Here is a 113142-nt window from a genome sequence, read left to right on the forward strand (position 1 = left end):
CATGTAATAAGCGGGATCATTTGCAGCGACTTGTTCCTTATGGGGAAAATAACACCCGTCATCCAGATCAGGATCCCTCCGCTACACTTTGGGATCCTGATCTGCCGACGAGGCTCCAGTAAAATATAAATGTTTTTAGTGAATTACTGAGTTTAGGCACGTTAGTAACGTTTTAATGAAGTTGAATACAGTATATTCATATGTGTCAGTGATTTCATGTCAATTCGGCGAACATAAACATAAATGATCGTGGTGAAGATGATTAGGATTTAAAATCGAGAGCCGGGCTGCATTTCCTCCCGTTCGTTTTTTCCGACAAACAACATTATTTTGTTAAATAACAACATGGTGATGTTTTGTAAATGATAACATGTCTCTTATTTAGCACAGTAGTATGATATCCGTGACATATGGATCTTAACAAAGTTCCGCTGTACATCCAGCGTACTGTATCTGACTTTATTTCACATGAGCTCCAGTGTGGAACCCCACTGCACCCCCTGGTGGATCAATGATCCATTGCAGCTGGCTTCATTATAATTACATGTATCTATCACAGGGGCGGTCTCAAGTCAAGCTGGAGGTTTTCCCTTGAGCGAGGGCAGATCACGTACCAATCACGGCCCTCGCGTTTCAAACTGTCTGAAATGAATCGCTACATCTGTAGGTCAAGGCCTGTGAACCAATTTGAGGCTTGAAGTTGCTGTGCTATGAGACCTTTGGAGGCCTGATCTGCAGGGTTATCTTCAGAAGCTCTTTCGACAAAGTCAGATTCCAGCACCTCGCTGACATTTGCAGGTGAGACTTCCTTAATCTGTGTTCTACAGACGTAGTGTACTTCCCTTGGGAGGTTTGAAGACTGGAGACTTGGTATCACTTGCTTCACGGTTACCTGGTGACTTACTCCAATCATATCTCCAATGTCAAGACAGGGATTGCCAAAGCCGACAACACTCCAGCCCAAATCTGTTCTCTGTGGAAAGGGCTGGTTTTCTTCACCAGGCACCACTTCTCTTGGGACGAGAGCTTGAGGACAGTTGTAGCCGATAAGCAGGCCAATTTCACAGCTCTGCTGAGGAGCGATCTCATCTGCGAGGTGTTCAAGATGAGGCCACGCCTTTGCAGTCTCTGGTGTGGGAATATGGTCTCTGCTTGCAGGGATGAATTCTCTTGAGTAGGTTACTGGCAGAGGTATTATCCTTTCTGAGTAGATTCCTCTCACTTGGAGACCAGTTAGCTTCCTACATGACACGACTGTGCTTCTTGAAGCCATTGTGGAGAGCTTTAGCTGCACTGCTTCGTTCTTTATGCGAAGAGCCTTTGCCGTTTCTTCAAGGATAAAGCTTGTGTCACTCTGTGTATCGAGGAGTGCATACACAAGTATTTCAGTATGTGGCTCACTTGTGGCTGACACCCACACTGGAAAGATTGTGGATGTATGGGGGTCTTTAACATTCTGGAAGACTGTATTGGATGTTGCCTCACGTGGTGTGCCTGCCGCTTTACCTACGCATTCCATTGTGCTTTCTCTTGCACCATCATGGTTTGTTGACATTCTTTTTTCTCTGGTGCGATTGTCATGGAGACAAGTTGGATGTCCCTTTTCGCATGTTTCGCACATCTTTCTGTTTTGACATTCCTTTGAGCGATGGCTAGATTTTAAACAGCCAAAGCACAACTTCTTCTCTTGAACAAACTTGACTCGCTCAGGGATTGTCTCATTCCTGAATTTGTAACATTTATGCAGACCGTGTCCTGCCTTCTCACAGAAAAGACAGTTTGTGGCTTCTGCTGTTTCATTTGTCTCTGTAGTCAATACGTTTGATACAGGACTTCTATTCATTAAAATCTTGCCTTTTTCGCCTTTTCTTGATTTTAAAGCATGGAGAGATGTTATTGGGTTGCAAGCTATTTTGGCTTCACGTGTGAGAAATTTAACAAACTGGCTGAAGGTTGGGAACGTGTGATTTTGTTCTTCCATTTCTGTGACCTTTCTGTTCTAACTTGAGGTCAACCAGTCTGGAAGTTTAGCAAGCATCTTTTGGTTTTCGTTGCAGTCGTTAAGTACCTCAAGTCCTTTGATCTGTGACATGGCAGCCTCACAGCTGCGAAGGAAGTCAGAGAGCTCTTGAAGTTCTACACTGTCTTTGGAACTTATCTTGGGCCATGCATCAAGCGTATCTCTGAAGGCCTTAGCAATGAGGAAAGGATTACCGTACCTCTCTTCTAGGATGGTCCACGCGGCATGATAGGCTGACTCTGTGCCTAGCAGGAAGTAGCTCTTTATGGCCTTCTTGGCAGGTCCACCCACATACTTTCTTAGATAGTATATCTTTTCTTCAGCTGGGATGTTTTTCCTGTCAACGAGTGTACGAAAAGAGACCTTCCAGTCATTGAACCTCAGTGGGTCACCACTGAACGTTGTAGGTTCAGGTACACGTAGACGACTTGAACTGATGGACCCTGCAAGAGCTCTGACAAGAGCTGTCTTCTTGTTTTTGTTGTGTCGCAGCTTGAGGTGGTGAGTGGTTTTGCAATTCACTGCTTTTATGTTTGAGTTCTTCTTTCACAACCAGTGGAACATGTTGATGGAGCAGCTCGCTAATTTCTTCGTCTGAGCATGCGTTCTGTTCATATACTTGATGTCTCGCCTTTGCAGCTTTTAGCTTCTTCACTGTTTCTAATCGCTCAAGTTGTCTGCGCTTGGCTTGTAACTCTCTTTGCCTCTCAGCATTTTCTGACTCCTGTTTGGCTCTTAACTGAGCAGCTTCAGCCTCCAGTATATCAAGTTCTTCGATCTGTTGTTCCTGTTCTAACATTACTTCTAAAGTTGCTTCATTTGCAGCAATTTCAGCAGCGGCTTCTTGTCTTTTGATAGAAGAGAGGAATTAACTTCTTGATGTGGCTCTCGAGTTGCTACGAGAATGAGTCCAGGACCTGGTGACATGAGAGCCATTACTTCTCTTAACAGAGGCAACAGATTTGCATACAGACTCTGTCTGGTTTTTACCAATTTCTTCTTCCTCATGACTTTCGTCCTATCTTGTGTCCATTCGTTCTCTTGCAGTCTCAATGATTGTCTTTGTAACTGCTTCACAGGTGTCTTCTCTGCGACGTGTTTCATGGTCGGGAATGTCAATGAGCCTCAACTCTTCATAAGCAATATCCACATCATTGTAGGTCTTCTTTACCTTAGTGATGTATTCATGCAGCAGGTCATTAGAGCATTGACCACTTAGCGCTTGTTTGGCTTCCTTTGTGATATCTTTCCACCTTTTGTAGCTCACACTGAAACGGTGTACAAGTCTTGTTACTTGCTCATCGTGCAGCTCTTGGCCCTTTTCCGTTAACTTCCGGACGCTTTGGCTCCTTTGTGGCTCTTGTGTGGAAAGGCTATCCATTTTTGGATCTTCCGTTGCCTCTGGTTGCTCGTTTTCTACTACACTCACTTCATCACTCTTAGTGTAAGTCTCAACATCTGACATTTTACTTGTTTACTTAAGTTTGTTTTTAACTCTAATATTTAATTATCTTTAAAGCTAAGTAGTTAGCTAATTTAGATATTAGCTTTGAGTTATCTTAAGCTTATACGCAGCTATTGAGCCTTATTTGAATGAAAATCACAAATGATAATGATATAGGCAAACCACAAAAAAACTTGTACATTTCTTCAACACTTATTACTTGAAAGATATTGTCCTTTAAATGTACTTTGTTACTTAGTCTGCAAATACTTACTGCAGATACCTTAATACACAAATTAATATTAACAACCTTTAACTTCCATTAGAAAGGTAAGTAAATAACATTAACACAGATTATATGAACAAGGCAAATGTCCCATTTTCTTTGTATGCCACTTTAAAGTTATGGAGCTATTTCAGGGTCATAAGTTTTGATCATTCAAAAAAATACAATTTATTTGAAAGTCCAAGTTTTCATCCTGAACTTTTGAAAAAGCCACAAAAAAAAGTTGTACATTTCTTCAACACTTATTACTTGAAAGATATTGTCCTTTAAATGTACTTTGTTACTTAGTCTGCAAATACTTACTGCAGATACCTTAATACACAAATCAATATTAACAACCTTTAACTTCCATTAGAAAGGTAAGTAAATAACATTAACACAGATTATATGAACAAGGCAAATGTCCCATTTTCTTTGTATGTCACTTTAAAGTTATGGAGCTATTTCAGGGTCATACGTTTTGATCATTCAAAAAAATACAATTTATTTGAAAGTCCAAGTTTTCATCCTGAACTTTTGAAAAATACAATGTTGTATTCAAAAAAAAAAAAAAAAAATGTATTTCCATATTTCACTTTTATACATATTTTGATATTTGAATACTTGTTTTTCTCAATTTCAGATTTTACGTTTACAGATTCAAAACAATTATTTTTTCAGTTTCAAATCTTTCTTTTTCAGGTTTCAACCTTTTTTTCACCTTCAGATCGTTTTTGACTTTCAGATCTTTTTTTTTCGCTTTCAGATCTTTTTTTTTCGCTTTCAGACTTTTGACCCTGATATTGCTTCGGGGGGCGGGGCTTAGTTTGGCACCCTGAGTGACAGCCCTCCCTCTGTCATGATGCCTTCATGTATGTTAGGTAGAGCAAGAAATATAACTACACACTTTTTATACACAATACTCCCTTGTTTGGTGGTAAACAAAACTGATACCAGCATCAAAGTTCCGTTAAGCAAGCAGAGCATCGTAGTTGGCAACAATCAAGGTATAAGAGCAATAAACTGTGCTAGAATCTGAAATCATGTATCCGCAATCAAGCATTGTCCTTCCCCACTTCCACGTAGCTCCATGAACGCAGCATAGTATTGGCTTGGTTTTTGCGATCAGAATCAGAATACCTTTATTAGTCCCACAGGGGATACATTTACATTGTTACAGCAGACAAGAGCCAAATACAGCTTAATGTTACCTAAAGCATGCATACAAAAAGTATTAAAGATTAAAAAAAGAAATTATATATATTTTTAAAGTTACACATTTTACATAATACACACCCTGTGACAGTTCTGCGGATTTAGCAGCCAGGTATATATTGCACAGTTTTTAACGGCATATATATATTGCACATACTGCAAATATTGCAAATAGTTGGTATTTATCAACAAGAGGTGTAATAGTCTGTGTTGTTTTGTGCAGGGTCTACTAGGGTCTGTGCTGGTTGTATAGTCTGACCGCTGCAGGAAGGAAGGACCTGCGGTATCTCTCCGTGAGACAGCGGGGGATGGCGTCAGGTCCACCAGAACAACCTGCTGGCTCGTACGCAATTTACACGCAATTTATACGCAATTTTACATTCTAACACAGTTTATTTGTACTTGATTGTTGCAAACTACGATGCTCAACAGCTCGCTTAACGGAACTTTGACGCTGGTCTCAGTTTTCTAACATCCGTGAAGGCAACATGACAGAGGGAGGCCTGTCACTCAGGATGCCAAACTAATCTTTGGTAAGCCCCGCCCCCCCAAGCAATATCAGAGCCAAAAGTTTGAAAGCCAAAAAAAAAGATCTGAAAACGAAAAAAAAGATCTGAAAGTGAAACAAGATCTGAAGGTGAAAAGCAATGTGAAACCGGAAAAAACAAGATTTGAAACTGAAAAAAAATGATCGTTTTGAATCTGAAAAAGAAAAATCTGTGCTGGAAAAAATAAGGATTCAAATATCAAAATATGTATAAAAGTGAAATCTGAAAATAAATATATTATTCAAAAAAATTGCTGAACTGAATCAAAAATAATATTCAAACTGAACAATTATTTCAAATACTTTTTTTATTTTGAATACATCATTGTATTTTTTAAAGTTCAGGATAAAAACTTGAACTTTCAAATAAATTGTATTTTTTGGAATGATCAAAACTTATGACCCTGAAATAGCTCCATATAAAGTCTCTTTGTTGCACCTACATTTACACTAAAACACCTGGACCTTCCAGAAGTAGTTGGATCTTGTGCTGCTGTGTAGATGGCTGCTACAGCAACACACTAGGCTTGTTTGAGACGCGTTGCGGCTCGCCTCGAAAGTAGACGAGAATAGCCGATCGCAGCCGGGGGAGGTCTCAAAAAGCTCGCCTGAAGTCGGACAGCTCCGAGTCGGCTTCTTCTTCTTCTTCTTCTTCTTCTTCTTCTTCTTCTTCTTCTTCTTCTTCTTCTTCTTCTTCTTCTTCTTCTTCTTCTCTCGGTTTTTTGGCGGATTGCAAACAACTTTAAGGTGCATACCGCCACCTCCGGAGTCGGCTTGACTCGGTTTACATTTATAAAGAATGCACACATGTGTTTAATTGTTAATGTCAGATATACTAAGTAAATACATTTGTTCCTGCTCAAGATTAGATTCAACTATATTGTTATTGCACAGATTACAGGTACTGAGACAACGAAATGCAGTTTAACCAGGAGTGCAACAAGCAGTAAAGTGAAAAGTAATGTACACAATCTACAGAATAAAAGATAGAATGAAGTGAATGATGAATAAACAGTGAGGGGTATGAATATACTAGATATACACAGCAGCCTGTGAGCAGTATGAACAGTGTGTATGAATATGCTAAGATATATAAAGTATAAAAACGGTAAGCAGTGCAAGTATAGTATAACATATATAGATATTAATTTCATGATGATAAACATTGTGGAACAATGATGAAAAATTGAATGGAAGTGGCCACGTAAAACTGACACCAAACACACAACTTTTGCCGAGCCAATTGGAGAGTTTCATCAGCAGCACGGGGTAAAAACCACCAATGAGCGCTCAGCTCGAGATACCAGCAAGTCGTTTCCCATCAAGCATTTCGCCTCCGCAGCCCGTGGAGAGGAACTGCGCCGCCTCGCCGCGCCTCGCTCTCAAGGCTGCGGGCGTCTTTGTCCCGCGAGATTTCAACGTCTCATGTGAGCGAGCCTCCAGAGCAAGTCGGACAAAATGACTAACCATCATGCAACGCACGAGCAAGACGTTGATCGAAATTGCGCAGGTCTGCGCAGGTCTCGCTTGTCTCAAACAAGCCTACTCTCACTCCATAATCGTCCAGGAGCGACGCTTGGTCAGGGTCCCGTGCAGTTGTGACGTTCCTAGGCTCCTTCAGCTTCATAAAGGGACGCAAATAGCTTTAAACTGATTGTATTCCCATCTGCTGCGGGATTTGACGATCATGGAAGCACGGCATTCGTTTGTGTCGGCTGCCCTTAAAGGTAATGTGAGCGTCCATTCCCATTGGATAACGGAGAATTGTACACCCGGAAGTAAGTATTCCCCTTACTGTCGATTGATTTTACAGTGATATCTGCACTACTCATCGACTAAAAAACACCAGATTATCCTTGTTAATTACACAACATTGATTGGTTTAAATTGTGTGCAATGCTTTTGTATTTTTCCCCTTCGATTCGGAGAAACAAATATTTTTTCGGAGTAAAGGATGGCAGAAGACACTACACTACCCAGAATCCCCAGCTATCGTTTAGGACTACACCATTTGCTCTGTTTGACAAGCCCCGTGATTAGTTCTCAAGCTCTGTGATTGGTTGACCTCCATCTTTCAACACTTTCAAAACTTGGGTCGCAGGTTCCTCAATAGTGCATTACAAGACCTCTATCAATATTTGTGGATACCTCCACCAATGTTAACTATGTTGAAGCACTTATTTAAAGTGATATTATACATATGTATTATACTCTTATAAGATGTATGTAGATAGTATAAGAAATGTGCAGAATGACAGTTTAATGGTCGAGGTATACAAACATATTGATATATTTCTTGTAATGCACTGTTGAGGAACCTGCAACCCATGTTTTTCATTCATTACATAACTACACCGTAGTTGTGTATACTATGATATGTCAATAAACCTTAGCTTAGAAAATCTTGAAATGGATGTGCAAACTAGTCATTATATACAGTCTTTAATGAACTATTAGTAGAGAATAATGAGTAATGAATATACTTCAATTATAGGGATCCTATTAATATCTAATAATAAAATAATAAAATTCAATAACGTTCTTCTACCACCAGGTGTCCCTTTCTTCACCATTATGGTGTAAATACAGACTATCTACCAATTGGATCAAATATAAAAGTCAGCCGAATTAGAGTTTATACTGCAAGGAGACGTATTGTGTGAAAAGAAATGTAAGATGTTGTTTAATTGCTTTCTCCACTGGTTAACATGGGTTAACAATACCGTGTAACTGTCATATTTGAAGGGACGAAATCGTGACATCTTCACGTCTCCCAGCATGGTAAATCGTCACATGTTCACGTCTTGCCGTGATACCGGGTTGATTACAAGACATACATCTATCAATATGTGTCTGTACCTCCACCATTAAACTGTCATATTCTGCACATTTCTTATACTATCTACATACATAAGAGTATAATTCATATGTATAATATTAGTTAAAATAAGTGCTTCAACATAGTTAATATTGCAGGAAAGCAATATATTAGACATGAAGTACTTTGTCAGGCTTAATATTTATCCGTAGATAGATATCCCCAAAGTTTTTTTCTTATTTAAAAGAAGACCTTAATCTAAAGTATTATTAATGTTTAAATAAAGGTTAATTCGTTTTTCTGTTTTGCACCTCCTCCTATTAATATCTTTGTACATCCAGCACTAAACTGTTTTATTGTAGAGATCACTTATAGTATCTTCTTGATTTTTTATATTCTATATTTCTATCACAGACCTTCTACTTTCCCCCTATGAAAGTATCTACTCTTAGTATTTTTTTTATCAAATATAACACATAAAAACAATAATTCAATAACATGCTTTAACCACTAGGCGGTGCACACAAGGTACACACAGCCATAATAACTTTGTATTATCAGTGTAGGACACTTATGTATGTACAACATCTGAAGATGTGTAGTTTTATTCATGCTTTCACATAATTTTACAGCATATTGCTATACTATTTCAGACTCAGTATTTACATTCTTATATTCAAAGAAAATCAGTAATATCTTTAAAAACTACAAGTCCTTTTATATCAGCTGTGCACCGTTATGGTGTAAATTAAATATAACCTATCTATGAATTAGATCAAATGTAAAAGTCAGCCGAATTAGTGTTGATACTGCAAGGAGACGTTTTGTGTGAAGAGAAATTGAAGATGTTGTTTAATTGTTGATATATTTATGATCCATGTCAAGTATTCAGTTTCGGCGCATCCAGTTTTTCCAAAGGTCTTCTCATCAAGGCTCTATAAATAAAGAACTACGGCAGATCTGTAATATGTAATGCAGCCGAACCGTGTATTACAATGCCGTTATGTGATGACTTTCAAAAAGCAAACACTCGAAATTAAGTATTATCCGCTGCCTTGTCGTGTACCTTGGAGAAAAGGAAGAGGACCTTTTCAAGGAGTTTAGCAACGTAATTCAAAACCTTGAAATAACATAAAATCCATGGGCACAGTGTAAAAACACAGGACAAAAGCACTGCTCTCTGTCAGTTACATTTTGAAGCATATTGCACTTTTGGCCACATCCCAATCAATAATATCTTAGCAACGTTCAGCATGGATAGGTGTTGACAGCAATGGCATGGGAAAAGGATTGTGTAACATTTGAAAAGTGGCTTCTGCTCTTCACTTAACCAGTTCACATATTGTATGGAACCTGCAAAAAAGATGAGAAGATACACTAAAACTTGCACGGTTGTGATTGACAAAATCTGTCCACATGCATTTAAACACTAGGCAAAGTACTCAAAACCACCTCTGTGTGTCTTCAGGACCACATTGCCATGATGACACACACATGCAGACTCAATAGGTGAAAACAATACCAGCGTTGCTTTAGCAGCTGGTAATAATGGCTCTGAATTAACTAAGAGTGACAGTTTAAAAAGTATGCAGTTACCTAATTCATTATCTCTTATGCGCTAAGCTATTATTTAATGTGCTTCAAAAGGACATGAATATCGCCTTCATCAGTGACCGGTCCACCCCAGGATCTGACCATACGCTGGCAACCATCGTGATCGAGGGAAACAAATGAATGAGCAAGCATTCTGCGTTAAATGTGTTCATACTGTTTATCTTTTGTAAAAATCGATGTGTGTGATCTGCAGATTGGTGGCCATTGAGAGTTTGTTTCTGTAGCTTTACAAAAACTTTACAGATTTTACATATTAGGCACTGGTTTTAAATATGCAAAGGCCTCTAACTTCGTTGTGATGACAGCATTTATTTGCTGTGTCCCCATAGTAATATGGCTAATGGGTTTATTTATTATTTGTGGGGCAATTTAAATGTGTGTTATTTATCTTTTTTTTCAAGATTGAAATGAAGCTCAGCGCAAGTTTTTTCAGGAAGACTATACATTCACTCCGCAGCTGCATATAATCAGCTCATCACAGGCGTTCTCTTTAACCTATTACATTTCACCTCATTCTCCAGCAGCCAAACTATAAAATGGTTCTCCTCTCTCCTGCAATCAGCTGTGATATCAGGTGTTCATGCACCTTATCATATGGCACGTGTCAATAAATGTTCAAACAAAATGAATTCTCTCCTGATTGAAACATCATGTGTTGAAATAAACAACTGCAGTTCAAAATAAAAAGTGAATTGCCTAATATTTTTGTTGTGGAATCAATTAATTTCTTTCTTTAAAGGCAAAAACATGAAAAAGCTAAGAAAAAAAACTATTGAATACAATATATTTGGAGCAACTTAATTTATAAATGGTTGTCAACTTAAAAACGTGTGTTCACAATGATGGTAATTAAGTACATACAACTTAAAATTCCTTAAATCCTGTGGTAAAACTAGTCGGAACAACTTAATCTTTTGAGTAATCAACCTCAAAACTTATGTTTATGCTACCAATTATTAAGTAAGTGGTAATTAAAAACACCTCTGATTGTAGAGGAAAAGCCTTCTCCCCTAACTCAAATAACTTTGTTGCTTTAAGACAATTTCATTAGAAGTTGTCTTGACTCAATAAACATCGATGCAAACTGTTGCGTTGATTTTCTTTGTTGAGCCAAGGCATTTGTTTTTAGAGTGTAGGTTTTGTTTTAGATGTTAAACAAAGGGAATTCAAAATCATTTTGACATACAGTATAACCTTTGTCAACAGCATGTTGGGCTTATGACTCTATTAGTAGAGGGTTATCTGTATAATGCGTCTGAGCATCATATACCTGGGTTTCCAGATACGTTTTCCAAGATAGTGACGTAGATGGCTGCCATGATTCCCTTAAACATTGCAGTTTAACTTTTTTACTTTGTCGCTTGTTTGAATGTTTTTTTCACAACAAGCAAACCGCCCAAGCAAGCCCTATCATCTATATGTGATATGATGAAGACAAACGTTTACCCATCAGAACCTTGGTAGACAGCAGTCTTTCACCAAAACCGATAACAAGTCATGGTTACCTGCTGCTGCTGCTTTACCTGGGCAGCGCAGGTGAGAAATGAGGCGAGGCTCCTGGACTGGAGTTTGAGTCAGACTGAGGAAACATGAACTATAACGTCATGGTTTTCACTGAGACTTGCCTTGATTCCTTAAACCAGGACTCCACTATTGCCACCCATGGATTCTCATTTTTTGCCTGGAACGGACTCTGGGAAAAGTACATGAGGAGGTGTCAGCTTGATAGTTAACAGCAAGTGGTGCTCAGATTTGGAGATCATTTATTCAGGTTGTTCTCTCCATTGGAAGCACGTTTTATGGGAAATTTGCCTTTTAATCTGCCGAGGGAATTTAAGTGTCTGTGTGTGTCTATGGTTATATCCAGACACACACTTATTACTTATTGCATTCTTTGACACAAATATGCAGAAATACGCACTTGACATATTTTCACATGTTATAAAAATACACTCATCATCCCTTCTTTGAGGAAGGGCAATCCTTTGTTTCCTCTGCTGAAAAAGAGTCTGTCATTGGCGCTTCCCTTTTCCTCCAGTGGTCAGGAGCCAGGCTTCAGTCCACTTTACTGCATACTTTCAAAAGTGTGTGGTTGAAGTCCTCCGGCTGGTCAGCGAATACATAATGTCCGGCTCCACGGATCGTCTGTTAACACAGAAGGAAGCTCATTACGAGTGAGCAATGCCCACAGCTATCAAAAGGCATTTTGAACATTCAAATTGATAGCCAAGTCGCTTTGGAAAAAAGCATAAGCAAAATAAAATGTGATGTTACAGTATGTAGCGGCTGTGGTTCAGGTGTTAAATGGGCAAATACCAACCAGAGGGTCAGTGGTTCTATCCACATCCGCTGTACCCAACATGTCTAAGTGTCTTTCAAGCAAGATACTTAAGTATGTCTATGATATTGAAGTGAATGTAAATTGATTTGGATTAAAAATGTAATGTTTCAGTACATGTGATTCTTAGATTAGAAAACAGACAGGTATTCCTAGGCACTCAGTACAAAGGGATTTCAATAGTTTTTCCACAAAGATCACCTATTATGCAAAATCCAATTTTTAATGTCTTTTATACATAAATAGTGTCCCCTCTGCGTGAAGAGATTCGGAAAGTTTCAGGAAAAAAGACCCACTCTCTTTTTGTCTTGATCCATTTATGTAAAAACCTGTAAGAAAATTAGCTGATCAGATTTTGGCCACTTTGTGATGTCATAACGACATTTTGTTTTGGTTTGTTTTGGTTTGGCCATTAGCCAATAACCAACCAAGGTAACCCCCCCCCCCCCCCCCGTTATCACCTGAATCTCCTCCTAGAGCACCATTGCGGTCTTTGTAACCAAATATCTCTCAGAGGGCGTGGGGAGGGGCTCCTTATTTTCATCTAAAGTAACAGACAGAGAATCAGCAATTTTGAAACAGGGCTGAAACAGAGGGGATTATGGGATGCTACAATGATCTGCTTGGTATTTTGAGCCAAACACTTCAGAGACATGTTTTGTATATAACTGAGAACTACCAAATATTGATGAAAAATAGTATAATAGCGGACCTTTAAATACACAGTTTAACATGATCTACTGTAGATTCAAACAAAAATGAAGGCACAATGAACCTACTGTGATCTCTACATGAGAGTGCGGCCTCATCTCTCTGATGCTGCTGCATGGGTTGCTGTCGATGCTGGAGCGGGACCCGTACATGATGGTAAGGGGGATCCGAGGGGGGAGCTGCTCCATCCTCTGCAGCATCGGCCTCACAGCACAGCCCTCAGGAGTGGTCATATTCTTAAAGGCCGTTTCCCCACTGTGACAAAAACAAGGCAAACAAAGGCAGATTTTGATGACAAGGCAAAAGTGACAGCAACCAAACTCCTTTATAAATGACTTTCAGAAGGCAGGGACAGGGAGGGAGACTGACCTGGGGGTTTGCACGTTCAGGTGGTAGATGTACTCTGACACGGTGTTGTCACTGAACATTGAAGAGAACTTCTTCTTGAAGTCAGGTCTGAGAGTCTGGACCAAAGTGGGCCCTGCAGGGATGTTTGAGGGTCACAACCATTATAGGATGAGGCTGGTTAATTACATTTGTCATGGTTATAAACTGCAGAGGGTTTTGAAAGGCACAAAGTCCGGGTATCATATGACTAGATCAGTAATATAGTAACTAGTTTCTGTAAGAAAAAAATATGAATACTTTAGCTCTTATGCTAAAATAACATTGGCAAACAATTTTACCATGCCTGCTTTTGTCTTTACAGAGCAATGATTAATTTGTAGAGTTAAGATTATTATAATTTTTCATTCGTTTGTACTGCATTCATTTTCAGTTTTCTCATTCATTTTCTCTATGAATCAACAACTACTCTTTGATTACCCTGCATTAACATTCCACTCTTTTAAATTCACCTAGTATTATTTGTATTCCCTGGACCCTGTTGTGTTGCAGCTACTAAAGAACATTGAAGCTTCTCCTCCTCTCATGGATCAAAGCAGCTTGAGAGTCTTTGTCTGCATCTTGTTTCAGCCTCACCTAGAGGTCCAACCAGCCTCAGGCTGGCCAGCGGGTTGAAGGGACTGAACATGGCCCCCAGAGCTTTGATCCACACCGGGACGGGCCGGTCAGCCTCTGCTGTGTCGGGGCGCTCAGGGAAACCCCAGGGCTCCACCAGCACAATGTGCTTCACTCTGTAGAAACAAGTAAATACATGGCATGTTCATGTTTTGTCTTATGTTTCGTCGGCGAGATGTTGATACGAAATATGCCAATCGACACCTGAGGCAAACCTCAAACAGACTATAAACTGTTAACAAAAGGCACGTGAACGGAAATACTGTTCAACAATTGGTCAGACATTAAGTGGGTAAAAACGTGAATCCCGGCAATTTCTACCGTAGCCTCCACCATGGAGCATCAGCAGGTTATTTTCATGCTGCTGTTAATCTGGAGAGCATATTTACAGACTCTAGCGGACGGCGCATTTGATTATATAATTAGAAAAACGTGAGTTAAAAACATTAGAACACTTTTAATGAGACGTTCTGCAGTAAAGAGGAGGCTTCCAACGCTGTCCATAGCTGCTAAATGCTTACTAAGATCACCAAGCTCGTGTTTTTATTTTTTTCGAAAATCACAAGTCAATTTTACTAAAGAGACTTCAACAGTACTAAATCTCATGGCAAATCGGATCAAAATTGTCGCATGTCTCCTTATTTGCTGATGTATCAATAAGGGATAATAGGGCCGATACATTGGTGCATCCCTCAACACAACCCAACAGCACGTTAAGAGAAATCCCATCCTTACCCACCTTCCAGGGTATTTAATGGAGTATGACACAGCCAGGTACCCCCCCAGGTTGTGGCCCAGCAGTATCATGGACTCCAGCCCTACTTTAGCCCTCCACTGTTCGATGGACTCCACAAACTGCTCCTCTGCCTCCCGGGCGTCTGTGGAGAACCGAGGCCTGCTGCTCCGCCCGAAGCCCAGCAGGTCCACAGCCCAGACGGGCCTCTGCTGCGAGAGAGAGTCCAGGTTCTGAGCCCAGAGACCCACGCCCCCCCCGAACCCGTGGAGCAGAACTAGGGGGGTTCTGTCTTTGACACCGTCTCTGCTGAAGGTCAGAGTCCACAGCCTGGTGCCTTCGGAGATGGGGACGTACTGTTTGGAGTTCGTGCTGTCCACACCTGAAAAGAAAGGAAAATATTATAAAATATACTTTTAGATACACTGTGATTGACTCACCCCGTGATGTCATTTATGTTTCATTTCATCAGGTGATGGATTATTGAAGCAGTTTGTTTGAATAAGATGACCACAATACAGTGATTGGGGGGGGAAGTTATTTAATCATTGGGGGAAATTAAATGCTGGACAAAAAAGAAAGAAGACAGTGTTGAAGATTTTTTTTTGTTGTCATAGCATAAAGTCATTATGGTGGCCCTGAAGTGCAAGTCAAAACAGCATTTCAGGAAACACCACAGCATTTCACAAAACACCACAGCATTTCAGGAAACACCACAGCATTTCACAAAACACCACAGCCAGGAAAGGAGTGAGCAGAGGGTAGAGTTGTCGATGCTTGTTTAGTTTTTCTGTGACTATCTGCCTCACCCTCTCAGACTTTCAGTTGCGCGCGCTACTACAGAGACGCGCTACCATGGAAACCAAACAATGGTGTAGCTGTATCAAAGTCAGAGTGGAAACAGTCCTGAGTAAATCTGATTTTGTCAGAAATCGGGAGAAATGCGGGAGAAATATGACCCAGGGAGGAAACCGGGAGAGGGCAGCGAAATCGGGAGTCTCCCGCGAAAATCGGGAGGTTTGGCAAGTATGACCACAGTATTCCAGGAAACACCACAGCATTTCACAAAATAGTTTGTCGTTCTTTCGCTTCCCGTCTGATGAAAGGACGAAAGGATGACAGGAGTGCGCTGGATCAAGTAAGCTACCTAGCTAGTAGCAAGCACGTTAGTTAGCATTACAGCCTTAGCCTTGTCATTTGTATTAGCCTTAACATGAAGTAACATCAAGTAACCCAAAATGTTAACCTTTTAGGCCCCACGGACCCGGTTCCGGGTCCGAAATTGCATTTGCAGGAAACAACGTCTAAGGAACCTTAATATTTAATAAACTATGAATATTTTATATCCATATAACGGGAAAAAACTCATTTAACTGATCTGTTTCATTTTTTTTTTTTTAAAAACACACAATGCTAACAGTGAGCCTCTGAATTAGCCGCGAGCGAAAAATTCTAAGCTATTACTGCCTCTCTATAGTAACTCAACGAGAGAGAGTAATGTCAAATGACAGTACAATTGACCGATCATATCTTCCCTCTAAATGGGTGGGCTTTATAGAGAGCCGAAGTCCCTCCCTTTCCGGTGGACCTCCATGGGACCTTATTTCGAAAAAATTATGGATTGAAGTCAATGGCGAGAGAAAAGTTATCTTTCGATCCCGTTTGAATTGTGCCACGAATTACACATATGATGTTTGTTAATTTAAAAGATAATTTTGCAAGTTAAAACAAATGTTTTTGCCGTAAAACTGTGAGGTAAGACTTTTTTTGTGTGGAACCGCTCAATGAACTACATCTCTGGTCTCGCACAACAACACACATCACCAAGATGGCCGTCACTACTGTCTTGCCAAACAAGGGATTGACTACCCTCACTATCAACAAAATGAAACACGTCCAGAAGAATGTCATGCAAAGCTGCCTGCCTTCCTTCAATTCTCCCTGAACTGTCTGATCTTTTTAATGTTCAATGTCAACCATTTGTGCAGATAGCATGAAGTAGAAAAGATCGCCGATGCTAATGTAGCGTTAGCTAATGTAGCGTTAGCATTAGCATGTCTCCCCCGGGGGCATCCGGGCTTAAACGGTGTATTATGGAATGATCACACCGGTGTGCAGTGGCGGTTCTAGACCAATTTGACTGGGGGGGCCACTGGGGGGCCATTTATTTTCTGAGGGGGGCACAATAAATGCAGGACGAAAAAGAGAACTAGACAGTATGAAGTAATTGGGCATAAGAAAACAATGCAATACAGTTATTTGTATTTGTTTCAGTACACTTATTTATTTCAGATATATCTTATAGTTATTACTGTTAGCTTCAGCTTAAGTTATAGTACCATTTTTGCACTAACACCATATCATATTTATATAAAAATGAAGGCAATGAACAGTTACATCTCTACTTTACATAAGGGTGTCTGCATCCCAGGCTGTAGTTTCCTTCCCAAAATCTCACATTACAGCAACAAAATCCAACAAAATTTTTGGCAAACCGATCAACAAGTGTATGCAACAAGAGTACCAGAAAATATACATTTTTAAATCCACAGAAAAGGATTTAATGTACAAGTCTACAAATCTTAAATGTTGACTTAAATAAAATACATGGATATACGTAGATAGAAAACATAGATTTCAGATGTATTATTTCCCATAAGTACAGACACGTAGGCTATTCAGTGGCGGAGCCAGGACATTTTCAGTGGGGTGGCCAGGATGGAAGCAGTGATCATTTTGGGGTGGCATTGAAATCACTATTATATGAACATAAAAATACATCTCACTATAAAATAAGGGGTTATTTAAGGCACCTACAACACACCTCTACATTATTTGGGATTAAGTGGTGGAATAGATCAAATAACATTCAGTATATCTAACTATTTTTTTCGTATTCCCGCAGGCAAAGTATCAACAAAGCTTACATTATACAAATGTAATGCAATATACAGACTGTTTAGCTTATGATGATCAGCAGCACTATGAGCTCATTCTCTCAGTGTATCATCAGGAATACAGAGACACACACACATCATTTAAATACGAGTTTTTAAATTAAATGATAGGTTAAGAATAAACATCTTAAAGTAAATAACAATAAACAATAGCCCTTAACCCTGTAAGGCAATGCTATTGGGTAGTAAATGTGTTTATAGGTCCTGCCTTCTGGCCATACACACCAGGGATTTTGGGCCCCATGAAAAGATATCACATTGGTCCCCACCACCAGGCCCAGGCCACGCTAACCAAGCACACTTGCTGTAACCACACCTCCAGAACCCAACCCACTCATTTATGCTTTAAATAACTCTACCTGTACAGGCTTGCATCTATCTTGTAGTCCAATACTAACTGCACAATATTTACTGACACTGAGCTGTGAAAATATAACACTTATGGGGGGACAGGGCTGCTGAGCCTAGAGATGGATCTGTTAGTCCTGGCACCAGGGGGAGGGACAATTGATTTAGTTTGAATAGCTGCTAAAAATGTACCTGCATTTACTAAATGACAGCTAAAAGAGGAGTGAAATTAAAAACCTGTATAGATTAACAGTACTGTCAGCTTAGTAAAAAAAAAACCATTACAATTATTATTTACAATGGACTACGCGTAGCTAACAGACATATTCCCACCACTCATAGACCACACCCACCTTTTCTTTGAAAAACTGGGTTACATACTGTCACCCTTTAGTCCCTCTCTCTTTTCTTTCTCTCCTTTCTTTTCTCTTTTGTTAGCCTGACTTTGTGAGTCGTTGAGACATGGTTCACACCTAAGTACTACCATCCCTGCTCCTAACATGCTCTCACTCTCTGCTAGAAAGTGCCAGCGGTGCTGCACGGAGTTTGGAGGCCAGACCAAACCATTACATGTAAATAGAAGGGGGTGTACAGAGGCTTTGGATAATTAACTTTTGGAAGAAAATAAGTTAAATGAATTGTAAGTTTAGTGAGTACATTATCAATATGTTGCCTATTAATGTTAATTCTTGATGAATGATGAAAGGTTACTTAAACATTTTTTTCTTAATGTTCTAAAATTGTTTAGGCCCCCGTGGTGAGGGTGTTTGGGGTGGCCAATAGGGTAGCCAGGATTCAGCTGGGGGTGGCCGTGGCCACTCCCAGCCACTCCCCAGCTCCGCCACTGAGGCTATTTAACAAACATGAAGACTGAATACAGAATGCACACCTGTTCTGCACGCGCACTAATCAGTTTCGTCTATTCCGTCACATTTCGAATAAACGTAAAACAGTGATATCTGGAAAACACACAGATTTACATATAAAAATAAAAGCAATGAACAGTTACATCTCTACTTTACATAAGGGTGTCTGCATCCCAGGCTGTAGTTTCCTTCCCAAAATGTCACATTACAGCAAAAAAATCCTGCAGCTTTTGTGATTTTTGGCAAACCGATCAACAAATAAGTCAAGATTCAAAGCCTTTGACCTCCTTGACTCAATACTAAGCACACCCAGATTGCTCAGTCTCTCATCAGTTATGATGGATCTGAGAAAAGTTTTGACCAGCTTCAATGCTCACAGGAAGCAGAACTGACTGGGATTGCGACTGCTATTTTGCAGAGTCTGAAGAGCTCAAAAAACACTTATTTATAAGGCTCAATGAACTGAACAAGCTCCACTGTACTATCAGGTCTCTGCATCCCAGTCTTTATTTTCCTATCTTTCGCTGCTGTGGATATTGATGGATAAAGAATATTTAGAAAGGACAGGAATGCATATGGAGGTGGGGTGGCAGTATACATTCAAAAGCAAATACCAGCTAAAGTGAGATATGATTTGATGTCTGCTGATATTGAAGTACTTTGGTTGCAAATTAATTTACCTCACTTGAAACCTTTGTTGGTAGGATGTTGTTACAGACCTCCAAATGCAAACTTAATTTATTTAGACAAATTATGTGAAATGTTAGACAAAGTTTGTGATCTTGACAGAGAGATTTATTTTATCGGAGATTTAAATATTGACTGGAATATGTTGCACTGTGCCCTTAAAAACAAACTGCAGACAATAATTAATACATGTAACTTGGTACAAATGGTGACTAAACCTACTAGGATATGCATAAAGAAAGATGGGTCAAAAAGTGCAACTTGTAGTGATCATACAGTATATTCACTAATTTTAGCCATGTATGTTCTCAGGCAATATCAATTCGGTAGGGTGTTCTGATCATAATTTAATAATTATCCTGAGAAAGACAAAGGTGCAAAAAGCTGGACCAAAAGTAATTGTGAGGAGATCAATGAAATATTTTAGTGAAGAGTCATTTATACAGGATGTTCAAAAGATATGTTGGAAACATGTTTTTGAGAAATTCGATCCGGATGATGCTCTTGATGTCTTTAATTTGTTATTTATGCAGGTGATTGATAAACATGCTCCACTTAGAAAACAGACTGTAAGGAACTTTAGAGCACCCTGGTTAGATGAGGAATTGAGGGATCTAATGAAACAAAGAGATGATGCAAAAAAATGTAGCTCTCTCATCAAGTTATGAGTCAGATGGGCAAATTTATAGAAGGTTAAGGAATTATGTTACAGCATTAAATAAAAAGAAAAAACAGTTGTATTATGGAAATAAAATTAAAGAGATAAAGGATGACAAAAAAAAAACTGTGGAGTTTAGTGAATGGCATGATGGGCCGTAAGCCGAAATCCACCTCAACATATCTTGAGGTGGATGGGACATTTTTGGCAAAACCAGTACAAATTGCTAATCATCTGAATGATTATTTTCATGATAAAGTAAAACATTTGAGGAGAAATATGAATCAAACTATAAATAGTAACTCCGCATTTCTAATAAAGGATTTAATTATGAAAAATAAGAAGTGTACATTTAAAATAGAAAAAGTCCCAATTACAGATGTTGAATGTCTACTAGGTAAATGTAATGATAAACCACCGGGAGTGGATAATTTAGTTGGTACATTTCTTAGATATGTTGCTAATTTTTTTGCAGAGCCTATCTGTCATATTATAAATTGGAGTATTGATAAATGTATTTGCCCACAGGCATGGAAAATAGCAAAAATTATTCCACTTGCAAAAAATCCAGCTGGACCATTTTCTGGTACAAATAGCCGTCCAATAAGTTTATTACCAGCGTTAGCAAAGATAATGGAGAGAATAATTTTCAATCAAATACAAAAATACTTTGAAGGTAACAAATGTAATACAGTGTATCAACATGCTTACAGACCTGGCCATTCCACATGCACCGCTTTAACACAAATGACAGATGACTGGAAGGGCGAACTAGATAATAGGAAGTTAGTGGGTGCAGTACTACTTGATTTTAGTTCTGCTTTTGATGTCATTGACCACTCTTTATTGTTACACAAGCTGGAACAATATGGTTTTAATTTTGAAACGCTGAGGTGGTTAGAAAGTTACCTGACAAATCGAAGTCAAACAGTTTTTTTTAATGGAAGTCTCTCAAAGATGAAAACAGTCACTTGTGGAGTACCTCAGGGTAGTTGTTTGGGACCACTTTTATTTTCTATTTTTTCAAATGACCTACCATTAGTGTTAGAAAAAGCAAAAATTGTAATGTATGCAGATGACTCAACCATATATTATGCAGCATCAGCTACAAGAGAGTTGACAAATGTTATGAATAAAGATCTACTACTGATATCAGAGTGGGTCATAAATAATAAGTTGGCACTTAATGCTGGAAAAACAAAATCGTTATTAATAGGATCAAATCATCAGTTAAAAGGTGAACCAAAATTGCAACTACATTTAAACCATATTGAAATTGAACAGGTCAAAGAGACAAAATTACTAGGTATAACCCTGGATCATAAATTATCTTGGTCTAAACAAATTGATAATGTTGTATGTAAAATGGGAAGGGGTGTGTCAGTTGTAAAAAGAATTGTAAAATATTTGCCTATGGATGTCAGTCGACAAGTTTTGGATGCTTTGGTTCTGTCGCAGCTTGATTATTGTTTAGTTATATGGTCTAGTGCTGCTGAAAAAGATTTAAACAAACTACAAGTAGCACAAAATAAGGCAGCACGATGTGCACTGCAGTGCTCCTACAGAACCAGAGTCACTGAAATGCTGGAGACATTGAAATGGTTAACTGTCAGACAGAGGTCAACTTATATTTTATTAAATGTTGTCAGAAATATTACAGTGACTCACTCACCAGATAAATTATCACAAAGGTTTATAGCGCAATATGCACAACATAACTATCAAACACGACATACAATAGAAGGAAGGTTTGTATTACCCAAATCTAAATCAAATATGGGACAGAAAACAGTCATGTACAGAGCCATGATCAGCTGGAACTCTTTACCGGTTCACATCTTTCAGGAACATTCTCAAGTACATTTCAAAAGGTTGCTAAAAAATTATTTAAGTATTATAAAGTAAATTTGAACTGTGTCTGTGGCTATGTATGCATATATTATGATGTAAACTTATTTGTATTTACTTATGTTTGGCCTTAGGATGGCGATAATTGGATGACCATTTTAGTTTTCACTTCATTTCACTGTAAATTGCATGCAATGATGAGCTGTTTTGTTTTGTTTTAATTTTGTTTTGTTTTAATTTAGTTGTATGTATGTTTATGTATGTTTTGAGTGTGTGAGGACCCCAGGAAGAATAGCCAATGCTCATGCTAGTGCTAATGGGGATCCTAATAAAGACACAAAAAAAAGACAAAACTTACGCGACTCTGGGATTTGTAGTCTTTCTAGTTGCGAATTTTTCATAGTCTTATATTTCAACAGTTTTACGACAAACTGTGACTTTTTGACAAGGAAATAATTTTTTAAGATTGACAAACATCATATGTGTAATTCATGGCACAATTCAAACGCGATCGAAAGATAAGTTTTCTCTCGCCATTGACTTCAATACATAACTTTTCCGAAATAAGGTCCCATGAGGTAGGGGAGGGACTTCGCCTCTCTATGACAAGTTCCGCCCGCTGTGAAGTTTATGCATGTGTATAAAGAAAGCCCCCAGGAAGTGCGCAGGACTCTGTGCCCAACATTCGTTGTGTCCAAATGGCGGTACTGCAACTTCCGTATCAGCCCGTGACGTCACCCGGCCCAAAACAACTTTTTCCCATTGACTAACATGGGGAAAGAGACGTCTGTAAATCGGTGGATAATTTTTTTTTAACTAAACAAACTACCCAGTATGAACTATTGTATAGCCCTTATTAGAATCATTCGGTCCTTAAAGTTGTAAAATGCACTAAAAGCCGAATCTAGATTTATTTTCTCCCTCCATTCATTCTAGTGAGCCGAGAGTGGGAGCTCGGGGGGCGGGGCTTAAGGGGCGCATGCTCTGTGAGCGCACATACGGGTTCTTCTGCTCTGGCAGCCAGGCATGACGGGTAATCTGTGACGTTTCGCTCTCTCAAAAGTTGGGCCATTTTGACTTCATGCGCTAATGAGCAGCTCTCATAGGACAGAACGAGACCCCGCCTCCCACGCTGTATCCAGTTCTTATAGAGTGCCACAGTGATGCGTCCTAAAACCCGGAACTAAGTTAGCCTTTTACCACTTCCGGTTCCTTCGACAAAAATCAATGCAATTTCTCCATAGGATTTTGGAAAATAGCTCGAAATAAGGTCTGTGGTTGACACACATTGAAGAGACAGATCATGTTTTGTTCAGCCGGATAATATCCACATGTCTACCCTACTTTTATAATTTTCTAAACATAAATCGAATCGATAGATTTATGATCGATTGATGCATTATTTTTTGTCGAAGGAACCGGAAGGAGTTTGCTTCCGGGTTTTAGGACGCGTCACTGTGGCACTCTATTATACATCCATGGTATAAAGTGGTGCAGTCCTAAAACCCGGAAGTAAACTGCGCATGCGTTCCCTCGACAAAAAAGCAGTGGGATTTCTCCATAGGATTTTGGAAAATAGCTCGAAATAAGGTCTGTGGAAAACGAACCCGTTAGATAAATGGTATACGTATAGGTAGAAAAGTCATGACTCGCCACTGCAGTTGGGTTTACGTGTATGGTGACAGTTCCTCCTCACATGAAACATATAGTAAAAACACAAACTAAATTGTGTCTTATAATCAATACTCTTACATTTTGACAGTCATATGTGCAAACTAAGGTTAAAAGAGAAGAAGCTTACAGCTCAGCATCATGTCCTCTGCAGTCTGCAGCTGATCCTCAGAGGTGGGACACCATGAGGGAAGGAGGCGGGGGATCCAGCACCACCTACACACACATACACGGACACACGTTCACACACAACACACAGAAAGCTTCATTACGTACATCAGGGACAGGGTGTCGCGGAAGGTTGGGGCTATGCATAAAGGATTTAGACAGGGACATACAAATATAACAGCATCGATTGAAAAGTACAAGAGAGCATTTATGAAGAGCGTCACATCTGATCATGTGAACTGAGCTCTCAGTGTGGTATATTCCGTCTGAAGCGGAGGGAACTCCACTGGTTTCACAGCCAGGCTCTGTTTAGGGGACAGCACATTCAAGAGAGGGGCCAGAATACTGATCAATCCATTAATAATACTTGGGTGGACAAAATATTTGCAACATTTTATAACAGTATAATCCAAAAGAAATTGGAAGCACCATCGCAGCGTCTAAAATGAGCTACATTTCAATAGAAGCTGTACATTGTTTATCATTTTCATAAAAACGCAGGGCCAACAGGTACAAAATCCATAATGAGAAATGCCCTGCATTTTCAAAAAGGATGAAAATATAAAAACACAAATGTGCCAGAGCACATGCAAATGAAGAAACATCCTCACCAACATGACAACACATGCGCAGCGTTTGGAAAATATTTGCGGCTAAGAACTGTTGAATTAGACTGATCTTATTTTATCTATTGCAGGTTATTTACTAAATTGACTGATGGGTGTATATAAATATATGTTTGCCAATTCCTGAAAAGTGCTTAATGGACCGGCAAAACTAAGGGTATGATTAATAAATAAGTACATTTAAACAATATGTTACAGGGGTGATCAAATAAAATAAATAGAATAGGGAAGTATATTTTACTTGCTAACACAAGGTGTCTCCAAATTCCCTGAGAAGTCCATTCTTATTGTATCTGAGGTTTACAGATCACAAGTGCATAAGATTGTCTCTAAAGGAGTTGTGACGTCACAAAAACCTGCTCTTCAAAAACTGAGATTTATGTGAGCACAGAAGAAGCTGCAAAAATCCAAACTGTGGGACGAATAAAGGTATAGTGATTCTGAAGCTCATGGATGTGAACATGTGTCAGACTCTGCACATACATCATTCTGCACATCCATCCAGGTAAAGGAACAACACATTTCTTAGAGGAGAGGAGGTTGATCTAAAACCATGTAGCATGTTTAACAGTACAGACTTACCGTAATGTGGAGTCAGCGTAGCCCCACACACTGCTGAGCAGCCTGTCAGCCCCGACAGCAGACATCGTTCTCTGCACAACCCTGAAGCCATAGCAGAATGAAACAAAGAGAGAGGCTGATCAGAATCAGAAATCAGAAATCAGAATTCAGAATCAGATAAAGGTTTATGGCCAAGTAGGTTCACACATAAGAAGAACTTGCCTTGGTGTACATGGTGCATACAGTAAGTAAGAAATACAACCCAAAAATACAATAAAATGAATTGAAAATATTATACATTAGGATATAGAAAAAGATGTACATTAAATCTGGATACACCAAAACACTATGTGAAGAATACTATTGCAAAGTACTTAGAATAATACAAATCAAACACGTGCAGTATTGATTACACAGAGAGTAGTTACAGTACTGTTGAGGGATAATACCGGTAAGGAGGACATATGTTTTAAATCCACACTAGATATTACTATGGATGACATTCAAACTACCAGTGAAATCCTTGTACTAAAAGCATACTTTAGTGAAGTGGAAAAAACATTATTCATATTTGTATATAATATGAGTATTACCTCATTGGCATTTACATACTTAAGTACAATTTTAAGTACTGTACTTAAGTACAATTTTGAGATACTTGTACTTTACTTTATTATTTCCATTTCCACAACCTCATACCTCTCCAGCCTGCCACCACCCCTACAACCCCCCACTTGACCAATTTTGCCCTTCTAAATATACGGTCACTCAACAATAAAGCCCACATCCTTCACGAACTCATCCTGGACAAATCCATCGACTTCCTCCTGCTCACTGAAACCTGGCAACAACCCAATGACTTCTTCTCGCTTAATCAAACATCCCCCCCTGGTTTTAATTACATCACTAAACCCCGCCCCTCACGCCGTGGTGGTGGGCTGGCTGTCATCTACAACCAGAACATCCGGACTACAGAACTCACCCTCCCCTCAGTACCATCCTTCGAATTTCTCGCCTTCAAAACCCCTCCCTCACTGACAGTTATCCTCATTTACCGCCCCCCTAAACCACACCCCTCCTTCCTCTCTGATCTCACTGAACTCCTAACCATTGCTTCATCCCTCTCCCCACGTCTGTTACTCCTCGGCGACCTTAACATCCACATGGACTCCACCACCTGCAAACACGCTTCTGAATTTTCCTCCCTTCTGGACAATTTCTCATTTACACAACATGTCACCTTCCCCACCCACGATAAAGGACACATCCTTGACCTTGTCTGCTCCACCAACCTCACAGTACTCGACCCCCACCCCTGCCCCTTTCCCCTCTCTGACCACAAACTCATACAGTTCACCACCGCCTCCCCCGTCCGCCGCCCCCCCCCCCCATCCAGGAACATCACTTTCCGTAATTTACGCTCTGTTGATCCCCAGCACCTCTCCGACCTGCTATCCTCTACTCTCCCCCTGGACTCGAACCTCAGCTCACCCGATGATCAACTCAACCACCTTAATTCAACCCTACTCGCCTCCCTCAATAGCTTGGCCCCCCTCAAAAGGAAAAATTTCACTTTTAAAACCTCCTCACCCTGGTTCACCCCTGCACTCCGTAAACTGAAGCAAACCGGCCGCCAGCTTGAACGCCTAACCATGAAATCATCCCTCACAGTTCACCATGATTCCTACAAACTCCATCTCACTACCTACAGAGACGCCCTCAATGCCGCAAAATCTGCTTACCTCTCCACCATCTTCATCGACCCCTCCCGTAACCCCAGGACCCTCTTCTCCACCGTCAACAAGCTCCTCAAACCCCATGCTGACACCCTCTCTTCTTCCACTTCCACATGCAGTTCATTCCTCCAGTTTTTCTCTGACAAAATCACTGCCATTAATCACTCCCTATCCGCTGCATCTGTCACAAAAACATCTCCCCCAACATCCACCGCCACAATTCCTCCCTCCATCTCCCTTGACCTCCCGAGCCCTCCTCCCCACGGCATTCTCTCCCAGTTCACTCTGGTTACCCCCCCTGAAATACTCAAACTGATCAGCTCCTCCAAACCCACAACCTGCTCGCTTGACCCTCTACCCACCCCTCTTCTGAAGTCCTGCCTCCCCGTCCTTTGCCCTTACATAGTCAACCTTTTCAACTCCTCCCTGTCCCAAGGAACCGTTCCCTCTGCCTTCAAAACTTCTGCTGTCACTCCCATCCTCAAGAAACCCGGTCTGGATCCCTCCTCCCTCAGTAATTACCGCCCCATCTCCAACCTCCCCTTTCTCTCTAAAACAATAGAACGCATCATCTCCAAACAACTCCACCGCCATCTCCAAAAAAATGACCTTTTTGAACCCCTTCAGTCTGGTTTTCGTCCTCACCACAGCACAGAAACGGCACTCATCAAAGTCCTCAATTCCCTCCTCACCTCTGCTGACACCGGTTCCCTCAACATCCTCATCCTCCTTGACCTGAGTGCAGCCTTCGATACCGTGAGCCACACCATCCTGCTTACCCGACTCCGGGATATCGGTATCGAAGGTACTGCACTCAGGTGGCTCCAGTCCTACCTCTCCGACAGATCCCACTTCATCTCCCTCAACAATCTCTCCTCTACCACAGCTTCAGTCACCCAAGGTGTTCCCCAAGGTTCAGTACTCGGCCCCCTCCTCTTCATCATCTACATCCTCCCCCTTGGTCAGATTCTCCGCCATCACAACCTGGACTTTCACTGCTATGCTGACGACACACAGATCTACCTCAGCACCAAATCCCCCCACAACCCCCCTCTCACACACATCGAATCCTGTCTGACTGCAATAAAATCCTGGATGCAACACAACTTCCTCAAACTCAACAGTAATAAAACTGAACTCCTCCTCGTCGGCTTCAAATCCACCCTCAGCAAAACCCCCAACCTGACACTCACCATCGATGGCACCCCTGTTTCCCCCTCCACCCAGGCACGCAACCTTGGCCTGATATTCGACCCCACCCTCTCCCTCGACCCCCACATCCACCAAGTTGTAAAAACCTCATTTTTCCACCTCCGCAATATCGCCAAACTCGTCCCTCTCTCACCCGCCCCGCAGCTGAGCGACTCATTCACGCCTTCATCTCCTCCCGCCTTGACTATTGCAACTCACTCCTCTTCGGCATCAGCACAACATCCCTCAAGAGACTCCAGCGTGTCCAGAACGCAGCCGCCAGACTCCTCACCCACACCAAATCATGGCATCACATCACCCCGGTCCTCAAAGAACTCCACTGGCTTCCCGTCTCACACCGCATTCACTACAAACTCCTGGTCCTCACCTATAAAGCCCTCCACCATCTGCCCCCCCCCCCCCCTACCTCACTGACCTCCTCATCCTCTACCAACCACCCCAGTCCCTCAGATCCACCTCAGCCGGTTTGCTCTTAATCCCCAAGGCCAAACTCCGGAGCTTCGGGGACAGAGCCTTCTCTGTGGCAGCCCCGAAGCTCTGGAACTCCCTCCCCCAAGACCTCCGTGAGTCTGATTCCCTCACCCTGTTCCAGTCCCGTCTCAAAACCCACCTCTTCAACTCTGCTTATCCTTAAACCCGCCCCTCCCCCCTCTGAACCAACATCCTCCTGACTGCTTTTCTGTTTTTGTTTTGTTTTTGTTTGTGTTTTTGTTCTTGTTTTGTTTTGTCGACCTGACTCATATTGTAAAGCGTCTTTGGGTCTAGAAAAGCGCTATATAAATCCCATTTATTATTATTATTATTATTATTTGATGCTACTTTGTACTTTTACTCCACAACATTCAGACGTAAATGGTGTACTTTTACTCCACTACATGTATTTCATACCTTTAGTTACTTTACAGATTTGGATTAATGATGTGAAATATAATCAAGTCTTAAATCGGACTTTACAACTGGAGTAAATTCACAAGCTACCAGCAGTATATACAGTCATTAAAACTAGCTGCACCTTTACCACTTTGAGAACACTTTAATGATCAATCATTATAAAACACCTCATAATATTATTCTGAAATGGACCAATATGCACAATGACTAGTATATTTTGATGCTAATACCTTTGTACTTTTACTTGAATAACATTTTGATTGCAGTTATTTTACACTCAGTCTCTGGTACTTCTACTTTTACTCAAGTTCAAGACCCAAGTACAGCATGGGCCAATTCTTGTTCTATCTGACAACAAGTTTGTCTTCAGTGTGTGTGTGTGTGTGTGTGTGTGTGTGTGTGTGTGTGTGTGTGTGTGTGTGTGTGTGTGTGTGTGTGTGTGTGTGTGTGTGTGTGTGTGTGTGTGTGTGTGTGTGTGTGTGTGTGTGTGTGTGTGTGGTGTGTGTGTGTGTGTGGTATTAACTTGAACTTTAGGGAAGTTGTGTGGTGTTGATGTTAGTACATTTAGCGTACTCCGACTTTGACTACCCTAACTATGCAGTATAGAATAAACAAATTTAGATATGACATTGAATATCGCTAATATTCCCTTTATTACTTTACAACAGGATTGGTTAGGGAGATACTCACCCTGCGCTCGCTGTCACCGCCTGCTCGGCCATTCTCCAACACGGTCACATGGCTTTCAGACTTTGACGTGGAGTCATTAAGCATGTTTGAAGCGGTTTGATTTATTGTTTGAGATTTCTGCACCGAGCGGTGCTTTAAAACTTAATTCTATGCGTCAATGAAGCTTCTGTCTCCGCCCATCGCAGCGTTACTTGTCTTAGCTGTAACACAAAACAAGCGCACCCTGCTACTGTGCTGAGGCAGTGCGGAAGTAGCTTTCCAAACATTCCCGAAACATTACTGAGCAGAGGACAGAGTTGGTGAGTAGCGAGAGTAAGACATTTCGAAGTTTTGCATATTCAAATAAGACGGGTAGTTTAGTTTGCACCGAAAGCTTTTGGTACAGTAACATGTTACATTTAGCGTTATAGCTTATACCTGGCTGACACCCTAACTTTACTGTACGTGGCGTTTCAATTAGGTACTGTTCATTCACTGTAATGCTAATGGCCAGTAATTGACAGATTTTCAAATACGTTAACCGCACTTAAAAGCACAAAAAACGTTATAATTTAGAATTAATTATGATAACATACATATTGTAATCTAACATAAAACAAGTTGATTTTTTAATGAATACATTCATTTCCTCTGTACTCTCACTGACAGGGCTTTATTGTAGGAGTGACGTCATCAATGGGATAAATACTTCTGCCTGTGTTCTGACAGGTCACTCACTATGTGCTAGGAAAAAGTGGAACATCTTCTTACAATCAAGCTGTAGCATTCGGTCCTCTTTCGTTTGGTATGTGATCATTTGAAACCAAAATCTGTCCTTTCTGAAATCAGTGTCATTTTGATTTTGATTATTGTGAATCTTCAACCGTTTTTTAAAGTCCCTTGCACAGCCACACAGGTTTTCTCCACCACAACTGATTATATCTTTGGTCACGCTGATGTGAAATACGTGATGTCACCAAACAATATCAATGAAACTGATACAAAGGTTTTAAGGGGACCTATTATGCTTTTTTTTTTTTTTTTACATTATGTTACATTGTCTTAGCAGACACATTTATGTCCCCAGTAAATTGCATAAAGACTAGTATCATTGGACTCCTTAGTTTTCTTCCGTAACATAGTGACATCACAACACTTGCGCTTTTATTGGTTAGCGCTCCAACACATTGGACATGATAGGCTAAGGGGTGGGACATCTCTAGTGGTTGACAAATCAGAACAGAGATGGCACAAAACACAAATATGAACCCTGAAAATTAGTATCATATGACATCTTTGCTCAAGCACAGCCATCAGGCTAAATGTTCGGCCTGACTACAAACATGTACACGCGTAGTGTAACCACTATCATTGATGTGACCATTTCATGGAGGTTCTGCCTCATTGAGTTCTGTTCCAAACCAATTTGCAGAGAGTGGGAGTTACTAAACTGTCCAACAGGAAGTTTATAAACACTGCAACAGGAAGTTATTAAAAAGTCCAACAGGAAGTCTGCATTGGTCCTGAACTAATTAGCACCCTACCTGACCAAATGCAATGCTGTTTGTGACTGTCAACATGCTGTGTACACATAGTTGCAAACATTTACTATTAAACTGTGCAAAACAACATAGACATGTAAACAAATTGAAGGCTACCTTTATATCTAAAAATGTTTTTCTTAGGATGATATACCTCTGTCTAGTCTGAAAACCTGTAGACACGTTCATCTGATTGTAAAGAAATTGTAGCAGCTCATCCCAAAGCTTGCCGCTGTATTTACACCCTCTGACTAAAGAAGGAGCTCAGAGTTCAGACTACATATGGAGTTGACTCCATCACTGAGGAGGAGGGGGTAGGGGGAGTTTGGAATTGGGCCATAAGTCTGATCTTGTTCAGCCTTAACCCTTTCTAAGGAACAGGAGTTCAACTATAGGCCCCTCCTATCTGATAATGACAGCAATACAACAAATATATATATTTGGATAGGAAACAATTTCTCTTAAACATTAAAGATTACAGCAGCCTGCTACTTTTTAAGCAGACATTAGCGTCTTGAAGGCAGAATGACCCATGGGATATGATCTGTAGTGAAACCTCAGCCGCTCTGTGCAGCAGTCTGCAGCAGAGTGGCTGAGGTTGGGGGGGCTGCTGGGGGGGGGGGGGGGGGGAGCTGAAACCGGCTGCTGCTACTGACTGAGCGCTCAGACTCCATGTTGTTTCTGATGTGCTGTGACTCACAGATCTCCTCTCACACAGATCATCCAGCGCGGCACCGACTGGCTCTGAAGCAGTGAGTACGCTCTCACTTTTGACAGTCTGCGCTTTCCAACGCTATTTTACCATTAATTTGATGTTACTAACATGCTTCACCACCCCCACTCCCCCTTTAGTGTCAGCTGTTTCTGTCAGTAGTCTTTGGCCCAATCCCTTGTCCACTCTGAACCCCTCTAGAGGTAACTTCGACGTCACATGGCTGCTAGGCTTTAACTGGTTTAAACGGTACAGTGCTTTGTGGGGAAATATCATGTAACCAAGGCAGAATAGGTTTACGGCCTGATATGAATGTTTTCCAGGCTCTTGCCTTACCAGAAGCTAGGTCACTGTTACATAATCAATTTATTATTTTGTCCAAACAGCTTATGATTTGCATACGAAGATACAAAAAGCAACAAAACGATAGAGGCATTTCAGCCTTTGCAGACCCTTTACATGCACACAATCCTATAGAACACACTACAGGAAAGGGAGAACCTAAAAAAGCACAATAAGACCTCTTTAACATTGTACCTTTTATAAAACGTTATTTTGCACATTAAAATAAGATAGTATATCATATACATTACATACATAATTATTTAATACTTTATTTTAAATCCTCTTTGTGGTGCAGGTGCCCTGGGCTCGGGGGAGATGGTGCCGGCTGTGTCCGCAGACTGCAGCTCCACCAGCTTCACTCCTCTGGTAGTGCTGGAGCTCGCCTCCGACACCAAGCAGGAGGCCATCGCCTGGCTGCTGAGCAGGATCAGAGACCCTCAGCAGAATGGAGGTGTGTGCACTGAATGCATTTAGACTCTTGGCGTTGTATTCATGTAGCGTTTACTGAGCCTGTCCTCTGTCCCAGGCGCTGAGCTACTGGTGGAGCAGCTGGGCCTCGGGGACGGGGGTTCGGAGAAGGAGAACCCCAACCTGTTCCTGGTGGGGGCCGAGTGGCAGAGGCTGCTCTCTGGGGCGGAGGAGGTGGGCCTCTTCAAGGAGTTCAGTGATGGATCCATGAGAGGCTTCACCTGCGCCAACAAACACAACTTCAAACACTTCGATGGTAAAGAGGCTACATGGGGGCTTGTGGGTATTTATGCAGGACATCAGAATCAGAATTCCTTTATTTGTCCCGCAATGGGGAAATGTACATTATTACAACAGCAGGACTATAGTACAGAAAAAGTAAAGAGAATACACTAGCATATTAAAAAATAACTAAGTATGCACACGTTATTAATCATAAAAAACACAATATGTAAAAAAACAAATAGCACCAAGTACACCATTGTAAATAAAGTAGCAGTATATTTTAAAAAAAGAAAAACATACATAAATCAGCTGTCCTTTCTATAGTTGTTTCATAGTTACACATAGAATATTTGATTACAACATTGAATATGGCAGCACTCTGTATCAATCAATTGGTATACATTGTTGCTAGTGTCAGAATTGCTTTGTTCTTCCCTCAGAGGGGACATTCACACTGTGACAGCAAAAGAAAAGCCTGTCTAGATGGAGAGCAAAAAGAAATCACCAGTTAATAAAAAGGCATTTGCATAGAATACAAATACAATTCAAATTAGTACACATTCAGGGTAGGCAAAGACCAGTAGCAGTATTATAATGAAGTGGAACATGCAGAGCGTAGTGTGATAGCAGCCTGATAACAGCGATGTAAGTATATATTGCACACTTATTTACAGATTTATGTAAACAGTATGAAATGTGCAAAAGAGCAGTAGCAGCCAGTAATAATAATCATAAAGAAGAACTTATTGCGCAACATTGATAGTCATAGTCTTAAGTGAACTGAAATATAATCACATGACGCGGTGGAGCTTTGTTTGAGCCAAATAAAATAAATGGTGTGTGTGTGTGTGTGTGTGTGTGTGTGTGTGTGTGTGTGTGTGTGTGTGTGTGTGTGTGTGTGTGTGTGTGTGTGTGTGTGTGTGTGTGTGTGTGTGTGTGTGTGTGTGTGTGTGTGTGTGTGTGTGTGTGTGTGTGTGTGTGTGTGTGTGTGTGTGTGTGTGTGCTCTCTCTCTCTCTCTCTCTCTCCTCTCTCTCTCTCTCTCTCTCTCTCTCTCTCTCTCTCTCTCTCCTCTCTCTCTCTCTCTCTCTCTCTCTCTCTCTCTCTCTCTCTCTCTCTTCTCTCTCTCTCTCTCTCTCTCTCTCTCTCTCTCTCTCTCTCTTCCCCCCCCCCCCCCCCCCCCAGGGGACGGGGACTCCTTCCTCAGTATGGCTGAGTGTCAGTATATCATCAAACATGAGCTGGACACACTCCGGGCCAAAGATGAGACTCATGTCCCAGGACACCCCCAGGCCAAGCTGTACCCTGGGAAATCTATCAGTGAGTCCTCCTACTCTCCGTCTCTCTGTCAGGTGTCTAACTCACTGGGATACCCAAATGAGTTATCACCACACACAGGGAAGATATGTCTGTAAATACCATGATATGAGATGTCATCCTTATCGGTTAGTCTACTGACAGCAAGTTCATTGTCAACGATTGTCATAATCAATACATTATCTAAATAGTTTACAGAGCAAAAGGGATAAACACTGTTCCAACTTCTCAACTTTAAGGATTTGCTGCTTTTTTTTTCAATGTTCTATTTCTCTTTATTGAATATCTCTGGGTGTTAGAGGGTCAGGGTCCTTTGAAGACTTCCCCTCAGCCTCATAGTTTGCTGATATTCTAAAAGCTCAACCTCTAATGGTGAACTGGGAAAAGGGGAAGCCAGACCGTCAACATACAGCAGCAGAACAAACTAAACGGAGGGCAGGGCAGGAAGTACTTCCTGTTTTTATCTCCCTAAAAACCAGAGTTTGTTTTGATTTCAGATTTCTTAAAGAAATGGGAAGTTTGGACGAGATTCACAATGGAGAATTTAGCATGGCCTTATTACTGTGAATGCTTGTGTCTCTATTGTTAATCCATCTGTTTTGAATACTTTCCCTTTCATTGACAACATAGAAACTGTATTTCACATTTTTTAGGAATGTGAGAGACTTAATTTCCTTTTTAATGTCCTCAAACATTTTTGAAACGGTTTGGTGTTGAAAGGACGCTTTTCTCCTATCTTTGGCTACAAGAAGTGTAACGCCTCTAAGTGACAGCTGTGAAACTTTTAAGAGGAAAGCCACGTTGTCAATTTACAGCTGCAGAACAATCAGAGTAAAGGGCAGGACCTGCTTTTATCTCACTTGTAAAAGCTACAGTTTGGATTGGTTTTAGATTTTTTTTTTTTTTAAGAAAAAAGGGGGCCTGGAGGGTTTTTAAAATAAAAGGGTGCTTTGTGTCCAGCTGCAGGGGATAACAATCCTTTTACATGTATAGATTTGACAGAGAAACTGTCTGAGCTTGTTCTGATGTTGTCCGTATTGTATGGAATTACAGTTTTGACAAGTTGACAGTTATTTTAAATAAAGGTTTTTTTTTTTTTATCCCTCTCAGTATGGAAGCAATAAATATTCAAATCTAGTGAAATATTCCAAAAATAAGATAAGGAAGCAATGAAGTTGGAGGGGAGATAAGCTGACTCAGGGCCTTTATTTGACAAAATGTGTTTTAGCAGAATGTAATCATTTGTAACTATTGATGCAGTCCATTAAATGAATGTTCTTGTATTGATTCACTCTGTGAAAAACAATAGAGACGATTGCTGTTGTTATGCACTGTGCACAGCGTTTGTGTGTCTGGGTTCAGAGTCAGGGATAGAATGCAGCAGGGCATGTCACTCAAAAGTCAATGTAACATTTTCCAACTTTGAGAAATTAAAGATTTCCCCAACTACCTCTACACAACATTTCCATTCTTCATTCCTTCCATGGTTTTTTGTATAGAACAGTCAAATACTGGCAGTAAACAAACCCCACTGACAACAAGAAATGGCATTGAACAAAACTAAGCAATGGAAAAGTGTGTGCACTAATGCTTCTTTATTAACTTTGAAATGAACTTCAGAGGCGTATCCTCATCATTTGTATTGCCTCTCAACCCAGTAAATACTCAATGATGACTTGGTGGCAACCTCTTAAAGTCTTGGTCATGACTTGGTCTCGGTTAAGGTGGTCTTGACTACAACACTGGCTGGCAGTAAAGGGAATTATTTGCATAAAATTGTCATTAAGAAAACATAGTAATTATTAGCAGAGTGTTTCAGAGTCTGAAAAGTAGGTTTACCCATACGAGAAATCTGCTTTGGTGTAAATAGTGCATACATGGAGGAAGGAAAACTTTTATTTGTTCAAAGAAGCAAAACATTTTACTTTAAACTATTTTATAGACAATTGTAACACATTTAAAATAAAGACAATATTTACACAAAATATAATTTGGCGCTTTCACACCGCAGTACTTTTCAACACAAAGGTTCATCAGAACTTAGTTCATGAGAACTCTTTAGTTCTCATGAACTAAGTTCAGATCGCGTTCACACCGGAATAAGTCCTTGAGGGAGGATTAGGCAAATTCTTCTTCTGCTTTGGGTTTACTGGCAGGCCGCAAACAACTTCACGGCGTATACTGCCACCCGAAGTCCCCGGCCGGACGTCCCCGGAGTTGGGGACTGGCTTCTAGCATTTTTTTGGTGTGAACGCAACTTTTCAGAACTAAAGTGGGAAAAGTACTGCGGTGTGAAAGCGACTATAATACACAAAATAATGTTATTTGTGTCCCAGTTCGCAGACTGCTGTCCAAGGGGGTCCTGATCCAAGTGTTTCCACTCCACGAGAAAGAGGAACTGAAGAGGCTGTCTTACTCCTGGTATCAGAAGGTCAGGTTGTCCTTCCAGCCTCTGGGTAAGTACAAGATGCATTGTATTTCTCTTTTATTTCTCTACACTTTATATGTATTTCCTGTAATATTCTCTATATCCCATCTGCTTTTACCACTCTTATTTATTTATTGTTTCTATTTTTTACTGCAGTGAGAGTTGCCAAGGAAATGTCGTTGTACTTTGTATGATGACAAATAAAGATATATTCTATGTTCTATTCTTGCATTAACCTTCCTCCCTGCTACTTTTCCTCTTCCTCTCCCCAGATGACATCAGACACTACTATGGTGAGGGTCAGGCGCTCTACTTTGGCTTCCTGGAGTACTTCACATTCGCCCTGGTGCCTATGGCTCTCATTGGCGTGCCTTACTACCTGTTTGACTGGGAGAACTACGACAAATACGTCGTCTTCGCTGTGTTCAACTTGGTCTGGTGCACCGTTATCCTGGAGGTACGGACAGTGACTCAATCTACTTATAAGCAGGGTTTGGAGGGTTACTTTACAAATGCTTTATAGATGTTGTGTATCCTGTAAGACAACAGAACAATGTGACCTTGAAATGATTTTATTGATAGGAAAACCTGCCTTTCATTCAGCTTATCCAGGCAGTAGTCTGTACACCAACAATGAAACACATGAGCACATACTACAGTTTAAAAAAGCAGAAATAAAATCTGAGCTCACAGAACATGCTCAGTCTTTGTTTAATACACACAGTTAAGCTCACACACTATTTAATTGGTATATATAGTATAGGTCCACCTACTGAATTAAAAAAAGATTCAGGCAGTAGGCGTATAGATTCACACTTAAAGTATCAGCCTACTGAACAGCACAGCTGACAGAGAAGAGAGAACATCTGATCCTTTACAACAAACTCTATATGCTCTTTTTAGGTTTTAAGTAAAAGCACTTATAGTGGCTAATGTCCCATTTTAGAATCATTTTATTAAATCACTGGATTATCTTTTGAAATGCAATAATGTGTTCATCAAGGCTGGTAGAAGTGTATGGCAAGCCATTTGAGTATTTATTCCATATCCTTGATATCAGGCGGCAGCTGCCTACACTAGTGCAGCCAGAAGAATGGAATGAGTAAACTCACTGTAGTCTCTATGAAAGCTGAGAGCTGAGTGCCCCTCTCCTCCTTCAGTTATGGAAGCGCTTCAGCACGTCTCTAGCCTACAGCTGGGGCACGCTGAGCAGGAAGAAGGCCTTTGAAGAGCCGCGGCCCGGGTTCCACGGCGTGCTGGGCTTCAACCCAGTGACGGGCCGCGAGGAGCCCCTCTACTCCAACACCAAGAGGCAGCTGCGCGTCTACCTGGTGTCGCTGCCCTTCGTGCTGCTCTGCCTCTACCTGTCGCTCTACGTCATGATGATCTACTTCCTGATGGAGGGCTGGGCGCTGTCCGTCCACGACGAGGAGCCCACCTTCTGGACGGGGGTGCTGCTGTTCATCCCCAGTATTATCTATGCTGTCGTCATAGAGATCATGAACCTGGTCTACAGATATGCTGCCGAGTTCCTCACTGAGTGGGGTGAGTAGAGTCATTGGAACAACCATTTCTACAGTAGTGCTGTCTTCATCCCGGTGATCTTTTTTTAATCTTTTTTTAGCAGAAGGTCAATCAACATACGTATATTCTGATATTTGATAACCCCACCTTCTTAAAAGCTGAGTGAGGCTTAGTTTGGACTCACATTTAATATATATATATGACTCCTTTGTTTTTTTCTGTAACATAGCAACATCACTACGTCACACTTGCTTTTCTATTGGCTAGCGCTCCTACACATTGTACGTGATATACAGGACTGTCTCAGAAAATTAGAATATTGTGATAAAGTTCTTTATTTTCTGTAATGCAATTTAAAAAAACAAAAATGTCATACATTCTGGATTCATTACAAATCAACTGAAATATTGCAAGCCTTTTATTATTTTAATATTGCTGATTATGGCATACAGCTTAAGAAAACTCCAAAATCCTATCTCAAAAAATTAGAATAGTTCCTCAGACCAAGTAAAAAAAAAAGATTTATAACAGCAAAACACAATCAAACATTTGAAAATGTCCATTAATGCACTCAGTACTTGGTTGGGAATCCTTTTGCACGGATTACTGCATCAATGCGGCGTGGCATGGAGGCAATCAGCCTGTGGCATTGCTGAGGTGTTATGGATGCCCAGGATGCTTCAATAGCGGCCTTTAGCTCATTAGCATTGTTGGGTCTGGTGTCTTTCAGCTTCTTCTTCACAATACACCACATATTCTCTATGGGGTTCAGGTCAGGGGAATTTGCAGGCCAATCGAGGACAGTAATGCCATGGTCAGTACACCAGTTACTGGTGGTTTTGGCACTGTGGGCAGGTGCCAGATCATGCTGGAAAAGGAATTCCTCATCTCCATAGAGCTTTTCAGCAGACGGAAGCATGTAGTGCTCTAAAATCTCTTGGTACACAGCTGCATTTACTCTGGGCTTGATGAAACACAGTGGACCAACACCAGCAGCTGACATGGCTCCCCAAACCATCGCTGACTGTGGGAACTTCACACTGGATTTCAAGCAACTTGGATTTTGCTCCTCTCCAGCCTTTCTCCAGACTCTGGCGCCTTGACTTCCAAATGAAATACAAAACTTGCTTTCGTCTGAAAAGAGGACTTTGGACCACTGTGCAACTGTCCAGTGCTTCTTTTCCTTAGCCCAAGTCAGACGCCTCTTCCGTTGTCTTGAGTTCAGAAGTGGCTTGACCATGGGAATACGGCTATTGTAGCCCATTTCCCGGACACGTCTGTGAACAGTGACTTTTGATACCTGGACTCCAGCTTCAGTCCACTGTCTTTGAAGCTCCCCCAAATTCTGGAAGCGACTCTTCTTCACAATGCTGTTAAGGCTGCGGTCATCTCTCTTGGTTGTGCAGCGTTTCCTGCCACATTTCCCCCTTCCAACAGACTTTTTGTGGATGTGCTTTGAAACTGCACTCTGTGAACAGCTTGCTCTTTGAGAAATTTCTTTTTGTGTCTTACCCTCCTGATGGAGGGTGTCAATGACGGTCCTCTGGACAGCAGTCAGATCAGCAGTCTTCCCCATACTTGTGATTTAGTTTACTGAACCAAGCTGAGTGTTTTTCAAGGCTCAGGAAACCCTTGCAGGTGTTTCGAGTTAATTAGACGATTCAAGTGATTCGTTGAACACCCTACTAGTATACTTTTTCATGATATTCTAATATTTAGAGATAGGATATTTGAGTTTTCTTAAGCTGTATGCCATAATCAGCAATATTAAAATAATAAAAGGCTTGCAATATTTCAGTTGATTTGTAATGAATCCAGATGACATTTTTGTTTTTTTAATTGCATTACAGAAAATAAAGAACTTTATCACAATATTCTAATTTTCTGAGACAGTCCTGTATATACCGTATATATATACAAATATACTTATGTTTCATTGGTTTAACAGACACATTTTATTTTACATTGATTTGCATTACGACAAGTATCATGACAATTTGCTACAGTTGCAATAAGAATGTGGGAACCTTCATAAACTTCACATAAGGAAACCTTTTGATGATGTTTCTACTCCTCTGGATAGAGAACCACAGGCTGGAGTCTTCCTATCAGAATCAGCTGGTCCTCAAAGTATTAGTAGTGAGTATATTCAAATACAAACGTTGCCTGTTTGCTCTTTCACTGATCAAAGTGCAGCTTCTCATCTCCTCACTCTTTTCCCCCATAGTTCAACTTCTTCAACTGCTTCGCCTCGCTCTTCTACATCGCCTTCGCGATGCAAGACATGGCGCTGCTCAGGCAGGTAGGCCAAATCCCTTTTATTCCTTCAGCTTGTTTTATTCTTAAGAACTTCTTTACTCCTTCCTTCATTATCTTTTAATCAACCTCTCCAGCATTCCTCCCGGTTCATCCAATCTTGTCTCCAATCTTGTCTTCCCCTTTCAACTCTGTTCAACACAGACTCTTAAGTCTTTACATAATAAGAAAAACATATTCAACTAATAATTGTTTGTTTAATAAAAAAACACATTTGACCAAAATATAAAAGACTTATTTAATATAAAAGCCATATATTAATATATCTCCTTTACCAATAAACTGGATAAGGGACTCTCAATGATTGGTTATGATTGAGCATTGATACGGGTGCAGAGATAACTCTTCCCAGAGCCTCTCTCCTTGACTCCTTTTTCTGCATTTAAGGTATTAAGATGTTCTTCAACATGAAGTGTGTTGATCGATATCCGGGTCAAGGATAGAGGAGTCAAGGAGGGTCATTGGGATTAACCCATTGTTACTTTCTACCTTCTTCGTCCTCACCTACTTTAATTGAATATAGTTTTTTTCCCCTGAACCCCCTGCTCTCTATGTGTGCAGAGTCTGGCCACATTGTTGATCACCAGTCAGATCCTGAATCAGGTCATGGAGGCCTTCCTGCCCTACTGGCTCCAGAGGAGGCGCAACAAGAAGATGATGCGTAAGGTCCAGAAGAGAAAAGCCGTGGCTGAGGCAGAGCTGCCTCTGGCTGAGCAGGTCCGGCTGGAGGCCGACATGAGCACCTACTTGGTAGGAGATCTGGTCCATTTCTCTATCAGCTTATTGTACTTCAGAGTCCTCTAACCTGTGTGTGCTTCCCTCTCCTTTAGGGCACCTTCGACGACTACCTGGAGCTGTTCCTGCTGTTTGGATACGTCAGTCTGTTCTCCTGCGTCTACCCTCTGGCTGCTGTGCTGGTGGTGCTGAACAACATCACAGAGGTGTACTCTGATGCCTTCAAGATGTGCCGCGTGTTCAAACGGCCCTTCTCTGAGCCGGCAGCCAACATCGGAGTCTGGCAGGTGAGACAGAGCTAGTTTCTCTGGGAACTACTTGGTCAGATTATTTTGAGCGGAGGTTACAGACCACGGGTTCAAATCTGATGGAACAGCCTTAGAGCAATAACTAACACACTAACTGTTGTTGCTGTGGTTCACCTTTGTCTGACATGTGATGTGAGCAGTGTTTGGGGTAACAAAGTTATGCAGTTAACTTTGTTGTTGAAAACAGAACACGCTAATTTTAAATTCCAGAAATGAGTTTATTAAATTACGCATTAAAGCACATCGCATGCTTCATTTGAGAATAAATCAGTAGCCTTCAGTTCCTCTGTCTTTAAGAGAGAAACTCCCTGTATCAATTCCATCGTTCATTAGAAACGTTATGAATTCCCTGTCACAGTATTGGGCTGTAGCAAATAGCTCTAATGAATATGTTCCCTGCAGTCAAAAGAAAATGTTCTCTCCAGCTTTTTGCAAGTAGCCGTATAAACAATGCGGCCCACGGGATTAGGGGTAGGCGATATGGCCAAATCATGTCATTTTATTTCACCGTATTGGTTATTATATCACATTCACAATACATGAATTGTCTAATTGTTCTGTAAAAAATAAGAAATGGAGTAACATTTCCCATGACAAACTTCATCCCATTTGTAATATAAAACAATATCAAAATGTTAATTGTAGATGAATACGGTGGACATAACGCTACCATCGCACAGTTTGTATCTTCAAATTGTAAAATGTTGAAAGAAGTTACTGACTGTTATTTTGTCTCCTTCTGTGTTTCCCTGTCTATGTCCCTGTGTGTCCCTGTGTGTTTCCCTGTCTATGTCCCTGTGTGTGTCCCTGTGTGTCTCCTTCTGTGTTTCCCTGTGTGTGTGTGTCTGTGTGTGTCTGTGTGTCTGTGTGTGTGTCTGTGTGTGTCTGTGTGTGTGCAGCTAGCCTTTGAGGCTATGAGCGTGATCGCCGTGGTGACCAACTGCTCTCTGATCGGCATGTCTCCACAAGTCAAGGCTTACTTCCCAGAGTCAGAGACGCAGCTCATACTGTGGACGGTGGCTATTGAGGTAATTCATGTACACACTCACACACAAAGACAACCCCCCCCAATCTAATACAGATTTACAGATTATTTGTGTGAATGCAGAATCTTTAGCAACGGGAAAACATTTTAATTTCAGTTTGTGGTCCAAATAGCTTTGACAAGTAACGTTTGAGTCAGAGACAGACAGTTACGGGGAGAAAGAGGAACGTGAACAAAATCACATCTGAGTTTTGGTTGAATTTTCTCAGGTTCGTCTTGTGTCAAAGTCCAGTAACCAATCACTACAGTACATATAGTCCCTAGGCAGAGATTAGGGCAGTTTTGCAAACACAGGAAGTGTTTGTCATACCCATAGAGGATCATGGGAAAGAGATCCATGGATTAGTAACCATGAATTGAAGTTCCTAAACAGAGGACATTCATCTTTGCCATTTCTTTCACTATTCCACTGCAGCCTTTGTCTCAGTTCTGTGAATAAAAGACGGTCTGTCTGCACCTTCCCAGTCAGGCAGAACACATGTTTGTAAAACCACAAAACATGAAGCTACAGACTGTAGATATCACCAACACGCTGCTTTATGTGAGTAGATTTTTGCTCACCAGGTGGAGCCAAAGTCCAAGCTAGAGCCCCCCCAATGCACTGACGAGGGTGCATCCCAATTCTCTTATTTGATATTTCACTTGAACCAGAAGTCCATCTTGTGCACATCTTGAAAACTGTCCCAAAGTTCTTATATCGGATTAAGATCTCACTTTCATAAAGCACAACAAAACACAATATACTATTATATGATTGGTGTTTGTTTCAGTAACAGAATTTATGTCAATGACTTATTTTTGCTAACTTTGGCACAAGTTACATCACAGTTTTGCTGCAGCACTATGCCCCCGCACAAAACAGCCTACTGACTGTCCGACCAATTGACATACACATCTTAACCTTCCTGCAGTCCTTCAGAGAGAACTTATCAGTGCTTAACAAGCTCCTGAGGGAGGATCCTTCCAACCATCTGGTTATTGTCTCAGACAATAACTAAAATAAAGTCATACTGTACCTCAGTCTACGGAGGCAGAAACTGGGTCATATTGATCATCTGGAGGTTGGATTGAGTGTGTAGTCTGCACACAGAGCTGAGATAATCTCCACTGTGTATGCAGGAGTGTTTCACTGTGAGTACTTCTTCCCCTCCAGCATCTTTGTGGATACCATTATGTTTAATTAAACCTTTCATTGGTGAGAGATACCCTCATTTGTTTTTCTGTTCCTACTGTAGTAATGATAGTTTACTGTATAAGAGTGTCATACTTTATGAAGACCATCCACTATGTGTCTATACAGTTCATTCACATCCACTAACGTAAAGCTCATGGTGGTGCTAGAGAAGAATCCGGTGACCACACGTCTCACTGCCAATTTGCATTTATACAGAAACATTGGTCAAAAAGACAGATGGAATAAAAATATTAGCTAAATAAAGCAGGTGATCTTCTTCACTATACTTTTGTGACATGCTAACCTCTGATCCAGGGCTCTTTGGGGCTTTTCCCTTTCCTGTAGTGTGTTCTATATGATTGTGTGCATGCAAATGGTCTGCAAAGGCTAAAATCCCTGTGTTCCCTCCAGAAGGAGTTTCTCTCACACACACTCCCTCCTTGCCTGAAACGCCTCCATTGGACTCCTTTGTTTAGTTCCGTAACATCACTATGTAACACTCGTGCATCTATTGGCTAGTGCTCCAACACATTGTACTTGATAAGCTAAGGGGAGGGACACCCCTAAGCGGTTGACCAATCACAACAGAGTCGTCCAGCTAACCAATCAGAGCAGACTGAGCTCTGGTTTCAGACAGAGGGTGAAAAGAGGTGCTGCAGTACAGGCAGTATGAGAAAATAAAGAGCTTTTTAAATATTAGAGCATGGAGAAATGTCACAGTAGACGAACATAGTACAAATATGAACCTGGAAATTACTAAAGAAGAGGCGCTTGCAGAGCTTTGTGATTTCTTGTTGATTTTAATCCCAGCCAAGGAGATGCTTGGAACTCTTGTGCTAAAGGTTAGCATGCTACCTCTCATACTACATCCCCCTAACATGACTTTATAAAGCAATAGACCGTGGTGATGTTTCCTGTTTGTCCTTTACTCTGTCTTTTCTCTGTCAGCCATCCATCCTGTCCATGCACACAGGTGTGTTTCTATAGTCAAGAGCTCAGGCCTGTGACAGAAGGCTCAGATCAGAGTGGAGATAGGAGGAGTGGAAAAAGAGAGAGCAAAGGAAATGATGGCCGTTGGAGATGGAGAAACAGTAGGGGCGGGAAGCAATGAGGAAGATGGATGTGAGAGGGAGAGAAACACTGATTGCACATCAGAGCACGTTCCTCCTGTTAGCATCCAGAACGTTCCCTGGGATAGAGCGAGCAGGCTATTAATAAAGAGAGTGGAAAACAGAAGTAATAAGAGGCAGGCTGTATATTGTTTACTGTTCCACAGGAGAGAGCCACACACAGATGTGCATTATTGACAGAACATCCAATATATTGCCATAAGGCACATGTTCTATCTACAGCCAGCTAGTTTATATACATTTTGTGTTCTTTATCTCAGTCATTTATGGGGTTGGACATGGAGGTAGGGGGTCCGGAGGGTAACTGTAACAATTACTACTTACCTGTTAAATGTAATCAGTAACCTAATCTGAATATCAACATGTTAAAATAATGTAACCTGATTGATTACTTTCTGTTACTTTTGGATTCTCAATTTTAAATTCAATGCACATAAATACAGGAGAAAAAAATGAATGAAAAATGTTTTTTTTATGTAACTGTAAAGGAAAAAAGTTACAAGATTACATAATCCAGTTACATGTAATCCATTACTCCCCAAGCCTGTGCAGGGGGGGGGGGGGGGGGGGGGGGGGTTCTCTCCATTTGGTGGAACTTCTAATTGTATTATTCATGGTCAGTGATATATACATGTTTATTGTCATTTGTGTATCCTGATAGCAGTCTTCATTATGAGTATAGCTTCTTTGAGATAAACACTCAGTTATTAGATCCATTGTTTAAATTAATATATTGATTTGTGCTGTTTAACAGAACTACATTCTATTACAAATAACTCTCATTTAAAGGCTCCTATTATTCAAATGTTGGGGTTCATATTTGTATTTTGTGCCTCTACTGTTACATGTTTCCATGCTTTAATGTTCATAAATCTAGCATATCACATACAATGTGTTGTTGTGATATGCGCAAACCTTTATAACCTCTAATAAACATGTATTTAAGATTGCTTTCACCTCATGTTATAAAGTAATAATTCATCTTTTTAGTTTTTATAATTACAACGTGTCGTGTCTCTCAGTCTGGCATGACTCTGCATTGCCAACAGCTTTACATGTGTGTGAGAAGATTTAGGCTCATTTATTCATTGAAATACATTGGAGTTTGGGAGGTTTAAAATGAATCTTTTGTAACTAAAAAGACTGCTGCGTGTTAAGATGTGTCCTTGTGTACACCAGGCCAGCTTTGTAAATACTGATATAGAAGTATAGAACTGAGTTTCCATTTTTCTGGTTCTAGCACGGGCTGTTGGCCTTCAAGTTCATCCTGTCCTTCATCATCCCAGACGTCCCCAAACACATCCAGATCAAGCTGTCCCGTCTGGAGTTCGAATCCCTGGAGGCCCTCAAGAAAAAGGTAAAAACCTGACAGCAAGTCTCAGTCACTCAACAACAACAACAACAACAGTTAACAGCACACAATATATCAATTACAGATAAAAGAGAAATATGGCACCATTAGACAATTGCAGCCTCCCCATTTTTAGAATGACATAAAGTCCATTCGTATATTTTAACTGCAGAACTGTGTGCCATCTTGCAGTGGATACTTTATTTAGTATGGGAGTTACCAGCACTACATAACATTTTATTCATTGTCCACATAATGAAGGGAAACCAGACATTTTTCTATTTAAATTGAACCTTAGTTTCATCATGACCTCCTTGGTCCTTTGTAGCCTATAAAAGAGGAAGAGCTTAAAAGAGGTAATCGTTCGAGGTCTGTTGTGTAAATTACAATAAAACCATGACACAACTGTCATTTATGGGGTCATCGTATTGCCCAGCATAACAAATGTGTTTGCGCCCATACTGTAGGAGCAGGAGACAGCAGAAAGACTTGGGCCATATCTCATTTCTGGGATTTCCCCTCCTCGACTCCTATCCCCGACTCCTATCCTCGTGTCTTAGTCCCGCCCACAGGAGATGCGAGCGGAGGAGCCGAGGAGATAGGAGGGGAAGCAGCAGGCGGTTAGAGAAATGAGAACTCCTCTCCTCTGAGCTGTCATTTTAAAGAGACGTCCATTAATGATGACATGAGGCACAGCCCTCTGTCTGATGGACAGATGCGTTCATGACGACTTATATATTTACTCATAATTAGGGCTGTCAAGTTAACGCGTTATTAACGCGGTAATGCAATTTTCTTCCCCAAAATTATTCAAAAGCACATTCTTTCAAACTCTCTGCTGTAGTCTGACCACCAGAAGACTATTGATGTGTGTAGTGAGTTATGTAGAAATATACTGTATAATAGTAACGTTATTGAAGATGATGCCATATTTATTGAAGATTTTACATTATAAATCTTCCCCAAAATTATTCAAAAGCACATTCTTTCAAACTCTCTGCTGTAGTCTGACCACCAGGAGACTATTGATGTGTGTAGTGAGTTTGGTAGTAATAAGCTGTATAATAGTGATTGAATATTATTGTATTCTCTTTTTTCGGTGTTGCACTTTGCAGACGGTCCCTGAGCACTCGTTTCTTCTCCGGCTGCGGAAAGAGACCAATTTAATGTGTCCAGCTCGGAGGACGGCGTATATTGCCTTTTTTTTTTTCAACATGTGATTGTAGTTGTCAACCTTACCACGGTACTTAGGAGACGTCATTTGTGTCTGAATAACGTTTTGTTCATCAGTTATTGATCCGTGAAATCGGAATCTTCCAATATCGTTCTAACTTTACTCAACTCGCAGCAGCGCGGATTCGATCAATTGCTATAAAATCACTCTGCTACTACTACAGACGGTGTCACTACAGACGGTGTCACTACGCCGGCGGCTGTGGCCGTTGTTGAAGCGTCTTCAGGCTCCGCATCGGCCGGCCTCTCCCTCGGTGTGGAGCTGTCAAGCTCAACCCTAACGCCGCATACAGCGGGCCAGCTAAAAGTTGTTTTCCGTTCACGTTGTCATTTTTAGACTCCTTCGCTTCTTTGCTTGTGAATCCAAAAGCTGTGACGCTTGGCTGTTTTCGTTTTGCCATATTTTTTATTACAAAGCCAGAGTTAACAAAATATCAATATGAACATTTCAAATACCGTGCCGGCATCACCGCCGTAACCATAGCAACGTAAGTAAGAATGCAGCCACGTACAGATGGCAACACCCAGACATATTCACAAATATAAAACAAATATTCAGAAACTGTAATGAACAATAACTATTATTTATTTCAAGAACTTTTATTTACAGAAACTCAACATTTCTAATCTGTGTGACACAACTATGCACAATTGTTTTGGGCTACCCCTATTTATCTCAAAGTCAGCCTTCAGGGGAGCTCCCTCCCTCTTCGGGGGAGCCAAGCTCCCCCTGGCTCCCCCCCATTTCGAACAGTGTCTGTTGCTGAATGGCCAGCGATTAGGTGCGGCGCATTTATCATAGGTGATCAGGGCTAACTGCCTGCCGTCAGATTTCATTTAAAAAACAGATCTGATTTTAAGACTATTTCTGCGCTCATAAAGAATGATAAGGATAAGAATAATGCGTATTGAACTGGTTTCATTAATTAGTGAGTTTATTTAACACTGGAACCGCCAATCGGGTCAATTTGTGTGATTTGTGTTGTGTATGTGTAATGTAACTTTTTTTCAATTATTCTAGTTATTTTTACCTCCCGTATTGCTTTCAACCCACCAGCTTTTATGGTGTTGTTACGTCACTAACTGTAAGCTTGTCACATACAGTCTATGGTCACTCAGAGTAACCTACTGTTAATTTAGCTGCTGGAGAAGAAAGATCAGGGGGGGAGGGGGGGGAGAGAGCTGTGGTTGATGGGCCATTTGTTGTGTAAATACACAGCTGAGAGCTGCCGTTTCATTCAGACTATTTAAAAAATGGTAACAACAGACTAATTTAAATCAATACATACAACCTATTTTTTAAATCAATAAAAACATTTTCTAAATCCATAAAAGCATTTAAATATATATTGGGAGTCATGTCGTTACTTTGTTGAGAATGTGGCCATGTAATAAGCGGGATAATTTGCAGCGACTTGTTCCTTACGGGCAAAATAACACCCGTCATGCAGATGAGGATCCCTCCGCTACGCTTTGGGATCCTGATCGACCGACGAAGCTCCATTTAAAATATAAATATTTTTGGTGAATTACTGAGTTTAGGCACGTTAATAACGTTTTAATGAAGTTGAATACAGTATATTCATATGTGTCATTGATTTCATGTCAATTCGGCGAACATAAACATAAATGATCGTGGTGAAGATGATGATTTAAATTAGGATTCAAAATCGAGAGCCGGGCTGCATTTCCTCCCGTTTGTTTTTTTCGACTAAACAACATTATTTTGTTAAATAACAACATGGTGATGTTTTGTAAATGATTACATTTATCTTATTTAGCACAGAGTATGATATCCGTGACATATGGATCTTAACAAAGTTCCGCTTTACATCCAGCGTACTGTATCTGACTTTATTTCACATGAGCTCCAGTGTGGAACCCCACTGCACCCCCTGGTGGATCAATGATCCATTGCAGCTGGCTTCATTATAATTACATTTATCTATCACGGGGGCGGTCTCAAGTCAAGCTGGAAGTTTTCCCTTGAGCGAGGGCAGATCACGTACCAATCACGGCCCTCGCGTTTCAAACTGTCTGAAATGAATTGCTACATCTGTAGGATACAGCCGTTGTGTATTTTATTATGTGAAGAACTAAATGGTTTTAGAAAAATATTGACTCTTTGTTTGTAGATATCTACTAAACTAAAGCAAATAAAGAGAGTAGGCCTGTTATACTGAGTGATATTACATTACATTACATTACATTGCATTTAGCTGACGCTTTTATCCAAAGCGACTTACAATAAGTGCATTCGACCAGGAAGATACAACCTTTAAGAAAACAGAATCATATAAGTACATCAGGTTTCATAGAGCCAAACATTTCAAGTGCTACTCAACTGGCATTTAGAAAGCCAGCCCTTTATTAGTATATAAGTGCTTTGTTAGTAATTTTATCGCTCGAAGTGGAGTCTAAAGATATGAGTTTTCAGTTTGCGTCGGAAGATGTGTAAGCTATCTGCTGTCCTGATTTCAATGGGGAGCTCATTCCACCATTTTGGAGCCAGGATAGCAAACCCACGTGTATTTGCTGACGGGAACTTGGGTCCCCCTCGGAGTGCGGGTGCAGCGAGCTGTTTGGCTGATGCAGAGCGGAGTGCACGTGCTGGGGTGTACGGTTTAACCATGTCCTGGATGTAGGAAGGGCCAGATCCATTCGCAGCATGGTACGCAAGTACCAGTGTCTTGAAGTGGATTCTAGCAGTTACTGGAAGCCAGTGAAGGGAGCGGAGGAGCGGTGTGGTATGGGAGAATTTGGGAAGGTTGAAGACCAGACGAGCCGCTGCATTCTGGATGAGCTGCAGAGGTCGGATGGCACATGCAGGTAGACCAGCCAGGAGGGAGTTGCAGTAGTCTAGGCGTGAGATGACGAGAGCCTGGACCAGAATCTGCGCTGATGTCTGGGTCAGCTGGGGACGTATCCTCCTGATGTTGTAAAGCGTGTATCTGCAGCAGCGGGTTGTAGCAGCGATGTTTGCAGTGAAGGACAGTTTGTTATCTAGGACCACACCCAGATTCCTTGCAGTCTGAGTCGGGGAAACAACAGAGGTGCCGATGTTGATTGTTAGGTCAAGAGTGGGACAATCTTTTCCCGGAAGGAAGAGCAGTTCAGTCTTGTCAAGGTTGAGCTTGAGGTGATGAGCAGACATCCACCGAGAGATGTCTGCTAGGCAAGCAGAGATGCGTGCGACGACCTGGGTCTCTGAGCGGGGAAAGGACAGAATTAGTTGGGTGTCGTCAGCGTAGCAGTGGTATGAAAAACCATGCGGGCTAATGACAGACCCGAGCGAGTTTGTGTACAGGGAGAAGAGGAGGGGACCAAGAACCGAGCCCTGAGGGACCCCTGTAGTTAATTGACAAGGGTCGGACTCGGACCCTCTCCAAGTAACCCTGTAGGTGCGGTCGTTGAGGTATGAGGTGAGGAGGGAAAGTGCAGTGCCTGAAACTCCAAGTTCTTGGAGAGTGCGAAGGAGGATCCGATGGTTCACCGTGTCGAATGCAGCAGACAGGTCCAGAAGGATGATGACAGAGGAGAGGGAGGCTGCTTTAGCAGTGTGCAGTTTGTCAGAGACAGCAAGGAGAGCAGTTTCTGTTGAGTGACCTGCCTTGAAACCAGACTGGTGCGGATCCAGAAGGTTGTTCTGATGGAGATAAGAGGAGAGTTGTTTAAAGACAGCGCGTTCAAGTGTTTTAGACAGGAACGGGAGGAGAGAGACGGGCCTGTAGTTAATAACATCAGACGGGTTGAGAGTGGGTTTCTTTAGGAGAGGGTTTACTCTTGCCTCCTTGAGACTGTTTGGAAAGTGACCAGAAGTTAGAGAAGTGTTGATGAAATGGGTGAGAAATGGTAGAATATCAGGAGCGATAGTCTGAAGGAGGTTTGAGGGGATAGGGTCCAGAGAACAGGTGGTAGGACGGGCAGAGGTAACGAGGGTAAGAACCTCACTTGGAGAGAGAGGGGAGAAGGAGGTCAGTGTGTGGGTGAAGGGAGGGTCTGGTGACCCAGCGGTGAGTAAAGGTGAGTCAGAAAAAGAAGAGCGAATATCATCAACCTTTTTTTCAAAATGGTTAACAAAGTCGCTTGACAGAAGGGAGGAGGGGGGAGGTGCTTTGGGGGGGTCCAAGAGGGTGGAGAAGATAGAAAATAGTTTTTTGGGATTGGAATAGGAAGATTGGATCTTATCTTGAAAGAAAGTGCTTTTTGCCTGAGAGATGGAAGCAGAGAAAGAGGAGAGGAGAGCCTGATAGGTTAGGAGGTCGTCATGGTGTTTGGATTTCCACCATTTCCGCTCTGCTGCCCGAAGGATGGTTCTATTAGCACGCAGTGCATCATTTAGCCAGGGAGCAGGAGGGGACTGACGAGCCGGCCGCGATGTGAGAGGACAGAGAAAGTCCAGAGAGGATGAGAGAGTCGAGAGGAGAGTTTTTGCAGCAGTGTTTGGAGGCAGGAGTTGGAACGAGTCAGAGGAAGGGAGGGCTGAGAGCACCGATGAGGCAAAGGTAGAGGGGGAGAGGGAACGGAGGTTACGGCGGACAGGAGCAGAGTTAGAAGAGATGAGGTTGTTATGTTTGGAAAGGGGTAGAGAGAATGAAATGAAGAAGTGATCGGATGTGTGGAGCGGGTTTACAGAGAGGTTAGAAGTAGAGCAGTTCCTTGAGAATATGAGATCAAGGACATTGCCAGCTTTATGAGTTGGTGGGGATGGAGACAGTGAGAAAGCAAAGGTGGTTAACAGAGATGTTAGTTCAGATATCTTCCCTGTCTGGAGGTTGAAATCTCCGAGAAGTACAGCGGGAGGGCCAGCTTCAGGGATGTGTGATATATATATTATACACACTGCTCTGCTTTCTGCACGGACCTCACAGCTGTTCTCACTGTAAACATTGCGTCTGATTCGAGCAGTTAATAAAATAATATCTAGGTGATGCATGCAGAGCTGTCATTGGCTGAGATAAGTCCGGCCGTGCGTCACGACTCTTTGAAACATCACTGTTGCCGGAAATACATCCGGAGGAGCTGTGGAGGACCGTGGAGGACCCATCAGTGTATCCTCGGTCATAGCTCCTCCAGAAAGCCTCCTCGACGCTCGATCCTCGGTCCTCGAAGTGCATTTAGAGAAATTAGATGTCCTTCAACATGGCGAAATCCATTTCCGGGTCACTACCGGAGGACCGAGGAGTCGAGGAGGGGAAATCCCAGAAATGTTATACGGCCATGGTGCCACTGACCAACAACAATTGTATGTAAAGTCAATGGTGCAGCATTTTCCTGCTAATTTCCAATGTATTATTCAGACAGTGAGATGTGCCTAAACAATTCTGTAGTGTTCAAACCGAGCAGAAAATCAAAAAACTGAGGTGGCCGCAGACTTGTGTTACAGGCAGCACACTTTCTCTGTCACACACTTCCTGTGTCACACACTACCTGTGTCACCCACTACCTGTCAGACACTTCCCCCACATATGTGGTTTTCAATAAAATGTATCGTGATCATTCCATGAGTGTAATAGTGGCGGTGTTCTGGCTGATGTCTCCGTGCAGAATAGCTCTTCCGGAGGCTTCTCTAGGCTCTTTTGATCCGAGCCCCTCCTGGGTCGCATCAGGAAGCAATACAATGTTCATGCTTATACAATGGTACAATAAGAGTCCAGTGGTGGCTGCAAAGGATCCCATAGACAGGCCCTGAATGCACCTTAGACCAGGTGCTATTGATGGTTTACAAAGGGCTGACAGGGTTCTTAGGACTCACTAACACCTTAGAGCCAGGCATCATCATCATCATCACAGCTGGCCCCCTCCTCCCTGAGTTGATGCACACCTGTGAACACATTATCAGCATTGTTTTCTTCTTCCACCATTTTGGAGCCAGACTCGAAGGGTCCCACTTGCGGTGAAAGTGTAGTAAGCTGATTGGCTGATGGTGAAGTGCACTGCTGGAGTGTTTGGTTTAAACCATGTCCTGGATGTAGGAAGGGTCTGATCCAATGACAGCACAGTAGGCCAGTACCATGTCTGCAGCATCCTGAATTAGCTGCAGAGGTTGGATGGAACTTTCAGGTAGACCAGCCAGGAGAGAGTTACGGTTGTAAAGGCGTGAGACGACCACAGCCTGGTACACATAGCAGGACAAAGTTGATACTCCGAATATAATTTAAAGAACCTATATGGAAAAAGAAAAAAGTCCTTACCTATGTCAGGTCAATTGTTTTATCAATGTTATTCAAGCAAATCCTCATATTTGCAAGTCATGTGACTGAGTGTCAAACTGTAGTAAACTCCATTAACCCCTACTTTAAGATCACATATGCATACCATTTTATGCTAATGCTCATGGAACAAATTGCCCGCACTAGTTTTATGGGCTCAGAACAGTCTCATAATACACACATGCACACAGAAGGATTCACAGTTGTGTTTCCGGATCCACACTTGTGTTTTTCAATGCACACACAAATGTGTTCCGTTTCATAGACATGTAAATAAAATCCAAATACAGAAAAAAGTTTTACATATGTATTTTTGATCCTCACATATTTGTTTTCCATTTAAAACCTCTGAACCTGCAAACACAAACCACTTTCTGTGCATGGATCGCTGTGCATTCGTGTGTGGGTTTTTGAGACTCCCCTGAGGGTCACCCTATTCGTACTTGTAATTTTTTCTATCTATAGCCAATCAGATGTCTCCTTCATTCCAAGCCAATCACATGAGCGCGCCCCCACGAGGGTATGATTTCTTGCGTTCATGACACTTCATATACGCATTTTGCACTGTCCGGTCAGCTCGCTAAACAGAGGGCGGAGCTTCAGGTGATTATGCAGAGCTGCGTGTCTCCATCAGACTCAGCAGCTGATCTGATCTCTCTCGCGTCCGGTTATACTTCACTCGCGTGTATACATATCGATCAGATCCAGCTCTCCTGACCGGCCTTTATAGAGAGCACCGATCAAACTATTAAGAGTGAATATCGGCCGATAATGACCGGCGGGGCTCCCCCGTTGACAATTCACAGTCTAGCACTGGCTTCGTAGTGCTCCATTAGGCTAAGCTAACCTGTAGCTGCTCCCTCCACACTCACAACAACTTCATACAGACATAAATAAAGCAGCTGTATTCGCTATACAGGAAACACACATTTAAAACGGTTATGCCTGCCGTTTTTGTGTACACAAGCATTCATCAATGGCATACATGCCAACCTTTCCAAATCCAAAAGAGGTAGGTTTGGGCGCAGCAAATTTGCACGCCCAAATTAGCTAATCAGAAGAAATGGAACCCCAGTAATTACATTTATAAACCATGTATTTAACATATATTGCATCATTTTATACATTTTTCAGAAAAAGTGCTAGTTTGGTAAACAGTGACATCAACGACATATCTGGTCTGTAAAATGCCCGAAAAGTAAAAGAATGGGAGATAAATATCCCAAAGTCTCCACATTTTATTATATTTTTAATGTGCTTCTGGTCCTCTTTCAGTTGAGACAGTGTAGATGAAGGATGTCTCAGGATGTAGAACTCTTGTGTGAGCATAGGATAAAGCCAGGTTCATATTCTTGTTTCATGTTGTTTACATATTAGAGTCAAAGGTTTGCACAGAGCGAAATATCTTTGTGTTGCGCCATATATCAGAAAATACTGCATTAAAAAAGTAATTTCCTGCATTTTTCTACTGATACAGTCTGATATAAATAATGTACAGGCTTTCAGATTGCTGTAGTTCACTAAACAGAGACATTAACGACATGTTTGGTGTTGAAAATGTCAGAAAAAGGGAAAGAATGGGAGATAAATATCCCCAAATCTCAAAATGGTATCACATTTTGTGTGTGTTTGTGGTCCTCTTTCAGTTGAGACACTGTAGGTGAAGGATGCTTCAGGAAAATACCAAACACTGGATGTCTTTCAGTCGCCAACATGTGTTTTCGAGACACTGATACTAACGGGGAAATCCTGCAGGACTCAAATGCCTCGTCTCTGTTCCCTCACTCATTTGGGAGTGATTACCCATCAGCCCCGGGGGTGCAGAGGAAAGGCACCGTTACCCCCGGTCTGCACGTTGTTTCTCTTTCAGAAACACAGAGGACTGTTTGTATGAGGCGATCACAGACAAGCTGCAAACGGTGTCCGCCAAAAAGTCGAGTCCAGTGTCTATGCAGTGTCATTTTGATTTGTTATAGTTTGGGAAGATTGAAAATCGTTAGGGAAAGCCAGCTAAATCGGTAGGCGGTAGAAACATGTCAAAAGCGGTAGACTACCGCCCAAATCGGTAGGGTTGGCAGGTATGCAATGGTTCGGAAAGTGGCGCTGTACCTTAATAATTCTAAAGGCTTGTATTTGCGTGCATTTCCTGTTCGGAAAGTGGCAGTGTACTGAGAGTAGAGGTGTCCTGAGATTAGCGCCTGCAGGCAGGCTCCATGGACCTGTCAGCTCCGGACAGCGCAAAATGCGTACATGAAGTGCTACGTCATGAACGCAATAAATCTACCCTCGTGGGGGCGCGCTCATGTGATTTGCTTAGAATTGAGGAGACATCTGATTGGCTATAGATAGAAAAAATTACAAGTACGAATCGGGTGACCGTCAGTTGAGTCTCAAAAAGCCACACACGAATGCACAGCGACCCATGCACAGAAAGCGGTTTTTGTTGCAGGTTCAGAGGTTTTAAACGGAAAACAAATATGTGAGGATCAAAAATACATACAGTGTGTAAAACTTTTTTCTGTATTTGGATTTGAAACGGAACACATTTGTGTGTGCATTGAAAAATACAAGTGTGAATCCTTTTGCGGATCATGAAATACAAGTGTGAATCCTTCTGTGTGCATGTGTGTATTATGAGACTGTTCTGAGCCCATATACTTTGTACCCTGCACGTGTTTCCGTCATGTTTTGCTGTTTTTAACCTTTAAGAATATTTTCAATTAATTTGAAGGTGTCCTTGAGTGTCGGTGAAGCAGCCTCAAAATACAAATATTTGAGTATTATTTGTTATTATGATACAGTGATTTACTCGCGCATTAGGACAGACACTTTCATAACTCTTCATAGTGGAGATGTTATGCATGTTCATTAAACATGCTCGTCCATAGCTCCATTTAGCATTGGCCATGGGCCTGATTCATGTCCCAGAGCACTTTGTGGAAAAATAATGGTGTGCCTTCTTTTAATAGTGTTGATATGGCTCCACAGTACCGCAGCCATTTGTTTTGGGGGATGGGGGGGTCTCTGCTGCTGCACACTCTGTAGCCGTGTTACAGCTGTGACTCTTTACACACTGGCCCCCATCCCCAGTTCACATGTTTCTGATAGAGTGAAACACTGTTGGTCTCTCCTCACTGTTCTGTGCTCTCTTGGTTCTGCAGAGGCAGCTCTATGTAGGGTAAGTAGCTTTGAAGACTTCACTGTTAATCACTCAATCACTCATCTAATATCCTAACGGTTTGCTCGTGGATCTGATTTAACATGATTTGGAATATTGAGCACCATCACCTTTCCCATGCTGATAACAGGATTACTGACAGTCAGCATGAAATGATCACATGTTCTGTGGAACTCACTCACCCTCACATCCGTGTCTTCTTGCTCATAGTGTTGCAGTGAAATGAAGGTAATAACTCTTTAAGGCCAGCCTGGTGAGTGGTGCTCCAGTGTCAGGCTGTTTCCCGCCTCACACAGACTGCTCCCAGTGGTTGTGGTTGCAGGTGCTGGGTAAACTGGCATCCCCCCTAGGTACATTGGCCATTTGCACAGCTACCAAGTGGTTTCGGGAACAATCTGAAACATTGTATCATTCACATTGAAACCCCCTTTAGGCCAGCACAACTTCCCTAAACAGATATTGACACGCATAAATGCTCTGAGCATCCTTTTTGAAGCCTCCATGTTTCTAAATTAGTCCAAGGAAACACTTCCCAACTGAGGAACACACTGCCTCCATTACACTGCTCCGTCACACTGCCTCCGTAACACTCCGACGTCCGCTGGCGCATCATAAACACGTTGGATAGTAAAAGTGCAGTCGGATTCTCAAAGCACCGCAGTCTCTTCTCCGAAGTCCTTTTGAATTCTCCTATCCACTATCCCTTAACCCAGGGGTTCCCAAACTTTTCAGTCTGCGACCCCCAAAATAACAGCGCCAGAGACTGGCGACCCCCTGTCGACGGGGGGATTGTCAAAGGGGGAGCCTCGTTGCGGGGAAATTATACAGATGGCTAGTCCGCCCCTGAAAATGTCTATGCAAACGTTATTATTAATAATAACGTTTAAAATCAAATTAATCAATTTTTTTAAATATTTTTTTATTTTCCATTTTTATTTTGTAATCATCTCGCGACCACTTTGGGAACCCCTGCCTTAACCCTGTGACGTTTCACTCAGAGGTGAATGAATAGACGATAGGGGTAGACTTTAGGAGCTGATTTTTGGACTATTCCACCGCAACCCTGGTCTCTCTGACCCTCTTCTGTTTTCACTGATACTAATGAGGACCTGAACCCAGCAAGCTGGTGGGTGGCTAACATAGCAGGTGGTCAACTCCTTTAAATCAATTTAAAATGAATTCATTACACCGACACACACTGCACCTTGTCACAGTAAAACAATTGTACATGTACCTTTGCTCATGGGCGTAATTTCCACTGGGGACAGGGGGGACATGTTATATATATATATATTTTTTTACGCAAGTGGTCATCGTCGTGTGTGTGTGTGTGTGTGTGTGTGTGTGTGTGTGTGTGTGTGTGTGTGTGTGTGTGTGTGTGTGTGTGTGTGTGTGTGTGTGTGTGTGTGTGTGTGTGTGTGTGTGTGTGTGTGTGTGTGTGTGTGTGTGTGTGTGTGTGTGTGTGTGTGTGTGTGTGTGTGTGTGTGTGTGTGTGTGTGTGTGTGTGTGTGTGTGTGTGTGTGTGTGTGTGGCAGGAGCGCATTTTGTGAGAGAGACAGAGAGAGACAGGGAGAGAGAGAGAGAGAGAAAGTTACGGGGGTTGTTGTTAGCATCTGGTGCTAGCTCGGAGATTAGATTAGAAGCTGTTTCAACAATAAGGAGAGGGAGAGTCCTCTCCTGTCGGACTGAGAGGCTGAGATAACGTCAGCTCAGGGAGGTAAAGGACTCTGAGTGATTGTAAACTTTAGTTATCTCAGTGGGTCTCAAATGGTTTGGTCTAAACAAATATTTCCATCTATTTAATATAGTTGTTCAAAATAAGTTTAAAAGTAATTCCTATGTCAGTAAAAAATGTAAAACACAGTTTGAATGGGAAGTGATTAGTAAAATATGCATAAATAAAAAGAAAGAATGCAGACTTGGTAAGATAAAGATAGGAGAGAGGAGTATATCAATTATGTGTTATTGGTTGTGAGCATATTCTAATGGCTTTTTGATTATTGAAATATATACAGGTCTGTTTCATATGAGTGTTGAGAGTTGTATCCATAAATCTCTTAATTTGTGCACCAGATTGATGCCTTTAACTTCAATTTGAAGAAACAAATCTTACCGGGGGTGCATGCCCCCGGACCCCCCTATAGGATGTGAGGTCATCACAAATAAAACAGGTTCATGGATAGATAAGTTTGCACACTCATTATACAAACTACACATTTTTCTTGGATTAGTTAACACCATAGTCCCTAATATATATTTGTAGAAAGGCAGGAAATAGAATTAAATCGAGAACAATGTTTCATTGCGGAGGACCCCCTGTTTTGTGTCCCCCCCCACTTCTCAAACCAAAGTTACACCCTTGCCTTTGCTGTGTTTCAGAAAATGCTTGAAGCCTCGGAGCTCACAAAGGGGATCCAGTGAGGAGAAAAGGAGGTGAAGAGGAGGCGAGGAGACGACAGGAGAAGTGGAGGAGCTAATGGAACCTACACCTGCCTCCACTGCACACAGCTTTAACACATCACTCCCTCATGTATGTTTCTTATGCTGCTTATATACACAGCATCGCTGGATGGAAATACTGTCTGTCATCTCTTTTCATATTACAGCACTAACGGTTTATTTTGGGGTGGTGTACACAATGGTATAAATGGTTTTGAAATCCCAAAGGAATGCTGCAATATTAATTAATACTGGCCTTTGGGATTATGCAAATGTTAGAATGTGTCATCTAACTATGAGTTGAAGGGTGAGGGTGTAAACACATGAAAGCAAAGGTTCAGGGTTAAAGCTCATCGGGAGGCAAAACGTGGCCCAAAATATTTCTATTAATATGTAATTACTACTGGAGTGGAATGTCCCTCACAAAATAAAAACTACAAAATGAAAGATAGAACAAAAATATATATTTTGTTACTCAGATGCTGGTTGGAGCTTTAAATCTAAATGTGTGACTTTGAAGTTACTATCTTGGAAAATAAACCATATAAATGTTTACTTCCCTTAAATCAATGGTTATTAGATTTCAAACTGAGGTGTTATGTAGGGATTAAATCCCACTATTCAGTATTCAGATGCTTGTAAACATAATGCTTCCCAGACTGACCAGGAGAGATGTAGCTGTGTTGGGCTCAGCATGCTACCTCAGGTGAAGATGAGCACTCAGTGCCTTGAAATGCAACGCCTAGATCAATGAATGTGTGTTTGTGTGCTCTTGTGTTTACATGTTCGACTGTATTTAAGTGTTGATGGGAATAAAGCAGATCGAAGCTTCTACAGAAGGAAATGAAATGTGTGTGTAGTGTTATTTAATTTCAGCGCTAGAGGCCTGAAACCTGTGAAAAATACACTAACAACCAGGAAGTCAGCATTGTTTTTGAGGAAATGAATAATGTTTACAGTGGGCGTGGACCATTTGCTGTGGAAGCTTCTAGCAGCACACAGGTGTGGGAGAGAAACACAAGGATTATAGCCTTTGGAGACCATTCATTGCATAGAAACCTATACAACACACTACAGGAAAGGGACAACCCCCAAAGCATAGGGCCTTTTAATCATTAAGGTTGAGCAGGTATTTTGTTTGTTAGCTTTAGTGTTAAAGTATATATGCTTATATGTATACTGTAGACACACTACAGGAAGGGGAAGACCCCCCAAAAGCATAAAAGGGCCTCTTTAAAAGGTGAAACGTGGACGTGGTCTCGGCCTTCAGCCGCCTCCCTCTTGTGAGCAATGACCTCGCCAAGCTGCTGCTGGTCAGGGGGCGGAGAAGAGGTCGTGAGGGTGGGTTTTACTGCTTAATGAGATTAATTTCTGATCCAACATTGTGGTCTGGGACGGGTCTGCTGTGTGTGGCGGGGTTACAATTAACACGTTCAGTTTCAATGTTCCACATATCTTAAACAAACTCCCGAAGAACTGCAGGCCAGCTACAATTAAGGCTATTTGCCTCTGCCTTCATTCAATCCAGTGATGGAAGAAGTACTAAGTGCCTATAATAAAGTTGACTCCGTTACAAAGGCAGAATCTACAGAATCTTACTTTAAAGAAAAATCTATTGGCATCAAAATATACTTAAAACTACAGAACTTGTAAAATGGCCCATCATAAATATGAAATAACTGCATTATGATTATGTAATGTTTAATCACAGCTGGTAAAGGTGGAGCACATTTTAATTACTTTATATTGTTTTTATTTCCATCGTCTTGGCTCTTTAATGACTTTGTATTTAAATGTCATTTCATTATGCAGTTATGAGTTTGTCTACATTCTTTTAATGTTTTTTTTAAAATTGCTTTTTGCTGTAAATAATAGATCACTTAAATCAAGAGCCCAGGCATGAGACAGTATTCCACATTTTATTTTTAGATATCACCATAGCTAAGTTTAACTTCTGACAACAGGTATAATACACTGAATATTCCGTCATAACTCTTTTTTCTGCTGCTTTTTGGTCCAGTAGCATCTGTGGCGAGTCTCTCCTGTGTGTCGCTGAACACTGAAACACATGCACGTCATTCACCTGGAAACAGAGCGGTCACACAGACTGACGGTATGAAGAGGACACCCAGACAGAATTACTAATTATCATAAGGCTAGATTACTGTACAGCTATGCACCAAAGTGTCCACTCGGAGAAAGAGCACCATATTTACAACTCCATTTACACTGGTTTCCAAAAGGAACAAACACAAAGATAAAGACATTTCAAACAGCATTCCTTTTTTCTCTTCAGTCAAACATGGCTATGTAGTACGGAAGAAGGTTAGGGTCACATTTTAAATCTGACCAAACTGAATTCATTTTTTTTGACTTCTTAGACTTAAATCAGGATTATGAGAAAATGGTCTGAATTCTGTCAAAAGTCTGAAGAAAATATTGAGTTTCCATCTCAGAATTCAGAGGGAAAAGATGGACTTTGTCTCCAAATTCTGACCCTTTTGTCTTTAGAACTCTCACTTCAATCTGAAAATTTCGGAGAAAAAAAAAAAATCTATGAATTTTAAGAATTAAGTTAGAATTTAAGTTAGAATAAAAAAGCAAACTGAAAAACTCCCTTTAATCTTAGAATCAAGGAATTGTTTTTAATTACTGTTGGTCAGATCCCAATTATAAAAAGTCCCATGTGGCCTTAACCCTCTGCTGTAAAGTAGGAATACAAAAACAAAACAATTAAAACTAATAAAAAAAGTTTCTGTACAGATAGCTGCAACACACCGTATAGCTTATTGCCAATGCCCTCAAGAGTCCCCCGTCCCCCTCCCCTTTATGTGATGCTCTCTTTAGCTGACTGTGAGCCCCTACTGCTGCACAGCATCACCCCTCACATGTCCCAACAGCACATCGCTCCAAAGAAATGTACAGGATTTAAAAATAAACTTTACTTTCAACAGACTGTATATACAGGTGGGCTGCAGGGAGCCAGCAGAGGTCAAACCAGACGCACGTAATGCTCCGTCAGCAAAACACTGGAATATGAATAAAAAAATAAGAACAGCTCATCTCGTCAGATGGAAAGGGCTCTGACAGAATGTCTCTGGGAGAAACACAGCTTTAAAACATCCGAAAACACATCGTCCAAGTGCAACACTGAATCCAAGCTGGAGTCAAAATTAAAACTTTCTCTCTTCCCTTCTATAAAAGACAACTCATGAACTCAGAAACGTATTCCCAGTTCCAAGGGTGGGGGGCTCTGCTGAGTCAGCTGTACCACAGAGAGTCAGGGAATACGTTCTAAGGGACAAAAAGAAAAGATAAAGTGTTTTGAGAATAAAGTGGCAATTTAAATGTAAGAAATACAAATATCATTCGAATTCTTCCTCAGAATTATGAATTTAAATTGAATTATATAAATGACAGTTTAGACTCAAAATATGTTTTTTTGTAAAATTACTAGTCTTGATATTAAAATGTATTTGATACTTTTCCCTCTAAAATGACTATTTTGGCCTCTTCAAATGAACCTCTCTTTTCTTTTGATATATTTACTATTGTAATACATTTTGTAACACGTTTTCCCACATACTCAGCAAAAAAACGTGTTGTTCCTCCCACCTGGGGGATTACAAACAGAAAGCTACTGAACACCTGGATGTAGAGCTGCTCTCCGCTCAGATGACCTGGCAGCAGCTGACAGGGGCCGAGCCCCCCCCCCGCTGGATGTTCACAGAGAGGGTCTTCTCACACAGAGGTAGTTGCAGCACCCCGTTCTTCAGAGCGCTCAGGCTGCTGTGAGGGTGCCTGCTGCCGGGGGGGCCGTGCGCCGCTGTCTTGCGGTGGGGGGCGTGTGGGCGGGGCAGGGCGGTGGCGGGGAGGGTGATGGTGTCCAGGCTCCCGGTGGAGCCGATGCACATCCTCCACGCAGACTTCTCCTGGATCTTCACGGTCCCCCCCGGGAGGCTGCGAGGATCAAAGAGGAACTCCCCCCCCCCTCGCCCCCCCCGGCCCCGGAGGCACAGGCTCATCAGCTTCAGGCTCTCCACCAGCTCCGTGCTGAGGGAGGGGTTCGTGCTCCTGCTGTTGTGACAACAGCTGGAGGGACTGTCCTGTCCTTTACTCTCCCCCCCTCCTCCCCCACTCCCCCCTCCCCCGCTTCCTCCGTTACCACCCTCCCCTCCGTTACCTCCAGGAGGACTCCCCTTGTCTGGGCCGGAGGTCCCCCCTCCCTCCCCAGAAGGTTCACTGGGCCCAGAGCTGCTGCCCCCCCCGTTGCCCCCCGAGCTGCCGGGCGGCCCCTCGCTGCTGTCTCTCCGATTCCAGCCGTACCCGAAGCCTGAGTCTTTGTCCAGGCGCCGGCGGTGGCTCTCCGAGTCGTCGTCGCTGGTCTCAGAGCTGGAGCACGAGGACCCCCTCCCCTGGCTCTTGCGGCGGTGGTAGCGCTTGTGTGTGGCCCCTGGGGAGGCCCCGGAGCTCAGGCTGGCCGTGTTGCCTGCCATGTTCATCTTCAGACGGCTGAGTTTGGGCGGCAGACCCTCGTCCAGGTCGAAGTCGTCGTCCGACTCCCCCTCTTCGAAGATCTGGTTGAGCACCGGGGCGCTCTTCCTGGAGGTGAGGCGGTTGGTGATGGAGGGGGGCTTACGCCTCAAGACCACCTGGCTGTGGATAGTGGCCGGGTCCTGCTCTTCCTCATCCTCTTCATCCTCTGCCACCCTGAAACACAAAGGAAGTGAGGACAGTCAGTCTTCCTGTTTCTTTCTGAGTCGGTCTCTGCACCTTCACTGTTCCCATGGCTTTCAAACAGAAGAGTGGTAAATGAGAAACTCGGTTAAAAAATGTTGGCCTGATTATTCTTCAGAACCACTTTGGATCAGCAGTCAATTATTAGATTGGCACAAAAAATGACATCCGAGAAACTGCAGGACGGAGTCTAAACCTAATGTCCTCAAGAGGACTATAAAGCGTATCGTGTCATCCTTCAGGGATGAAGGGTGTGAGCTCCGCTGAGATTACCTGAAGAGGCAGCCTCTCTGCTTGGCTGCTGCTGAGGTGGATGGTGCGGGGGCCCTGGGGGTCCCAGCAGCACAGGCTCCCTAGAAGGAGACAGTCACATGCATTAGAATCATTAACCCAGGATGTGAGGTATCCAGTGCATTATTAACCACACACACACACACACACACACACACACACACACACACACACACACACACACACACACACACACACACACACACACACACACACACACACACACACACACACACACACACACACACACACACACACACACACACACACACACACACACACACACACACACACACACACACACACACACACACACACACACACACACACACACACACACACCTACCTTAGCCAGCGCTGAGTCACACACCGTTTCGCCTCGTCGGCCCAGGTGCAGCAGGCCTTTGGAGCGGTGCCCGTTGAGGAGGCTCTCTATGCTGCGGGCGGGGGACTGGGGCCCCCCAGCGTGGGAGATGGAGGACGCTGCCAGGCTGTCCTCGATGTCCTGGTGCATGTCCACCCTGCTGGGCCACGACTGCCTGAACACAGGATCAAAGATTCTAAGGCTTTATGATCCAATGCAGTGTCTCCAGGGCATTCATGCAATGAACATCTGAAGTCCCAAGCTTAATACAAATAGTGCAAGAAATAACAGGATAGAAATACAATTGTGCAAGAGAATGTTGCAAGACTAATGTGCATTAATGCAGGAGAAGTGAAATATAATAAGATGAGCAGAAAGTGAAATAAAGTACTGCTTATTGTAATAATAAATAAACACAGTGGAGGTCAGTATAAACGTTTGCTCAGATCATTAACCGGCCTCTCTACAGGCTCTAGATACATAGCTCCTCACTCTGCTTCCTTTAATGGAAATGCTGTGAATCTGATTCCAGATCAGTTGTGTCCATGCTGTGCTTTATTCAGTGTTAGTATTGTATCATAGCACTGCAGCACAAAGGCCACTGTGTTTTCATTGTTAGCCGACAGTGAGTAATGCAGCAATTAAAAGAGAGCGGCTGGAGGACAGGAAAGAAGGCTATGATTACAGCAGAGAGGAACAACATGCGTTCCCTCACTCATTAGGTAACCATAACACTACATCCCCTTCACTGGGGTCAACACTGACAGCATGATGACTCACAGGAGACATATCCAAAAAGGAAATATTAAAGCAGCAGATGTGGAGATCATTTTAGTTCCCACAATGAGTCAAGTTCCAAGAACCCTTACATTTCTCAGAATGCACTCAAAGTCATCTTTCTTTTCCAGCCTGAGTCATGCCCGGTTCTTTCAAACTCAAGGCCGCAGTTAGAAAGACTTTCAAAGTCTTGCTGACCACGTCCAGAAGGACCTTTTCTCTTGGCTGAGGAACCAACGGTCACCGGTTCAACTCGCAATACACAAAAAGACAACAACCAAAAAAACAAAATACAAATGTGGATCAGGGATTAGTCAACTCAATCTTATCTGGTGCAGACACAGTATATTGGTTTGAATGTAATCAACCCTGAATAACTGCTGCTTCTGTTGTGGCTTTTTCATAATAATGATAGAATTAGAAATCGCCTCTCCTCCCCCTTGCATGGCCAAACAAAACCATAAAGCATGCAGCTTGAAAATACCATGAAATACAAGAGCTCTCGATACAAAAAACGTCCTCTCTTTTTGATTGGTTCCAAATGTAGCAATAGTTGCACTACGCTGTGGTGTATTATCTTGCTGAGCATGTGTTGAGATTAAGGGCCCAGCAGACCACTAGTCCAGAAGTACAGGTCCGTACACGTCATTTCCCACAACGTCTCTGTGACCTGCTCACTGAAGCGTTTCAATATGGGTTGTTTTCAGCCGCAGCACTATAGCCCTTTGCATGGGAATAAAGGCAGTGTTTGCGTAGTGTACCTGAAGTGGGCCTTGGTGTTGCTGGGGCTGGAGGAGCGGGTCTGCACCTCCTTCTCCTGCTTCTCCCTCAGGATCCTCTCTGCCAGCAGGTAGTACGTGGCTGTGATGTGGTTGTACTTGTTGGTCTCCAGGGCTCTGAAACAACATATTAACAACGGTTACAAATGGTATCTTCACCAAGGACTCGGACATGTTGACTGCAGGGGCAGGAACTCAACCGCTGATCCTCTGATAGGAAGATCACTGCATCCTTCAAAAAGTAGAGTTAGATTCATTCGACTTATCATTCAAAACCAGATAAGTCGTCCAAGGTCAGGCCCGTTTTAAACGTCCTTTTCTAACCACAACAAAGTTGTGTTTAAAGGGGAATTATTTTCACCGGACATCATGACTGCAAACATTTAACTACCTTTTTTTGAAGTCCAGTAAATATCTGCTAACAGACAAATGGTGTACACCGCTGGTATTAAAGTAATGATGTCCTCCCTACCAAAGATTCTTTTAATTGCCACATAGAAGTGGTGTACATCACATTAAGATGTAGCTCAGCACTGTCATAAATCAGCACTGTCCAATGTTTAAGTGCATTGCCAACCAAGGGTACCAATGTTACATCCAAAGACAGCACGACTCACTCCACTATGGCCTCTCGGTCGGCGATGTCTCCCAGCACCATGCGCTGGATGATGCTGTTGTGCTCCTCGTCCGACAGGTTCTTGTGGGACACCAGGGGAGTGTTGAACTTGGTGGCTGGGGAGGGGTCGACCCCCTGCAGCCAGGCGTGGCCCTCGATCTCCTCCAGGGAGGCCCGGTGCTTGGGATCCCTCTGAAGCATGCGGTCTATCAGACTAAAGAAGAGGAGAGAACAGGAAGAGAGTAAAGAGAGCTCTGGCGTCCAAAGTAAACCAGAGTAGAGTTACATGGAGAGAAATGGAAGCCCATGTGACCCTCACTAAGTCAACACTGTACGCCCCTTTTGGCCCACCAAGGTTTCATTGTTCCTGCAGTTTGCTTGAACAGACTTTTTGTTGGACCAAATTTGGAGGATAAAAGGAAAACTACAAGTAAATAATATCAAATCTGATATGAATTGAAAGATGTATTGGGAGCTTATGACATGAGAACTGATTTGGAGAGACTACAAAAAAAACTGGGCGACTGAGAAGAGGAACAGGAAATGAAGGAACATGGTGGATCGATGGGGTGGGATTGTTTGGAAGACACAAATAGTTACAAATACAGGAGCTGAATCAGTAAGTGTGGCGATGGTGGCTGAGGCAGGGAGGGGTGCAAAACACACAATGTCATCCCTTAAGATGAATTAGTGATGGTACAAACAAACACTGCTCAGAAGTGGGTTGATGTGGAGTTGTAGAGTGAATAATGAATGAATTGAATGTATTGTAATTAAGGATGCACACAGGTTGTATTTCTGAAACACATGCCGATACAAATGTTTTGTTTTGTTAATTACTGATGCATTTTATGTCGTACAACAAAACGTGGAAATCTCTCACCATGTCACTACAAACACACTCAAAAACCTTTGACTTCAAGACAAGGGAACAGGAAGTAGTTTTAAGACTCATTCCTGCACCACAGCAAATTCCTTGAATGCCTAAACATGATTGTGATTTGTCTCATGATCTAATCCACACCTAGCATCTGGAAGTGGTTGATTCTTTTTGGATTGCCCCCCGTAATCTTTCACTTGAGCAGCAGAACCAGCACATCATCAGCAGGAGCTGCTTGGAACCGTATGCTGAGTGGAGCCGTGACTGACACGGTAACAACGTGCGCTGTGGACACGGTCGCTCTGCAGTCAGAGCCCAGCAGATGGCCCACAGCTGCTTCAGCTTAGCACAGCAATCTATTCACATCCCTCCTTGGAAATACATTTATTTCCTGTGTCTAAAAATATAAAACATGCAGTGAGAGAGGGGAGATAAGAATTGGCCTTTACGACATGTTGATCACAGTGGATCCAATGCCTTTGCTTAGACCCATGAAATCCACTCGTTATCTCTTCTCTGCCAAGAGATTTACTTTGTGCCTATTCCGACTAAATTTAGTATACAGCAAGTCTGGAACTGCCTCATGCAATTGTGCAAAAAGTTTTTCTGGGTGAGCTAATGAAATGTTGTGATACTCAGGGATAATGTAGACATAAAAGGTTCATAGTAGAGACATAAGTGTCTGGTATTTTCTTGAATAACCCTGGCCACAGATGTTGTCACAGATATCCCCTGCTTAACAATGTACCACCGAATGTATCGAGCGAAGGAATTAGTATAATGAGAGCGTACTTGCATGCATTGCTAAAAGAGTGGTACAGGAATGAGTCCTAAAACTCAGAAAGGACCACTTCCTGTGACCTTGTCTTGAAGTCAGCTGTATTTTTGTGGTGACAGAAATAAGGTCTGTGGTAAACACAAGCTTACGAGATTTTCACATTTTATTCTACGGCATAACATATGTCAGTAAGCACTTCACTGATGAATGTCTGAAGCTTCTATGTGTGTTTCCAACACGTGAGCTTTTTACTTCTGGCAATTGCATTTATTCTTAAAAAATTACAAATGAGTATTAATATGTGGAGATTACCCTGCTGGACAAAACGTGTTAAGTCAATTCAAAATGTGTTGGCCACAAAGCTTATTTTCCCTCAATATACCTAAATTAAATTGGGAAAACCCATTGCTTTTTGTAGAGGGAATTGCAAAGTTACCTTCCGGGTGGGCCTACAGAAATACAGACCCGGCTCCAAAGCCGTCCTGAGAGGCAGGCCAGTTATTCCAGAGAACTCTAAACTACTGTGTTGTAATCACAGATTTAGTTTCTAACCCGACTGCGATTTATCATGTTTTAAAATGTTGAGGATCCTGCTTAGGTTAGGTGCCTCAACTCTGTAAGGTAGAAGTTAAGGGAAGTGAATCAATTCTGTAAATATTTTGTATTAAATGACAGAAAGATTTGAAGGATGCTCTACTGCAGGGGTTCCCAAAGTGGGGTTCGCGAGACCCCGAGTGGGGGTCGCAAGATAATTACAAAATAAAAATGGAAAATAAAATTAAAAAAAATATTTAAAAAAATGTATTACCGGTAAAAAAATGTTTTACCCGCGACCCCCTGTAGACGGGCGGGGGGGGGGGGGGTTTCCATTTTTATTTCTTCCGGTGTATTACCGGTAAAAATAAAAATGGACAATAAAATAAAAAAAAATATTTAAAAAAATGTATTACCGGTAAAAAAAAAAATTATATTTCATTTTTTTTTTTATTATTAATAATAAAGTTTGCAGTACTAGCGCAGTGTTTCTCAAACTATTTCTTTTTTTTTTCAGAAATTAATTCACTAGCACCGCCCCCCCCCCCCCGCCCGTCTACAGGGGGTCGCCAGTCTCTGGCACTGTTATTTTGGGAACCCCTGCTCTACTGTTCTTGGCACGGTCATTGACAACTCGTTGGAGTGCTGCAGAGCGAAGTCCTGGGAGCATGTCTCCTCTCCTCTCTCCTTCACTTCTCTCCTATTCTCCTCTCTTCTATCTTCTCCGAAAGAACAGCATGCGATGTTAGCTTCATGTGACTTGCCGTCCTCCAAACTGCTCTTTCCATATGTGGACTACAGACACAGACAGCAGGAGTGAAGTGGGACAGTCACAGGGCTTTGGTGCTGCGAATAGGATAGAGCCTGTGCCTGACAGCCAACACTGAGGGAGAAAGCCCACAGTCTTATGCTAGTGTGACTAAACAGAGGTGGCGGTGTGTGAAGGCTGTGTATGGATCACTCACTCTTTGCAGGCGCTGGACACGTGGTCTGGAACCGAGTATTTACAGTCCATGATCATGGTGAGAGTCTCGCTGTCGTTGGCTTCCTGGAAAGGGGGCTGGCCGCATACCAACATGAACAGGATCACACCGAGACTCCAGATATCTGAGGCAGAGGGAACCAAACATAGTCTCAATCACAGCATATACACATATTACAGGACCATAGCATTAACGCATGAAAACGAATCGCAATATCTGTCAGAAAAATCGCAATTAGATTATTTCCCTAAATCGTGCAGCCCTAAAATGTTCTGATAAATATTGTAACATTTATCGATATTGCAAAGCAACAGCTGTCACGGTACTGTTTTCGTATTGAACCGTTAGATTCAGGACATTTGGTTTGGTATCATTTGGTTTGGCATAATTTCAGTAAATCTGGTGAACAAAATTGTAGTTTATCTTCTACGAGACAATTTTTCACCACTTGAGTGCCTTAATTGTTCCAGTAATAATAATAATAATATATAAACCTAAATGTTTATAATTTACAAAATAAATATAAACATTTGAAATGTAAAGTCCTTACGTACTGAGCTACTGCTGCTGGTAGTTCTACTCGGGTTGTGTTTGTATTAGTGTGTTTGTATTAGTGTGTGCTTATGCATCTGAGTGTGAGTGGAGCCAGAGATGGTGAGCTGTGGAGAGGCAGAAAGCCCCAGGGACGGCAGGCGTACCACCTCACACCTGGCTCACTCACAGCAGCAATGTTACTATAGCAACGCTTCTAGCCTCTTTAGAGAGAGAAACAGTCCACACATAACCACAATAACATTGCAGCTCTACACAATATCCGCTCAAGCATTGTCAGCTGAGAACCAAACTTCCCCATTTAGCAACAAGAGAAGCTTGAATTCTGCACCGGTAATTACAGAATACATCATTATGCTTGTCAACATAAAATAAAGGGTTTGAAATAACTTTAAAGATACCCTATGATATGTTTGAGGGTTTTCGCTTTCCTGTAGTATGTTATATAAAAAGGTGTTTGTGCATGTAAACGGTCTGCAAAAGCCGCTTTCACAAGTACTTTGCTGCACTTAGTGCCAGCACTTAGTACCCCCATGGAAGTACAGATTTCGTTCACACCGGAATAAGTTCACTGAGGGAGGATTAGGCAAATGAAGCCGCTGACGTCCCTTCTTCTATATATAGCACCAAATTGCAACTAATCTATATCTTCTGTCACTTTTCACATTGAACATTTGCTCTTTTATTAAATAAACTAAACGCTTTCATTTTAAGTTGTGAGTTTAGTGTTTTTGACCCTAAGAAACTCTGATGCATTAATCAATAACAATAATCCACAGCTCCTCTCTCTGCTCCAGAGGATTTAAAAACATTTATAAAACGGACAAGTCAAATCAAGCAATCTGATTGGTTCTTAGCCGTGATATACTGAGCGTATACCACGGGTAGAATTGTAAATTACTTTTCACAACAAGTCAGTATCCCTCCGCGCCTGAGACAAACAGTATACAGTTGGGCTGAAAAGCAGCAGTTTGCTTTTCAAACTGGAAAAAGAAAGCAGCGGAGAAGTAACGGGGCAGAAACCCTCTTTTTTACGCAGCGGCCCAGACATAGACATCAAACGGCAAAACATATTCAGAATGCAGTTCCTTTAGCACTAGGGCAAGGATATCTAGATACTCTCCAATGTTTGAGATAATGAATTGTGCTACTTTTAAAGCAAGCAACGATGTTTTCAAATCTGTAATCAAAGAGGTCCGCAAAAACGCTATCGACCAATCAGATTGCTTGATTTGACTTGTCAGTTTTATAAATATATTTACATTTCTTGCGTTACGAAACAAACTTACAAAGCATAAGATGGAAACATTTAAGATTAACTTCGACCTCCGGGGGGGTCTTAATATGGAGGAGTGGATTGAGGAGTGCCTATCTCCAGAAAAAAAAGCACCTAAACTACGACATGCAGAGCTACGTGAAGAGCAGGTAGACCAACTGGAAAAGTACCACCATTCAAAAGCTTTCTGATGCGGGTCTTGAAACAAAGCAGAGAAATTATGACCGTTAGTGGCCACAGGTGCGAAAGCTCTCTCCAGAGCTACTGGAAGCCCAATCTCGGGAACCGGAGAAAGTGGAGCAATATTCTCGCCACGCCAAGCAATAGCCTAGATTAGAGCCTCAACCTATACAAGTAACCACGTAAACCATGCTACTGATGCCGGACAGTTTTTCAGTGGATGCACAATAAACGGCAACATAGAAAAATGAATGTAAATAAATAGCCAAATAATGGATCAACGCTCTAATATGTTCGCTAGCTGTTAGTGTTGTTGCATAGCAACCACCTCGCACTAGGTTTCGTGCAGAAGGCAACGGAGGGACTATTTTATTTTGAACATCATTATTTATTAATAAAAACTATTTAAATTAGAGTGTGTATTTTTCTTTCATATTGCCACACTTGGTAACCGTTTTATAAAAGCAATAGCTCACTTCAGCCCGTGATATATGCTCATTATATCACAGCTAAGAGGGTTGTCGACCCTCCGCTTCGCGTTGGGCCGAACCACGCCCCTTAGCTGTGATATAATGAGCATATACCACGGCCTGTCGTGAGCTATTGCTTAAATATATATCGGAATATATAAAACTAAAACGGAAAAAGTACGGGTAAAAGTACTCCGGTGTGAACGCGCCTAAAGGCTCCAATCCCTGTGTTACCTCCAGAGGGTGTTTCTCTGCCACACACTCCCCCCCCCCTGCCTGAAACATCTCCATTGGACTCCTTTGTTTACTTCTGTAACATAGTGACATCACTAAGTCGCACTTCTATTAGCTAGCATTGTATGTAATAGGCTAAGGGGCGGGACATTTCCTACACATCTCTAAGCGGTTGACCAATCACAACAGAGCCGGACAGCTAACCAATCAGAGCAGTCTGGGCTCTGGTTTCAGACAGAGGGTGAAAAGAGGTGCTGTAGCACAGGCAGTATGAGAAAAATAAAGAGCTTTTTGAACATTAAAGCATGGAGACATGTCCCAGTAGAGGAACAAAATACAAATATGAAAATGAGCACATGTGCTTTTTAAAATAGCAGTTTCTATTTGTATTCCCATCTTGGCCTCAACAAACAAATAGAGGAACACAATTTCCTCTACTTCCCTTCCACCCTTGCTCATATTTGATTCCTCATATTTCTATAATCCAGGGTTTCAACAAACAGCCCCTTAAAAAAATTTATTTACCTAATTGATGTGCACTTTGTGTTTTATTTGAGCCAAGTGTGAGTATGCTGTTACTTACCATCACGCTTGTTTCCCCCCTCTCTTCTGTGTTTCACAGAGGATGGGGCTTTGCACAAGGTGGAGCACAGAGTAATGATGTAAATACTAGGGATGTCCCGATCACCTTTTTTTGCTCCCGATCCGATTCTGATCATTTGATTTTGACAATCTGCCGATACCGATTTTTCCCGATCCGAAGAGAAAAAAAAGGTAACAGATAACGGCTGGTCATCCAACGCGATGAATTCAGCTATCTAGGCTGTTATTTTTGGGGCCTTTTCACTGTTCTGGGGCAGTTTCTCTTTCCTTTTTAAAAGTCTCTGAAAGTGTCGGTTATTTCAGTGCCGTTACCTGAGTGGCCGATGTGTACTTGTCGTGTTGTTGTTGGTGTTTGTTTCTCGGATGGCGTATTAGATTGGTCGTGTTGAGCTCTGTTCTTTCCACCACGCGGAGCCTCCGCCTTGCAAACATTGCATCTGGCTGTTACACTGCCTTCGCTTTCAATTTTATAATACTTCCAAACTCCTGACATTTTCTCTGTCCCGACTCCAGAGTCACCAGCTGAACGTAGCCTCTTGTTAGCTTACTGCTACTATTAGACACTGCGCCCTGCCCACTCTGTTGCCAGATCTGAGAGAAATAAGCAACCAGGTCTGAAAACAAGCCTGAAAGAAGCAACACATACATGATGTTGTGTAATTTTAAACCAAAACTAAGGCCTCAGGATGACTTTAAGACGTGAACATGGTCAGTTTTATTTTGTAACATTAAATAAAATACAAATATTTAATAATAAAAAATAAAAATTCCCAATTTTTTTCTCCCGATTCCGATCTTTTGAAAATCACGTGATTGGCTCCGATCCTCGATCACGTGATCAGATCATCTCTAGTAAATACCCGATGTCTGCTTCCAGCTGTAGACCCAGTAGTTCCCCTTTAAATATACAGTATGCTTTTCAGTGCAGCTAAGTTGGGCTGAACTCATCTCTGGAGATGTCCGGAGATGCAGTGAATCAAACCAGTTAAGAGTAGCAGACAGCTATGAGTAAGGAAAATCTGCTAGTAGCCACTAGGCTAATTTATGCTATTTAAATTGCAGCGGCTCATCAACCCCAGCAGGCAGTCAACCTGAACCACTTGTTTTCATTCTTCTTTCTCCACTCCCATCATTCACCACCTCTCCAAAGTCTGTAAGTATCTCTTAAATGGTGGAGGCTGCCAGGTTCTACTTTGATTTTCCTTTCCAAACCCCTTTCCCTAACACACTAACACACATAGCTTTGATCTTCCGAGCATCCTCTCCTCCTCTCTGGATTACAGCACCATGATGCTTTAATTAGCGACTGTGGGATTGTCTTGGCATCATATCCTCTTCTACTCTGTATTCATACAATTTGCTCTGACAAATCAGCGAGCAGCTTGGAACGACAGCAGCCAGAGTGGCTGTAACCTGGAGGGCCGTGTGGAAGGAAATGGAACAGATCTCGATCTCCTCTTTGGAAGGATTCAAACTGTAGCTTTTTTTAGTGCCCAAATGATAAACGCCCGTGCATCTTAAAATGGTATTACAGTTCCGGCTTTGTTAAAAACGCTTTCTAGCGTGTCACACATCAGGAGACTCACTTTGCTCAATTGCCATGGAACTGTAGCATATCAATGTTACCCATATTTTCATCCTGACTTGTATAATGGAGATGCGAGCACTGAGCGCCGAAATCCACAATATCCAGCAGGATTTGATCCAGCAGGATTTGATCCAGCTTTACACAGAATAGAAGTACAAAATAAATTGGACTTAAAAGGATGGGAGCTTTTGTCATTATTCTCTATCTGTGGAAAATAACCTGTACACCATAAAGCATAGGAGAGAGACACATACTCATTTAAGCGGGGGAAAAAAGCTACCCGAGCCTAGAAAATACAATTGGCAAGCAGTATTCAAGCACCAAGGTTGTTATGCAGAACATGAAGCAACTTGCATTCATATCAAATCACAAACAGATCTTAAATATGATTTGACAGTTTTAATACAAGGCATTTAAATACAAATCTTTTTGAATAAGACAAACTAAAATAAATGGTTGATGTTCCAAGCTGGAGAGTGGCTTAAGATATGAAATGATGCACACTTTGGAGCGAACTCCCTTAAATAAAATCAATAGGTTGCTTTAGACACACTTGTACTCTTTACTTGCTGTAACAATGTGCATGTCCCCTCTGTGGAACGAATAAAGGTACTCTGATTCTCAGGCACCCACAAATGAACCGTAGACACTGCAGCACTACACCCAGCTATGTTACTGCTACTTTCAATATAGATTAGCAGTTTACCCTGTAACATTATTGGAGAAGAGAGTTTAGTTTACTGCCTCCTATCCGAGTTCAACACACCAGAGCAAGGCTTAGTCTCAAATCCTGATTCTGATGATACCAGAAACGTCACATTTTCAGAGTTTTGGCATTACTGGCTTCTCCCATCACAATCAATACCACACTAATATCTCCTCAAACCATGAAGACCTTTCCCACCACCATGTTAATGAATCTGAGGTGCACTGGCTGCAAAGCAATGACTGCGGTCAAAAAATAACATCTATTATTTTGCACTGTACCTTTTCAACTTTTGAAAATTACTTTTGGTAAGCTCAACAATAGAAAAACAGCCCTGTCGAGGTTAAATCAAAAGGGCGGATCGCACCTCCAGAGTCATATTACAACTTTCAGTTCAAGTCTGAAATCTATTTGGCACTGTCCCAGCATCAAAGTGATGAGTCTCACACTGCAGAGCTCACTCCTGGGACCCACACAGGCAATGAACAAAGTGATCACACATCACAGCAAACTGCCTGTCCCTGGGTTTGCAACCATGCTCCAATGCAATCAAGTCATTGTAATATTATATTTCAAATATAATATTACAATGCCTGTTAAGCAATGTTGTCACTATCATGAAATCAAGTGCATGTACTCATGTACAGAGACCGAGTGATCGTAGCATCTGTCTCCGTCTGTCTGTCTCAGGCTTTGACTTGCTGACAGCTCACCAGTTGCGCTCTCAGCCAGCGTGCCTCCTTGCCTTTTACTGCTTTCTTATGCTTGAAATGAATGCAAGAGATACAAGTCTCTGCTTAGTATAGACACCCAGACGTTGTTGTTCGACATGAACAAGAATGTGTGACTGAAGCGCACCGCTACATACAGGAAGTACAGATGTCATAGGGCTGAATGCTCCTGATGTACATGGGATTTATGTGCTTTCAAAACATTTGATCATGATACATATTTTTGGCCAAAAGTTATGGGTTAAAACACGTCAAACTAATTAGTGACACGTTCAATTTAGATTATCTGCTGCAGTCCAAACTTTTTTAGACTGCCTGCAAAGTTTAAGCCAATGAACAGTTGCTCAATCATGCATTGTGTATGTATGATCCAGCTCTAGCTCTAATGCAGTCATTAGTCACCTAGCAAATAAAGCTAGATATTGGCCAATTACTGTCAAACGAGCATTATTATACGCCTTTTTTTTTTTGAAGACGACAGTGACATGAAGTTTCTACTGTCCATACTGGCTGAGAGGGACAGAGAGATGATAAGTGTGATAAGTGAAACCCTGATGGACCGGTTTGTCCATGAACACGCCTTCAGTCAGTCAGTCTATCATGCTGAGGTATGCAACACATAGTATGATCAGTGTAGAAAAGCCTTGCACTAAAATGTGCCGACAAGAATTGCACCGAGAGGGTCCCTGTGCTGTTGAGGACGTCCTGCATTGATACTTTGCCCAAGATGCTGTGTCTCATTAGCTTTTATCGCACCTTTTTACATTCACTTCCTATGTCTATAAAGTGTTTGAATTCTGATTAGTATGGTAACCATTATACTCCATCTCTTCTGTTTCCTTACTCAAAAGCAAGGCTGGGACATAAAAGGCTTGTTTTGACCCTGACCATATGACCCATGAGTGCTTTGGACATTAGGCAAGCTTGAAAACAACTTTGAAGCACTGAAACATGTTTTCCCAGATCAAGTAATAACATGATGGAGTTTAGTTTGAATTGTTCGCACAGGGAGCGTGTTTTTAGAACTCACCAGGATGTAGTGTAGTGAACAAGGAGTGATAACGTAAACTAGAAGCTTATGCACAACATTTTGCATGTGGAGGAGAATGGACCAGACAATAAGGCCCACTGGAGGAAAACAGATGAGTGGGCTCTAATCAAAGGAACACAGAGCTGTGTAGTGGCTGCATCCTGCCTCACGACCATCCTCTCCTGGCCAAGTCCACACAATAAGATGGATTAACTGTTCTTCCCAATTACTGGCAGCAGGTGACAAAAAGCAGGGCTGCAATTAAGAGAAGGAGGAGTTTCTGATGCTCTGTAGTGCAGACGCCAAGGGCTGCCAAACATCTCTGCAGGACGCACAGGAAAGATGTTCGTTTGAGTCATCAACAGATATATGTCAACAGGAAGTCAAGGACTTTCCATTTGCTAAAGAGTGCCTAAAGCATAACATGTCGACGACTTAATACAAGATACAACCTGCTGTCTGCACTAAAAGTTCCTATTTGATAACTTTCAGTGATCAAACTACTAATGGTCACAGACTGCATTGAAGGTTATCCTGTCACCACTGTGACTTATATAATGCAGACAGACCTGTTATATGATTATATCTGTTTTAAGGCTGGCAGACAAAAAGGGCCTGGGCTGCAAATATGCAAACATGAGGCATCTCATTTACCTCACAGCACCTAATGGCTCTGGCCACAACATCACAAAGCCCACAAGAGCATGTGCAAAACGTCACTAAATTGCTCCGTAATGCACACACCACACATTACCAGAGAGCGCTCTCAACCCAACAACTGCTGCACAGCACAACCAAAAGTAGCACCGCTGCAATTACAAGCAGCGCCAAAGCACATCACATTCAGGACAGCTCCCTGGCAGAGAGCAAAGTGTTTGGCCCACTAAAGTCTAGCTCAGCTAGAGCTGCCTCTTAATTTAATCTAACGTTTGTCAATTTAAAAAGTCTTAGTCGAGCAATGTTGATTAGTCTATCAGTCTGAGCTTTGTTGCGTCAGCTGGAAAACCCCTCAAACTTATACTGGAGATGTTCCAGGTCATTACGTTTATTAGGTCGGGCAGGAAATCCAAAGTGTGGGATTGTGTAAAGAAAACCCCAAGAAGGTGAAATGCAAAACTCGGCAGGCAAAACAGGGCCTTTCATATGTCAACCTGAAACATCACTTCTGATCTGAAGCATGGAAGTAGTCTCTCCTCAAAGGAAGAAAGAAAAGCAGCAGTAGGTATCAATGATGACTGGTGAAGAAGAGAAGGCAGAAGACGGGAGCAGTGAAATGAAGATGGACTTGGAGGACCAGACAATGCTGGATGGGAGGCCACTGGCTTGATAGAAATACATGAGAATGCTCCCCTAAGCTCACCAGCATTTAAAAAATAAACCTTTTTCAAATGATTGTTTAGTTATTTTGTTGTATGTTACACATTCATTAGTTGTGTGTGATGATGCCATTTATGCTATACTGTGTTGAGAAAAATAAATGAGTTTTTGCTGCTTGTTCTGGCACAAATTAAGATTCAGTCCCTGCGCTTCTAATAATGATTTTCCTCAGCCCTGAAGCTGAAAAAAATAATAGTCATAATATATCAAAAATTGCCATGCCTACTTGACAGATCACTAGAACAGACAACTGCTGGTGAAAAAGCTTTGGTCAAAAGCAGCCCTATGCTCAGCTCCATATGAGTATAGTGAGCTGCAGACAGAGACCATCAATAACACTGAGTGCAGGGTGGTAGATGCCTCTTAGCACAACCCGTGCAGATGGTGGTCCACTACAAATACATAGAAGCCTTATCACACAGCTACATAACTTATCATTTTTTTCACAATATAGACCCTGCAGATTTTTCATTATAAAATCGCTATGTTATATCACATATAACACAACTGAAATAAAAAATATATCTATATTCCAAATATTTCAATTAAAGGCTAGCTTGTGTGATAAAGGGTTTGGGGGATTGCACAACACCGTTTTTCTTTGTGTGTGTGAACACTTACAGTTTCCATTAAATATCCTAATTTTATGAATGTAAGTTTGTAATTCACCGGAGAAAAACCTGCCTTTTTCCCAAAATGGGAACCAGTTATTTAAATACATTAAAAATATATGATATCAATGAAAAATCTATTGCTTCATGTCACAGCTCGTGCTACAGGTCAATACAATAAGACACTTCTGGAAGAGAACCTGCAGCTGCAACAAAACCCATCATCCAGCAGTTCATTTTACATGACATGACATGTCACTTGTTAGACGCTTTTATCCAAAGCGACTAACTCAATACTGTGGACAATCACCACAGGAGCCATTTTGGGGTGAAGTGTCTTGCCCAGGGACACAACGACATGCTGACTGCAGTGGGCTTTTAACCTGTGTCCCCCTGATCCCAACACCAACGCACTATCCACTGCGCCACACGCCTCCTAATTCACCCTCTTCATGTTACTTGACATTCCCTCCATCATTTAGCTCTAGGGTGAGGTAAAGCTGATGGCGTTTTTTCTCTGCGCATAAACAATCATATCACTACTACTCAGACACATATTGGTGCAGCATTAACACCACATGAACAACCACACGCGCCCGAAAAAACAAGCTTAACTCAGCACACCTCACAATCCCATTCAAGACCTGGACCTTGGTCTCATGTTATGCCATCAGTTAGGCTACCAATATGATAGATATCATATCAGTATGGAAGGACACACAATCTGTTTGTCTGCACTCTGTCAAACCCCAGAGAAAATCAATGAGCCAGTTAATTTAGAGCAATGGGACACCCATAAAACATCAGTGCTAAAAGAGCTGACCTGGTAGTACATGGCCACTGGCCGCCTGCAAAATGACCAGCGTCAATGGCTGTTAGCATCATAAAGCTTTCCACAGCTTGATCTTTAAAACAAGTCCAACTCATATGCTGTTGCACAGGGGTCTGGCATGTGATGGATTGCTGTTTGACGTGTAGGCAATCAAAACACAAAGCAAAGCTTGGCCAACAGAATAAGTGGTCAGGCCCTGGAAGCAAACTAGCACAGAAAAAATGTGTCAAACAGGTGCTAACCTAATTACTCCACTGTGCTGAAGCTGGCTTTAAGATGACTTTGATAATGCCAAAAGCCTGCTTCTTAACACAGTGACATGATGTTAGTGCCATGTGTAACTATTCTGCTCCATCGGACTTTAAATCAACTCTGAATCATTAAAGATCAAAAACAACCACAACTGTCTCTGTGCGAAAGCATAAAGTGGCCACACTACGAAATGGTCTTACACAAAGGACTAGTTAAAGAGGCCCTATTGTGCTTTTTGGGGGGTTTCTTTTTTCCCGGTGTGTTATGTACCGTAGGTTTTCATGCATGCAAATGGTCTGCAAAGACTCAAATCCAAAGGTCCCTCCAGAGGGAGTTTCTCCCCCACAGACTGAATCGAAACGCTTGGATTGGACCTCTCTGTTTACTTTCCTAACACAAAGACATCACTAAGTAACGTGGTAGGCTAGGGGTGGGACATCTCTAAACAGAGCCGGCCAGCTAACCAATCAGAGCAGACTGGGCTCTGGTTTCAGACAGAGGGTGAAAAGAGGTACTGCAGCACAGGCAGTATGAGAAAAATGAAGAGCTTTTTCAACATTAAAGTAGCAAAATACAAATATGAACCTGAAAATAAACATAATATAGCCCCTTCAAGAATACAATCTGGTAGTACTGCATCCTATCTATTTTCTAAATAACACTCACTTCACTTTTGCATCATTCATCAGCCTACATGTTTTGCATACCTACGGCTGGAGCATCATACTCATCACCCAGCAGTATTTCTGGGGCGGAGTATGCCAGAGATCCACAACTGGTCGTCAGCTTCTTCCCCGGTTGAAACTTGTTGCTGAATCCAAAGTCGGTGAGCTTGACGAGCCCTTGTTTCTCAAAGAACACCACATTCTCTGGCTTAAGATCCCTGTGCACCACGTGCAGCCGATGGCAGTAGGAGATAGCATGGACAATCTGGGCAAAATATTTCTTAGCAAGCTCTTCATTCAGACCCTCCTCATGTTTCATGATGTAGTCAAACATATCCCCACCATCCCCTAGCTCCAAGATGAGGTAAAGCTTAGTCTGAGTATCTATAACTTCATACAGGCGCACAATGTTGGGGTGCTGGACCAGCTTCATGCAGCGGACCTCCTGGAAGAGGTGGCCTGTAGCAACGGTGTCTAGCTTAGTCTTGTCGATCACCTTCACCGCCACTTTCTCCCCAGTGAAGACGTGGCGTGCCAGCTTGACCACGGCAAAGTGGCCACGGCCCAGCGTCTTGTCCAGGTCATATAGCCCAGCAATCTTGCCATCGTAGCCCCGCTTGAAGCCTGCCATAGCTGGAGAGGGCGATGGGGAGAGGACAGTCCCCCCTGTAGGCCGGGTCAGGTTGGCTGAGTTGTTTGGGTCCAGCTTAGTTCAGTTCATCAAAGGTGGAGGGAAAAACCCATGGCTCCAGCTGCCTTAATGAAATGAAATGACAAGTTTCAATAAACAATGACTACATACATATAGGCAAAGCAGGCAATTAAACTGAAAAGTTGTCCAAATGGAAATGTTCAGCACACTGAAAGATTTCAATTATAATATGAACGCAGCAGACCCTCCTTTACACTGAGCAGAATAATGTTATTGTGATCATATGCATCTGTCATGTTTTCACAGAATGGCTGCCACACTAACGTTAGCTCATTTATCCTGCCTGCTGTATCGTGCTGCTACAATGAACCACGTCAAACTTGTCTTAACTACATAAGGCTTCCAGTTCTCCAATGCACAGGAAGCTACTTGTTTCGAGCGGAGTTTCACAGACTACCGTTGGCAGAAGTCAGCTGCATGACGGGCCCCGACCGGCGGTAGCACACGTTAGCCTGACGTTACATGGGCTAGCTCGTTGTCCATTGATTGATTAATGTTAGCTCACTGTGTGACTAACGTTAACTGTTTTCGCTCTTTAATGTTAGAAGGTTGCCATTATTCATTACAAAGCCACACTAATGTATACACAAACATGTTTAGCTAGCTATGAAACAAGGCGCTGGCCACACAGGTACACAGGTATCACACAGCTATCCGGATTACCTAGCATGTAGCAAGCTAAAGTTACTCGCTCAGCTCACCTCTCCAGCTTTGCTTCGGTAAACATAAAGCCCCTGGTCCGGTCTCTACAGGGTATCCTGGGTCCTTTGGGAGCTCTCTACAGAAGCTTGTCGCAAATGATGAGAGAATACGAGGGGTTGACCGTGGCACTCAGAAGGTGCCTATGCCCAGGGTTCATGTGTAAAAGGAGGTATTGCATAGCTGGCAGCGGCAGCCTGATCCGTGTATCCTTCCAGCCGACTGGGGCTGTGGTGATGCCTTCACGGGCTAAAAACAGTGTCGACATTTTTACAACCGTCAAACTGTGGACCAATACAAATGATTTCCATTGTTGAAGATATGGGCATCACATATGTCAAATAGATGAATTAAATCATAATAAACCTTTACAATGTTGCCATTCAACCTACCATAAATTGGGATTTTTCAGAAAAAACTAAAGCGAGAGAAAATATGTGTCTTCTAATTGTTAATGAAAAGCGTTTTCTGGCGGGACAAATTGTAGACATTTAGAGTCAGGTTCTTACAAGGAACACTGGAAAGCAACACAAGAGTATCGCCAGCCGCATTCTGCTCTGACGTAAAAGTAAAACGGTTGCTGAAAACATCATTCCATATTTACTCAACAACACATTATTTACGGTAGAATTTGTATCTAATTTAAAAAGTAATGGTTTGTTGCATTAATGAAAGTCAGTTTTGCATTATTAATGTGTTTTGAGATAAGCAATACGTGTAATACTTCGCCCAAATACCCTATTATTGAAGCAGGTGATGTGAAAACCCTCCTTAAGTATTTTGGTTTTATTCCGCAATTTCTAGGCCTACATACCATACATTTGTGTGCAAGTGATAATTGAAGGACAGTGTAGCCAGCTTGGTTTCCCCCCAAAAAAGCGTCTAGTGACATCTAGTGAGAGGAATAAGACATGTTTCTCAATGTATTTCTCACAAAAGCTGTTTTTCCTTAATCACTTTTTGCATAACATGATTAGTATCTAATATTTTTCAATATATTTTTATTTGAACTTGGCCCTCAATGTATTGCAAACGGTAGATCATAGATGGATTTATAACAGTCTAGGCACACATTTTAGTCACATTATTTGATTAATTGATTGATCTCTGCATTTAAGAGTACTTAAATAAACGTCTTCAGAACACACAACCCGCTTTAGCTGGTGAAAGAAACACGTTTTCTTAGGCTACAACTGTAGTGTGGTATTGCTACGTTTCTTTTTCATGATGAATATGCACAACATGCATTATCAGTGGCACCCTCGGAGTGTCATCGCGAGACCTGACCGCGGGATTTTCTCGGCAGTATCCAGGCATCTGCTGCCTCTCTCTGTGACAGCTAGCTTCAGTAGGCTAGCTTCAATAGCGTCAGTAGCTTCAGTAGGCTAGCTCAGAAGCTTCAGGAGCCTGTAAGCACCAGCACAGAGCACCGAGTGAGGGGACACGCTGCTGTCTCCTGACACTCTATCTGTGTGTGTCTCTGCAGCATAGCCCGAGGTAAGGACCTGTGTAACCTGTGTGTGTGTGTGTGTGTGTGTGTGTGTGTGTGTGTGTGTGTGTGTGTGTGTGTGTGTGTGTGTGTGTGTGTGTGTGTGTGTGTGTGTGTGTGTGTGTGTGTGTGTGTGTGTGTGTGCGCTTATGTGTGTGTGTGTCTGCTTTTAGCCGGGGCTCTGCCTTTCCAGCTGTGAAGCTTCCAGAGCACGTTCAGTTATAGTTTAGCATATGCTAACACATTCATTATGTAATACATGTATATTTGCTTTGACTTCTGCGGTTAATATCAAAACCTATGTATATAATATAAAAATGTACTTAATAAATGAATGGTTAAGAAAATGAATGAGTCTATACATCTCAGATCAGAAGAATCTGTGTTCAGTCAGCCTATATATTTTAGATGGGTTTCTATCTATCTATCTATCTTACAATGTGTTTTGGGGCTACAGTATAGCTGTTAAAGCTATCTAGTGTTGATTGGAGGCAAACATTATGAATATAATATTTTTTGAGAAAAGATCATATTCTTTAGTGTGATTTTCTGATCATCAATTTCATAATAGCACTTCCTATGTGTTCTGTGATCTTGGCTGTAAACAATGCATCTGAGTCCTTCGTGTATATTACATCAGTAACATGTCATGTTCAGCGCACATCTGAAAGTCTTTCAGTGTGTGCTGTGAAAATGAAAATAACACAACGCTGCCTGAGTGGTATTTATGGTCCATCAACTCCAAGACCAGAAGCTATTTCATATGTTCTGAAGGCTCTCTGAATAATACAAGAAGAGTTATGGAAAACACAATGCAATATTCTAAAAGTACAATATATTCAGCAAATATTGCCCCTTCATTCAAATGTAGTCGTTGACCCCAACATTTAAAAGCGATTTGAACTGATTTGCATCTGTATCTGGCGATTTGAAGCTGATTTGCATCTGTATCTGGCTGTTTCTGATACGCAGGATTCAGCATATTGATTAGCTGCACCGGCTCACTTTACAAAGTATTTGCTGTAATCTCATCACAGACATCATATTTCTTTAGTACATTATTTTTAGTTTTCCCTTCCCTTTCCTCTGTGTGAGAGGAGACGTTCTTCAGGGTCTTGGTTTGCAGACTCGTAGCCCTCCCCTTTATTCTGTCTCTTTTAACTGCATTTCTGCTCTGATTGAAAGACATTCTTTGCTTTTCACAAAACTGACAGGCAGCTCTGTGCAGGAAAATACGAGTTTGCACTTTACCTTTAAATCTAGTTTAGGGTCTAGCCAAAAGCTGCTGTTTCTCCATTTTCAAAATTCATGTAAGTTGTTGAATGATCTATCTGATATGAATTATTATTTAGAGTGATATTTGAAAGTAATGATGGTTTCAAGCTTTTGGTCTAAGGATTCAAGTTTCTTCTTTCTGTCCAAATGTACCCGTACATTTGACAGTTACTATGTTCTGGTAATTCATAGTGGTTATCAATGAACCTCCTCATACCTCACTGAACTAACAAGTGTGTCAAAGTAATTATAACATGTGTCAGTGGCCAAGTTTCACTTTTATTTTTGTTCATTAAAGAACATTTTAGTGAAGATTTTCTTTTTCATCTTCCGTTTCTAATTGAAACTCATAATAACCTTGTTTTAGGCCTATTACCTGTGAAAAGCTCAGAGATTCTGAAGCAGCTCGTCTTGTCAGGATGTTAAGCTAACGTTAGCTCAAGCAGCTACAGTGTAATTGTGTAATCATACTAATATCTATCCGTAGTGTTCAGGATTTGTGTGACATTAATGCCAGTATCTGTCCCTGTCCACCTCTTGTTTTAGGGACGTGGGACCACGCAGACATGTCTATGTTTATAGACATTTTGTGTTTAGTAGGGGAAGTCAATTAAATATTTACAAGATGGAAATTAGGGATCTCAATCACAATTAATCTATAAGGTAAACACTGACCCAAAAAACATTTTCTATATTATAGGAGCTTTGTGAAAAAACGTTTATCACACATGTTGGTAACATTTGTATTAACTCATTTTATTTTAAATGCTGCTTAATTCAATTTGCCCACTCCAGTCGGTCGGTTAGGACTATGTGGAGTAATGACATTATTAGATCAAACACCAGTCTGTAAGGAGGGTCACTTATTAACTCTTCATTGTCAACAACAGCTGCTATTACAAGTGACTGATACATTCAGTTCCGAGTGGAGAGCCAATGAGCAAGCTCAGACAGCATATGTCAGTAAATGTGTACATGAAATAGGATTTAGCGATTGCAAATCTCTCAGCCAGTAGTAGTACCGATGCCTTGGGCCATTTAATGGTGCTCTGACGGCTGAACTGAATTAGTTAAAGTCAAGAAAGATCCCCTCTGTTGGTGTTCTAATCCTTCAAAATTACAGATGGCCTTCAGATTGTGTCCATCATTATTTGATGATGACAAAGGATGGAATTGTTACACTGGAGACATCTAGACACGAGTACTTAAGAGCGCACACAATATAATATGGATATGAGACCATTACCCAGTGTTGGCATTGCTCTGAAAGTCAACATAGTGAACATGTTTTTATGCTGTATTTGGAACTGCTCTGACCATTTCTCTTCTTGGGCTGTGTCTTGGCTCGCTACTTCACGCTGCTGATGAAATACAAAGCTCCCTGTCTGCAAGGTCACTTTAAATAACTACAGAGAGCGGTGTCAGTGAGTGCTCAGTGAAGCGTTTCTGAACAGCTCGCGGCTCAGTTGTAGACGGTTATATTTGCTGTCTTGCAGCTGCTTTGACAATAGATGATACAGATCCTCAAGACTACCTGCTTGTAAAGATGAATGTGCTCTGGTCAGCCCGAAACTGAGCAGCATCGTCATTTTGAACTTTTCTAAGTCGATGCTCGTATTGTTCTGTTTCCAGTTGCCCTTGGTGTGGGCATCTCTTGACAGCTCTTCATGTATTTTAAGCTGTATTTTGTGTCTTTTCAGTGTGACATTGTCCTTTGTTCTCTGCAGCAGCCGAGTAGTGCTGCATCAGTGTTTCCCACAGAATTTGATTCACCCGGCAAGAAAAGCCAAAGGCCCCTTAACCTATTCGGGTGGCCCACACGAAAATACATGCAAGTTCATGGCTACTGTAGACAAGGTTCTTGTTGCTCTTGTTGCGTTGTTAATGAGTGACACACCGGAGTTGAGGATCTGTGGGGTTTATTCTCCCAAAAATATAATTTATAATTTAGGCATTTAGCAGACGCCTTATTCCAAAGCAACTTACAATGACCAATTACAGGGACATTCTCCCTGGAGTAACTGAGGGCCTTACTCAAGGGCACACTAGTAGTGGTGTTCCAGGCGGGATTTGAACTCGCAACCTTCCGATCATCAGCCCACCTCACCACCACCAAAAAAATAAAAATAATTATTATTATTATTGTTTTGTTTTTTATGAGATCCATTTGTGGCAGACGATATTTATTTGTGGCGGCCCGCCACAAATAAATTTATGGGAAACACTGTGCATTTCATGTGTGCATGCCCATGTGCATTCACTGAGGCACCTGAGTGTCTTCACAGAGAGTGATCCTGTTGCTTGTGACATATTGTACTTGTTGGGATGTTAAAAATAGTCCAGGGATTCTGCTCTGCTCCTGCAGAACAAAAGCAGCATGCAAAACAAACACAGCAGAGGAAAGAGAAATGGAGAGAACTTGACAACTAAGCAACATCAGATATCAGAACGTGGTTTGTTGCCAAGTAGGTTTACACATACAAGAGTTTGAATCCATAATCCCAGTATGACATTATTCGTGTTAAAGTATTGTGTATTCTCATGTGTTCTCTTTGTTTCCCTCTTATTCCTTTGCTGCTATAACACGTGTACTTCCCTACCGGGATCAATAAAAGCCTATCTTATGATGTAAAAAGAAAAGGATGCTAAAATAAATGATTAAAGACTAAGAGGCCCTAGTATGTTTTGGGGTTTTTCCCCTGTATTCAATACGTTTTTGTGCATGTAAATGGTCTGCAAAGGCAAACATCGAAAAGTTCCCTCCAGAGGGAGTTTCTCTCCCACACATTCTAAAAAGTGTACACAATAAAGGTGAGTAAAAGGAAAAAGTCAGAGCCCTAAGAGTTGGAAAGTGACCCCAGAGAGATGGAAAGCAGTTGATTGGCATGTCTGTGGGAATAGTATAAAGTAAGTAATAAATGAATACTAATAAGTTAACAACTAGCCATCAGATGGGTTTGTAGCATGCTAGTTGTTCTGGGTTTGCAGGCAGCTGCTCTCCGTTAACTCTTGGTCTGATTTAGTGTCCCTCAATGACTCACTTGTTCTCTCAGTATGCAGATGAGTAGAGAAATACTCTGGTTCTTCTCTCTGTGCCTCCTCGCAACTGGTCATGACATTTTCAGGAAAGGTGACAGGGTAAGGTTAGGAAACTGTCTAATTTGTCTGCCAAAGCTAACAACCTCTATTCCCTAAGTCGTGGGCGGAAATCTGCTCTCATAAATCACTATGGGGTGTCGCTTACATAAAGAGCACTGCAGCATCATTGGCTTGCTATTGTTTATTATTTAAATATTTTGTTTCTCCTGCACTGATAATCACGTGATTATTTTCCTTAATCATGAATTTTTGTTTGACTTTAAGAATATTAATCCTAACTTTACGTTCTTTCTTATTTTTCCTTCCTAGCTTTCTCCTCACCTATACTATCGTTTTTCCCCAATGGTTAACCCCTGCTCCACCGTCTTCTGCCTTCTTTTCTTCCTTTCCTAAGTTGTCGTCTGTTGGCGGATGTCTCGTCACTTCCCTCTGAGGTCCGGGGCCAGTTGGAGTGGTGAGGTGGGTGTGCAGCAGCAGTGATGCGGGCTTCAGTGGCAGGCTGCAAGATGAGCATTGGTGCACTCCTTAACGGGTTGCTGGTCTCTGTAGTCGCAGCTCTTCTTTGGAAGTATTCCAAGCTGAGTGAGCACGCCGCCCTGCTTGAGGAAGAGCTGCACATGACCCAGCAGTCCCAGGAGGTCTCGCAGGCCCACATCGACTACCATGTTGCCCTTCAGGCTCTTCAGGAACACGGCACCCGCATGGTCTGCACCGGAAAGATGCACACCGACCGCATCTGCCGCTTTGACTACCTCTGCTACTGCTCTGAGGCGGAGGAGTTTGTGTTCTTCCACTCCAATTCCTCTGTCATGTTGCCAAACCTGGGCTCCAGGCGCTTCCAGCCGGCCCTTCTGGACTTGTCCTCAGTGGAGGATCACAACACCCAGTACTTCAACTTCTTAGAGCTCCCAGCTGCTGCTTTAAAGTTTATGCCTAAACCGGTGTTCGTACCGGATGTGACACTTATTTTAAACAGATTCAATCCAGATAACCTAATGCATGTGTTTCACGATGACCTGATCCCTGCCTTCTACACTATGATGCAGTACTCAGACTTAGATGATGAGGCGCGTTTGGTTTTTATGGAAGGCTGGGGTGAAGGCCCGCATTTTGACCTCTACCGACTTCTAAGCAGCAAGCAGCCACTGCTCAAAGAACAGCTCAAGAACTTTGGCAAGCTCATGTGTTTCACTAAATCCTACGTGGGCTTGTCCAAGATGACCACCTGGTACCAGTACGGGTTTGTTCAGCCGCAGGGGCCCAAAGCTAACATGTTGGTGTCAGGAAATGAGATCCGGCAGTTCGCGAGGGTTCTGATGGACAAAATGAACATCACAAGGTTAGAGGAAATGGAAAAAGATGGAGGGAGTTCTGAAGATGAGAAAGGGAGAAAGGATGAATACATTGTACTGTTTAGTCGTTCAACAACACGACTGATACTGAACGAGGCGGAGCTGATCATGGCGCTGGCCCAGGAGTTCCAGATGAGAGTGGTCACAGTATCCCTAGATGAACAGTCCTTCCCCAGTACCGTCCAGGTGATCAGTGGGGCTTCAATGTTAATCAGTATGCATGGAGCTCAGCTAATCACCTCACTCTTCCTCCCTAGAGGAGCTGTTGTGGTGGAGTTGTTCCCTTTTGCTGTTAACCCTGAACAGTACACCCCATATAAAACCCTTGCCACCCTTCCAGGCATGGATCTTCACTATGTCTCTTGGAGGAACACCAAGGAGGAGAACACCATCACCCACCCAGATAAACCTTGGGATCAAGGGGGCATTACTCACTTGGAGAAGGAGGAGCAAGAGCGAATCCTGGCGAGCAAAGATGTGCCCAGGCATCTGTGCTGTCGCAACCCGGAGTGGCTCTTCCGGATCTACCAGGACACCTTGGTGGACATCCCTTCCTTCCTGGAAGTCCTTAAAGAGGGAATGAAGACGAAGCCCAGTGTGAGAAGATCCAAACCGGCCAGCACAGTTCATCCGGGCCGGGTCAGAGAACCCCAGTGTCAGACCTCGGTACAAACCACTAATGAGGCTAAACTCACAGTCTCCTGGCAGATCCCGTGGAATCTGAAATACCTGAAAGTGAGAGAGTTGAAGTACGAGGTGTGGATCCAGGAGCAGGGAGAGAACACCTACATGCCTTACATCCTTCCGCAGCAGAACTACACATTTTCAGAGAACATCAAGCCCTTCACCACCTACCTGGTGTGGGTCAGGTGTATCTTCAACAAGAACCTCCTGGGCCCCTTTGCAGATGTTCTTATGTGTAGGACCTAGTACAAACACATTGTCGATGTGTTGCTGTTTAGTTTATAGGTTGAGTCATGCTTGTGCCACACAGTCAAATTTGAACATTGTCCAGTGGGGGTTGGCAAAAGTGAAATGGCATATCCTAGACCAGGCTGCTGAACAGTAATGTTTCCCTGGCCAGCACAGGCAACAAGAAGACTTGAACCACAGGGTCACAACTCTATGGCAACAGCCGTTCATAAAAGTATATTTTCTGTACCAGTGAAAGAAAGAAAAACCATGTCAATACTAAACATAACAGAAGTCAAATGAGCAGATTTATTTATGTGCAAATAATATAGAACATGTTTTTCAGTATTCGTCAAAACACTGGTTCTTTACCTTTTTACAGTATGCAATAGAGCTTTTCTCTAGAGAGCGAGGAAGGTTTTAGAATAGCAAGATGTTGTTATGTTTTCTGACTTGTCCAATGTCTACTGTGTGTGTGATGCCTGTGTGGCTTAGTGTACCTACCAGTTGTTTGATTGCTTACACCATTATTTGCAGAACCTAGCCGAAACCAAAGCAACATTCAACATCGTTCAGGCCATATGACATGTTCTAGATTGCTCACACTTGCTAAGATACATACAGTTTTCAACCTGGTATCTAAAGATATTGTGAAGGATTGTGTGTTTTAACAAAAATCAAAGCTCAACAAAAGTTAATAATGTTTTGACCCTGTGTAATTGTAAGGAGCCTTTTGTGAGGAAAGCTCCCGTTCTTTAACTACACTATATTTTTAAATGTTACAATAGCACACACGTTTTGTTCTTTCCAAAGTATTATGCCACACATATTGAAGTTAATTCTACTGAACAAATGATGTGCAAAAAGTGGCTTTCTTTAAAGAAACCCTATCATGCTTTTTGGATTTTTCCTTCAGTGTGTTTCTCTAGGTTTTTGTGCATGTAAATGTTCTGCAAAGGCTCTAACCCCTGTTTTCCCTTCAGAGGGAGTTTCTCTCCCACACACTCTGCCTGAAACGCCTCCATTGGACTCCTTTGTTCCGTAACATAGTGACCACACTATGTAACACTCACGATTCTATTGGCTAGCGCTCCAGTACATTGTGCTAAGGGGCAGGACATCTCTAAATGGTTGACTAATCACAACAGTCTGGTTTCAGACAGAGGGTGAAAAGAGGTGCTGCAGCACAGGCAGTATGAGAAAAATAAAGAGCTTTTTGAACATTAAAGCATGGAGACATGTCCCAGTAGAGACACTAAATACTAATATGAACCTGACAATGAGCATGATAGGGCCCCTTTACTAATTGGAATTAATTACAACAGTGTTATAGTTTCTTTTGAGAGAAAATCCATATCACCAGGCTATAAATACAGATTTTTTTTATCAAAACAGTTAAGGTATGTTGCTGCGTGGGGTTTTACTGACATTCTAATTACAATACTAAATGTCTGTTTGCTTTCCTCAAAGGTTTCCTAGCTGTTATGGAAAGTACTACATTTTAGATAAAAACAGCAGACATCCAAAGGTGGCTCTTGTAGTTGTTATTTCATTCTTCTCATGAAGTGTTGGTAGCTAGACTGCAAAAAGGTGTTGAATTGGAAGTGTTAGTATGTGTTAGCTGTAGCAAGAGACGGTTTATGGAATGCCACAAGTTCAACGAAACACTGCCACCAGCTTTGTTTGTAATCTGCCATTGTTAGGGCTATGTCATGTACTTATTTTGGACTTCTAAATAGTACATTTGTCATGTTTGATTGCTGGCTGAAGATAATTTCCTTTACCTAAATCTGCATTTTCAGATTTTGATTAATTTATATATTTTTCTGAGTTTTCAGCTGCAGATGCACGTTTAAAATTATTTTTGAGCCATTTTTGTGTGTGCAGGATGTGATGTTTTGATATATGTATGTGTTTGTACTGTTAGTTGGATTAGCGTTAGCCCCTGTGTCCCCTCAGTGCACACAGCATATGTATGTGCTCGGTGAAATGAGAGTACACTTTTCTGTTTTCTACATTAGCAGATAGCTAGAGTTTCTTTTTCAGTAACTGTGATTAAATAAAGAATCTTATTTCTTACAGTATCTGTTTTATTTAACCAGTTTCTAACAAAAAACAATTGCATAAATCCTTAACCCTAGATCATTGATACATAAGAGGCCGAAATGCACATGATCAAAAATACTGTTCTTGTATAAGTCAAATAGTAAAAAGTTTTCCAGCCCTACACCGAATGACTTACAAATATTTGACTGTCGCAGACACGTTTCCAATGTCGAAAGAACATTGTGAGAATTTTGAACAATGCATGAGTTCCCAATGAGTATGTGTCAGTATACACAAAATGAAAGTGTAGTGAGGAGCGTACAGAAAAAACCGTAAATGATGGTCAGAAGACTAACACATTTTTTTTTTATATAAATGATTGTGTGACAACCAATAAAAGTGCCAATTAATGATGCCAAAGGTCACGTAGAACATGAGTGATAAATATATGCTATAACAAAAGACGATGTGACAATGCTATGGTAGGCCAAAGACTAATTAACAATTGCAGGAACACTAATGACAAGGTCTGCTATTACTAGAACATTTTGAATAATGACAGAAGATTAGACTGGACCAAAAATAGTCAATAATGATTATATTGACAACCATTATGCAGAACACCACGACTCATTTTATGCAATATTTCTCAGGAGGTTTTCAAACACCAATATTGGCACAAATGTGTAGTCCATGGAAGTTTAAAGAGAACTGGATACAGTGTCCGAGGCAGGGCTCTGTTCATTCAGATGAAAGTTGCTCACTGGTGCATGAAGCCAAAATGGCCTGACTCTCAAGAACAAAAATACCCAGATCTTTCCAGGATCTTCAGCTAAGTCAAATGAATGGAAAAGGAAAAAAACTCTAGATTCAGCTTTGAGCGCATTTTGCGACTTTTAGGACCTGTTGATGGAATTTGATGGACCTCAAAAAACATTATAAACTGATTGACAGACGTCTCTCCCAAAGTAAGTTGATAGGAATAGTCTTTCTAAGCCCAATGACGTCACAGACTGACACGGAAGTTCTAGCAACACCATTGACCACTACAGAAATGTGATTCAACGACTGGAGCTCTTCCTTGGGGTTTGGTGTAGGCAGATGATGACCAATGTCCCAGCTGTTGACAGGATGTAGATACAATGCCTTGATTGACAGCAAAAGAGCGACACCTGTGCTAGAGGATGCCCAGAATATGCCAGGGTGACTTAAACTGCCAGTCACCCTACCGCGATTCCCGGAAGTTGACTGAAGAAGGAGAGGCTGCGAATGAGCAGCGAGGCCCAGGTGAAGCTGAATTCAACGTTGAGTAATGTGGTGCCACATTCAAAATGGATGGGATGTCCACTCTCCCAGAAGATCTTATTTGCAAGAAAAACACCAATATTAGCACAAATGTGTAGGCCATAAATAGAACTGGATACAGTATCGGAGGCGGGGCTCTTAAGAACAAAAATGGCCGACAGTCTGGGAAATAATAGTAATTGTGAGATCATTCCGGGCAACAGTCTAATGTTTTGCAAGAGGGGCTGGAAAGCGCCCGATGTTTGCCTCTGAAAGAAACAGAAACAAACCAAAAACAAACTTTGGTTACTTACTTGAATTAGCACATTATATAGTTTGAGAAAAAATATATTAGAAAAGGCAAACCTGCAGTTTTTCTCCTTCCTCCCATACCTCCCTCTTCTTCTGAGCAGCTCATCAGTACAAGTGAAGCCTAAACCTTTTTTGGTAGCAATGGCCTACAGTATATGTATACGTTCCAGGTGGGTTACTTCAGTGAGCTTTGTATTCAGCGTCACCCCTTCAGAAGAGAGCTTGGTCTGTCTCGTGGGTTTCTGGATGTTCACAGAAACACCATGCTGTGAGGTGTGTGTGTTTGAAGTCGGGGACTGCCTCATTGACTCTCTGCCTCCTCGTCTCATCAATCCCCTCGCCTCTCTCTGTCTCTGTTGCTTACACACACATCAGTGCTTTGAAAAGACTTGAGTCTCCCTGTAGTTTTTCTTTGCCCCTCTTTGATCCATGTTAAAAGGTTAAGTTGGCTGTGGGGGATCGGGGTGTGTAAAGTTCTTGTTAGAGCTTCTGCCTCACACAGATAAAACCCTCATGATGAAACACCAATATGACTCACATTACAGGTGATCACTTCACACAGAAACAAGGTCATAATAAGAACCATTTTCAAATGTAATTATTACTTGTATTACTTATATTTGTGGACAGAAAGATGAACCCCAAACAATAAAATGCAAACTATCAGTATAGGACAGGGGTTAAAGTTCCCCTATGATAGGCCTTTTCAGGTTTATTAAATAACTCCCTATACTGCTTCAATATGTTTACATCATTTTTTAAAATACCTTTATTATTTATTATATTAGCATACAGTATAGCACATTACAACAGACATAATGATTTGCAACCAGGGTTGGGAGAGGTGACTTTAAAAATGTATTCTGCTACAATAGTTACTTGTAATAAGATGTATTCAGTAACCTAATCTGAGCATCAAAATATAAAAGTAATGCAACCTGATTACTTCCTGTTACTTTTGGATGACCTCGACATCAAATGCAAATAAATACAAGAACAAATATATATCGATAAGATAACGGAACAATGTGATTTTATTAAAGGTAGGTAAGAATGGAGAAAACAGCTCGAGTGCGCTAGAATTTGAAAGTACGCAACAGAAAAAAATCTGCCCCTTCTTTCAGACTTCCTTACAGAGCCCCTCCTCCAACGCGCACATGACCAATGAGGGCTCGAGATAAGTTTGTGCACAGATGGAAGGCTGACAGGCAAGTAGGCCATACAGTTATTTTAGCCGGGCCGGCTAAAATGATTGGTCATACTTTTTACAGAGCCACGGCTTCCACAGATGAATTTGTTTTATGTATTTATTGTCAAAGCATTTAATATATTCATTGCTATCGGGATGTTAAGAGCATTCCATGGAATATAACAAAAAGTGTTTCTGAAGTGAATTACATACCCCACATTTAAGTAACCAAGATATAAAACGTAACCGGAAGCAGCGTGCCGCTCAGAGCTACCACCTAATGTCACATAGAAAAATTATCAGTGGCGGCCGGCCCATAGGGGCGCTAGGGGCGCCGCCCCCCCTCTTCTCACATGTTTGATTGTCATTAAAAAGAAAAAATAAATAAAAAAAAATATTTCCAAAAAATATATATCTTTTATTTTTATTTTTAAAGAACAAGGTAAATATTATATAGTTGGTATCAGTAAAATGTATAATCTACAATAAAATGTCGTTTAAAATTGTTTTACGATGTCTAAAGTTACTGATAAGTCAAATGTTTCCTGCCTGGCCGCAGCGTGTATCATTACCCTCTCTAGTCCGGGCGGTAGAAAGGAGCCCTCCGCCAGAGCAGCTGCAGCCAACAAGCTGACTGTTGCTATCTGTAAACTATGCCGCCGAAACATAATCTTAGCCAATCAGCGTCGTCAGATCTGATGCTCAAAGGGCGCCCTTTCAGCGCCCTGGCCTGTGTGTCTGTGAGTTATTTAGAGTCGTATCCAAGGTGACGCTACAGTCGGGGATGGCTGCGTCAGGTAGACTCCGGTACTAGTGGATCGCCGGAGCTGTAGGGTTATGGCTAGAAAGGATCCGTCTTGTGTAAAACTCTCGCGAGAGTTTGGCTGAATGTCACATGGCTGAATGTTTACGTTTGGCAGGCAGCCTTTCAGTTACGATCGTTAACATCAGTGGGCCACAGCAACTGATGATGAGAAGCTAAACTATCTATTAATTATGTCAATTACAGGGAGTGTGATTGTTGAAATAGGGTGTTAGCGATCTTGCTGGTGTTCAAAGAAGAATGACAACACTGTAGATCACCAACACTATGGTTTATTTTTTATTCACAGGCAAGTCAACGTTGTCGCAGTAAAAGTCCCAAGATAGCTCCTGGTGCAATAAAATGTTCCCTTGCAGTGTTTTACTATTATGTCTGATGTTTCTCTATTAATATTGCTGCTGCATTAATGTGTATGTTGCATCATGTTACTGCTGTAGATGTGTTTCCAAGCCGCTCCGATTACAACGAGAGTTACAACGAGAACGTGACGTCATATTTACACTAGACGGATCCTTTCTAGCCATAACCGAGCTGTAGATTAACATTTGCATGCTTATTGTAGTTGTAAGGGCAATGCCTGTGGCACCATGGAGCATATGTGTGGGCTGGACCTGTATTTTACAGGAAAGGAGTGATCAGAGGGTCGAGTTGTCGATTCTTGTTCAGTTTTCATCTGCCTCACCCTCTCAGACTTTGAGTTGCGCGCGCTGCTAAAGAGACGCGCTACCATGGAAACCAAACAATGGTGTAGCTGTATTAAAGTCCGAGTGGAAACAGTCGTGAGTAAATCTGATTTTGTCAGAAATCGGGAGAAATGCGGGAGTCTCCCGCGAAAATCGGGAGGGTTGGCAAGTATGACTGACACACACACACACACACACACACACACACACACACACACACACACACACACACACACACACACACACACACACACACACACACACACACACACACACACACACACACACACACACACACACACACACACACACATGTTTTTGTCACCATTTCCATAGCCCCACCAAAAATATTTTCCAACAGCCGCCACTGAAAATGATTAATATACATTTTTAAATCTGATGGATATAATTGTTTTAATATTTGAAGTCGGGCACAGGCAGATGGAGACAGTTTGTCCTTATTTCCCCAGCAACCATTTGCACAGCTCAATAGAAGTGACAGAAAACACAGATGCCCCTGCTCATCACTTGTGTCACCGGTGTCACACTGCTCATCACTGTTATAGGAAAGCTTTGTACTTTGTACTCCTGCCAATTCATCTGCTCCTCTCTGTTTTTTTCCTCTTTTTTCGTTCTCATGGTTTCCCCTGACGTCATTTAGCCACTTGTGTATTTATTTTCTTGATTTCTTTCTTTTTCCCATACGGATGTATTTAATGGATATTAAACAATATAAAAAATGATCAATTAATTATATAAAATAATTACTTTGTCTGCAAAAATACTGCACCTTCAAAACATACATATTAATGATACACCTGTTGGTATTTAACTTCATCGCCTTCCAATATGTCGTACATAACCTGACAAATCACATATTAGACCCTGCCTACTTCAAAACCTCACATAAGGATTACTGAGTATGCGTGTTCCCCCTTTAAAAAAAGATGGCTTCCAGGACTAAAACAACGATTGTGGTGCATACTGGTACATTCATGCAGTTTCTGCCTCTGCATGAATGTGTGTGAAATGTTAAATGCTGACTTGTGACTTGTAGACTAGAAAAGTGCTGTATAGATGCAGTCCGTTTACCCTCTGAGCCAGGGGAGCCGGCGCAGAGCATAAATAAGATATGAGTTGGTGTACCATTACACACACACACACACACACACACACACACACACACACACACACACACACACACACACACACACACACACACACACACACACCCCCCATTGACATTGCCATTGCCACACTCTTCCATCAGAAGGAACTCAGGGCAAAGATTCCTTAGGGACAATGTTCACATTTGACTTGATGTAGGGGGCACAAGAATCCCAGTCACACCGTTCAGAAGTATGTGAATGAATTGAGCTGGGTGGGGTTATCTATAAACACACTCTGGTATGGGTATATGTATTTTATTCAACCGTAAATTATTCATGGGGTGGCAAGAGGGTGGCAGGAGATTTTGAGGGGTGGCATCCCCTGGCAGAAGTATATGCTGATTTAATCGCAGTCATATCAATCAATGTTAACTTGGAAAGCCACAATATTAATATTTTAACTCAATAACATAGGTGACATTATTGTGGCACATCAGTAAAGCCATAAGATATATAAGGTGGCAGACATAATTTAATGAATTTTAACTGAATAATAACTGAATGAGTTTGTCTCACTCTTAGACCAGCAGGGGTACCAAATCTATGAAGACTTTTGCAATAAGTACTTTAATTAACTGTCTCATCGATGTTTGTCGATGAATATGATACTATTAACAATCATATTATTCATATCAGCTGTCAATCCCTGTTATGATTCACATATTCATTTATTATTGAATAAACTATATTTTTTGGAGGAGTTAATGATGAATGTTCCTCAAGAGGCTTGCTCACCTTCCTTCAAATTTGAAAGACAAGTAATTATATCATGTATCAAAATTAAAAAGATTCAAAGGAACAGTTCAGTGCCCCACAACTTTACTGCAGTTACAACCTTGACTTTACATCAGAAAGAACAAACATTAAAGAAGTGACTAACTGCATCAGTTAGGGTTAAAAAACGTGTATTCAGCTAAAACATATACATCGCTGCAGTTATTATCCTGTGGAAAGTCCTTACCTACTGGCCTAGTTAAATCAAAGTGGTTACTTTTTTTGGCTGGGCAGTGAAGTTTTACACACTGTCTTATTTGAATTTCTCAGGACTTAAAACTGTTTTTTGGGGAAAGACCCCGACAAAGAAAAACATATATATACATACATACAAGCTCATCATCTTAACAGTTTTTTATGCTCATCGAGTCATCGGTGAGCAGAGCATCAAGTTGGCATGCCTATTACAGCTGAATGTGGCGATTACCATTTTATTCAGCAAAACGCCTCACAAACTTATTAAGATCAACAGCTTTAGTGCGTTTTGATTTAATACTGAGTACAGCCACACTTGACCGTCTCTTCTCTGTCATTGTAGACCGCAAATACCTCATTCCTTCCGTCTGCTTGAGACCGAATGCTTCTCGTTTTGCACCGTACCCCGTTCAAATGAAATCACCGCCAATCATATTTCCAAGCTCGCGCCAGGGCCGGGGGAGGGGTTACAAGACTCGCGTCTTGTGCTGCATTAACTTGCACTAGGACATTAGAGATTTTCTCTCATAAATGTCCGATGAGCCACAACTTTTCTTTCAAAACAAAGATGCCAACTGGGGTGGCAGCTGGGGTGGCAAGGCTATCTTTTAGGGTGGCAGTTGCCACCCCATGCCACCTGGTAGATCCGCCCCTGCCGTAAACTGATTTATAAGGAGGTATGCTCATTTACAAGTGTGAAGAGAAGTAAAACTATGCATATGTTGCACCCCCGATCACGCATGTAGAGGCACAAAAAAGTAATATGAACCTGAAAACTATCACAATAAGGCCCCTTTAAACCCTTGCTAAAAATAAGGAAATAACAAATACTAAAACAAGATTGGTACAAGTAATGAGTACAAATGCCTGTTAGGCCCCCGAGCCTTTTTTTCAGGTTTCAGGCTCGAAAATGACATTCCCAGAACAAATGACCATATCTTCCCTTCTAAAAGGGTTAAATTAATAATCTTTTTTCTCAAAGCAATGATAAACCTGTGAGTTGGATGTAGAAGAGTCAGAATCAATATAGATGTTTTTTATTTGAAAGAAAATTCAGATTGAACATGGTAAAAAACTGTAAATTATAGTGTCCGTCCAAAAACTATTTTGTACTTATAGTGAAAACTAACCTTGGATGATGGGTTAGTAGACTAAAAGCTTTAGGAATCCAAAGTACAACAGATAATAAGTACCCTGTATCAAGATTGATGCAAAACAAGTGATGTTTGATCTTTTTAGACAGATTTAGCAAAAATACCTCTTCTGGGGCCATTTGGGTGGATTTTCCATATCTCTGGCCCCCCTTGTTCGATTTTGACATGTGACATCTCTTCCTGACCGTTAGAGCCAATAGAATCGAAGGGAAATCATCCCATAGACTCTCATGTAAAAAAAAAAGCTGGCGTCTTTGCGTATGCAATCTTGTTGCAGAGCGTAGGAATATCCCTGCTCTGATTTCTGGAAACGGAAAAGCAGTTTTTATTGCTTATGGATTATCAGAACATTTCAAAGGGGACACAGACACATTGGATTAACCTATGGATTAACTACACCATTATTTTTATCGTTTTAATCCCACTGAAGACCAGTTTTGACCAGACCTAAGACCAAGGTAAACCATGTTATCGTTTTGGGCTACCTAGCGCCACATGTTTTGATGTAGGTTTTTGTTATTTTCTCCACAAATGTGTAATCTTTGAGTGTTGAGGTGGGTACCATTAGATCCTGTGTCTCCTTACGATCACACACGATGTGTTGATTGTGCAGCTAGGATAAGTGATAAGGGGAGTGATCTTCAGTGCAGTAATAGGTTAGCAATTTTCGCTCGGGGCTAATTCAGAGGCTCACTGTTAGCATTTTGAGCTTCAAAAAAAATGAAAAAATGAAAAAGATCACTTAAATGAGTTTTATTAAATATAGTTTATTAAATATGATGGTTCCTTAGACGTTGTTTCCTGCAAATTACGCGATTTCGGGCCCGGATACGGGTCAGTGGGGCTTTAGACAACTAGCAGTATCAATATTTAAATAAATACAGGCTTTACAACAGCTTACCAAGCCGTCAGGCAGGTATTAATATTTCTCCTTTTTGAAAGCACCTCTGGAGGAGCAAAGCCTGTTTTGCTTTAATCATTTACTACGCAAATGTTAAAATTGCTCAGATGTAATAGTCTGAATTCTTAATTAGAGTGAATACTATCTTAAACCTCATGATGTCCAGGTTTGAAATCACCCTGAGAGGAAATAAAAAGCGATTAAGTGGCATGTTTCCCCCCCCCCACATCACACAACACACCACAGAGGAGCTGTCATATTCTAAATTACTCCAAAAGTGCTCCAAAGTTAGAGCTCAGGATGGCTGAAAAGGCAATAAGAGAGGAGGAGAGCTACAGAAATCAACGTGTAAAATATAAAAGATAACAGCTCAACATAGCTGTAAAGCAGGGGTGTCAAACTTAGGACCTTCCATATCAAGAACGACTGCAAAGTCTTAAGGTCCCGAGTATGTATAGAAGGGCGAGGGGAGATATTATTGAAGTTTTCAAATATCTCCACAACATCTACAAAACATCATGCCCACTACAACGGGATTATAACACCAGGACTCGTGGACACTGCCTTAGGTTGAAGAAACAGTACTCAAGTAGTATCCACCGCAACTTTTTCAGCCTGCGTGTGGTTGACTTGTGGAATGATCTGCCAGAAAGCGTTGTCACATCCAAGACGGTTAACTGTCTCAAGTCCCGCCTCGACAATTACTGGTCAAACATGACCTTCACTTTGGACTATGTGACTGTTGCCAGCATCCATAGTATATAAAGAACAGTGATCTACTTATTTATGAGCGACTAAAAGGCCTTAGGCCTATTACAGCCGTATCCTATTGATTGATTGAAACTCAAGGCCCGGGGGCCAAATCCGGCCCGCAACTTCATTTTATGTGTCCCGCAAGAGCTTGCAAAGAATATAATACGTTTATTATACGGTTACATGCTACTTTACAGTATATCTATATATGTTCATTTTAATTCATTTCTTATTTTATAGTTATTTATCTTACATTTTTTTAATCTTTGATTTATCCTTAATTTTATTAATCTGTGAGAATCTGTGGCTTCCTGTTTTTCAATCTTACCCTGTTGCTGTTAAGGCACGGACACACCAGGCCGATTATCGGCGTCGGTGGGCGTCAGGCCGACGATGAGCGTCGACACGCCCTACTCAGATTGGTGTGTCCCGCACCGTCGGGTTGTTTCAGTCGTGCCGACGCCTTTTCGGCCGAAAACCCAGCGATTCAACATGTTCAGTCGGTGGGCAGTCGGCCAAAGGCAGTCGGCAAAATAAATCACTCTGATTGGCTGTTCAGCTAGCGAATCAGTGCATGATAAGTGAAACGGAAGTGAGGGACCCAAACAAACTATTAAGAAGGCAAATCTGAGATTTCATTTAACTCCAGCTCTCGACACAGGTTCGGGAAAGCCCCATCAGCTTCTCGCTGTAGAGTGAAAATGGAACCAGGGCCGGCCCTAGACTTTTGGGGGCCCTAAGCAAGCTTTGGCTTGGGGGCCCCCCTCACTCTAGCGCGTTCTCACTTCACACATCACGGAACCAACTTTTGTCTTATGATGTTATCATAAGCACACATAGATTTTTTAAATATTGAAGTTAAAAGCATCAATCTGGTGCACTTTGAGAGCAAAATTAAGAGATCTATGGATACATCTCTCAAAACCCATATGAAACAGAACTGTAAACAGATTTATCTTTATGGATATTTTACAAATCACTCCCCTTTCAAACTCTATCCTTGTTTTGTCATATAGTATTTCATAACTGTTTTTCATTTATTCTCTCTGGCTGTCCATCTCATAATGTTCACATAAAAACTAGCTGTCAATAGGAATATCATTCAGAAGAATTATAATTTCATGCAAAAATCTGTCACAAAAAGAGGTTGCACATTTACATTCAGGTGTTGTATTGGGCAACATCAGTGGCCAAACAGCCACATTTACTGCTGCAAAAACGTTCAAACCAAGCGGCAAACCCTGGGGAAGAGCCGGGACGCCAATACGGAAGTGCTACACACTGCAGTTCATCTAGTGGCCAGTAGGAGCAGTCTGCAGAAAGGAGCAATTTCCATAGACCCCCATGTTAAAATGCCCAACTTTACAGCAGAAATAAACATGTTTACATCGTGGTTCAAAAAACTATATTCTCTGTAGCTATAGTTAGATCCCCCCTTCATGAAAATGGATTGGGGGGGTGAATTTTTTCTCAACTCATATGTTTAATTAATATTAAGCCTTAAAGTTATGCATAGGGCGTGGTCACATTGAGTGACAGCTCTGTCAAGTGACTGCTGCTGCTAGCCTCTGCTAGCTGCTCCGTGAAGCTAGCTACAGGCACTCTGCCTGCTCAGTTCATCCAGGGAACACAACTTGATCCGGCCGTGTTTGTTTGTTCTTCATGCTTATACAGGACTGTCTCAGAAAATTAGAATATTGTGATAAAGTTCTTTATTTTCTGTAATGCAATTAAAAAAACAAAAATGTCATACATTCTGGATTCATTACAAATCAACTGAAATATTGCAAGCCTTTTATTATTTTAATATTGCTGATTATGGCATACAGCTTAAGAAAACTCAAATATCCTATCTCTAAATATTAGAATATCATGAAAAAGTATACTAGTAGGGTGTTCAACGAATCACTTGAATCGTCTAATTAACTCGAAACACCTGCAAGGGTTTCCTGAGCCTTGAAAAACACTCAGCTTGGTTCAGTAAAATAAATCACAAGTATGGGGAAGACTGCTGATCTGACTGCTGTCCAGAGGACCGTCATTGACACCCTCCATCAGGAGGGTAAGACACAAAAAGAAATTTCTCAAAGAGCAAGCTGTTCACAGAGTGCAGTTTCAAAGCACATCCACAAAAAGTCTGTTGGAAGGGGGAAATGTGGCAGGAAACGCTGCACAACCAAGAGAGATGACCGCAGCCTTAACAGCATTGTGAAGAAGAGTCGCTTCCAGAATTTGGGGGAGCTTCAAAGACAGTGGACTGAAGCTGGAGTCCAGGTATCAAAAGTCACTGTTCACAGACGTGTCCGGGAAATGAGCTACAATAGCCGTATTCCCATGGTCAAGCCACTTCTGAACTCAAGACAACGGAAGAGGCGTCTGACTTGGACTAAGGAAAAGAAGCACTGGACAGTTGCACAGTGGTCCAAAGTCCTCTTTTCAGACGAAAGCAAGTTTTGTATTTCATTTGGAAGTCAAGGCGCCAGAGTCTGGAGAAAGGCTGGAGAGGAGCAAAATCCAAGTTGCTTGAAATCCAGTGTGAAGTTCCCACAGTCAGCGATGGTTTGGGGAGCCATGTCAGCTGCTGGTGTTGGTCCACTGTGTTTCATCAAGCCCAGAGTAAATGCAGCTGTGTACCAAGAGATTTTAGAGCACTACATGCTTCCGTCTGCTGAAAAGCTCTATGGAGATGAGGAATTCATTTTCCAGCATGATCTGGCACCTGCCCACAGTGCCAAAACCACCAGTAACTGGTGTACTGACCATGGCATTACTGTCCTCGATTGGCCTGCAAATTCCCCTGACCTGAACCCCATAGAGAATATGTGGGGTATTGTGAAGAAGAAGCTGAAAGACACCAGACCCAACAATGCTAATGAGCTAAAGGCCGCTATTGAAGCATCCTGGGCATCCATAACACCTCAGCAATGCCACAGGCTGATTGCCTCCATGCCACGCCGCATTGATGCAGTAATCCGTGCAAAAGGATTCCCAACCAAGTACTGAGTGCATTAATGGACATTTTCAAATGTTTGATTGTGTTTTGCTGTTATAAATCTTTTTTTTTTACTTGGTCTGAGGAACTATTCTAATTTTTTGAGATAGGATTTTTGAGTTTTCTTAAGCTGTATGCCATAATCAGCAATATTAAAATAATAAAAGGCTTGCAATATTTCAGTTGATTTGTAATGAATCCAGAATGTATGACATTTTTGTTTTTTTAATTGCATTACAGAAAATAAAGAACTTTATCACAATATTCAAATTTTCTGAGACAGTCCTGTATATCGGACTATTGTGACTCGCTCTGTGGTTAAAACAGACGGAGCATTAATGCGGTTTTACGGTAAGTGAAATTTGAGTACTTTATTTATGTGTTAATGATTTTAATCAGCTACGTAATGAATGTTAAGGCTTGGGTTAGCGTGTAAGCGAGTGGTAGCTACATCGGTACTAACGATGCTAATAGTAGCCTCCAAGTTAAAATCATAGACTATATATATAAAGGTTAAAACAAAAATAGACAAGTGTTAAGCGTTAAGTGGGATAATACTGTACAATAAACGGCTTCTGTTTGAGGTTGATAAAATAAGGTCATCCTTGTAACTTAGAGAGACATTTTAATATGTAGGTAGGAACTGTATGCATCGCTAAGGTTAATTTAAATTGGCTATGCTCGAGTATGTAGACAAGCCAAGTAGTGAAATCAACCTCACAATAAGATGTGTGTATATTACAAATAATAATGTCATATTTCAAAATGATTAATTAGATATTACAATATGGTTGGTTGAGCTGGAGTTCATTATTGAGCTTACACGTTAACATCACAGTCATCTGAAGAACGAACCCAAACCTTGTTGTTTGTATTAATTGCATTACCAAATGGGTATCAAATAAACAGTAGGCTAAGCATTGGTAACACAACTTCCAAAGTTATAGTAAAATAAAAAGGACCCTGACTCGGACAATACACAATCCAACATGTTCAACAGATAATCAGTTATATTGTTTGTACACATGGTACTTTACATATATATCTGTTTGTTTAAGCCTTAAGGTGTCCAGGTGATGCAGACAGGCTGGACCAGAGAGTGAGAACTGGACTCCTCACAGCAGTGAACTTCAGCACAGGTACAAAGACTCTATTTTTCATACTGTACAAAGAATCAAGAAAGATATTGGTTTAAATAAATGAAGTATTGACTTGAATACACTGATATACATTCCATTAAACAATACTAAATACTAGATCACCTACACATCAGTTAAGTTGAGGGTTTTTTCCATGCAAAAAGTTACATTTAGATATTTAGCAATATGACATTGTCAGCTTTCTAATTTAATGTATTTAATGTATTATCTCTCAATATTGTCTGAAAAAACGTGGTAAAAGTTATTCTTTCAGTGAGACAACAGAGCAAGCTTCTACAGTTGCACTACGTTTTGATAACAGTTAAATATTATTTTGATAATAATAACATATATTTCAATGTTGATGAACTTCATACTGTTCATTCATAATCTGATTGTCTTTGTAGCTCTGTTGAAATAAAAAAAAAAACATTACAATTACAAAATAATTATATCTACAGCCCCTAAACACACAAACACACCGCTTTCATAAATAACACACTTGTTCTGCAATAATATGTTTTATGTTTCCTGTCATTTTTGTTAGGAAAGGACATGCCTGAAAGACATGACTCAACATTTTCTCCTTCTCTGAGGGTCAAGAAGAACATCGAAGAGGAACATTAAAAGCTGATGTTATGAGATTTTAAGACCAGTAAAGGACATTCTCCACTAAACTATTTTATTGTGAAAACAGAGTCAGCTGTTCGAATGCAGCTATTTCCACATCTACACTCCATCAGCTGTTTATTTCTATTCGTCTCACTTTATGAGCTTCACATCACTTGTGCCTTGTACCGCAGAGTTTGCAACGTCACAAATAAATGGGGCCAATCTTCAGTCAGATGTGAATGTGTAATCTAACATTTTCAGTAAGAATAATGGATAAAAGGAGTGCAAATACAAATACAATTTATTGAAATGTGAACCAAAACTTAATCAAACATGTTTTAAATAAAAAGCACACGGACAGAAGTTGTAAACCTATTAAATGTATAAGTAAACACATTTAGTCACATAAAGTGACAGACTAGGCCTGTGCAGTTGGTATCAGCTATGCCCAGCATGGGCTCCTCCATCAGGCCTGGTCCTCCTCGCTGAGGAAAGACCCTCAGTCCTCTCCAAACCAACAGACAGGACGTCCATCACACGGAGGTTTCTCCCTGAAGTCTCTGCAGCTCTCTGGACACTACGCTGTCTCAATCAGTCCACAATGAATATGAGAGGGGAAAAATGAAAATAATAAATGCTTTAGACAATAAGAAATATAAAGTTGACTGTTGAGTTGCTCAGTTTTTTTAGATTGTCAATACTATTACTGTATAACTAATATCTCAGGTTAAGAGGCACATTCAAATAAAGATTGGTCTTTAAATACATTTTGTCTTTTGAATTATTTGTCTAAAGTCAAGGATCTAGAACTGGTACTTAGTTTTAATGATACAGTCTGGTTATTATGCTGTTTGGAGGAGGCCTCACAGGTAAGATCAATAACTAGCAGAAGTGGGAGTAAGTCCTACATGTGCAAGTCATGAGCAAGTCTCAAGTCTTGACCTACAAGTATCAAGCAAGTCCCAAGTCACTGTGGTGAGAGTCAAGCAAGTCAAGTCAAGTCATTGCTCAGGTCAAGCAAGTCAAGTCAAGTCATACGAAATTCTGATGAATAAGCCCAGTTTCCGCATTTAAATCAGTTAAGAGACAGTGGTTATGAAAATGGAATCAACCCACACTATGATTTTCATTACATACATAGTTAATCATTTGAAATCTAATTTAGACCGATGACAATCATATTAGATTCATATTAACCCCAGAACTGTAGACAATATAGCTAAGACTCAAAAAGTCTGTTCAAAAAGGCAGATTTCCAGGTAAGAAAATCATATGGCATTTGCCATTACACATATTTAATTTAAATTTCTATTAACACTAGAACCGCCAACAGCGTCAGCACCTACGTAGATATAATTTTCAAACCATTTAATTTGTTCCTCTTCATAATTTCCTTATAAACTAAGCAGGACGATTTAAAACCATAGAATGTATATATATATATAAAAAAAAAAAAACTTTTTAAAACTCACTTAATTGGGTTAATTTAGAACAGGTCAAAAAGTTCAGATTAATTTTACAATAAATCAAGGAATGATGCACTTCTACAAACAAAAACAACATAATTAAAACATTTAAACAAACTACTAAAAGTAGATGAACTACATTATTCAAAAGTTTCCAGTAACTTCTAATAATAACACAGGGGAAATAAACGAGGCATCTCTTTTCCTCTCTCTCTCTCCTGACAGCCCGTCAGTATCAGGGTTAGTCAAAATGAATCCCTTGGCAGTTCTAGTGTTCATTTACCCCGTTTTGTCTTCTCTTTTCTTTTCTTCGATTTGAAACCAAGTCTAACGTAGCTTAAACTAGGGGTTTCACAACTACCAATATTTACTAGTCGACACGTTTTTCAAAATAGCAGTCGACTAGTCGACTAGTCGTTACGTCATAATAAAGACACACAAAGAGAGGTGTACAACTGTATTTTATATTGGAACTCATACAGTAACATTAAACACTGCATTTTAATTTGTTTTACATGGCTGAGTAAATAACAAACAGTAACTGGACTCACCAAAATCGACAGCAAAAAACTCTTGTTTACATAAATGCCACGTAAATCCAGTGCGCAACAGCGCATTGCGCAACACTTCGCTGTCCTTCACGATAACGTCCACCTTTCCATATTTTTGGTTTGGTTTGAACACCAACGCATCAACATGTGAGGGAAGGAGGCTTGACCGCTTTCAGGTGACAGTGTTGCCTGCCAGGGAAAAAACCCTCTCACTCGGGGTGCTTGTGGCTGAAATAGCCAAGTAGCTCCTCGAAAGCGGGGGAAGCGGTGCACGTTTTCTGCCCACCACTCCAGTAGATTATCCATTGTGGGGATATGCGGTGTCCGCTGGCATTAATTCCGTAGCTCATCATCCGCATCACTGTTGACACGTGTTTTCTTGCTGCTTGTCTGCCTCTGTCCAGCGCTGACGCCGGTCCGTTGCTCACTGGTGCTAGCATTACTGCTAGTGCTAGCTGTCGGCAGCGGGTGTTTCATCTTCAGATGGTTGCGCATAGCAGATGTATTTGTATTGTACTTCAGTACAGCTGTACACAACTGACACTTCACTGTGGAGTTGGTTACATCTTCGTTGAAGTTCTGCCATACATAAGAATGTCGGACGTGTTTTGGAGCATTTTGTAGCACCTCGTTTACCTCAATTTTTTTCACGACTAGTTAACTAGGGCCTACAGCGCCGACTAGTGGTAAAGGTAGTCGACTAGTCGACTAGTCGATTAGTTGGTGAAACCCCTAGCTTAAACTTAACGTTAGCTTTCTAGCTAACACAACACTGTCACGTAGCCTACCTTTCTCTTTTTTTTTTTGTAGTGACGAATGAAGTTGGATGTTGTGGTCCTGTCACTGATCTTTATGCTGCAGACCCTGCATACCGCTGTTCTCTTCTTATTAGCGTCATCGACAAAATAATCCTTGAATCCAAACTTAACTATTTTTGGAGTAAAGCTAGCCGCTGCCATGTTAACTGACACTCCTGCCGTCTAGTGGGTTGCCAGGTTTGCGCGCATGGCGTTATAATCACGTTTTTCGAAAAAACTAAACGTAATATCCCACTACAAAAACAAACGCAAATATTTAATTTTAAACAGTCAAGTCCTTTCAAGTCATCCGTCTCAAGCTTAAGTCAAGTCTCAAGTTATGAATACCAAGTCAAAGTCAAGTCAAGTCTTTATCAATGTTAGTCAAGCAAGTCTCAAGTCAAAAAATATGCGACTCGAGTCAAGTCATGTGACTCGAGTCCCAGACTCTGCTAACTAGCTACCATCACATGTATCTTAGCTTGACTTAAATGTATTAAACGTATAATTAAGTGATATCAAAATATAAATAACTAATGTCATGCAAACATATTCATATTTGCTTGATTCCAGTGTTGAATTTAGCACAATTGCATACAACCGTTAAGCGATTTTTGGATTCTGAAGTATTATGCTAAAAACTCAATAACTTAGATTATTATTTATAGTTTTGCTGAATAGTTTCATGTCCGCTTACCTTAAAAAGGTAAAATGCAACGGCAGTGTGCAGATGGGGAGCATCTTAGCTTAGCTTGGTAGCTTCAGCTAGCTCTGGAACTTCCAGCTCGGTGGCAGCAGGTCCCGCCTCGGCTCCGCCTCTTTGCCCTTATTTGGAGCAGGCGGGAGTTGAACTCTGACATCACTGTCGAGCCGTTAGTGTCCGACTCCGCCTACTAAGGGCTTCTCGGTAACTCTGCAGAATCCTATGGGTGACGTCACAGACCCTACGTCCATTTATATATACAGTCTATGGTTCAAACATGCTGTCGATACGTAAAGCAGTGGCAACTATGCCACCATTTCAGCTGACTTTTTCTCAGAAATACTGTCACATAACATCCATATATTTCAGTGCTAGGTTGATGCTTAGCTAAGCTAACTATGAAACACTTTAACTGACAGAACTCAGGATCAACTGTGTACTCGGCCCCTAAACACGGCGGCGTGCGTTGTCGCTTGCCGACGAGAGGGGCTGAAACTCGACCAACAACCAATCACATGAATCTCCCGCCCCAGACACACAAGCACGCGGTTTGATTGGCTAGAGCTTGTACTGGCATATGATTAGATTGGCTGACGTCTCCGTCGAGGCGTCAAAAGTAGAATATTGCTCTACTTTTGCAGCGAGCACCGCGAGAGAAGCTACGCTTTGCTCCCACAATGCAGTTCGGCGAATCGTGACGTCACCCCATTCAAAGTGAATGGGCAGAAGCGTTGAAGCGGCAACGCACGCCGCCGTATGTAGGGGCCGGAAGGTAGCTTCTAGCTTCATGTCGAACAGTAAGTCAACATTTCCCAGAGAGCTTTCTTTGAGATCACCAGGTAACGCTAAAAAACATTACATTTAGATTGTATGACAAAGTGCTTATTTAATATGTCTGGCTAGCTACAGTATAGCTCCTTGCTAACGGTTTAGCTTACCCCCGCGATTCAAAGTAACGTCAACGTAGTTGTAATTTCTCCTGGCTCAAGTGCTGGCTCTGGGGTTGTTGTGTGAAGCACCACTTGAGAATTGTCGTCTTTTTTAAGAACAAATGTAAGGAGAGTTATTGCCACTCACGCATGCGCAGTTCGTACGTGCTTCTTGGCCGTCGGCTGAAGTCTTAGCGGTGTGTTCCAGTGCGACACATGGCCAAAACGCAGAGACGCGAGGCGACACAACAGTCGGTGTCTGTCTGTGTTAATGCTTTGTTGTCAGATTGGTGTGTCCGGGCCTTTAAACTACTGAATTTCCCCACGGGATTAATAAAGGTAAATTATGAAGTTATTACCCTATCCAATAAAAATTCAATGCAGAGGCAATAATATAGTTTAATACATTATTTCATAATATATTATGTATTTATATATGTATATTTATATAGTTACAACCGGCCCTTTGAGTGCAACCATAATGCTAATGTGGCCCACGATGAAATTGAGTTTGACACCCCTGCTGTACAGGGTGCAAAGATGCTGTTCTCACCTTTATTTATAGCTCGATGTCGCATGCTGTGAAAGCAAAATATAATCACTACAGCTGGAAGTAGGAGGCATGATGGAAGCATAATGAGGCAGTCAACTTCTTCCTTTACACTTTGAAGGTGTAGTGATCATACTGTGAACATACAGTGTAAAATAATCAATACATTTTCAGATTTTAACCCATTCAATTACTAAAGTCAAAGTTGCACTTCATGTTCAGTGTTTACAATCAGATGGAACATGGGGATTGTTCCTAAAATGAATTGAGAGTTATCAAAATAAGGAATGAGTCCTATAATCCTGAAATGTTACCACCTTGTCTCAAAGTCAACTTATTTTTAAACGTGTTGTGGTTAGGAGCCTGAAATAAAGTATGTGGTTAACACAAGCTTAAAGGTCCCATGTCATGCTTTTCTGGTTATTACCCGTCCCCTTGTGTGTTATGTAGCTTTTTCTGCATGTAAACGGTCTGCAAAGTGACAAACCCTCAAAGTACACCCTGTAGCGAGTAAAACTCTTAACACAGAAAATACCTGTCTATGCTGCCCCAGAACGCCTCGTTGGAGATTTTTCTTTTTCCAATTTTTTCTTCCTGGTCTAAGTGACGTAACGGTGACCAATTGGTCAAATGGACCAATCCATGTAGCTCCTCACGCACACACACTCACTCAGCGGGGCTCTGGTGCTAGTGGAGCCTCACAGCGGCGAAACTGTGGTGCGCTTATACTGTAGTGGAGCCTCGCAGATGGGGGTGCTGCAGCCCCCTCAGCACCCCCCCTTCCCGCGTCCATGGTGCTCAGGCTGAGTTCAGGCTCATGTCTCGCTGTCTCGCAAACCCCACGCAGCAAGCAGGAAATTAACCCAGCTCACACTGTCCGCTCCTCACAGCAGCGAGCCCCGCAACATCCCGCCAACACGGCACCTAGACCCCACGCAACATTCTTATCTGTTTGTCTTTACTGGTGTCATTTTCTGGTTGCTAACGCCATTACAACACATACTCACTGATGTTCCGCTGTAACGGTGGTGGACTCATCAGAACAGAGTGGGCGAGCTGACCAATCAGAGTACAGTATGCTCATAGGGAAGGGGGGGTGCAGGAGCTCCAACAAGCCGTTTAGGACAGAGAGTGAATACACATACGATACAGAGATGCTGTAGGAGAAACCAATGTCATTTTGGAACATTGAACAATGTAAATCTATTCTAGTAGACCAAAACAATGGAATTATGATCAGTAGAAATGGCCATGACATGGGACCTTTAAGATGTTTTCATGTTATATTCTACAACATAAAATACGTCAGTAGATACTCCACTCGTGAATGTCGTTAACGTAATCAAACACAAGTCTGCCTGTAGCTTAGATGGTGTGATGTGAGCCATGCACCCAAACATGTACGTTTTATAAATGTGTATTAACCATAGAGCT

The 113142-nt window shown here is 41.6% G+C and overlaps 4 protein-coding genes across 14 annotated transcripts; 2 read left to right on the forward strand and 2 right to left on the reverse strand.

Moving 5' to 3' along the window:
- Positions 1-11669: 11669 nt before the first annotated feature.
- abhd5a (abhydrolase domain containing 5, lysophosphatidic acid acyltransferase a) lies at positions 11670-29845 on the reverse strand. Its single transcript, XM_079693976.1, has 8 exons — positions 29645-29845; positions 25137-25217; positions 23891-23976; positions 14732-15107; positions 13954-14108; positions 13342-13453; positions 13041-13227; positions 11670-12068 (listed from the first exon to the last, which is right to left on the reverse strand). The coding sequence occupies exons 1-8, from the start codon at positions 29674-29676 to the stop codon at positions 11979-11981; spliced, it is 1119 nt and encodes a 372-aa protein (XP_079550102.1). The 5' UTR covers positions 29677-29845; the 3' UTR covers positions 11670-11978.
- ano10a (anoctamin 10a) lies at positions 29808-60151 on the forward strand. Of its 7 annotated transcripts, none has more exons than XM_079693969.1 (17): positions 29808-29943; positions 30353-30428; positions 31883-31916; positions 32517-32672; positions 32748-32945; positions 34098-34232; positions 36566-36685; positions 36930-37114; positions 37818-38202; positions 40265-40320; positions 40409-40483; positions 41059-41247; positions 41328-41519; positions 42440-42568; positions 46130-46246; positions 56847-56863; positions 59243-60151. In XM_079693969.1, exons 4-17 carry the CDS (start codon positions 32537-32539, stop codon positions 59298-59300), a joined length of 1992 nt encoding a protein of 663 aa, XP_079550095.1. In that variant the 5' UTR covers positions 29808-29943; positions 30353-30428; positions 31883-31916; positions 32517-32536; the 3' UTR covers positions 59301-60151. The 7 variants fall into 7 exon arrangements, with proteins under 7 accessions (XP_079550095.1, XP_079550096.1, XP_079550094.1 ...); XM_079693968.1 differs by having other exon boundaries at positions 29868-29943; positions 30293-30428; XM_079693970.1 differs by lacking the exon at positions 30353-30428 and having other exon boundaries at positions 29834-29943.
- Positions 60152-61207: 1056 nt separating this feature from the next.
- snrka (SNF related kinase a) lies at positions 61208-83132 on the reverse strand. Of its 4 annotated transcripts, XM_079694673.1 has the most exons (9): positions 82952-83130; positions 82562-82808; positions 81191-81904; positions 70024-70165; positions 66868-67080; positions 66233-66367; positions 64677-64869; positions 64313-64392; positions 61208-64012 (listed from the first exon to the last, which is right to left on the reverse strand). In XM_079694673.1, exons 3-9 carry the CDS (start codon positions 81777-81779, stop codon positions 62974-62976), a joined length of 2391 nt encoding a protein of 796 aa, XP_079550799.1. In that variant the 5' UTR covers positions 81780-81904; positions 82562-82808; positions 82952-83130; the 3' UTR covers positions 61208-62973. The 4 variants fall into 4 exon arrangements, with proteins under 4 accessions (XP_079550799.1, XP_079550801.1, XP_079550800.1 ...); XM_079694675.1 differs by having other exon boundaries at positions 64701-64869; positions 82562-83132; XM_079694674.1 differs by having other exon boundaries at positions 81191-81900; positions 82562-83130.
- Positions 83133-83852: 720 nt separating this feature from the next.
- Positions 83853-92765, forward strand: pomgnt2 (protein O-linked mannose N-acetylglucosaminyltransferase 2 (beta 1,4-)). 2 transcript variants are annotated; one of them, XM_079640602.1, is made up of 2 exons: positions 83853-84056; positions 88732-92765. In XM_079640602.1, the coding sequence occupies exon 2, from the start codon at positions 88902-88904 to the stop codon at positions 90702-90704; it is 1803 nt and encodes a 600-aa protein (XP_079496728.1). In that variant the 5' UTR covers positions 83853-84056; positions 88732-88901; the 3' UTR covers positions 90705-92765. The 2 variants fall into 2 exon arrangements, with proteins under 2 accessions (XP_079496728.1, XP_079496727.1); XM_079640601.1 differs by having other exon boundaries at positions 88817-92765.
- The last annotated feature ends 20377 nt before the right edge of the window (positions 92766-113142 follow it).

The sequence above is a fragment of the Notothenia rossii genome, assembly GCF_949606895.1.
Source record: "Notothenia rossii genome assembly, chromosome: 7".
In the NCBI taxonomy this organism is placed as follows: Eukaryota; Metazoa; Chordata; class Actinopteri; order Perciformes; family Nototheniidae; genus Notothenia; species Notothenia rossii.

Bases quoted from the DNA above. Each gene is read 5' to 3' on its own strand.
- abhd5a (XM_079693976.1), bottom strand. From the start codon at position 29,676: ATGGCCGAGCAGGCGGTGACAGCGAGCGCAGG. The intron at 25,218-29,644 runs GTGAGTATCTCC...CTATGGCTTCAG, and splicing joins GCGGTGACAGCGAGCGCAGG to GGTTGTGCAGAGAACGATGT. The intron at 23,977-25,136 runs GTAAGTCTGTAC...ATGTGTGTGTAG, and splicing joins TACGCTGACTCCACATTACG to GTGGTGCTGGATCCCCCGCC.
- pomgnt2 (XM_079640602.1), top strand. From the start codon at position 88,902: ATGCGGGCTTCAGTGGCAGGCTGCAAGATGAGCATTGGTGCACTCCTT.
- snrka (XM_079694673.1), bottom strand. From the start codon at position 81,779: ATGGCAGGCTTCAAGCGGGGCTACGATGGCAAGATTGCTGGGCTATAT. The intron at 67,081-70,023 runs GTGAGTGATCCA...CCTCTTCTTTAG, and splicing joins GTGTCCAGCGCCTGCAAAGA to TCTGATAGACCGCATGCTTC. The intron at 66,368-66,867 runs GTGAGTCGTGCT...ATGTTGTTTCAG, and splicing joins GACCGAGAGGCCATAGTGGA to AGCCCTGGAGACCAACAAGT.
- ano10a (XM_079693969.1), top strand. From the start codon at position 32,537: ATGGTGCCGGCTGTGTCCGCAGACTGCAGCTCCACCAGCTTCACTCCT. The intron at 37,115-37,817 runs GTACGGACAGTG...CTCCTCCTTCAG, and splicing joins GGTGCACCGTTATCCTGGAG to TTATGGAAGCGCTTCAGCAC. The intron at 40,484-41,058 runs GTAGGCCAAATC...CTATGTGTGCAG, and splicing joins ACATGGCGCTGCTCAGGCAG to AGTCTGGCCACATTGTTGAT.